This window comes from Styela clava, chromosome 13 (assembly GCF_964204865.1).
Source record: "Styela clava chromosome 13, kaStyClav1.hap1.2, whole genome shotgun sequence".
NCBI classification, from domain to species: Eukaryota; Metazoa; Chordata; class Ascidiacea; order Stolidobranchia; family Styelidae; genus Styela; species Styela clava.
In genome coordinates this window covers 19644457-19788635 of record NC_135262.1, presented here as the reverse complement: position 1 = coordinate 19788635, position 144179 = coordinate 19644457, and the positions used below count along the sequence as shown (strand labels likewise).

At 36.2% G+C, this 144179-nt stretch overlaps 7 protein-coding genes and 1 long non-coding RNA gene across 10 annotated transcripts; 4 read left to right on the top strand and 4 right to left on the bottom strand.

Moving 5' to 3' along the window:
* Positions 1–62977: 62977 nt before the first annotated feature.
* LOC120326642 (uncharacterized) lies at positions 62978–64330 on the bottom strand. The gene has a single exon (XM_039392961.2). It carries the CDS (start codon positions 64328–64330, stop codon positions 62978–62980), a length of 1353 nt encoding a protein of 450 aa, XP_039248895.2.
* A 20-nt stretch (positions 64331–64350) lies between these two features.
* Positions 64351–67110, bottom strand: LOC120326643 (uncharacterized). The gene is made up of 2 exons (XM_078119073.1): positions 66973–67110; positions 64351–65950 (listed from the first exon to the last, which is right to left on the bottom strand). Exon 2 carries the CDS (start codon positions 65884–65886, stop codon positions 64351–64353), a length of 1536 nt encoding a protein of 511 aa, XP_077975199.1. The 5' UTR covers positions 65887–65950; positions 66973–67110.
* LOC144431232 (uncharacterized) lies at positions 66004–67665 on the bottom strand. The gene has a single exon (XM_078119072.1). It carries the CDS (start codon positions 67663–67665, stop codon positions 66004–66006), a length of 1662 nt encoding a protein of 553 aa, XP_077975198.1.
* Positions 67666–79500: 11835 nt separating this feature from the next.
* On the top strand, positions 79501–94678 carry LOC144431170 (uncharacterized). 3 transcript variants are annotated; one of them, XR_013479848.1, is made up of 5 exons: positions 79501–79612; positions 80200–80332; positions 90203–90246; positions 90714–90837; positions 94400–94678. It is a non-coding gene; the product is annotated as an uncharacterized LOC144431170 (long non-coding RNA). The 3 variants fall into 3 exon arrangements; XR_013479849.1 differs by having other exon boundaries at positions 94381–94678; XR_013479847.1 differs by lacking the exons at positions 90203–90246; positions 90714–90837; positions 94400–94678 and adding an exon at positions 82164–84252.
* A 1998-nt stretch (positions 94679–96676) lies between these two features.
* LOC144431417 (uncharacterized) lies at positions 96677–113279 on the top strand. Its single transcript, XM_078119528.1, has 10 exons — positions 96677–96759; positions 97523–97575; positions 97783–97823; positions 99510–99567; positions 100460–100520; positions 105512–105564; positions 106079–106137; positions 106444–106575; positions 107044–107092; positions 113047–113279. Exons 1-10 carry the CDS (start codon positions 96733–96735, stop codon positions 113108–113110), a joined length of 597 nt encoding a protein of 198 aa, XP_077975654.1. The 5' UTR covers positions 96677–96732; the 3' UTR covers positions 113111–113279.
* Positions 102198–103551, bottom strand: LOC120332367 (uncharacterized). Its single transcript, XM_039399599.2, has 3 exons — positions 103022–103551; positions 102734–102811; positions 102198–102388 (listed from the first exon to the last, which is right to left on the bottom strand). Exons 1-3 carry the CDS (start codon positions 103059–103061, stop codon positions 102198–102200), a joined length of 309 nt encoding a protein of 102 aa, XP_039255533.2. The 5' UTR covers positions 103062–103551.
* A 727-nt stretch (positions 113280–114006) lies between the features above and the next one.
* LOC144431231 (uncharacterized) lies at positions 114007–132714 on the top strand. Its single transcript, XM_078119071.1, has 9 exons — positions 114007–114019; positions 114104–114238; positions 114704–114752; positions 119317–119348; positions 120160–120205; positions 130734–130794; positions 131187–131227; positions 131872–132131; positions 132653–132714. The coding sequence occupies exons 1-9, from the start codon at positions 114007–114009 to the stop codon at positions 132712–132714; spliced, it is 699 nt and encodes a 232-aa protein (XP_077975197.1).
* LOC144431349 (uncharacterized) lies at positions 123713–124760 on the top strand. The gene is made up of 2 exons (XM_078119374.1): positions 123713–124520; positions 124726–124760. Exons 1-2 carry the CDS (start codon positions 123713–123715, stop codon positions 124758–124760), a joined length of 843 nt encoding a protein of 280 aa, XP_077975500.1.
* Positions 132715–144179: the final 11465 nt, after the last annotated feature.

Below are 144179 nucleotides of genomic sequence, written 5' to 3'. Positions count from 1 at the left end.
AATTGCGAAAAGTCACTAAACAAACACGCAGCTCGTATGAGATTCAAAAGTCTTACAAAGAAACAACGATTCAATGAATAATCGCGTCGGGGTGCTTTTTCATTTTCTGGAAAGACCGACAGCTATAAACGTCAATATAAAAGCCATGCTTCATTTATTCTATTTTTGAAAAATGATATTAATTCTGCAATTTTTAACTGTACAAATAACTGTTTTTCTTGGAAACAGCCATGTGCGTATAAATTATTGCCTCGTATTGCTTTCGTAGCTGTTGATTCATCTTATGTGGCGAATTTTTGTTGTTTAACGGGAGATACGTACGATAGCGGACATAAATTTCCTAGTAGCGCATTATCAATTATCGATATACACTTTTACGTTGATTTACTTACTTCGAAATAGAGTTCGATTCATTGGTATCAGCATCTAAGAACGTGATTGAAATGTTGCACAATAACGGGTTCAAGACGACAGATTGGGTTTCGAATTCCAAATCAGTTTCACGTGAGATATACATTCATCGTCTCGCCACAAGTATTGATTTAGATATCGAGAGACTTACTCTGAAAAGTGCTTGGGGCTGAACTGTGGAAGCGAGAGAGATTGCTTCATACTTGAACACCAGGAGTTCACAGGTTTTGTCACAAATAGAAAAGCCCTTACTGTTGTAAGTTCAATACTTGATGCTTGAGATGAAAAATTCAACAATAAGAGACTGAAGTGTTGGTCAAAGTGGAGTAATTCTATAAGTTTTCAAAATATTTCAATTCCTCGTCAATTCAAAGATGTGGAATGTAAATATTCCCTGTACAAATTTGGCATATTCTGTCATATGATATCGAAGCATCCCAAGAAGAATTGCCAGGGTCGTTCTACTTAACGCTGATTCCGCGCAAACTCCCACAGATTACTGCGATAGAAGGATGAATATTCCTCAGTTTTTAGAGAATTCGGACATTGGACTAGTTTTCGACGCTACTCCCCCCGCATCAGGATTCCGCCTCATTGATGGATGACTTCCTGTGAATAGTCATGAAGGTGCCTTTGTCGGCAGTCCGCGTGGCTATAAGTGCTAGTTTAGTTCGGGTTGGGAAAAATATTCGAATATTTGAGTAACAGTTTACTGCTCTAATGGCCGTTCTCACGTGGCCTGGACACGGCACGTCACTTGCGCATCGTTGAATCAAACGCTTGGACAGTATAGCGCACGATACACGAGCATCAGCCTACAATCCTGGCTAACGGACAATGGCGTCAAAATTGGCTGTTATATTTGCGTTATAATATTTTTATTTATTTCCAGTGGATATGATATTGTTTCAATTTCTTGATGAGCATAATGTGTCCCAATTTCGCATGATTTTTAACTTTTCAGAAGGCCGTAAAATTCGAAACATTGATACAAGTTCATGAATTAACATTAGGTCAATAATATTAGAAATGTTTACCGATCCGCAGTGACGACATTTCATAAGTTTTATTTAATGCAAAAACATAGACACGACAGAAAAATACAACGAATCCAGGGGCCAGTAGCAAAGATATTGGTAACTTTTCAATTTTACAGTGGCGATAAGGAAGATCAAATCCAGAACGGAAGAAAAAATTTAAAATAAAGTTGATTTGGAGATGGAAATTGCAATTGGCCAGGGTAAATATTGACGTTTTTACGTAAACAGCGAAGGCGCGTCTGACGCACTACACAATGGTATGATGTGAGTTTGTTGATTAATTAGGATAATTGGTAAATTGGAGACGCATTGGTTTAATATCTTGTCTCAGTCTATCTCAGTATTCGGTGTGAATCAGTGTTTACAGGTTCTGTACTGTTGGTAGTACTCGTTATGTATCTGTTGGAAATACATTTAATGCAAAAACATAGACACGACAGAAAAATACAACGAATCCAGGGGCCAGTAGCAAAGATATTGGTAACTTTTCAATTTTACAGTGGCGATAAGGAAGATCAAATCCAGATCGAAAGAAAAAATTTAAAATAAAGTTGATTTGGAGATGGAAATTGCAAAATCATTTCTATAATTTTTCGCAGCGCCTCGTCGCCAATGATCGCACAGTAGTTTTCAAATTTGTCAAACAGAACGCGCAGTTCTGCAATAAATTTTAAAAAGTTAAACATCGATATCCACCAGAGCGCAAGACTTGATACACGCGTGATTAAAAGAACCCACATTTGTATGTGGAATGCCGAAATAATCACGCCATAATCGTGAAACATACTTTAGCGGCAGTGGTTCCCAAACTTTTTAGAGTTGGGACCCACTATTTATTACCAAAGCTTATGGCGACCCACTTAACTTTAATTTCATTTTGTTTTTTTAGGACATTATACAGAACACAGCAATGGCTAACCATCGCAAAACTACCGTGTTTCCTCGAAATGAAGACCTGGCCTGAAAATAAGATAATATTTGAATTTTTAAAATGATTTCAAAATGACCCTACCCTTAAAATAAATTTAAAATGTGTGGGAGAAGAAAGGTTCATTAACCTGAAGTAAGGTGAAGATCACACCACTATTAAAGATTGTGTGATATCACAATTATGATATTTGTCACTTGATTTTTGTATAGAAAATACAAATAAAAACTATGGATGTCGGTTTTTATATAATATTTAGTAAAAAAATCTTGTGATTTTCTACAATGTAATTTTATTTTTGATAAATGAACACAAAAGACCTCTTCCAAAAAAAACCATAGTGTTATTCTTCAAAATAAATCAATCTAAATCCTGTCTAAATTTCGGGGAAACACGATAAGAAGTGCTGTACAGTGTACAAAACTGCTATGCGTAAAAAAGCCACGTGGTCATTCTTTGTGTAGAAAATTTTTGTTCCTTTGAGAAGATCGTAAAAAGGAGCCAATCACAGATTCGAATTTAAATTCAATTTAATTTATTTTGTTTTTTTGAAGATTTACGTATTCGAGTCGCCACCGATCCTAATTACCAGTATGATTAACCAAAGCTCTCTACATCTTTTCACGACCAACTAAGATTCCTTTTGCGACCCACCAGTGGTTCGCGACCCATAGTTTGGGAACCGCTAAAGTTTAGCCTATATAAAATACGGTACTAAAATTTAAACATTTAAAAGTGTTTGCTTATGAACTCATTTAAGTGCGGGCTGAACGCGGCCCGTGCATGGGGCGTTGGTTGGACAGCCTAAACTATGTTTCTTTTATTCCTCTTCGTTTTCTTTTAGATATATTCTATATGCGGTTATAATTTCGCAATTTTCAGCGTTTGCTAAGACATAGGACATCTCTAGAAACATTAGTAATGTTTCATTTCATTTGGAATACTTGAACACTTGTTCCTTCTTCTGTTTGCACGTTAGTATATTCTTCAGATTCAATATTCTAGAAATGTTTCCGACTATTCGGAAGAAAAAGGAAAATTTACATTCGTAGCTAATTATTATTAGTTGGAGATCGTTGACAACGCGCCCCAATAAATAAACAAGTCCTGTCACGAAGTTAACGATTTGTTTCTGAATCAGTTACCAGTGTCTGATATTAGAAAGCAAAGTTCTTCAGCATATTGCCTGTGCCTTAATGTACTGTCCCAATGAAATTCAACTTAGAATCGGTGTAGTTTGTTCAAAACAGTCAACACGATGGAACTTGGAATAGATTCAGGAACATGGCATCTGCTGAAAACAATGAACATAAACTAAATATTCCATACGGCAAGACAATTTTGCAGTATCATAATATCACAACTCTCTATATTTCAAATCAATCAGCACGATATAGATTAAAATCAAACAAAATTTAACATTATATATATACCCAATGTTTCGACTTTCCAAGTAACACAATCAAATGAAATATGCTCTAAACTAAAGTAACTAAAATCCAAGTTTTATGACTAAAATATTAAAGCAGTAGTTATTGTGCTAATTTGACTGTAATACTGCCACAAATTATATTTGTATTACACTTGAGAACCTCAATTCTTATTGTTATTTCCAACAGATACATAACGAGTACTACCAACAATACAGAACCTGTAAACACTGGTTCACACCGAATACTGAGCTAGACTGAGACAAGACATCCAACTATTGCGCTTCCAATTTACTAATTATCGTAATTAACAAACTCACATCATACCATTGTGTAGTGCGTCAGACGCGCCTTTGCAGTTTACGTAAACACGTCAATATTTACCCTGGCCAACATTCGGATGGAACAGTAACAACCTATGATGATTTAAGAATGCATGTTAGTAGGGATTTCAGGATAGAGGTTACATGAATATGATTAAGTACTGCTTGTACCGAGCTTTATAGGGTAGATCAGGGTGGTCCGAACCGCGGCCCTAGCACACATTCCTTGCGCCCGTAGAACAATTTTAGCGTGTACTAAACTAAACCATTGGTAGATAAGTGTATTTATTGGCAGAGTTATTTCTAAACTATTCCAACTGTGATTGGCCTTTTTCCTAATCCCGATGTCGGGATTGATATTTGATAAAATCACGGAATTTCAATGTTGTATCTATAAACGTCAAGACTCAAGACCAGGATGGAAATGACTTCCCGTGGTCGGTACGAGGTGAATAAATTGTCTTGTGCAGACATGACCAAGCTGATGAGATGAATCGCGCTTCCATCCAAACTTCGTACATGAAGCTCGCCTTGAGTAACTTCTCAATTTTAGAGACGTGACCATGTGACAGCAATGACGAAACGCAGACCTGACTTAGTCTCATCTTAGACATATATTTTGGTTGTTATTTGACGATACCACTAGTCCTGATCACGCTAAAAGTAATGAAATTAGTCAAATTTATGAATTCATCATACAATAAGTGTAAAATAAGTGAACAAGAAATAGGAAACGTATTTACCTTTCCCCAACAACGTTCAATGACGGGGTCTGGTGTGTTTCCAAGTAATTTCTACCACGAAAAAATATAAGTTTAGCGGACATTACAAAATCAAACATGAAGAAAAATGCTCTAAATATCACCATATTTCTCAAGAAGCAAATGGGTAAACTCTCGATTTTTATCACTTCTGGGTTTTCTCCTACTGCGGCCCGCGAGACCTCGCCAAAAGTTTTTGCGTCACGCCAACCTTGGACCACCCTAGGGTAGATCTTATATAACGAATTCTGCGATTAGTAGAAACAAAAATGAATGAAGCCTCGATAAAACATGTAGGGAAATCGATTTTCAATACGATTCCAGAAAATCTGTGGATTCCACACATATACAAATTTAGATTCAAAGCTCGCTCTATCCCAATCGCTAAGACAAGTAGTAATTTCACAACGTATTCATATATCACAGAGTTGGTTTAGGATTAAATGTAATTACTTTGGGCCACATAACATGTATTTAGAAGATTGCCAATCATATCTCCCTATCCCTTATTTTTCTTTTATATTGCGAGAAAATTCCATTTGTACAGGCATTCAGTGAACGAGAGTAAACTTTTTTCCTATCCTAGGTAACATTCGGGACACGCGAAAGACCACTCATTTAACCTTATTTCTTGACACGTGTGGATACCAAGAGATAACCACAAAAGACTTCTAAGAGAATGATAACAGCAACAAAATATGTGGATAATAAAATATGTAAATTTAGCGTTCTTTGACTTGTCAAATAATGGCACTATGATCTTCAAACCTCCCTTTCACACTAAAATCATAAAATCAAACATTTCGTACAGTACATACCGGCCCCGGTAATTTTATGAACTGTTTTTTGGATAACATAGGGAAATGATTTTCAAAAAAAAAAAGAAATGTTTGCTCAACTTCCAAAAACAATTGATGAAATAAATACAGTAACAAAACCAATGAAGATAAGCAAATTGCCAATGCAAGAAATTCAAAAAAGGATAGAACCAAAAACTAGCCCCCACTCAAATATAATTCGAATTATACACCTAATATTCCCATAGTGAGCATGTATGTGTGACTGTGTATGTGTAGTGTGGATGCTATTTATGTAGTGTGTATTTTGTGCGTAAATGTACTCAAAAAGCGTAGACAGAGCTTCATTATGTCGCGCATATAAGTAGAATTGGATATGCACACTTTCACTTTTCACTCCTTGATCATCAGGGTGACAAGATCTCCAACTTCAAAGTTGCGTTGAATCTTGAGTCGGCACTGTAATTGGGGAAGATATTCGTTTGTCAAGCGATGACAAAATAAATCATGTAATCACTGAACATGTCTGTATTCCTCCTCAGTATTCATGTGCTCGAAGAACAAATCAGGTGGCAAAGACGGTTCTAATCTATTTATCAAAATTGAGTTTGGAGAAAAGGGCATTCAAGTCTTTCGTATCGTCGCACGGTGGTGTGAGTGGACTTTATTTTTTGACGCGTGTGGATTCCAAGAAATTCCTTCAACGAGAATGATAATAGCAACAAAATGTGGGGATAATAAATAATGTGAGTTCAGCTTTCTGTGACTTCTCAAATACTGGCTATGTGATCTTCAAATCTTCCTTTCGTATTAGCCGATTCTTCAGGACTCTAGCAAATGCAATATTTGTGCATACTCTACATCTTTCTATCTGCTTGTACCTAGTTACTTCTCAGTGGTGTCGATTTGAAACCGGAAAAGTCACAACCGTTGGTTACAGGGAAATTAATGAGTAAACCAGCGTTATGTTGCTTTAGTCAAATGTAAGTTGTATGTTCTTGAAATTGTGGGCAACAGTTATAAATATACCACTGCCTATTTCGAGTTTACAGCTATCATCAGATTTGTGCGAATCGGTTCTATTACAATATTTCCAGGATGTAAATTATTTATTTCTGCATGTTGCAATTTCAAGATTGGGAAAAGTGACAATAGCACAGCAACTAAACGCCAGTTCTTTTTTAATGAGCAATTCGAGAGTCCTGCTGCACGCTTACACAAATGTATTTCTGTAACCTTTTGTCTGACCAAAGTCAGACAAGCAGTTTACAACAATCAACTTTTTTATTATTCAGGGCTAGGCTTTTATTAGTTTTAAAATGCATCCTCATTCTATTTTATGACGTCATAATGGATGTTACAAAGCATTTAAATTTTGTTCTTTTAATTTAGATAAAAAGCGATACAGGCAACGTCCGCACATTTACCCACATTACTTGAAAATTATGGAGGATAAAAATCAACTCAAATATCTTCAGAGAAGAGGAGATTGGCAGAAATCAAAGGGTTAACAGATGATGTAAGTTTAGCTTTCTGATTAGATTGGTTTGTAAATTTTGTAACAGTATTTCATTTCATTTAGAATAACTGAATATTTGAACACATGCTCAAAACATCTGTTCGTGGAACAGCTATCGCTGTGCTTGGTTGATTCTATGCTATATTGCTTCCACGACTACCTTGCCTCAGTAGCTCAGATTATCTATTAACCATTCTCAGTTTTTTAGCAGTGTTTCTTAACATGGGTTCGATCGAACCTCATGGGTTCTGTAGGGCTGTTTAATTGGGTCGACGAAGGTGCTGGTTTGAAACATTTGTATTTCATGGACTTTTTTTTATTCTACCTATATCAAAGTTAGACCTTTATCTCAGGTATCGCTGCTCGATAACCAACCAGCATTGTTTTTTTCGCGTCACCCTCCACCATGAAATTCCTTTTTTGTGTTTTTTTCCTAGTTTTGTTTGCATTAATTATATGTTCATTTTGGTGAAAAATGAACTTCTGACTGGCTGACTGATGAAGTATTTGTGTTACAATGTTTTGTAAACATACCTACAGTTTTCTGCAGATATTGCAACTTATAAAATAGCTTAACTATTTGCTGTTATTCAACAGTAATGCAACGACGTCATACTGTATCAATTGAAGACTTTTGCATCCTTTCGAGCTTTCTACAAAATTAACTTTAACCGTTCAATCCAAGAAGCAGTTGACGCGTGGATTGTTCACCTGGAACCAAACTAGTCTGGTAAATTTGCTTATTTTTTGATAATGTACACAGTTGTCTTGACGACGACGGTTCACATATGCTTCGGCTATTCGCGTCCTTGACGGGGTAGCAAACGACATGTCGACGGCCTAGGTACGATGGTAAGTAATTATGTAGTTGCAATGAGTAAATGTGGCAAAGATTCAGGAATTCAGTAGCCGCAAAATATCCGATTTTAAGTCATACTTTCAAGCATCCACAAAAACGTAGTTGCTTCTGCAATTGTTTACATTCTTTAAATGTACATGTCCAATGACGTAAAAAGGAGATTTTCACTAGAATTAAGTTTATGTTTCAATTGTCTCGAACTTGGACAGTTTGCCTTTTGGTGTAAATTTTATAACATGTGTCGCGCTTGTTCGGGTAAGCATTATTCAGTGATCCATGGCCTGAGGATCTTTACAAGAAGATCAAATGCTAACAACCATCGCAATGTCTCTACTCGTAAAACAGCGTTGTCAATGCAAATGTTTCAGACGTGGTGTCCAATTTCAGCCTCTGCCAGTTGTAGTAAAAGGTCTGTAGGCTTTTCTGAATACTTTATCGCTGTGCTAGACTTTGCTATTCAAATCTCAATTATATATACATCATCAATCGAAACGAAGACTTGGTCTAATAAAAATAAATCGTACCTGTGTTACCATTGACACTTTATGTAACAAAGGCGTTTCACAAATAGCAGAGTTAGTAAAATTGTAGGTGGAATCTGGTTATGAAGAATATTGGCATTAAACAACGTGTTTGCGATGGAGTCACGCATACAACATTCAGCTAGAATGTTTAAAAGAGATCAATATATGCCTCGCCTCACTTGCAGGATATTCCGTTGGCCGATATTGAAGCGAATCAAGCTATGATTTTAATCGCGGCATAAAATCCCATAGCGCACCCATCGCAACATGAACCAATACGAATTGAAATTCCTCATGGTTGGACTTGATCGGAAATTTGCGTACAAGTATTGACAATAAGACAATTTCAAATTTCATGCATTGTGGTTTATGTGACCATTATAGTCACGTCGTTCAATTTACCGTGTAGCGAGTCGTTTAATAATAGACGAGAATATTTTCCACGAACAGTAAAATTAAATTATTTCACCGTCCTGATGAAGTTGGTTTTATGGAGATGAATGGAAATTGCGAAAAGTCACTAAACGAACACGCAGCTCGAATAAGATTCCAAAGTCTTACAAAACAACTTAAAACAAACAACGATTTAATAAATAATCGCGTCAAGGTGCTTTTTCAATTGCAGAAAAGACCGACAGCTATAAACGTCAATATAAAAGCCATGCTTCATATATTCGATTTTTGAAAGATTATATTAATTCTGCAATTTTTAACTGTTCAAATAATGATTCTTCTTGGAAACAGCCATGTGCGTATAAATCACTGCTCCGTTCTTTCATCGCACAGTAGTTTTCGAATTTGTCAAACAGAATGTGCAGTTCTGCAATAAATTGAAAAAAAAAAAACTGACATCGATATTCAACAGAGCGCAAGACTTGCTATACGCGTGATTGAAAGAAACGACATTTGGATGTCACGCCATAATACGAAACATAGTTTAGCCATATATAAAATATGGTACTAAAATTTAAACCTTAAAAAATGTTTGCTCATGAAGTATAGACTCATTGCTTATGAACGCGGCCCGCGGGTTGGGCAGCCCTAAACTTATCTGCTTTTTATTCAACTTCGTTTTCTTTTAGACATATATTCTTTATGCGGTCATAATTTTGCCATTTTTAGCGTCTTTAACCACCTTCAACTGCTAAGATATAAATTTTGCATGATGATTACAACAAAACCTATTAATTGTGTTCTTTTAATCAGATAACAAGCGATTCAGGCCAAGAATGCTCATTTGGAAATATTTCTTAAATATGTGGAGCGTGAAAAATCGAATCCAAACTAAAATACCTTTAGCGAGAAGAAAACCAGAAATCAAAAGTTTAATGAAAGATGTGAGTTTAGCTTTCAGTGTATATGGTTTTGTAACTTTCGGAAGGATGATGAAGGAAGCTTTTGATCTTTCTCTAGAAACATTAGTAATGTTTCATTTAATTTTGAATACTTGAACACATGCTCATTCTTCTGGTTTTCACGTTAGGATATTCTTCAAATGCAATATTTTAAAAATGTTTCCGAGAAGAAGAAAAATTTACATTCGTAGCTAATTATTAGTGGATAGAGATCTTCGACAACGCGCCCCCAATAAACAAGTCCTGTCACGAACTAAACGATTTGTTTCTGAACCAGTTACTAGTGTTTGATATTAGAGAGCAAGGGGTTCCAGCATATTATCTGTGCTCTAAAGTGCTATGTCCCAATGAAATTCAACTAAGAATCTGTGTAGTTTGTTCAAAACAAAAACAGTCAACACGGTGGAACTTGGAATAGAATCAGGAACATGGCATCGGCTGAAAACAATAAACGAAAACTCAATATTTCATACGGATAGACAACTCAATATATTCTCTATATACACAACTCTCTATCTTTCAAATCCATCAGCACGATAAATATTAAACACATACAAAACCTAATTTAGTATATACATGCGTTATGTCCTGGCTCTACAAGTAACACAACCACACGAAATATGCTCTGATGTAAATATAATTCAAGTTTTATGACAAAAATATTAAAGCAGTAGTTACTATGTTAGTTTAACTGCAATACTGCCCTGAAATATATTTGTCTTACACTTGAAAACCTCAGTTCTTACAAGAATTTGTAAATTTACAAATTGGTATTTCCAACAGATACATAACGAGTACTACCAACAATACAGAACCTGTAAACACTGATTGATACCGAATACTGAGATAGACTGAGACAAGATATTCAACTATTGCGCTTCCAATTTACCAATTATCCTAATTAATCAACAAACTCAAATCATACCATTGTGTAGTGCGTCAGACGCGCCTTCGCAGTTTACGTAAAAATATCAATATTTACCCTGGCCAACATTCGGATGGAACAGTAACAACCTATGATGATTTAAGAATGCATGTTAGTAGGGATTTCAGGATAGAGGTTACATGAATATGATTAAGTACTGCTTGTACCGAGCTTTATAGGGTAGATCAGGGTGGTCCGAACCGCGGCCCTAGCACACATTCCTTGCGCCCGTAGAACAATTTTAGCGTGTACTAAACCATTGTTAGATAAGTGTATTTATTGGCAGAATATTTCTGAACTATTCCAACTGTGATTGGCCTTTTTCCTAATCCCGATGTCGGGATTGATATTTGATAAAATCACGGAATTTCAATGTTGTATCTATAAACGTCAAGACTCTACCAGGATGGAAATGACTTCCCGTGGTCGGTACGAGGAGAATAAATTGTCTTGTGCAGACATGACCAAGCTGATGAGATGAATCGCGCTTCCATCCAAACTTCTTACATGAAGCTCGCCTTAAGTCAAACGCGAATTAGGAAATCCCATCATTAATAAAATATACAATTGCACAGCAGACTCCCTGATCCGCATTGTGCGACGTGCATTTACCTCGTGGCAACAAAATTTCGAATTTTCTAGCGAGGGGGGGGGTGAGTCATTTATTCGCCCCAGTAAAAGGAGGGACGTTAACTAACTTTACAGTGCTTAAATTAAAGGGCTTGAGATTCCATAAAATGGGCAAAAAAACATTTCGTACATACCGGCCCCGGAAATTATATGAAATGTTTTGATGAAATGGATAACGGAGGGAAATATTAAAAAAAAAAGGTTTGCTCAACTTCCAAAAACAATTGGAGTTAAAAATACGGAAACAAAACCTATGAAGATAACGAAATTGTCAATTTGTATGTGTGGTGTGGATGCTATATATGCAGTGTGTATTTTGTACGTAAATGTACTCAACGAGGTTCAAGTAGGCCAGGGGTGGGCAACCTTTTTCGGCTCGCGTGCCAAAATCGGCTAAATTTAACAACAAAATTCTTCCGCGTGCCGACCAAAATTAAAAACAATGCTTTGCTACTTTCAAAGCAAAAATACATAATAATAAACCTTTCAAACATGTAGGCCTACAGACGGATTCACTATTCGGATATATTATCAGTCCGACAAATAGATTTGATTACTTTTCTTATTCTATCTCAGTGAGACTTCTGCTGCTGCATTACCGCTGATAGAGATTTTACATTGGGTTCATATTTTGTAACTTTCAAAGAAATATACGAACTACTGGTTTCAACGTCCAGGCTACTCCTGTTACGAGACGACTTATTAAAATTCCAATCATAACTGAGAACAAAGATTCACAAGCATATGCAGATGATGTAGAGCAGTGGTCGGAAAACTTTATGTACTTGCGGGACAAATATACACATTCCCTGTAGCGCGCAGGCCGCAATTTTTCCGCCTTCGAACAAGCGCTAGATTGAATTTCAAATTGTGGCGCATTCACACCTTCTATTATTGCGTTAAAAGCCTGCTACTATGAGATGTGTATGCGCCGTTTCTTAATATATATATATTATTCAACAACATATCGTTTTTATTTACTTGTTATTAATGTGAAGGATGATGTTTTTTTGCCACTTGCCCCCACGGTACGTCTTCCAAAGAAGACCTGACAAGCGAGTACGAAGTTTATTCCAAGTGTAATGCATTTTAGATAAAGCTGTTCGCAGCAATATGTGCTTCCGAACGTGCCCATTACTTGTTTTGCACTGTCGCATAGATCAACTGTGGCGCAGTCCTGGGTCTCGGCTCGAATTTTCCGTCGAAGCACATTGGAATGTTCAGTCCTCGTCGCGAGCTATCCTGCGTTTTCCAAACATTTTTGAATTTTAAAGATCACAATTAACTCGAACGACATGCAACTGACGCTACATATTTCAAAACAAGCGTCATACAGCAGAACTTGTTACCACATAAATCCGCGTACATACAATAATAAATTTGGGATCAATTTTTGTTTCATTTAATAAATGTCGGGTTGTTCGAGGGCCGCAATAAATTAGCTCGCGGGCCGCATTGCAAAGTTTTCAAGTTTTAAATAAATTCTCGGGAATGGCATCCCAATCATGTAATAGTTCGTTTTCTGCACTTCTCTCTTGTATTCCCTTTCCTAATAGCTTATATTTCTTTCGAAATCAAGTTATAACAGTAAGTTAGCAAGTAACTCTAACCAACATGAGTTGCACCACTTCATAAATCAATCAGAAATATATATTACGTAACAATGTAGCCAAACGTTGTGTTAATTCCGACAAAATTCGTCGAGAGCTCAGTTGCTACGCCATGATATATATATTTCTTTGAAGCCATGAAAAGACAAAAAGAACTTAAATAAATAACAGATTGTTAACAGACGATGATGAATAAACGAACACCGAGTTTTATCAGATAATTCAGTCTCGAAACTTTTTATCTGAAATAAGACGATCTCGTTTCTGAGGCCTCGCTCGCATGCCGAATAAATGGGCTCGCGTGCCAAAGGTTGCCCACCCCTGAAGTAGGCAGAACTCCAATCTCCAATTTAAGTCAAACGTTCAAGCTTCCACAAAAACGTAGTTGCTTCTGCAATGGTTTACATTTTTCAAGTTTTTTTGTCCAATGACGTAAAAAAAGAAGATTTTCACTAGAATCAAGTTTATGTTTCAATTGTTTCGAACTTGGTGTCCAGTTTAAGCTTTTGCCAGTTGTAGTGAAGGATCCATTGGGCTTTTCTGAATAAGTTATCGCTGTGGTAGACTCTGCTAGTCAAATTTCAATTATATATACATCATGAATCGAAACGAAAACTTGGTCTAATAAATATAAACCATACCCGTGTTAGCACTGACACTTTATGTAACAAAGGCGTTTCACAAGATACAGAAGTAGTAAAATTGTCGGTGAAATCTGGTTACGACGAATATTGGAGTTAAACAACGTGTTTGTTTGTAATCAAGTCACGAAGACCACATTCAGATAGAATGCTTATAAAAGTTCAATATATGCCTCACTTGCAGGATATTCCGTTGGCCGATATTGAAGCGAATCAAGCTATGATTTTAATCGCGGCAGATAATCTCATAGCGTTCTTCCAGCTTTTGCATGGAGTGGGTCGACAACGTGAACCAATAGGAATTGAATCTCCTCTTGGTTGGACTTGATCGGAAATTTGCGTACAAATATTGACAATAAGACAATTTCAAATTTGATGCATTGCGGAATACGTGACCATTATACCATGCTACAAGAACAAATCGGTTAAAATTGGTCCAGCGAATCTGTAGGCACGGCATATAATTTGTCGCATAGGGAGTCCTTCGAAGATAGACGAGAATATATTCTCACGAACAGTAAAATTAAATTATTTGACCGTCCTGATGAATTCGGTTTCATGGAGTTGAATGGAAATTGCGAAAAGTCACTAAACAAACACGCAGCTCGTATGAGATTCAAAAGTCTTACAAAGAAACAACGATTCAATGAATAATCGCGTCGGGGTGCTTTTTCATTTTCTGGAAAGACCGACAGCTATAAACGTCCATATAAAAGCCATGCTTCATTTATTCTATTTTTGAAAAATGATATTAATTCTGCAATTTTTAACTGTACAAATAACTGTTTTTCTTGGAAACAGCCATGTGCGTATAAATTATTGCCTTGTATTGCTTTCGTAGCTGTTGATTCATCTTATGTGGCGAATTTTTGTTGTTTAACGGGAGATACGTACGATAGCGGACCTAAATTTCCTAGTAGCGCATTATCAATTATCGATATACACTTTTACGTTGATTTACTTACTTCGAAATAGAGTTCGATTCATTGGTATCAGCATCTAAGAACGTGATTGAAATGTTACACAATAACGGGTTCAAGACGACAGATTGGGTTTCGAATTCCAAATCAGTTTCACGTGAGATATACATTCATCGTCTCGCCACAAGTATTGATTTAGATATCGAGAGACTTACTCTGAAAAGTGCTTGGGGCTGAACTGTGGAAGCGAGAGAGATTGCTTCATACTTGAACACCAGGAGTTCACAGGTTTTGTCACAAATAGAAAAGCCCTTACTGTTGTAAGTTCAATACTTGATGCTTGGGATGAAAAATTCAACAATAAGAGACTGAAGTGTTGGTCAAAGTGGAGTAATTCTATAAGTTTTCAAAATATTTCAATTCCTCGTCAATTCAAAGATGTGGAATGTAAATATTCCCTGTACAAATTTGGCATATTCTGTCATATGATATCGAAGCTTCCCAAGAAAAATTGCCAGGGTCGTTCTACTTAACGCTGATTCCGCGCAAACTCCCACAGATTACTGCGATAGAAGGATGAATATTCCTCAGTTTTTAGAGAATTCGGACATTGGACTAGTTTTTGACGCTACTCCCCCCGCATCAGGATTCCGCCTCATTGATGGATGACTTCCTGTGAATAGTCATGAAGGTGCCTTTGTCGGCAGTCCGCGTGGCTATAAGTGCTAGTTTAGTTCGGGTTGGGAAAAATATTCGAATATTTGAGTAACAGTTTACTGCTCTAATGGCCGTTCTCACGTGGCCTGGACACGGCACGTCACTTGCGCATCGTTGAATCAAACGCTTGGACAGTATAGCGCACGATACACGAGCATCAGCCTACAAACCTGGCTAACGGACAATGGCGTCAAAATTGGCTGTTATATTTGCGTTATAACATTTTTATTTATTTCCAGTGGATATGATATTGTTTCAATTTCTTGATGAGCATAATGTGTCCCAATTTCGCATGATTTTTAACTTTTCAGAAGGCCGTTTTGTAAAATTCGAAACATTGATACAAGTTCATGAATTAACATTAGGTCAATAATATTAGAAATGTTTACCGATCCGCAGTGACGACATTTCATAAGTTTTATTTAATGCAAAAACATAGACACGACAGAAAAATACAACGAATCCAGGGGCCAGTAGCAAAGATATTGGTAACTTTTCAATTTTACAGTGGCGATAAGGAAGATCAAATCCAGAACGAAAGAAAAAATTTAAAATAAAGTTGATTTGGAGATGGAAATTGCAATTGGCCAGGGTAAATATTGACGTTTTTACGTAAACAGCGAAGGCGCGTCTGACGCACTACACAATGGTATGATGTGAGTTTGTTGATTAATTAGGATAATTGGTAAATTGGAAGCGCATTAGTTTAATATCTTGTCTCAGTCTATCTCAGTATTCGGTGTGAATCAGTGTTTACAGGTTCTGTACTGTTGGTAGTACTCGTTATGTATCTGTTGGAAATACATTTAATGCAAAAACATAGACACGACAGAAAAATACAACGAATCCAGGGGCCAGTAGCAAAGATATTGGTAACTTTTCAATTTTACAGTGGCGATAAGGAAGATCAAATCCAGATCGAAAGAAAAAATTTAAAATAAAGTTGATTTGGAGATGGAAATTGCAAAATCATTTCTATAATTTTTCGCAGCGCCTCGTCGCCAATGATCGCACAGTAGTTTCCAAATTTGTCAAACAGAACGCGCAGTTCTGCAATAAATTTAAAAAAATTAAACATCGATATCCACCAGAGCGCAAGACTTGATACACGCGTGATTAAAAGAACCCACATTTGTATGTGGAATGCCGAAATAATCACGCCATAATCGTGAAACATACTTTAGCGGCAGTGGTTCCCAAACTTTTTAGAGTTGGGACCCACTATTTATTACCAAAGCTTATGGCGACCCACTTAACTTTAATTTCATTTTGTTTTTTTAGGACATTATACAGAACACAGCAATGGCTAACCATCGCAAAACTACCGTGTTTCCTCGAAATGAAGACCTGGCCTGAAAATAAGATAATAATTTGAATTTTTAAAATGATTTTAAAATGACCCTACCCTTAAAATAAATTTAAAATGTGTGGGAGAAGAAAGGTTCATTAACCTGAAGTAAGGTGAAGATCACACCACTATTAAAGATTGTGTGATATCACAATTATGATATTTGTCATTTGATTTTTGTATAGAAAATACAAATAAAAACTATGGATGTCGGTTTTTATATAATATTTAGTAAAAAAATCTTGTGATTTTCTACAATGTAATTTTATTTTTGATAAATGAACACAAAAGATCTCTTCCAAAAAAAACCATAGTGTTATTCTTCAAAATAAATAAATCTAAATCCTGTCTAAATTTCGGGGAAACACGATAAGAAGTGCTGTACAGTGTACAAAACTGCTATGCGTAAAAAAGCCACGTGGTCATTCTTTGTGTAGAAAATTTTTGTTCCTTTGAGAAGATCGTAAAACGGAACCAATCACAGATTCGAATTTAAATTCAATTTAATTTATTTTGTTTTTTTGAAGATTTACGTATTCGAGTCGCCACCGATCCTAATTACCAGTATGATTAACCAAAGCTCTCTACATCTTTTCACGACCAACTAAGATTCCTTTTGCGACCCACCAGTGGTTCGCGACCCATAGTTTGGGAACCGCTAATGTTTAGCCTATATAAAATACGGTACTAAAATTTAAACATTTAAAAGTGTTTGCTTATGAACTCATTTAAGTGCGGGCTGAACGCGGCCCGTGCATGGGGCGTTGGTTGGACAGCCTAAACTATGTTTTTTTTTATTCCTCTTCGTTTTCTTTTAGATATATTCTATATGCGGTTATAATTTCGCAATTTTTAGCGTTTGCTAAGACATAGGACATCTCTAGAAACATTAGTAATGTTTCATTTCATTTGGAATACTTGAACACTTGTTCATTCTTCTGTTTGCACGTTAGTATATTCTTCAGATTCAATATTCTAGAAATGTTTCCGACTATATGAAAGAAAAAGGAAAATTTACATTCGTAGCTAATTATTATTAGTTGGAGATCGTTGACAACGCGCCCCAATAAATAAACAAGTCCTGTCACGAAGTTAACGATTTGTTTCTGAATCAGTTACCAGTGTCTGATATTAGAAAGCAAAGTTCTTCAGCATATTGCCTGTGCCTTAATGTACTGTCCCAATGAAATTCAACTTAGAATCGGTGTAGTTTGTTCAAAACAGTCAACACGATGGAACTTGGAATAGAATCAGGAACATGGCATCTGCTGAAAACAATGAACATAAACTAAATATTCCATACGGCATGACAATTTTGCAGTATCATAATATCACAACTCTCTATATTTCAAATCAATCAGCACGATATAGATTAAAATCAAACAAAATTTAACATTATATATATACCCAATGTTTCGACTTTCCAAGTAACACAATCAAATGAAATATGCTCTAAACTAAAGTAACTAAAATCCAAGTTTTATGACTAAAATATTAAAGCAGTAGTTATTGTGCTAATTTGACAGTAATACTGCCACAAATTATATTTGTATTACTCTTGAGAACCTCAATTCTTATTGTTATTTCCAACAGATACATAACGAGTACTACCAACAATACAGAACCTGTAAACACTGGTTCACACCGAATACTGAGCTAGACTGAGACAAGACACCCCATCCAACTATTGCGCTTCCAATTTACTAATTATCGTAATTAACAAACTCACATCATACCATTGTGTAGTGCGTCAGACGCGCCTTTGCAGTTTACGTAAACACGTCAATATTTACCCTGGCCAACATTCGGATGGAACAGTAACAACCTATGATGATTTAAGAATGCATGTTAGTAGGGATTTCAGGATAGAGGTTACATGAATATGATTAAGTACTGCTTGTACCGAGCTTTATAGGGTAGATCAGGGTGGTCCGAACCGCGGCCCTAGCACACATTCCTTGCGCCCGTAGAACAATTTTAGCGTGTACTAAACTAAACCATTGGTAGATAAGTGTATTTATTGGCAGAGTTATTTCTAAACTATTCCAACTGTGATTGGCCTTTTTCCTAATCCCGATGTCGGGATTGATATTTGATAAAATCACGGAATTTCAATGTTGTATCTATAAACGTCAAGACTCAAGACCAGGATGGAAATGACTTCCCGTGGTCGGTACGAGGAGAATAAATTGTCTTGTGCAGATATGACCAAGCTGATGAGATGAATCGCGCTTCCATCCAAACTTCGTACATGAAGCTCGCCTTGAGTAACTTCTCAATTTTAGAGACGTGACCATGTGACAGCAGTGACGAAACGCAGACCTGACTTAGTCTCATCTTAGACATATATTTTGGTTGTTATTTGACGATACCACTAGACCTGATAACGCTAAAAGTAATGAAATTAGTCAAATTTATGAATTCATCACACTGTTAAATTTTTTTTTCCAAATTTACTAAAAAAAAATGGCAGCAAAAGTACTGGCCCCATGTAAAAAAGTTTACAGGCCCTATCAGTAGTATTATGAACAGTATTTTCGGTAAATTTACAGAGATTGATGGTAGCAAAAATTACTATAAAACTGTAAAAAATACTACTTTTTGACGGCAGTAAACCTACCCACCAGTAGTAATATTTTTTACCTTAAAATAGTAAATAAAATTACTATCTCGATGGCAGCTACCTTACCCGACAGTAGTACCATACAATACTAGCATGATGGCAATTTCTCACTCGCGATGACCGAACCACTACCAGAGTAGCAAAGCTATTTACTGGCACGACACAACAGTAAACACACAGAATATTACAGTTAAAATTAAAAAAAACGAGATTCTGGAAACGAAAATCATTTTATTACAATTGATATTTTTATAAAACCATAAATACACACTGAATGCCTTTAAGGCTTGTAAAACAGTTTCGAAAGAAATTTCAGAAAATATATGGTCTACAGTCAAATTTAAACACCTATTAGGAGACGTTGAAGGCTATCCATGCAATAAAATGAGGACACAAGTTCTTGTAGGACATAGGAATTCTGTATGTAATGGATCAAAATTGAGTTTCTATCGGCACTTGATAGAAATCTGGTCTATACATTTCGAGGTCTATTTATTTATCTCAATAGATCCAAATAAAGTCAAACAAGAAAACGTTTTAGGCCTGGGTTGTTTAGTTGACAAACTTATTTTGAAATCAAATTTCTGGATACCAGGCTATGAGACGCTGGCAAACGTGACATAATAACGAGACTATTGTAAGAATTTCACGATTTTTTGCACTTTACTCTAATTATAATGTTTCAAAATGAAAATTTTGGGAAATATCATGCAACCTATTTTTTAGCTATGGCAAGAGTTTCAAAGATGACAAATTCTAAAGTTAATTATGCAAGATAATTTTCAAGATAAGATTTCAAGGGGCGTGAAGTCGAAGAGCGGGAGTTTGAGGATTTTGGTAGCAGCATGAGTGGGAGTTCTAAATTTTGAAGCTTGCAGAGTCTATAGAGTTAATCATAGTCGGAGTTTATTCACACTTATGAATAGAGTTTGACTGGACATTTTTAAAGCTCATGAGCTAGAAGCAGAGTTTGCAGAAGTTGCAAATTCGAAAATGTTAAAATTGATAAAACTGGACAAAAAGTTACACTAAAGCAGCTAGCATAGCAGCAGTCAAATCTTAAAAGATCAGGGAGTCGAGAGTTTTAATTCAAAGAGTCTTGAGCAGGAGACGGAGTCATATATTTGCAAATGTGGGAGTTGATAGTCATGAGTGGAAGCCAGAAATTTTGTGGTTGAAGAAGATCACGGAGCAGAGTTTGTTTAAAATTATCCAGACTTCACACCCAACACACAGCTAAATCATTTTTTATCAAATTAATCGATCAGCCAAAAGCAGGGCTGCGAACTCGAACTTCGAAAAACTCTATCAAATAAATGAACTCAAACCCCTGACCAGGGTAATGAACTCGAACTTGAGAAACTCAATCAAAGGCATGTGAAAATTTGATCGAGTTTTCACCCCTGTTCAAAAGTGATGTAAGCTGCAGTAACACCACCAAAGTTTACTTAAACATCAATTTCTAACAACGGCACATATAACGCCTGTGATAGATTCACTCTTCTTGCAAGGCCGATTACTTTTACATGAACGTCTTTGCCTTTACTTTTTTTCGACTTAGTGCCTCTGGGGTTTATGTAACCGAAGAACCTGAAAAAAGGCCGAACTTAAATGGCGAATAGGTTTCACATATTAAATTTGGAAAACTTCCTGTCATCTCATAATCAAAATAGTAAAAACACAAACACTGGACAAAAATAGTAAAAATGTCAGGTATTTATAATGTATCGTGCCTTGCCAAGGGATAAACAAAAAACTGTCAGTGGGCCAGGAATGCAATTGCCAAACCAGAAAGCTCCAGATCCTCCTAGCCCCCAGTTGTCGCAAATCGCAATAGGCTCATCCGCTCGTTGACATTCGATTGCAAATGCAGCAATTGAAAAATATTGTATTAATTTCTGTCATTAGTAATGATTTTTTGCAAATATATCAAAAATTTCCTGCTACAAAATGGAGAGCACAGTGACATCGTTTGAAATTGAAGTTCACTAAAATAGGATTGTTGTGAGTTCATTTTTCACATATGGATGTAAAACATATTAGATTAGGAGGAAACATGTGTGGTACCGCCAGTCAGTCATGATTTATTTTAACCATTTATCGGTACCGTACCGATGAATGGTTAAAATAAATCATGACTATTATTAACCACCTAAAAACTGTTTAACTAATTAAATTATTCCCAGCCCTACTTATGGTCCAGTCCCCAGGGTATGGACACCATGAGTTTGTGCAAGTCCAGTCACATATTTCATTTTCACAACCCATTTTTTGTATTGTATGTCATCAAATAACACTACATGACAGAAGTAACAGGTAATTCGTCAACAACGTGTACATTGTGCCAACAGCAAGAATTATATCAGCACTGTAGACTAGCACATTTTTTCTTACCTCTGAATAAAATCAAACGTCAGCAAGGCCTTCTTTGGATATTCTATGTTGAAAACATAGAACGAAGCAAACTGAAAAGCTACCGCTTCAAAAAACGATCTACAGGAACACACCACTTCTCGTTCAGCGATGACGTAAAAAGTCTCAGCAGTCGCTACCGTGTTACCTGAAACACAAGATTGTAAACTTTAGCTTCGAATCTATAGGCTTATGAATAAAGTGAAAGTCACTTGACAGGTTGATTAATCTTATTATCTCAACTTCTAAAGCCAACTAATAACAAATACACTTACTAGAGGTGGACGATTAGTGATTTTTTGATAATATGCAATTACACAATTATTAATTGTATAAATAGTACGATCATCTCAAAATTGGCTTTGGCTATATATCTAACATAGCAGACATGGATTTGTTCTTATTTTCACTCACCGTTGATAGCAAGCGTAACACTGATAAAACCCGCATTCTCTTATCAATATTATAAATATATTACTTCTTGTTGAACTTGTAGCATGGAGAATTTATAGAACATTTTCATATTGAATATTGCTCAAGAAAATCAGTAGTGAGTTTGAAACCCAGGGAACACATTTGTGCGCGTAGGATTATGCCTGACAACGTTTGTCCCAAGCAGAAGCAAATTTTCTAAGAATAAAAACGCGTGGCAACGAGGGGCCACGAGGCGAACCATCGTTGTCAACCTTTTTATTTTCTTTTTATTCAATTTTTTTTTTTTAATTTTTTTTTTTTTTTTCAATTTTTTTTTTTTGTTATTTTTTTCGTTTTTATTTATTTATTATTTTTTAATTTTAATTTTTTTTTTTATTTTTTTTTTTAATTATTTTTATGTTTTTTCACAACAATTTTTTTATTTTTGGTTTTTTATTTTATTTTTTATTTTTATTTTCAATTTTACGCGTGACAACGATGGGCCACCATACAGGTGCACAATCATTTTGAGCTCTCGAATCGAGATTCGAAATGACGTCATTTTACTGTGAAGAATAAAATGTCCTAAAAGTATTAGGATATGTATATAATACAGTGTAAATTGTGAAAGCGCCAAATACGTTCCGACCAAGATGGCCGCCTTGTAGACTTTGTAGCTATAGTTGAATTCATCTGTCTGTTACCGATACCGTACCTATTGTTGCCACTGACTTGTAACGTTTGAACGTATCATATCACTATAGGCTACCGGTAAGTTACATCTATTCCGAAACAAATACTGAAATAGCCAACTCGGATTTTTACTCTTGGTCGTCGATAGATACCGGTACCGGTAAGACGGCGAAACTAACGCAGTGTGTAAGCATGTCGCTGTATACAGGTACGGTACCGGTACCATTAGATGCTGATGTACACGGTATTTAAAGAATATTTTGGTCTACCAACTACAAGTCTACTACTGTAACACAAACATGCTCAATTAACGCATGAAAAGCTACAAAAACCAACCGCCTAAAAAAAACATCCACTAACGACAAAGAGCCTCGCTTACCGAGTCCTAATTCCTGAACCAGAAAAAGCGCGGGCTACAGCCACGTGACATTTGAGTGATGTCATAATTGGCACATTACCGGTACTAAATGACCTATGACGGTAAAGAGAAGGATTAAAATATAGGAAACTTTGATCTCTGCAAAAAGTACCAGTACCGGTACCTCAATAATCAGACCACTACCCGTGGTAAATCCGCACCTACCGTTGCTAACACAATCATCAAACTCAGACTCACGCTATTGCATACTTAACATACGTACCGCATTCAGTTTTCATACGCACACAACCGATGCTGAACTCCCAAACAGCTTAGCGTCCCAGCCGAGATGGGCGGCACAAGGAAACTCGAAATCAAAAATGCTGCGTACGCAACCTGCCTCGTGGAGTTTTTGAGGATGAATATTTGGACAAATAGGTCCGCTTACTTCCGGAAAAATAATATATAAAAACAATATCTTATCTTGTCTAATGCAATAGCGAAACAATCAGAATTTTTGGGTGATGAACCAAAATAATTTTAGAATAAAATTAATTCAAATTAATACCCAGAGCAAAATTTAGACGAAATTCTAAAGGAATATTTAAATTTGCTTCGTGACTATATCGCATGCGTAGGTAGATAAATTCGTTTATTGGAAAGAATAGTTACTCGTAAATTAGAGGATCCTAGATTTTTTTTACTTTTTCCAAGTATACTAATCTTTTTACTATTTTTCTGTTATATTAATTACTAACTGATCAGTGAAATTACTATTCATTAATAAACTATTAACAAACAAGCACCCTGATTGGCTCAGCTAAGCAAGTCACGTGATTTCAATAAAATACTCTTGTAGAAAGTAAAATTCAACGAAAAATTAGTAAAAATTTACTAGAAAAATTAGTATATTTACTATTTTTTTAACAGTGCATACAATAAGTGTAGAATAAGTGAACAAGAAATAGGAAACGTATTTACCTTTCCCCAACAACGTTCAATAACGGGGTCTGGTGTGTTTCCAAGTAATTTCTACCACGAAAAAATATAAGTTTAGCGGACATTACAAAATCAAACATGAAGAAAAATGCTATAAATATCACCATATTTCTCAAGAAGCAAATGGGTAAACTCCCGATGTTTTATCACTTCTGGGTTTTCTCCTACTGCGGCCCGCGAGACCTCGCCAAAAGTTTTTGCGTCACGCCAACCTTGGACTACCCTAGGGTAGATCTTATATAACGAATTCTGCAATTAGTAGAAACAAAAATGAATGAAGCCTCGATAAAACATGTAGGGAAATCGATTTTCAATACGATTCCAGAAAATCTGTGGATTCCACACATATAAAAATTTAGATTCAAAGCTCGCTCTATCCCAATCGCTAAGACAAGTAGTAATTTCACAACGTATTCATATATCACAGAGTTGGTTCAGGATTAAATGTAATTACTTTAAGCCACATAACATGTATTTGAAAGATTGCCAATCATATCTCCCTGTCCCTTATTTTTCTTTTATAGTGCGAGAAAATTCCATTTGTACAGGCATTCAGTGAACGAGAGTAAACTTTTGTCCTATCCTAGGTAACATTCGGGACACGCGAAAGACCACTCATTTAACCTTATTTCTTGACACGTGTGGATACCAAGAGATAACCACAAAAGACTTCTAAGAGAATGATAACAGCAACAAAATATGTGGATAATAAAATATGTAAATTTAGCGTTCTTTGACTTGTCAAATAATGGCACTATGATCTTCAAACCTCCCTTTCACACTAAAATCATAAAATCAAACATTTCGTACAGTACATACCGGCCCCGGTAATTTTATGAACTGTTTTTTGGATAACATAGGGAAATGATTTTCAAAAAAAAAAGAAATGTTTGCTCAACTTCCAAAAACAATTGATGAAATAAATACAGTAACAAAACCAATGAAGATAAGCAAATTGCCAATGCAAGAAATTCAAAAAAGGATAGAACCAAAAACTAGCCCCCACTCAAATATAATTCGAATTATACACCTAATATTCCCATAGTGAGAATGTATGTGTGACTGTGTATGTGTAGTGTGGATGCTATTTATGTAGTGTGTATTTTGTGCGTAAATGTACTCAAAAAGCGTAGACAGAGCTTCATTATGTCGCGCATATAAGTAGAATTGGATATGCACACTTTCACTTTTCACTCCTTGATCATCAGGGTGACAAGATCTCCAACTTCAAAGTTGCGTTGAATCTTGAGTCGGCACTGTAATTGGGGAAGATATTCGTTTGTCAAGCGATGACAAAATAAATCATGTAATCATGTCTGTATTCCTCTTCAGTATTCATGTGCTCGAAGAACAAATCAGGTGGCAAAGACGGTTCTAATCTATTTATCAAAATTGAGTTTGCAGAAAAGGGCATTCAAGTCTTTCGGATCGTCGCACGGTGGTGTGAGTGGACTTTATTTTTTGACGCGTGTGGATTCCAAGAAATTCCTTCAACGAGAATGATAATAGCAACAAAATGTGGGGATAATAAATAATGTGAGTTCAGCTTTCTGTGACTTCTCAAATACTGGCTATGTGATCTTCAAATCTTCCTTTCGTATTAGCCGATTCTTCAGGACTCTAGCAAATGCAATATTTGTGCATACTCTACATCTTTCTATCTGCTTGTACCTAGTTACTTCTCAGTGGTGTCGATTTGAAACCGGAAAAGTCGTTGGTTACAGGGAAATTAATGAGTAAACCAGCGTTATGTTGCTTTAGTCAAATGTAAGTTGTATGTTCTTGAAGTTGTGGGCAACAGTTATAAATATACCACTGCCTATTTCGAGTTTACAGCTATCATCAGTTTTGTGCGAATCGGTTCTATTACAATATTTCCAGGATGTAAATTATTTATTTCTGCATGTTGCAATTTCAAGATTGGGAAAAGTGACAATAGCACAGCAACTAAACGCCAGTTCTTTTTTAATGAGCAATTCGAGAGTCCTGCTGCACGCTTACACAAATGTATTTCTGTAACCTTTTGTCTGACCAAAGTCAGACAAGCAGTTTACAACAACCAACTTTTTTATTATTCAGGGCTTGGCTTTTATTAGTTTTAAAATGCATCCTCATTCTATTTTATGACGTCATAATGGATGTTACAAAGCATTTAAATTTTGTTCTTTTAATTCAGATAAAAAGCGATACAGGCAACGTCCGCACATTTACCCACATTACTTGAAAATTATGGAGGATAAAAATCAACTCAAATATCTTCAGAGAAGAGGAGATTGGCAGAAATCAAAGGGTTAACAGATGATGTAAGTTTAGCTTTCTGCTCAGATTGTTTTGTAAATTTTGTAACAGTATTTCATTTCATTTAGAATAACTGAATATTTGAACACATGCTCAAAACATCTGTTCGTGGAACAGCTATCGCTGTGCTTGGTTGATTCTATGCTATATTGCTTCCACGACTACCTTGCCTGATGCGAGTAGCTCAGATTATCTATTAACCATTCTCAGTTTTTTAGCAGTGTTTCTTAACATGGGTTCGATCGAACCTCATGGGTTCTGTAGGGCTGTTTAATTGAGTCGACGAAGGTGCTGGTTTGAAACATTTGTATTTCATGGACTTCTTTCTATTCTACCTATATCAAAGTTAGACCTTTATCTCAGGTATCGCTGCTCGATAACCAGCATTGTTTTTTTCGCGTCACCCTCCACCATGAAATTCCTTTTTTGTGTTTTTTTCCTAGTTTTGTTTGCATTAATTATATGTTCATTTTGGTGAAAAATGAACTTCTGACTGGCTGACTGATGAAGTATTTGTGTTACAATGTTTTGTAAACATACCTACAGTTTTCTGCAGATATTGCAACTTATAAAATAGCTTAACTATTTGCTGTTATTCAACAGTAATGCAACGACGTCATACTGTATCAATTGAAGACTTTTGCATCCTTTCGAGCTTTCTACAAAATTAACTTTAACCGTTCAATCCAAGAAGCAGTTGACGCGTGGATTGTTCACCTGGAACCAAACTAGTCTGGTAAATTTGCTTATTTTTTGATAATGTACACAGTTGTCTTGACGACGACGGTTCACATATGCTTCGGCTATTCGCGTCCTTGACGGGGTAGCAAACGACATGTCGACGGCCTAGGTACGATGGTAAGTAATTATGTAGTTGCAATGAGTAAATGTGGCAAAGATTCAGGAATTCAGTAGCCGCAAAATATCCGATTTTAAGTCATACTTTCAAGCATCCACAAAAACGTAGTTGCTTCTGCAATTGTTTACATTCTTTAAATGTACATGTCCAATGACGTAAAAAGGAGATTTTCACTAGAATTAAGTTTATGTTTCAATTGTCTCGAACTTGGACAGTTTGCCTTTTGGTGTAAATTTTATAACATGTGTCGCGCTTGTTCGGGTAAGCATTATTCAGTGATCCATGGCCTGAGGATCTTTACAAGAAGATCAAATGCTAACAACCATCGCAATGTCTCTACTCGTAAAACAGCGTTGTCAATGCAAATGTTTCAGACGTGGTGTCCAATTTCAGCCTTTGCCAGTTGTAGTAAAAGGTCTGTAGGCTTTTCTGAATACTTTATCGCTGTGCTAGACTTTGCTATTCAAATCTCAATTATATATACATCATCAATCGAAACGAAGACTTGGTCTAATAAAAATAAATCTTACCTGTGTTACCATTGACACTTTATGTAACAAAGGCGTTTCACAAATAGCAGAGTTAGTAAAATTGTAGGTGGAATCTGGTTATGAAGAATATTGGCATTAAACAACGTGTTTGCGATGAAGTCACGCATACAACATTCAGCTAGAATGTTTAAAAGAGATCAATATATGCCTCGCCTCACTTGCAGGATATTCCGTTGGCCGATATTGAAGCGAATCAAGCTATGATTTTAATCGCGGCATAAAATCCCATAGCGCACCCATCGCAACATGAACCAATACGAATTGAAATTCCTAATGGTTGGACTTGATCGGAAATTTGCGTACAAGTATTGACAATGAGACAATTTCAAATTTCATGCATTGTGGTTTATGTGACCATTATAGTCACGTCGTTCAATTTACCGTGTAGCGAGTCGTTTAATAATGGACGAGAATATTTTCCACGAACAGTAAAATTAAATTATTTTACCGTCCTGATGAAGTTGGTTTTATGGAGATGAATGGAAATTGCGAAAAGTCACTAAACGAACACGCAGCTCGAATAAGATTCCAAAGTCTTACGAAACAACTTAAAACAAACAACGATTTAATAAATAATCGCGTCAAGGTGCTTTTTCAATTGCAGAAAAGACCGACAGCTATAAACGTCAATATAAAAGCCATGCTTCATATATTCGATTTTTGGAAGATTATATTAATTCCGCAATTTTTAACTGTTCAAATAATGATTCTTCTTGGAAACAGCCATGTGCGTATAAATCACTGCTCCGTTCTTTCATCGCACAGTAGTTTTCGAATTTGTCAAACAGAATGTGCAGTTCTGCAATAAATTGAAAAAAAAAACTGACATCGATATTCAACAGAGCGCAAGACTTACTATACGCGTGATTGAAAGAAACGACATTTGGATGTCACGCCATAATACGAAACATAGTTTAGCCATATATAAAATACGGTACTAAAATTTGAACCTTAAAAAATGTTTGCTCATGGACCAGTATGTTCTCCAGCTTTTCTTTTTAGGGGGGGTGTTTCAAAATTTAGGGAGTGGTAAATAATTTGCTGTTTGAGATAAAACTAGGCTGTTTGTATTCTTAAAAAAATGGTAAGTATTTAAGAAACGATGTAGGCTACATGGGGGCCCCCCAAGTTGATTGACGCGAGCCAAAATCCACAGCTTCTTCCAGCTTTTGCATGGAGTGGGTCGACAACGTGAACCAATAGGAATTGAATCTCCTCTTGTTTGGACTTGATCGGAAATTTGCGTACAAGTATTGACAATTAGACAATTTCAAATTTGATGCATTGCGGAATACGTGACCATTATACCATGCTACAAGAACAAATCGGATAAAATTGGTCCAGCGAATCTGTAGGCACGGCATATAATTTGTCGCATAGGGAGTCCTTCGAAGATAGACGAGAATATATTCTCACGAACAGTAAAATTAAATTATTTGACCGTCCTGATGAATTCGGTTTCATGGAGTTGAATGGAAATTGCGAAAAGTCACTAAACAAACACGCAGCTCGTATGAGATTCAAAAGTCTTACAAAGAAACAACGATTCAATGAATAATCGCGTCGGGGTGCTTTTTCATTTTCTGGAAAGACCGACAGCTATAAACGTCAATATAAAAGCCATGCTTCATTTATTCTATTTTTGAAAAATGATATTAATTCTGCAATTTTTAACTGTACAAATAACTGTTTTTCTTGGAAACAGCCATGTGCGTATAAATTATTGCCTCGTATTGCTTTCGTAGCTGTTGATTCATCTTATGTGGCGAATTTTTGTTGTTTAACGGGAGATACGTACGATAGCGGACATAAATTTCCTAGTAGCGCATTATCAATTATCGATATACACTTTTACGTTGATTTACTTACTTCGAAATAGAGTTCGATTCATTGGTATCAGCATCTAAGAACGTGATTGAAATGTTACACAATAACGGGTTCAAGACGACAGATTGGGTTTCGAATTCCAAATCAGTTTCACAAGAGATATACATTCATCGTCTCGCCACAAGTATTGATTTAGATATCGAGAGACTTACTCTGAAATGTGCTTGGGGCTGAACTGTAGAAGCGAGAGAGATTGCTTCATACTTGAACACCAGGAGTTCACAGGTTTTGTCACAAATAGAAAAGCCCTTACTGTTGTAAGTTCAATACTTGATGCTTGGGATGAAAAATTCAACAGTAAGAGACTGAAGTGTTGGTCAAAGTGGAGTAATTCTATAAGTTTTCAAAATATTTCAATTCTTCGTCAATTCAAAGATGTGGAATGTAAATATTCCCTGTACAAATTTGGCATATTCTGTCATATGATATCGAAGCATCCCAAGAAGAATTGCCAGGGTCGTTCTACTTAACGCTGATTCCGCGCAAACTCCCACAGATTACTGCGATAGAAGGATGAATATTCCTCAGTTTTTAGAGAATTCGGACATTGGACTAGTTTTTGACGCTACTCCCCCCGCATCAGGATTCCGCCTCATTGATGGATGACTTCCTGTGAATAGTCATGAAGGTGCCTTTGTCGGCAGTCCGCGTGGCTATAAGTGCTAGTTTAGTTCGGGTTGGGAAAAATATTCGAATATTTGAGTAACAGTTTACTGCTCTAATGGCCGTTCTCACGTGGCCTGGACACGGCACGTCACTTGCGCATCGTTGAATCAAACGCTTGGACAGTATAGCGCGCGATACACGAGCATCAGCCTACAATCCTGGCTAACGGACAATGGCGTCAAAATTGGCTGTTATATTTGCGTTATAATATTTTTATTTATTTCCAGTGGATATGATATTGTTTCAATTTCTTGATGAGCATAATGTGTCCCAATTTCGCATGATTTTTAACTTTTCAGAAGGCCGTTTTGTAAAATTCGAAACATTGATACAAGTTCATGAAGTAACATTAGGTCAATAATATTAGAAATGTTTACCGATCCGCAGTGACGACATTTCATAAGTTTTATTTAATGCAAAAACATAGACACGACAGAAAAATACAACGAATTCAGGGGCCAGTAGCAAAGATATTGGTAACTTTTCAATTTTACAGTGGCGATAAGGAAGATCAAATCCAGAACGAAAGAAAAAATTTAAAATAAAGTTGATTTGGAGATGGAAATTGCAATTGGCCAGGGTAAATATTGACGTTTTTACCTAAACAGTGAAGGCGCGTCTGACGCACTACACAATGGTATGATGTGAGTTTGTTGATTAATTAGGATAATTGGTAAATTGGAAGCGCATTAGTTTAATATCTTGTCTCAGTCTATCTCAGTATTCGGTGTGAATCAGTGTTTACAGGTACTGTTGGTAGTACTCGTTATGTATCTGTTGGAAATACATTTAATGCAAAAACATAGACACGACAGAAAAATACAACGAATCCAGGGGCCAGTAGCAAAGATATTGGTAACTTTTCAATTTTACAGTGGCGATAAGGAAGATCAAATCCAGATCGAAAGAAAAAATTTAAAATAAAGTTGATTTGGAGATGGAAATTGCAAAATCATTTCTATAATTTTTCGCAGCGCCTCTTCGCCAATGATCTCACAGTAGTTTTCAAATTTGTCAAACAGAACGCGCAGTTCTGCAATAAATTTTAAAAAGTTAAACATCGATATCCACCAGAGCGCAAGACTTGATACACGCGTGATTAAAAGAACCCACATTTGTATGTGGAATGCCGAAACAATCACGCCATAATCGTGAAACATACTTTAGCGGCAGTGGTTCCCAAACTTTTTAGAGTTGGGACCCACTATTTATTACCAAAGCTTATGGCGACCCACTTAACTTTAATTTCATTTTGTTTTTTTAGGACATTATACAGAACACAGCAATGGCTAACCATCGCAAAACTACCGTGTTTCCTCGAAATGAAGACCTGGCCTGAAAATAAGATAATAATTTGAATTTTTAAAATGATTTTAAAATGACCCTACCCTTAAAATAAATTTAAAATGTGTGGGAGAAGAAAGGTTCATTACCCTGAAGTAAGGTGAAGATCACACTACTATTAAAGATTGTGTGATATCACAATTATGATATAAATAAAAACTATGGATGTCGGTTTTTATATAATATTTAGTAAAAAAATCTTGTGATTTTCTACAATGTAATTTTATTTTTGATAAATGAACACAAAAGACCTCTTCCAAAAAAAACCATAGTGTTATTCTTCAAAATAAATAAATCTATATCCTGTCTAAATTTCGGGGAAACACGATAAAGAAGTGCTGTACAGTGTACAAAACTGCTATGCGTAAAAAAGCCACGTGGTCATTCTTTGTGTAGAAAATTTATGTTCCGTTGAGAAGATCGTAAAAAGGAACCAATCACAGATTCGAATTTAAATTCAATTTAATTTATTTTGTTTCTTTGAAGATTTACGTATTCGAGTCGCCACCGATCCTAATTACCAGTATGATTAACCAAAGCTCTCTACATCTTTTCACGACCAACTAAGATTCCTTTTGCGACCCACCAGTGGTTCGCGACCCATAGTTTGGGAACCGCTAAAGTTTAGCCTATATAAAATACGGTACTAAAATTTAAACATTTAAAAGTGTTTGCTTATGAACTCATTTAAGTGCGGGCTGAACGCGGCCCGTGCATGGGGCGTTGGTTGGACAGCCTAAACTATGTTTTTTTTATTCCTCTTCGTTTTCTTTTAGATATATTCTATATGCGGTTATAATTTCGCAATTTTTAGCGTTTGCTAAGACATAGGACATCTCTAGAAACATTAGTAATGTTTCATTTCATTTGGAATACTTGAACACTTGTTCATTCTTCTGTTTGCACGTTAGTATATTCTTCAGATTCAATATTCTAGAAATGTTTCCGACTATTCGAAAGAAAAAGGAAAATTTACATTCGTAGCTAATTATTATTAGTTGGAGATCGTTGACAACGCGCCCCAATAAATAAACACGTCCTGTCACGAAGTTAACGATTTGTTTCTGAATCAGTTACCAGTGTCTGATATTAGAAAGCAAAGTTCTTCAGCATATTGCCTGTGCCTTAATGTACTGTCCCAATGAAATTCAACTTAGAATCGGTGTAGTTTGTTCAAAACAGTCAACACGATGGAACTTGGAATAGAATCAGGAACATGGCATCTGCTGAAAACAATGAACATAAACTAAATATTCCCTACGGCAAGACAATTTTGCAGTATCATAATATCACAACTCTCTATATTTCAAATCAATCAGCACGATATAGATTAAAATCAAACAAAATTTAACATTATATATATACCCAATGTTTCGACTTTCCAAGTAACACAATCAAATGAAATATGCTCTAAACTAAAGTAACTAAAAAAGTTTTATGACTAAAATATTAAAGCAGTAGTTATTGTGCTAATTTGACAGTAATACTGCCACAAATTATATTTGTATTACACTTGAGAACCTCAATTCTTATTGTTATTTCCAACAGATACATAACGAGTACTACCAACAATACAGAACCTGTAAACACTGGTTCACACCGAATACTGAGCTAGACTGAGACAAGACATCCAACTATTGCGCTTCCAATTTACTAATTATCGTAATTAACAAACTCACATCATACCATTGTGTAGTGCGTCAGACGCGCCTTTGCAGTTTACGTAAACACGTCAATATTTACCCTGGCCAACATTCGGATGGAACAGTAACAACCTATGATGATTTAAGAATGCATGTTAGTAGGGATTTCAGGATAGAGGTTACATGAATATGATTAAGTACTGCTTGTACCGAGCTTTATAGGGTAGATCAGGGTGGTCCGAACCGCGGCCCTAGCACACATTCCTTGCGCCCGTAGAACAATTTTAGCGTGTACTAAACTAAACCATTGGTAGATAAGTGTATTTATTGGCAGAGTTATTTCTAAACTATTCCAACTGTGATTGGCTTTTTTTCCTAATCCAGATGTCGGGATTGATATTTGATAAAATCACGGAATTTCAATGTTGTATCTATAAACGTCAAGACTCAAGACCAGGATGGAAATGACTTCCCGTGGTCGGTACGAGGAGAATAAATTGTCTTGTGCAGACATGACCAAGCTGATGAGATGAATCGCGCTTCCATCCAAACTTCGTACATGAAGCTCGCCTTGAGTAACTTCTCAATTTTAGAGACGTGACCCTGTGACAGCAATGACGAAACGCAGACCTGACTTAGTCTCATCTTAGACATATATTTTGGTTGTTATTTGACGATACCACTAGACCTGATAACGCTAAAAGTAATGAAATTAGTCGAATTTATGAATTCATCATACAATAAGTGTAGAATAAGTGAACAAGAAATAGGAAACGTATTTACCTTTCCCCAACAACGTTCAATGACTGGGTCTGGTGTGTTTCCAAGTAATTTCTACCACGAAAAAATATAAGTTTAGCGGACATTACAAAATCAAACATGAAGAAAAATGCTATAAATATCACCATATTTCTCAAGAAGCAAATGGGTAAACTCCCGATGTTTTATCACTTCTGGGTTTTCTCCTACTGCAGCCCGCGAGACCTCGCCAAAAGTTTTTGCGTCACGCCAACCTTGGACCACCCTAGGGTAGATCTTATATAACGAATTCTGCAATTAGTAGAAACAAAAATGAATGAAGCCTCGATAAAACATGTAGGGAAACCGATTTTCAATACGATTCCAGAAAATCTGTGGATTCCACACATATAAAAATTTAGATTCAAAGCTCGCTCTATCCCAATCGCTAAGACAAGTAGTAATTTCACAACGTATTCATATATCACAGAGTTGGTTTAGGATTAAATGTAATTACTTTAAGCCACATAACATGTATTTGGAAGATTGCCAATCATATCTCCCTGTCCCTTATTTTTCTTTTATAGTGCGAGAAAATTCCATTTGTACAGGCATTCAGTGAACGAGAGTAAACTTTTTTCCTATCCTAGGTAACATTGGGGACACGCAAAAGACCACTCATTTAACCTTATTTCTTGACACGTGTGGATACCAAGAGATAACCACAAAAGACTTCTAAGAGAATGATAACAGCAACAAAATATGTGGATAATAAAATATGTAAATTCAGCGTTCTTTGACTTGTCAAATAATGGCACTATGATCTTCAAACCTCCCTTTCACACTAAAATCATAAAATCAAACATTTCGTACAGTACATACCGGCCCCGGTAATTTTATGAACTGTTTTTGGATAACATAGGGAAATGATTTTCAAAAAAAAAAGAAATGTTTGCTCAACTTCCAAAAACAATTGATGAAATAAATACAGTAACAAAACCAATGAAGATAAGCAAATTGCCAATGCAAGAAATTCAAAAAAGGATAGAACCAAAAACTAGCCCCCACTCAAATATAATTCGAATTATACACCTAATATTCCCATAGTGAGAATGTATGTGTGACTGTGTATGTGTAGTGTGGATGCTATTTATGTAGTGTGTATTTTGTGCGTAAATGTACTCAAAAAGCGTAGACAGAGCTTCATTATGTCGCGCATATAAGTAGAATTGGATATGCACACTTTCACTTTTCACTCCTTGATCATCAGGGTGACAAGATCTCCAACTTCAAAGTTGCGTTGAATCTTGAGTCGGCACTGTAATTGGGGAAGATATTCGTTTGTCAAGCGATGACAAAATAAATCATGTAATCACTGAACATGTCTGTATTCCTCTTCAGTATTCATGTGCTCGAAGAACAAATCAGGTGGCAAAGACGGTTCTAATCTATTTATCAAAATTGAGTTTGCAGAAAAGGGCATTCAAGTCTTTCGGATCGTCGCACGGTGGTGTGAGTGGACTTTATTTTTTGACGCGTGTGGATTCCAAGAAATTCCTTCAACGAGAATGATAATAGCAACAAAATGTGGGGATAATAAATAATGTGAGTTCAGCTTTCTGTGACTTCTCAAATACTGGCTATGTGATCTTCAAATCTTCCTTTCGTATTAGCCGATTCTTCAGGACTCTAGCAAATGCAATATTTGTGCATACTCTACATCTTTCTATCTGCTTGTACCTAGTTACTTCTCAGTGGTGTCGATTTGAAACCGGAAAAGTCACAACCGTTGGTTACAGGGAAATTAATGAGTAAACCAGCGTTATGTTGCTTTAGTCAAATGTAAGTTGTATGTTCTTGAAGTTGTGGGCAACAGTTATAAATATACCACTGCCTATTTCGAGTTTACAGCTATCATCAGTTTTGTGCGAATCGATTCTATTACAATATTTCCAGGATGTAAATTATTTATTTCTGCATGTTGCAATTTCAAGATTGGGAAAAGTGACAATAGCACAGCAACTAAACGCCAGTTCTTTTTTAATGAGCAATTCGAGAGTCCTACTGCACGCTTACACAAATGTATTTCTGTAACCTTTTGTCTGACCAAAGTCAGACAAGCAGTTTACAACAATCAACTTTTTTATTATTCAGGGCCAGGCTTTTATTAGTTCTGAAATGCATCCTCATTCTATTTTATGACGTCATAAAGGATGTTACAAACATTTAAATTTTGTTCTTTTAATTCAGATAAAAAGCGATACAGGCAACGTCCGCACATTTACCCGCATTACTTGAAAATTATGGAGGATAAAAATCAACTCAAATATCTTCAGAGAAGAGGAGATTGGCAGAAATCAAAGGGTTAACAGATGATGTAAGTTTAGCTTTCTGCTTAGATTGTTTTGTAAATTTTGTAACAGTATTTCATTTCATTTAGAATAACTGAATATTTGAACACATGCTCAAAACATCTGTTCGTGGAACAGCTATCGCTGTGCTTGGTTGATTCTATGCTATATTGCTTCCACGACTACCTTGCCTCAGTAGCTCAGATTATCTATTAACCATTCTCAGTTTTTTAGCAGTGTTTCTTAACATGGGTTCGATCGAACCTCATGGGTTCTGTAGGGCTGTTTAATTGGGTCGACGAAGGTGCTGGTTTGAAACATTTGTATTTCATGGACTTCTTTCTATTCTACCTATATCAAAGTTAGACCTTTATCTCAGGTATCGCTGCTCGATAACCAGCATTGTTTTTTTCGCGTCACCCTCCACCATGAAATTCCTTTTTTGTGTTTTTTTCCTAGTTTTGTTTGAATTAATTATATGTTCATTTTGGTGAAAAATGAACTTCTGACTGGCTGACTGATGAAGTATTTGTGTTACAATGTTTTGTAAACATACCTACAGTTTTCTGCAGATATTGCAACTTATAAAATAGCTTAACTATTTGCTGTTATTCAACAGTAATGCAACGACGTCATACTGTATCAATTGAAGACTTTTGCATCCTTTCGAGCTTTCTACAAAATTAACTTTAACCGTTCAATCCGAGAAGCAGTTGACGCGTGGATTGTTCACCTGGAACCAAACTAGTCTGGTAAATTTGCTTATTTTTTGATAATGTACACAGTTGTCTTGACGACGACGGTTCACATATGCTTCGGCTATTCGCGTCCTTGACGGGGTAGCAAACGACATGTCGACGGCCTAGGTACACGATGGTAAGTAATTATGTAGTTGCAATGAATAAATGTGGCAAAGATTCAGGAATTCAGTAGCCGCAAAATATCCGATTTTAAGTCATACTTTCAAGCATCCACAAAAACGTAGTTGCTTCTGCAATTGTTTACATTCTTTAAATGTACATGTCCAATGATGTAAAAAGGAGATTTTCACTAGAATTAAGTTTATGTTTCAATTGTCTCGAACTTGGACAGTTTGCCTTTTGGTGTAAATTTTATAACATGTGTCGCGCTTGTTCGGGTAAGCATTATTCAGTGATCCATGGCCTGAGGATCTTTACAAGAAGATCAAATGCTAACAACCATCGCAATGTCTCTACTCGTAAAACAGCGTTGTCAATGCAAATGTTTCATACGTGGTGTCCAAATTCAGCCTTTGCCAGTTGTAGTAAAAGGTCTGTAGGCTTTTCTGAATACTTTATCGCTGTGCTAGACTTTGCTATTCAAATCTCAATTATATATACATCATCAATCGAAACGAAGACTTGGTCTAATAAAAATAAATCGTACCTGTGTTACCATTGACACTTTATGTAACAAAGGCGTTTCACAAATAGCAGAGTTAGTAAAATTGTAGGTGGAATCTGGTTATGAAGAATATTGGCATTAAACAACGTGTTTGCGATGGAGTCACGCATACAACATTCAGCTAGAATGTTTAAAAGAGATCAATATATGCCTCGCCTCACTTGCAGGATATTCCGTTGGCCGATATTGAAGCGAATCAAGCTATGATTTTAATCGCGGCATAAAATCCCATAGCGCACCCATCGCAACATGAACCAATACGAATTGAAATTCCTCATGGTTGGACTGGATCGGAAATTTGCGTACAAGTATTGACAATAAGACAATTTCAAATTTCATGCATTGTGGTTTATGTGACCATTATAGTCACGTCGTTCAATTTACCGTGTAGCGAGTCGTTTAATAATAGACGAGAATATTTTCCACGAACAGTAAAATTAAATTATTTTACCGTCCTGATGAAGTTGGTTTTATGGAGATGAATGGAAATTGCGAAAAGTCACTAAACGAACACGCAGCTCGAATAAGATTCCAAAGTCTTACAAAACAACTTAAAACAAACAACGATTTAATAAATAATCGCGTCAAGGTGCTTTTTCAATTGCAGAAAAGACCGACAGCTATAAACGTCAATATAAAAGCCATGCTTCATATATTCGATTTTTGGAAGATTATATTAATTCTGCAATTTTTAACTGTTCAAATAATGATTCTTCTTGGAAACAGCCATGTGCGTATAAATCACTGCTCCGTTCTTTCATCGCACAGTAGTTTTCGAATTTGTCAAACAGAATGTGCAGTTCTGCAATAAATTGAAAAAAAAAACTGACATCGATATTCAACAGAGCGCAAGACTTACTATACGCGTGATTGAAAGAAACGACATTTGGATGTCACGCCATAATACGAAACATAGTTTAGCCATATATAAAATACGGTACTAAAGTTTAAACCTTAAAAAATGTTTGCTCATGGAGATGGACTCATTGCTTATGAACGCGGCCCGCGGGTTGGGCAGCCCTAAACTTATCTGTTTTTTATTCAACTTCGTTTTCTTTTAGACATATATTCTTTATGCGGTCATAATTTTGCCATTTTTAGCGTCTTTAACCACCTTCAACTGCTAAGATATAAATTTTGCATGATGATTACAACAAAACCTATGAATTGTGTTCTTTTATTCAGATAACATGCGATTCAGGCCAAGAATGCTCATTTGGAAATATTTCTTAAATATGTGGAGCGTGAAAAATCGACTCAAAACTAAAATACCTTTAGCGAGAAGAAAACCAGTAATCAAAAGTTTAATGAAAGATGTGAGTTTAGCTTTCAGTGTATATGGTTTTGTAACTTTCGGAAGGATGATGAGGGAAGCTTTTGATCTTTCTCTAGAAACATTAGTAATGTTTCATTTAATATTGAATACTTGAACACATGCTCATTCTTCTGATTTTCACGTTAGGATATTCTTCAAATGCAATATTTTAAAAATGTTTCCGGGAAGAAGAAAAATTTACATTCGTAGCTAATTATTAGTGGTCAGAGATCTTCGACAACGCGCCCCCAATAAACAAGTCCTGTCACGAACTAAGCAATTTGTTTCTGAACCAGTTACTAGTGTTTGATATTAGAGAGCAAGGGGTTCCAGCATATTATCTGTGCCCTAAAGTGCTATGTCACAATGAAATTCAACTAAGAATCTGTGTAATTTGTTCAAAACAAAAACAGTCAACACGGTGGAACTTGGAATAGAATCAGGAACATGGCATCGACTGAAAACAATAAACGAAAACTCAATATTTCATACGGATAGACAACTCAATATATTCTCTATATACACAACTCTCTATATTTCAAATCCATCAGCACGATAAAGATTAAACACATACAAAACCTAATTTAGTATATACATACGTTATGTCCTGGCTCTACAAGTAACACAACCAAACGAAATATGCTCTGATGTAAATATAATTCAAGTTTTATGACAAAAATATTAAAGCAGTAGTTACTATGTTAGTTTAACTGCAATACTGCCCTGAATTATATTTGTCTTACACTTGAAAACCTCAGTTCTTACAAGAATTTGTAAATTTACAAATTGGTATTTCCAACAGATACATAACGAGTACTACCAACAATACAGAACCTGTAAACACTGATTCATACCGAATACTGAGATAGACTGAGACAAGATATTCAACTATTGCGCTTCCAATTTACCAATTATCCTAATTAATCAACAAACTCAAATCATACCATTGTGTAGTGCGTCAGACGCGCCTTCGCAGTTTACGTAAAAATATCAATATTTACCCTGGCCAACATTCGGATGGAACAGTAACAACCTATGATGATTTGAGAATGCATGTTAGTAGGGATTTCAGGATAGAGGTTACATGAATATGATTAAGTACTGCTTGTACCGAGCTTTATAGGGTAGATCAGGGTGGTCCGAACCGCGGCCCTAGCACACATTCCTTGCGCCCGTAGAACAATTTTAGCGTGTACTAAACCATTGTTAGATAAGTGTATTTATTGGCAGAATATTTCTGAACTATTCCAACTGTGATTGGCCTTTTTCCTAATCCCGATGTCGGGATTGATATTTGATAAAATCACGGAATTTCAATGTTGTATCTATAAACGTCAAGACTCTACCAGGATGGAAATGACTTCCCGTGGGCAGACATGACCAAGCTGATGAGATGAATCGCGCTTCCATCCAAACTTCGTACATGAAGCTCGCCTTAAGTAACTTCTCAATTTTAGAGACGTGACCATGTTACAGCAATGACGAAACGCAGACCTGACTTAGCGCCGCGCAATCCAGTTTTTTTTAGCTGGGTCCGGAGTCTCATCTTAGACAGATATTTTGGTTGTTATTTGACGATACCACTAAACCTAATCACGCTAAAAGTAATGAAATTAGTCAAATATATGAATTCATCATACAATAAGTGTAGAATAAATGAACAAGAAATAGGAAACGTATTGACCTTTCTCCAACAATGTTCAATGACGGGGTCTGGTGTGTTTCCAAGTAATTTCTACCACGAAAAAATATAATTTTAGCGGACATTACAAAATCAAACATGAAGAAAAATGCCAAAAATATCACGATATTTCTCAAGAAGCAAATGGGTAAACTCCCGATGTTTTATCACTTTTGGGTTTTCTCCTACTGCGGCCCGCGAGACATCGCCAAAAGTTATTGCGTCACGCCAACCTCGCAACCTTGGACCACCCTACGGTAGATCTTATATAACGGATGCTGCAATTAGTAGAAACATAAATTAATATTGTATCGGTAAAAGATGTAGAGAAATCGATCTTCAATACGATTCCAGAAAATCTATGGAAACGCATGTAAATTTAGATTCGAATATTGCTCCATCCAATTCGCTAAGACAAGTAATAATTCCACAACGTCTTCATATATATATATCACAAAGTTTGTTTGAGATTAAATGTAATTACTTTAAGCCACATATCATGTATTTGAAAGATTGTCAATTATATCTACCCGTTCCTTATTTTTTATAATGTGAAAAATTCTAATTTTTCGGGCATTCAGCGAATGCGAGTATCGGCTTTTCTAATCTTATTTCTCATCATTCTATTGCTAGGACATCGGTGCTGTATGCGATGCAATCACGAGAAAAAAAAGCGTATACATTGTGTTATTTTTATCTCATATAACATTCGAGACACGCGAAAGACCACTCATTTAACCTTATTTCTTGACACGTGTGGATACCAAGAGATACAAAATATGTGGATAACAAAATATGTGAGTTTAACTGTCTTTGACTTGTCAAATACTGGCACTATGATCTTCAAACCTCCCTTTCATACTAGCCCATTCATCAGAAATTGAGCAATTGTAAAGGTTGTGCATGTGGGATAAGTAGTTTGAAGTAAGGTTTCCCACTACGGTTACGAGTTACGAGCTAACTAAAGTCGTATCCTGTCCTTTGGTATCCAAATTATTGTCTTCAATTTATGCACCAACAAGAAACTTTGAAAGAAACTTTGTTATCAGCCTGAAACACATCTGATGTTGACATCAGTGTTAACAGTCTTAGTACTTCCGTATTGGTGTTAATAATAAATTGACTATTTTTGACAAGGACTCAAAGAACAGCCACGAGTATGCTAGGATACAAAATAAGACAATGATAAATATAACATTGCATATATTAGAGCAATCCTCAAAACCTATTCGGGTAATATATGAATAAACCTAACAATATTCGAAGTATCAAATTCCCACCTGATAATCATTTTGCAACGTATGGCATGAGTCAAACGCGAATTAGGAAATTCCATCATTAATAAAATATACAATTGCACAGCAGACTCCCTGATCCGCATTGTGCGACGTGCATTTACCTCGTGGCAACAAAATTTCGAATTTTCTAGCGAGGGGGGGGGGTGAGTCATTTATTCGCCCCAGTAAAAGGAGGGACGTTGACTAACTTTACAGTGCTTAAATTAAAGGGCTTGAGATTCCATAAAATGGGCAAAAAAACATTTCGTACATACCGGCCTCGGAAATTATATGAAATGTTTTGATGAAATGGATAACGGAGGGATATATTAAAAAAAAAAGGTTTGCTCAACTTCCAAAAACAATTGGAGTTAAAAATACGGAAACAAAACCTATGAAGATGACGAAATTGTCAATTTGTATGTGTGGTGTGGATGCTATATATGCAGTGTGTATTTTGTACGTAAATGTACTCAACAAGGTTCAAGTAGGCCAGGGGTGGGCAACCTTTTTCGGCTCGCGTGCCAAAATCGGCTAAATTTAACAACAGAATTCTTCCGCGTGCCGACCAAAATTAAAAACAATGCTTTGCTACTTCCAAAGCAAAAATACATAATAATAAACCTTTCAAACATGTAGGCCTACAGACGGATTCACTATTCGGATATATTATCAGTCCGACAAATAGATTACTTTTCTTATTCTATCTCAGTGAGACTTCTGCTGCTGCATTACCGCTGATAGAGATTTTACATTGGGTTTATATTTTGTAACTTTCAAAGAAATATACGAACTACTGGTTTCAACGTCCAGGCTACTCCTGTTACGAGACGACTTATTAAAATTCCAATCATAACTGAGAACAAAGATTCACAAGCATATGCAGATGATGTAGAGCAGTGGTCGGAAAACTTTATGTACTTGCGGGACAAATATACACATTCCCTGTAGCGCGCAGGCCGCAATTTTTCCGCCTTCGAACAAGCGCTAGATTGAATTTCAAATTGTGGCGCATTCACACCTTCTATTATTGCGTTAAAAGCCTGCTACTATGAGATGTGTATGTGCCGTTTCCTAATATATATATATTATTCAACAACATATCGTTTTTATTTACTTGTTATTAATGTGAAGGATGATGTTTTTTTGCCACTTGCCCCCACGGTACGTCTTCCAAAGAAGACCTGACAAGCGAGTACGAAGTTTATTCCAAGTGTAATGCATTTTAGATAAAGCTGTTCGCAGCAATATGTGCTTCCGAACGTGCCCATTACTTGTTTTGCACTGTCGCATAGATCAACTGTGGCGCAGTCCTGGGTCTCGGCTCGAATTTTTCGTCGAAGCACATTGGAATGTTCAGTCCTCGTCGCGAGCTATCCTGCGTTTTCCAAACATTTTTGAATTTTAAAGATCACAATTAACTCGAACGACGTGCAACTGACGCTACATATTTCAAAACAAGCGTCATACAGCAGAACTTGTTACCACATAAATCCGCGTACATACAATAATAAATTTGGGATCAATTTTTGTTTCATTTAATAAATGTCGGGTTGTTCGAGGGCCGCAACAAATTAGCTCGCGGGCCGCATTTGGCCCTCAGTTTACCGACCCCTGTTGTAGAATAGTGCATTGCAAAGTTTTCAAGTTTTAAAAAAATTCTCGGGAATGGCATCCCAATCATGTAATAGTTCGTTTTCTGCACTTCTCTCTTGTATTCCCTTTCCTAATAGCTTATATTTCTTTCGAAATCAAGTTATAAGAGTAAGTTAGCAAGTAACTCTAACCAACATGAGTTGCACCACTTCATAAATCAATCAGAAATATATATTACGTAACAATGTAGCCAAACGTTGTGTTAATTCCGACAAAATTCGTCGAGAGCTCAGTTGCTACGCCATGATATATATATTCCTTTGAAGCCATGAAAAGACAAAAAGAACCTAAATAAATAACAGATTGTTAACAAACAATAATGAATAAACGAACACCGAGTTTTATCAGATAATTCAGTCTCGAAACTTTTTATCTGAAATAAGACGATCTCGTTTCTGAGGCCTCGCTCGCATGCCGAATAAATGGGCTCGCGTGCCAAAGGTTGCCCACCCCTGAAGTAGGCAGAACTCCAATCTCCAATTTAAGTCAAACGTTCAAGCTTCCACAAAAACGTAGTTGCTTCAGCAATGGTTTACATTTTTCAAGTTTTTTTGTCCAATGACGTAAAAAAAGAAGATTTTCACTAGAATCAAGTTTATGTTTCAATTGTTTCGAACTTGGTCAGTTTGCTTTTTGGTGTAGATTTCCTAACATGTGTCGCGCTTGTTCGGGTAAGCAGCATTCAGTGATCCATGGCCTGAGGATCTTTACAAGAAGATCAAATGCTAACAATCATCGCAATGCCTCTACTCGTACAAACAGCGTTGCCAATTCAAATGTTTCAGACGTGGTGTCCAGTTTCAGCTTTTGCCAGTTGTAGTGAAGGATCCATTGGGCTTTTCTGAATAAGTTATCGCTGTGGTAGACTCTGCTAGTCAAATTTCAATTATATATACATCATGAATCGAAACGAAAACTTGGTCTAATAAATATAAACCATACCCGTGTTAGCACTGACACTTTATGTAACAAAGGCGTTTCACAAGATACAGAAGTAGTAAAATTGTCGGTGAAATCTGGTTACGACGAATATTGGAGTTAAACAACGTGTTTGTAATCAAGTCACGAAGACCACATTCAGATAGAATGCTTATAAAAGTTCAATATATGCCTCACTTGCAGGATATTCCGTTGGCCGATATTGAAGCGAATCAAGCTATGATTTTAATCGCGGCAGATAATCTCATAGCGTTCTTCCAGCTTTTGCATGGAGTGGGTCGACAACGTGAACCAATAGGAATTGAATCTCCTCTTGTTTGGACTTGATCGGAAATTTGCGTACAAGTATTGACAATAAGACAATTTCAAATTTGATGCATTGCGGAATACGTGACCATTATACCATGCTACAAGAACAAATCGGATAAAATTGGTCCAGCGAATCTGTAGGCACGGCATATAATTTGTCGCATAGGGAGTCCTTCGAAGATAGACGAGAATATATTCTCACGAACAGTAAAATTAAATTATTTGACCGTCCTGATGAATTCGGTTTCATGGAGTTGAATGGAAATTGCGAAAAATCACTAAACAAACACGCAGCTCGTATGAGATTCAAAAGTCTTACAAAGAAACAACGATTCAATGAATAATCGCGTCGGGGTGCTTTTTCATTTTCTGGAAAGACCGACAGCTATAAACGTCAATATAAAAGCCATGCTTCATTTATTCTATTTTTGAAAAATGATATTAATTCTGCAATTTTTAACTGTACAAATAACTGTTTTTCTTGGAAACAGCCATGTGCGTATAAATTATTGCCTCGTATTGCTTTCGTAGCTGTTGATTCATCTTATGTGGCGAATTTTTGTTGTTTAACGGGAGATACGTACGATAGCGGACATAAATTTCCTAGTAGCGCATTATCAATTATCGATATACACTTTTACGTTGATTTACTTACTTCGAAATAGAGTTCGATTCATTGGTATCAGCATCTAAGAACGTGATTGAAATGTTACACAATAACGGGTTCAAGACGACAGATTGGGTTTCGAATTCCAAATCAGTTTCACGTGAGATATACATTCATCGTCTCGCCACAAGTATTGATTTAGATATCGAGAGACTTACTCTGAAATGTGCTTGGGGCTGAACTGTAGAAGCGAGAGAGATTGCTTCATACTTGAACACCAGGAGTTCACAGGTTTTGTCACAAATAGAAAAGCCCTTACTGTTGTAAGTTCAATACTTGATGCTTGGGATGAAAAATTCAACAGTAAGAGACTGAAGTGTTGGTCAAAGTGGAGTAATTCTATAAGTTTTCAAAATATTTCAATTCCTCGTCAATTCAAAGATGTGGAATGTAAATATTCCCTGTACAAATTTGGCATATTCTGTCATATGATATCGAAGCATCCCAAGAAGAATTGCCAGGGTCGTTCTACTTAACGCTGATTCCGCGCAAACTCCCACAGATTATTGCGATAGAAGGATGAATATTCCTCAGTTTTTAGAGAATTCGGACATTGGACTAGTTTTTGACGCTACCCCCCCCCCCCCCCCCCCGCATCAGGATTCCGCCTCATTGATTGATGACTTCCTGTGAATAGTCATGAAGGTGCCTTTGTCGGCAGTCCGCGTGGCTATAAGTGCTAGTTTAGTTCGGGTTGGGAAAATATTCGAATATTTGTGTAACAGTTTACTGCTCTAATGGCCGTTCTCACGTGGCCTGGACACGGCACGTCACTTGCGCATCGTTGAATCAAACGCTTGGACAGTATAGCGCACGATACACGAGCATCAGCCTACAATCCTGGCTAACGGACAATGGCGTCAAAATTGGCTGTTATATTTGCGTTATAATACTTTTATTTATTTCCAGTGGATATGATATTGTTTCAATTTCTTGATGAGCATAATGTGTCCCAATTTCGCATGATTTTTACCTTTTCAGAAGGCCGTTTTGTAAAATTCGAAACATTGATACAAGTTCATGAAGTAACATTAGGTCAATAATATTAGAAATGTTTACCGATCCGCAGTGACGACATTTCATAAGTTTTATTTAATGCAAAAACATAGACACGACAGAAAAATACAACGAATCCAGGGGCCAGTAGGAAAGATATTGGTAACTTTTCAATTTTACAGTGGCGATAAGGAAGATCAAATCCAGAACGAAAGAAAAAATTTAAAATAAAGTTGATTTGGAGATGGAAATTGCAATTGGCCAGGGTAAATATTGACGTTTTTACGTAAACAGCGAAGGCGCGTCTGACGCACTACACAATGGTATGATGTGAGTTTGTTGATTAATTAGGATAATTGGTAAATTGGAAGCGCATTAGTTTAATATCTTGTCTCAGTCTATCTCAGTATTCGGTGTGAATCAGTGTTTACAGGTTCTGTACTGTTGGTAGTACTCGTTATGTATCTGTTGGAAATACATTTAATGCAAAAACATAGACACGACAGAAAAATACAACGAATCCAGGGGCCAGTAGCAAAGATATTAGTAACTTTTCAATTTTACAGTGGCGATAAGGAAGATCAAATCCAGATCGAAAGAAAAAATTTAAAATAAAGTTGATTTGGAGATGGAAATTGCAAAATCATTTCTATAATTTTTCGCAGCGCCTCGTCGCCAATGATCGCACAGTAGTTTTCAAATTTGTCAAACAGAACGCGCAGTTCTGCAATAAATTTTAAAAAGTTAAACATCGATATCCACCAGAGCGCAAGACTTGATACACGCGTGATTAAAAGAACCCACATTTGTATGTGGAATGCCGAAATAATCACGCCATAATCGTGAAACATACTTTAGCGGCAGTGGTTCCCAAACTTTTTAGAGTTGGGACCCACTATTTATTACCAAAGCTTATGGCGACCCACTTAACTTTAATTTCATTTTGTTTTTTTAGGACATTATACAGAACACAGCAATGGCTAACCATCGCAAAACTACCGTGTTTCCTCGAAATGAAGACCTGGCCTGAAAATAAGATAATAATTTGAATTTTTAAAATGATTTTAAAATGACCCTACCCTTAAAATAAATTTAAAATGTGTGGGAGAAGAAAGGTTCATTAACCTGAAGTAAGGTGAAGATCACACCACTATTAAAGATTGTGTGATACCACAATTATGATATTTGTCACTTGATTTTTGTATAGAAAATACAAATAAAAACTATGGATGTCGGGTTTATATAATATTTAGTAAAAAAATCTTGTGATTTTCTACAATGTAATTTTATTTTTGATAAATGAACACAAAAGACCTCTTCCAAAAAAAACCATAGTGTTATTCTTCAAAATAAATAAATCTAAATCCTGTCTATATTTCGGGGAAACACGATAAGAAGTGCTGTACAGTGTACAAAACTGCTATGCGTAAAAAAGCCACGTGGTCATTCTTTGTGTAGAAAATTTTTGTTCCTTTGAGAAGATCGTAAAAAGGAACCAATCACAGATTCGAATTTAAATTCAATTTAATTTATTTTGTTTTTTTGAAGATTTACGTATTCGAGTCGCCACCGATCCTAATTACCAGTATGATTAACCAAAGCTCTCTACATCTTTTCACGACCAACTAAGATTCCTTTTGCGACCCACCAGTGGTTCGCGACCCATAGTTTGGGAACCGCTAAAGTTTAGCCTATATAAAATACGGTACTAAAATTTAAACATTTAAAAGTGTTTGCTTATGAACTCATTTAAGTGCGGGCTGAACGCGGCCCGTGCATGGGGCGTTGGTTGGACAGCCTAAACTATGTTTTTTTCATTCCTCTTCGTTTTCTTTTAGATATATTCTATATGCGGTTATAATTTCGCAATTTTTAGCGTTTGCTAAGACATAGGACATCTCTAGAAACATTAGTAATGTTTCATTTCATTTGGAATACTTGAACACTTGTTCATTCTTCTGTTTGCACGTTAGTATATTCCTCAGATTCAATATTCTAGAAATGTTTCCGACAATTCGAAAGAAAAAGGAAAATTTACATTCGTAGCTAATTATTATTAGTTGGAGATCGTTGACAACGCGCCCCAATAAATAAACGAGTCCTGTCACGAAGTTAACGAGTTGTTTCTGAATCAGTTACCAGTGTCTGATATTAGAAAGCAAAGTTCTTCAGCATATTGCCTGTGCCTTAATGTACTGTCCCAATGAAATTCAACCTAGAATCGGTGTAGTTTGTTCAAAACAGTCAACACGATGGAACTTGGAATAGAATCAGGAACATGGCATCTGCTGAAAACAATGAACATAAACTAAATATTCCATACGGCAAGACAATTTTGCAGTATCATAATATCACAACTCTCTATATTTCAAATCAATCAGCACGATATAGATTAAAATCAAACAAAATTTAACATTATATATATACCCAATGTTTCGACTTTCCAAGTAACACAATCAAATGAAATATGCTCTAAACTAAAGTAACTAAAATCCAAGTTTTATGACTAAAATATTAAAGCAGTAGTTATTGTGCTAATTTGACAGTAATACTGCCACAAATTATATTTGTATTACTCTTGAGAACCTCAATTCTTATTGTTATTTCCAACAGATACATAACGAGTACTACCAACAATACAGAACCTGTAAACACTGGTTCACACCGAATACTGAGCTAGACTGAGACAAGACACCCCATCCAACTATTGCGCTTCCAATTTACTAATTATCGTAATTAACAAACTCACATCATACCATTGTGTAGTGCGTCAGACGCGCCTTTGCAGTTTACGTAAACACGTCAATATTTACCCTGGCCAACATTCGGATGGAACAGTAACAACCTATGATGATTTAAGAATGCATGTTAGTAGGGATTTCAGGATAGAGGTTACATGAATATGATTAAGTACTGCTTGTACCGAGCTTTATAGGGTAGATCAGGGTGGTCCGAACCGCGGCCCTAGCACACATTCCTTGCGCCCGTAGAACAATTTTAGCGTGTACTAAACTAAACCATTGGTAGATAAGTGTATTTATTGGCAGAATATTTCTAAACTATTCCAACTGTGATTGGCCTTTTTCCTAATCCCGATGTCGGGATTGATATTTGATAAAATCACGAAATTTCAATGTTGTATCTATAAACGTCAAGACTCAAGACCAGGATGGAAATGACTTCCCGTGGTCGGTACGAGGAGAATAAATTGTCTTGTGCAGACATGACCAAGCTGATGAGATGAATCGCGCTTCCATCCAAACTTCGTACATGAAGCTCGCCTTGAGTAACTTCTCAATTTTAGAGACGTGACCATGTGACAGCAATGACGAAACGCAGACCTGACTTAGTCTCATCTTAGACATATATTTTGGTTGTTATTTGACGATACCACTAGACCTGATCACGCTAGAAGTATTGAAATTAGTCAAATTTATGAATTCATCATACAATAAGTGTAGAATAAGTGAACAAGAAATAGGAAACGTATTTACCTTTCCCCAACAACATTCAATGACGGGGTCTGGTGTGTTTCCAAGTAATTTCTACCACGAAAAAATATAAGTTTAGCGGACATTACAAAATCAAACATGAAGAAAAATGCTATGAATATCACCATATTTCTCAAGAAGCAAATGGGTAAACTCCCGATGTTTTATCACTTCTGGGTTTTCTCCTACTGCGGCCCGCGAGACCTCGCCAAAAGTTTTTGCGTCACGCCAACCTTGGACCACCCTAGGGTAGATCTTATATAACGAATTCTGCAATTAGTAGAAACAAAAATGAATGAAGCCTCGATAAAACATGTAGGGAAATCGATTTTCAATACGATTCCAGAAAATCTGTGGATTCCACACATATAAAAATTTAGATTCAAAGCTCGCTCTATCCCAATCCCTAAGACAAGTAGTAATTTCACAACGTATTCATATATCACAGAGTTGGTTTAGGATTAAATGTAATTACTTTAAGCCACATAACATGTATTTGGAAGATTGCCAATCATATCTCCCTGTCCCTTATTTTTCTTTTATAGTGCGAGAAAATTCCATTTGTACAGGCATTCAGTGAACGAGAGTAAACTTTTTTCCTATCCTAGGTAACATTCGGGACACACGAAAGACCACTCATTTAACCTTATTTCTTGACACGTGTGGATACCAAGAGATAACCACAAAAGACTTCTAAGAGAATGATAACAGCAACAAAATATGTGGATAATAAAATATGTAAATTTAGCGTTCTTTGACTTGTCAAATAATGGCACTATGATCTTCAAACCTCCTTTTCACACTAAAATCATAAAATCAAACATTTCGTACAGTACATACCGGCCCCGGTAATTTTATGAACTGTTTTTTGGATAACATGGGGAAATGATTTTCAAAAAAAAAGAAATGTTTTCTCAACTTCCAAAAACAATTGATGAAATAAATACAGTAACAAAACCAATGAAGATAAGCAAATTGCCAATGCAAGAAATTCAAAAAAGGATAGAACCAAAAACTAGCCCCCACTCAAATATAATTCGAATTATACACCTAATATTCCCATAGTGAGAATGTATGTGTGACTGTGTATGTGTAGTGTGGATGCTATTTATGTAGTGTGTATTTTGTGCGTAAATGTACTCAAAAAGCGTAGACAGAGCTTCATTATGTCGCGCATATAAGTAGAATTGGATATGCACACTTTCACTTTTCACTCCTTGATCATCAGGGTGACAAGATCTCCAACTTCAAAGTTGCGTTGAATCTTGAGTCGGCACTGTAATTGGGGAAGATATTCGTTTGTCAAGCGATGACAAAATAAATCATGTAATCACTGAACATGTCTGTATTCCTCTTCAGTATTCATGTGCTCGAAGAACAAATCAGGTGGCAAAGACGGTTCTAATCTATTTATCAAAATTGAGTTTGGAGAAAAGGGCATTCAAGTCTTTCGGATCGTCGCACGGTGGTGTGAGTGGACTTTATTTTTTGACGCGTGTGGATTCCAAGAAATTCCTTCAACGAGAATGATAATAGCAACAAAATGTGGGGATAATAAATAATGTGAGTTCAGCTTTCTGTGACTTCTTAAATACTGGCTATGTGATCTTCAAATCTTCCTTTCGTATTAGCCGATTCTTCAGGACTCTAGCAAATGCAATATTTGTGCATACTCTACATCTTTCTATCTGCTTGTACCTAGTTACTTCTCAGTGGTGTCGATTTGAAACCGGAAAAGTCACAACCGTTGGTTACAGGGAAATTAATGAGTAAACCAGCGTTATGTTGCTTTAGTCAAATGTAAGTTGTATGTTCTTGAAGTTGTGGGCAACAGTTATAAATATACCACTGCCTATTTCGAGTTTACAGCTATCATCAGTTTTGTGCGAATCGGTTCTATTACAATATTTCCAGGATGTAAATTTTTTATTTCTGCATGTTGCAATTTCAAGATTGGGAAAAGTGACAATAGCACAGCAACTAAACGCCAGTTCTTTTTTAATGAGCAATTCGAGAGTCCTGCTGCACGCTTACACAAATGTATTTCTGTAACCTTTTGTCTGACCAAAGTCAGACAAGCAGTTTACAACAATCAACTTTTTTATTATTCAGGGCTAGGCTTTTATTAGTTTTGAAATGCATCCTCATTCTATTTTATGACGTCATAATGGATGTTACAAAGCATTTAAATTTTGTTCTTTTAATTCAGATAAGAAGCGATACAGGCAACGTCCGCACATTTACCCACATTACTTGAAAATTATGGAGGATAAAAATCAACTCAAATATCTTCAGAGAAGAGGAGATTGGCAGAAATCAAAGGGTTAACAGATGATGTAAGTTTAGCTTTCTGCTTAGATTGTTTTGTAAATTTTGTAACAGTATTTCATTTCATTTAGAATAACTGAATATTTGAACACATGCTCAAAACATCTGTTCGTGGAACAGCTATCGCTGTGCTTGGTTGATTCTATGCTATATTGCTTCCACGACTACCTTGCCTGATGCGAGTAGCTCAGATTATCTATTAACCATTCTCAGTTTTTTAGCAGTGTTTCTTAACATGGGTTCGATCGAACCTCATGGGTTCTGTAGGGCTGTTTAATTGGGTCGACGAAGGTGCTGGTTTGAAACATTTGTATTTCATGGACTTCTTTCTATTCTACCTATATCAAAGTTAGACCTTTATCTCAGGTATCGCTGCTCGATAACCAGCATTGTTTTTTCCGCGTCACCCTCCACCATGAAATTCCTTTTTTGTGTTTTTTTCCTAGTTTTGTTTGCATTAATTATATGTTCATTTTGGTGAAAAATGAACTTCTGACTGGCTGACTGATGAAGTATTTGTGTTACAATGTTTTGTAAACACAGCTACAGTTTTCTGCAGATATTGCGACTTATAAAATAGCTTAACTATTTGCTGTTATTCAACAGTAATGCAACGACGTCATACTGTATCAATTGAAGACTTTTGCATCCTTTCGAGCTTTCTACAAAATTAACTTTAACCGTTCAATCCAAGAAGCAGTTGACGCGTGGATTGTTCACCTGGAACCAAACTAGTCTGGTAAATTTGCTTATTTTTTGATAATGTACACAGTTGTCTTGACGACGACGGTTCACATATGCTTCGGCTATTCGCGTCCTTGACGGGGTAGCAAACGACATGTCGACGGCCTAGGTACGATGGTAAGTAATTATGTAGTTGCAATGAGTAAATGTGGCAAAGATTCAGGAATTCAGTAGCCGCAAAATATCCGATTTCAAGTCATACTTTCAAGCATCCACAAAAACGTAGTTGCTTCGGCAATTGTTTACATTCTTTAAATGTACATGTCCAATGACGTAAAAAGGAGATTTTCACTAGAATTAAGTTTATGTTTCAATTGTCTCGAACTTGGACAGTTTGCCTTTTGGTGTAAATTTTATAACATGTGTCGCGCTTGTTCGGGTAAGCATTATTCAGTGATCCATGGCCTGAGGATCTTTACAAGAAGATCAAATGCTAACAACCATCGCAATGTCTCTACTCGTAAAACAGCGTTGTCAATGCAAATGTTTCAGACGTGGTGTCCAATTTCAGCCTTTGCCAGTTGTAGTAAAAGGTCTGTAGGCTTTTCTGAATACTTTATCGCTGTGCTAGACTTTGCTATTCAAATCTCAATTATATATACATCATCAATCGAAACGAAGACTTGGTCTAATAAAAATAAATCGTACCTGTGTTACCATTGACACTTTATGTAACAAAGGCGTTTCACAAATAGCAGAGTTAGTAAAATTGTAGGTGGAATCTGGTTATGAAGAATATTGGCATTAAACAACGTGTTTGCGATGGAGTCACGCATACAACATTCAGCTAGAATGTTTAAAAGAGATCAATATATGCCTCGCCTCACTTGCAGGATATTCCGTTGGCCGATATTGAAGCGAATCAAGCTATGATTTTAATCGCGGCATAAAATCCCATTGCGCACCCATCGCAACATGAACCAATACGAATTGAAATTCCTCATGGTTGGACTTGATCGGAAATTTGCGTACAAGTATTGACAATGAGACAATTTCAAATTTCATGCATTGTGGTTTATGTGACCATTATAGTCACGTCGTTCAATTTACCGTGTAGCGAGTCGTTTAATAATAGACGAGAATATTTTCCACGAACAGTAAAATTAAATTATTTTACCGTCCTGATGAAGTTGGTTTTATGGAGATGAATGGAAATTGCGAAAAGTCACTAAACGAACACGCAGCTCGAATAAGATTCCAAAGTCTTTCAAAACAACTTAAAACAAACAACGATTTAATAAATAATCGCGTCAATGTGCTTTTTCAATAGCAGAAAAGACCGACAGCTATAAACGTCAATATAAAAGCCATGCTTCATATATTCGATTTTTGGAAGATTATATTAATTCTGCAATTTTTAACTGTTCAAATAATGATTCTTCTTGGAAACAGCCATGTGCGTATAAATCACTGCTCCGTTCTTTCATCGCACAGTAGTTTTCGAATTTGTTTCGAAACTGACATCGATATTCAACAGAGCGCAAGACTTACTATACGCGTGATTGAAAGAAACGACATTTGGATGTCACTCCATAATACGAAACATAGTTTAGCCATATATAAAATACGGTACTAAAATTTGAACCTTAAAAAATGTTTGCTCCTGGACCAGTATGTTCCCCAGCTTTTCTTTTTAGGGGGGGTGTTTCAAAATTTAGGGAGTGGTAAATAATTTGCTGTTTGAGATAAAACTAGGCTGTTTGTATTCTTAAAAAAATGGTATTTAAGAAACGATGTAGGCTACATGGGGGCCCCCCAAGTTGATTGACGCGAGCCAAAATCCACAGCTTCTTCCAGCTTTTGCATGGAGTGGGTCGACAACGTGAACCAATAGGAATTGAATCTCCTCTTGGTTGGACTTGAAATTTGCGTACAAGTATTGACAATAAGACAATTTCAAATTTGATGCATTGCGGAATACGTGACCATTATATAGAGTTCGATTCATTGGTATCAGCATCTAAGAACGTGATTGAAATGTTACACAATAACGGGTTCAAGACGACAGATTGGGTTTCGAATTCCAAATCAGTTTCACGTGAGATATACATTCATCGTCTCGCCACAAGTATTGATTTAGATATCGAGAGACTTACTCTGAAAAGTGCTTGGGGCTGAACTGTGGAAGCGAGAGAGATTGCTTCATACTTGAACACCAGGAGTTCACAGGTTTTGTCACAAATAGAAAAGCCCTTACTGTTGTAAGTTCAATACTTGATGCTTGGGATGAAAAATTCAACAATAAGAGACTGAAGTGTTGGTCAAAGTGGAGTAATTCTATAAGTTTTCAAAATATTTCAATTCCTCGTCAATTCAAAGATGTGGAATGTAAATATTTCCTGTACAAATTTGGCATATTCTGTCATATGATATCGAAGCATCCCAAGAAGAATTGCCAGGGTCGTTCTACTTAACGCTGATTCCGCGCAAACTCCCACAGATTACTGCGATAGAAGGATGAATATTCCTCAGTTTTTAGAGAATTCGGACATTGGACTAGTTTTTGACGCTACTCCCCCCGCATCAGGATTCCGCCTCATTGATGGATGACTTCCTGTGAATAGTCATGAAGGTGCCTTTGTCGGCAGTCCGCGTGGCTATAAGTGCTAGTTTAGTTCGGGTTGGGAAAAATATTCGAATATTCGAGTAACAGTTTACTCCTCTAATGGCCGTTCTCACGTGGCCTGGACACGGCACGTCACTTGCGCATCGTTGAATCAAACGCTTGGACAGTATAGCGCACGATACACGAGCATCAGCCTACAATCCTGGCTAACGGACAATGGCGTCAAAATTGGCTGTTATATTTGCGTTATAATATTTTTATTTATTTCCAGTGGATATGATATTGTTTCAATTTCTTGATGAGCATAATGTGTCCCAATTTCGCATGATTTTTAACTTTTCAGAAGGCCGTTTTGTAAAATTCGAAACATTGATACAAGTTCATGAAGTAACATTAGGTCAATAATATTAGAAATGTTTACCGATCCGCAGTGACGACATTTCATAAGTTTTATTTAATGCAAAAACATAGACACGACAGAAAAATACAACGAATTCAGGGGCCAGTAGCAAAGATATTGGTAACTTTTCAATTTTACAGTGGCGATAAGGAAGATCAAATCCAGAACGAAAGAAAAAATTTAAAATAAAGTTGATTTGGAGATGGAAATTGCAATTGGCCAGGGTAAATATTGACGTTTTTACGTAAACAGTGAAGGCGCGTCTGACGCACTACACAATGGTATGATGTGAGTTTGTTGATTAATTAGGATAATTGGTAAATTGGAAGCGCATTAGTTTAATATCTTGTCTCAGTCTATCTCAGTATTCGGTGTGAATCAGTGTTTACAGGTTCTGTACTGTTGGTAGTACTCGTTATGTATCTGTTGGAAATACATTTAATGCAAAAACATAGACACGACAGAAAAATACAACGAATCCAGGGGCCAGTAGCAAAGATATTGGTAACTTTTCAATTTTACAGTGGCGATAAGGAAGATCAAATCCAGATCGAAAGAAAAAATTTAAAATAAAGTTGATTTGGAGATGGAAATTGCAAAATCATTTCTATAATTTTTCGCAGCGCCTCGTCGCCAATGATCTCACAGTAGTTTTCAAATTTGTCAAACAGAACGCGCAGTTCTGCAATAAATTTTAAAAAATTAAACATCGATATCCACCAGAGCGCAAGACTTGATACACGCGTGATTAAAAGAACCCACATTTGTATGTGGAATGCCGAAATAATCCCGCCATAATCGTGAAACATACTTTAGCGGCAGTGGTTCCCAAACTTTTTAGAGTTGGGACCCACTATTTATTTAACCAAAGCTTATGGCGACCCACTTAACTTTAATTTCATTTTGTTTTTTTAGGACATTATACAGAACACAGCAATGGCTAACCATCGCAAAACTACCGTGTTTCCTCGAAATGAAGACCTGGCCTGAAAATAAGATAATAATTTGAATTTTTAAAATGATTTTAAAATGACCCTACCCTTAAAATAACTTTAAAATGTGTGGGAGAAGAAAGGTTCATTAACCTGAAGTAAGGTGAAGATCACACCACTATTAAAGATTGTGTGATGTCACAATTATGATATTTGTCACTTGATTTTTGTATAGAAAATACAAATAAAAACTATGGATGTCGGTTTTTATATAATATTTAGTAAAAAAATCTTGTGATTTTCTACAATGTAATTTTATTTTTGATAAATGAACACAAAAGACCTCTTCCAAAAAAAACCATAGTGTTATTCTTCAAAATAAATAAATCTAAATCCTGTCTAAATTTCGGGGAAACACGATAAGAAGTGCTGTACAGTGTACAAAACTGCTATGCGTAAAAAAGCCACGTGGTCATTCTTTGTGTAGAAAATTTTTGTTCCTTTGAGAAGATCGTAAAAAGGAACCAATCACAGATTCGAATTTAAATTCAATTTAATTTATTTTGTTATTTTGAAGATTTACGTATTCGAGTCGCCACCGATCCTAATTACCAGTATGATTAACCAAAGCTCTCTACATCTTTTCACGACCAACTAAGATTCCTTTTGCGACCCACCAGTGGTTCGCGACCCATAGTTTGGGAACCGCTAAAGTTTAGCCTATATAAAATACGATACTAAAATTTAAACATTTAAAAGTGTTTGCTTATGAACTCATTTAAGTGCGGGCTGAACGCAGCCCGTGCATGGGGCGTTGGTTGGACAGCCTAAACTATGTTTTTTTTATTCCTCTTCGTTTTCTTTGAGATATATTCTATATGCGGTTATAATTTCGCAATTTTTAGCGTTTGCTAAGACATAGTTGAACACTTGTTCATTCTTCTGTTTGCACGTTAGTATATTCTTCAGATTCAATATTCTAGAAATGTTTCCGACTATTCGAAAGAAAAAGGGAAATTTACATTCGTAGCTAATTATTATTAGTTGGAGATCGTTGACAACGCGCCCCAATAAATAAACAAGTCCTGTCACGAAGTTAACGATTTGTTTCTGAATCAGTTACCAGTGTCTGATATTAGAAAGCAAAGTTCTTCAGCATATTGCCTGTGCCTTAATGTACTGTCCCAATGAAATTCAACTTAGAATCGGTGTAGTTTGTTCAAAACAGTCAACACGATGGAACTTGGAATAGAATCAGGAACATGGCATCTGCTGAAAACAATGAACATAAACTAAATATTCCATACGGCAAGACAATTTTGCAGTATCATAATATCACAACTCTTTATATTTCAAATCAATCAGCACGATATAGATTAAAATCAAACAAAATTTAACATTATATATATACCCAATGTTTCGACTTTCCAAGTAACACAATCAAATGAAATATGCTCTAAACTAAAGTAACTAAAATCCAAGTTTTATGACTAAAATATTAAAGCAGTAGTTATTGTGCTAATTTGACAGTAATACTGCCACAAATTATATTTGTATTACACTTGAGAACCTCAATTCTTATTGTTATTTCCAACAGATACATAACGAGTACTACCAACAATACAGAACCTGTAAACACTGGTTCACACCGAATACTGAGCTAGACTGAGACAAGACATCCAACTATTGCGCTTCCAATTTACTAATTAACGTAATTAACAAACTCACATCATACCATTGTGTAGTGCGTCAGACGCGCCTTTGCAGTTTACGTAAACACGTCAATATTTACCCTGGCCAACATTCGGATGGAACAGTAACAACCTATGATGATTTAAGAATGCATGTTAGTAGGGATTTCAGGATAGAGGTTACATGAATATGATTAAGTACTGCTTGTACCGAGCTTTATAGGGTAGATCAGGGTGGTCCGAACCGCGGCCCTAGCACACATTCCTTGCGCCCGTAGAACAATTTTAGCGTGTACTGAACTAAACCATTGGTAGATAAGTGTATTTATTGGCAGAATATTTCTGAACTATTCCAACTGTGATTGGCCTTTTTCCTAATCCCGATGTCGGGATTGATATTTGATAAAATCACGGAATTTCAATGTTGTATCTATAAACGTCCAGATTCTACCAGGATGGAAATGACTTCCCGTGGTCGGTACGAGGAGAATAAATTGTCTTGTGCAGACATGACCAAGCTGATGAGATGAATCGCGCTTCCATCCAAACTTCGTACATGAAGCTCGCCTTAAGTAACTTCTCAATTTTAGAGACGTGGCCATGTTACAGCAATGACGAAACGCAGACCTGACTTAGCGCCGCGCAATCCAGTTTTTTTTAGCTGGGTCCGGAGTCTCATCTTAGACAGATATTTTGGTTGTTATTTGACGATACCACTAAACCTAATCACGCTAAAAGTAATGAAATTAGTCAAATATATGAATTCATCATACAATAAGTGTAGAATAAATGAACAAGAAATAGGAAACGTATTTACCTTTCTCCAACAATGTTCAATGACGGGGTCTGGTGTGTTTCCAAGTAATTTCTACCACGAAAAAATATAATTTTAGCGGACATTACAAAATCAAACATGAAGAAAAATGCCAAAAATATCACGATATTTCTCAAGAAGCAAATGGGTAAACTCCCGATGTTTTATCACTTTTGGGTTTTCTCCTACTGCGGCCCGCGAGACATCGCCAAAAGTTATTGCGTCACGCCAACCTCGCAACCTTGGACCACCCTACGGTAGATCTTATATAACGGATGCTGCAATTAGTAGAAACATAAATTAATATTGTATCGGTAAAAGATGTAGAGAAATCGATCTTCAATACGATTCCAGAAAATCTATGGACACGCATGTAAATTTAGATTCGAATATTGCTCCATCCAATTCGCTAAGTAATAATTCCACAACGTCTTCATATATATATATCACAAAGTTGGTTTGAGATTAAATGTAATTACTTTAAGCCACATATCATGTATTTGAAAGATTGTCAATTCTATCTACCCGTTCCTTATTTTTTATAATGTGAAAAATTCTAATTTTACGGGCATTCAGCGAATGCGAGTATCGGCTTTTCTAATCTTATTTCTCATCATTCTATTGCTAGGACATCGGTGCTGTATGCGATGCAATCACGAGAAAAAAAAGCGTATACATTGTGTTATTTTTATCTCATATAACATTCGAGACACGCGAAAGACCACTCATTTAACCTTATTTCTTGACACGTGTGGATACCGAGAGATACAAAATATGTGGATAACAAAATATGTGAGTTTAACTGTCTTTGACTTGTCAAATACTGGCACTATGATCTTCAAACCTCCCTTTCATACTAGCCCATTCATCAGAAATTGAGCAATTGTAAAGGTTGTGCATGTGGGATAAGTAGTTTGAAGTAAGGTTTCCCACTACGGTTACGAGTTACGAGCTAACTAAAGTCGTATCCTGTCCTTTGGTATCCAAATTATTGTCTTCAATTTATGCACCAACAAGAAACTTTGAAAGAAACTTTGTTATCAGCCTGAAACACATCTGATGTTGACATCAGTGTTAACAGTCTTAGTACTTCAGTATTGGTGTTAATAATAAATTGACTATTTTTGACAAGGACTCAAAGAACAGCCGCGAGTATGCTAGGATACAAAATAAGACAATGATAAATATAACATTGCATATATTAGAGCAATCCTCAAAACCTATTCGGGTAATATATGAATAAACCTAACAATATTCGAAGTATCAAATTCCCACCTGATAATCATTTTGCAACGTATGGCATGAGTCAAACGCGAATTAGGAAATCCCATCATTAATAAAATATACAATTGCACAGCAGACTCCCTGATCCGCATTGTGCGACGTGCATTTACCTCGTGGCAACAAAATTTCGAATTTTCTAGCGAGGGGGGGGGGGGGTGAGTCATTTATTCGCCCCAGTAAAAGGAGGGACGTTGACTAACTTCACAGTGCTTAAATTAAAGGGCTTGAGATTCCATAAAATGGGACATTTCGTACATACCGGCCCCGGAAATGATATGAAATGTTTTGATGAAATGGATAACGGAGGGAAATTTAAAAAAAAAAAGGTTTGCTCAACTTCCAAAAACAATTGGAGTTAAAAATACGGAAACAAAACCTATGAAGATAACGAAATTGTCAATTTGTATATGTGGTGTGGATGCTATATATGCAGTGTGTATTTTGTACGTAAATGTACTCAACAAGGTTCAAGTAGGCCAGGGGTGGGCAACCTTTTTCGGCTCGCGTGCCAAAATCGGCTAAATTTAACAACAAAATTCTTCCGCGTGCCGACCAAAATTAAAAACAATGCTTTGCTACTTCCAAAGCAAAAATACATAATAATAAACCTTTCAAACATGTAGGCCTACAGACGGATTCACTATTCGGATATATTATCAGTCCGACAAATAGATTTGATTACTTTTCTTATTCTATCTCAGTGAGACTTCTGCTGCTGCATTACCGCTGATAGAGATTTTACATTGGGTTTATATTTTGTAACTTTCAAAGAAATATACGAACTACTGGTTTCAACGTGGCGCATTCACACCTTCTATTATTGCGTTAAAAGCCTGCTACTATGAGATGTGTATGTGCCGTTGTGGGATAAGTACGCGTAGGGTACGGTACCTAATGTGTCCCACTGCGACTCAAAGATACAGGGTAACTGGAGACGCGTCCTGTCCCTTGGGTCCCCAAATAATGTCTTCAATCTATGCACCAACTGACCAACACACACTGCAACCTTTACACCAACAATTCCGTAGACTTGTGTTGAAAGAAACTTTATTATCTTGTTTAAACACATCTAATGTTGACGTCAGTGATAACAGTGTTAGGGTTAGTGTCGGCGTTAGTGTTAGTGATAAATTGACTGTTTTTGACAAGGACTCAAAAAACAGCCATAAGTATGCTATAATACAAATAAAAACAATAAGTGACAGACGTATTCGATACAACAAAAATACAGCAATCCTCACAACCTATCGGACAATATATGGATAAACATAATCATTTCAATTCTAGAATTCCTACCTGATAATCATTTAGTAATATAACCAGAAAATAGTAAAACCTATAAGCTATAATTTCTGCAGTCGCGCAGAATCCTCCCTAATAAGCAAAGCGCAACAAGCGTCTACCTCGTGGCAAGGAAAATTCTAGAAGGTCGTAAAGCGCGGGGGAATAAGTGACTATTACGTCACAGTAAAGATGGGCAATGTAAACTCACAAAGCGCGACCAACTTAAGGTGCTTAAAGTGAAGGACTCAAGGTCCCATAAAATGCATGCAAACATTTCTTACATACCGGCCCCGAAAATTATATGAAATGTTATATCGATAACAAGGAAAATGATTTTCAAAAAACAAGAAAGGTTTGCTTGAGTTCCAAAAACAATTGAAAGGATAAACACAGTAACAAATCAATAAAGATAACGAAATTATCAATGCAAGACCCCGAAAATAAAAGGGGGGGTAAAACCAAAAAATTATCTCCCTCGAAAAAAAGAAAAAAAAATTCAGAAAAAAAACACCTAATATTCCCATAGTGAGAATGTATGTTATGTATGTGTAATTGTGTATGCGTGGTGTGGATGCTATTGCTATATATGTAATGTGTAAAGGTATCAAACAGCTTCTAGTAGACAAAGCTTCCTTATGTCACGCACATATGTTGAATTGGATGTGCGCACCTTCAATCGTCTGACAACCCCTTGATCATCAGGGTATGTTTCTTCTACAATTGCCTTGGGCCAACATCCTCTTGGTGAATTGTCATCGTACATCAGCACAAGATCTCCAATTTGAAAGTTGCGTTGAACATTGAGCCACTTCTGTCGGCACTGTAATTGGGGAAGATATTCTTTTGTCCAACGCTGCCAAAATAAATCGAGTAATCGTTGAACATGCCTGTATCCTCTTCTATATTCATCCGTTCGAAAAAACACATCAGGTGGTAAAGATGGTTCTAATCTGTTTATCAAAATTGAGTTGGGAGAGAGGGCATTCAAGCCTTTCGGATCATCACTCAGTGGTGTGATTGGTCTATCATTGAGAATTCCCTCCACTCCTGTAAGAAGAGACCATAATGAGTAATCATTGAGAGACTGGCCATTCAATAGAGCTCGAAGAATTCTTTTCACCTCTCGTACCATTCTTTCCACCACTCCATTTTGGTGACTAGAAAGAGGAGGCGAAAAATGCCATTGTATACCCTTTTGAGATAGAGATGTGTCGATCTGTTTGGAATTCCATTTGTTTATACCACCTGCAATAGCTTTGCTTCCAGCCACCAAGTTGGATCCATTGTCTGAATAAACATGAGCAGGTTTCCCACGTCTAGATGTAAACCTGAAGAAAGCTTGCAGGAATGCTGAAGTATCCAAGGATTCTACAACTTCAATATGTATTGCTCTTGTAGCCATGCATGAAAATATACAGCCATATCGTTTATGTTCGCTTCGCCCCAATTTGATTCTTACAGGGCCAAACAGATCAACTGCAGTGTAGTAAAATGGTGGGTTACCTGCAGTAACACGAGAAAATGGTAGATCTGCCATCCACTGCTCTCCTACTTTTGCAGAACGTCTGTTGCAAGCAACACAGTCACGAACAACCTTGGCAACAGCAGATTGTCCCTTCAAAATCCAATATTTGCCACGAACAGAGGAAAGTGTGTGTAATGTACCAGAATGTCCAGTCATTTCATGATGTTTGGTAATAATCAGTTTTGTCAAATGATGGTATGGTGGAAGAATAATCGGATGCTTCTGATCAACTGGTAAACCGGAGTTTCGAAGTCGTCCACCTACTCGCAGGATTCCATCTTGTACAAAAGGGTTGCATTTGAGAAGTGTTTTCGAAAATTGTGTTTTGAGTTTCTTTTTGTTCTGTAGATTCAACGGTACTTCCTCAGCATCTGTATTATCTTCAAAATATTTGAGCTCCTCTGAGAGGGATGATTGTTGTACTAGTTTCATAATTTCTTTGGTGGCGCAATCTAATTCCTCCACAGATAAAAATCCCAAAGTTGGTGAATTGTCAGAATGTGAGAATTTCCAAGTTGCATATGTACGAAAACGTAGTAGCCATGCAACAGCTCTACATAGCTTTTCGAATGATGAGTAACGCAATAACAGTTCATGTAATGGAGAAGAATCTGTGAGATCATAGGTTCAGTATAATGAACTTTCATCTCCGAAGCAAGTTGTGGGTCGCATGGGACTTCATGGATCCCATCATTAACCACGGTCCATGCATCTTCACTTCCCCATATAAATTGTGGGCCTTTGAACCAAATACCAGCCTTGTTTAGTTTATCTGGCATTAGACCACGAGAAGCAATGTCGGCTGGATTCAGCTTAGATTCGACATGGTGCCATTGATGTGGTTTTGACAAGAGATGAATTGTGTTTATTCTGTTGGCCACAAATGTCTTGAAGCGTTCAGAACGATTATTGATCATCTGGATAACTGACATGGAATCTGACCAATATATAACGCTGTCAACTGTATGGTCCAGTTCTTGTAAAATTGAATTAGCAAGCTCAGCAGCCACAACTGCAGCGATGAATTCCAATCGTGGAATAGTCAGTGGCTGCTTAGGAGTTACTCTAGCGACTCCCCTGACAAAGGAACAATGAACTTCACCTTTGTCGCCAGTAAGTCGTAAGTAAGCTGATGCTCCATAGCCAGACGTGCTGGCACCACAAAAACAATGTAATTGGATATTGTTGCTTTTGAACTCTTGTGGTTTGTAACATCGAGGGATCGCCAGGCCATTCAATGCATGTAATTTATCGATCCAATTTTCCCAACGGTCCTTTAGTAAACCAGTAATGGGGTCATCCCATGAGTATCCTTCAATACAAAGATCCTGCAGAATTCGCTTGGCAGGTAAGATGAATGGTTGAACAAAACCCAAAGGATCAAAGATTTGACTCACCATTGAAAGAATGCCTCTTCGAGTGAGCGCCTTTGGTTCAATGTTGACGTATACTACAAATTCATCAGTGTGCATGTTCCATTGTACACCTAGGGTGCGACTGAGTGAATTACTTTCAAGATTGAGGTCTTTGATTGCAGGAGCACGATCACTTTCTGGAACTGATTGCAGAACATTGATATCATTGCTCATAAATTTGGTGAGGTGAAATCCTCCAGTTGCCAACAATTCAGTGAGCTGTTTGATTAGTCTTACAGCATCTGATGGATCATCGACAGATTTCAGTCCATCATCGACGTAAAAATTGCGCATAACGGTGCGTACTGTCATTTCATCTGCATTCGACAGATTGTCTGTGGCTACTTTGTGTAGCGCAAATGTGGCAACAGAAGGTGATGAAGTGTTCCCAAAGTTGTGGGACAACATTTTAAAGTCAATGGGAACACTATCCAAATTATGGTCCTTCCACCATAGGAACCGCTGAGCATCTGCGTCCTCAGGTGAAACTTTAATTCTGTGGAACATTTCTTTTATGTCACAAACAAATGCAGTCAATTCTTGCCTGAATCGAATGAGCACTCCTGTTAGCATGTTGTTGTTGTCAGGACCAGAAAGCAAATTTTTATTCAATGAAGTTCCTTTACACTCAGCAGAACTGTCAAAAACAACTCGAAATTTAGATTGGTGTGTGGCATGATGTGGAATGTACTATGTTTTATTTGTGGGTGTGAGTGCATGTGATGGGATTACTTCGGCGTAACCATTCTGAATATAACCCTCAATTTTATCTCTATATTTCTGAAATAATTCAGGGTCCCCCATGAATTTACGTTCCAAATACGTTAGTCGCTTCTCAGCGATATTACGGTTATAGGGAAGGCTAACAGTGTCTGACTTCCATGAAAGTCCAATTTGAAACCGACCATCAACCTTGGTCACAGTTTGGTTCATAAAATCAAGTGCCCTTCTATCATCTTGGGATGGCTGAGTAATACATGGGTTAGCATTGACATCAGCAAAATCATGAGCACACATATGACAAATAGGTTCATTAAAACTAGAAAAATCAGTAAAATTACAATCAATTGGGTGTATAGTATTCAAATAATTGACCTCTGCATTGGTCTCTGCAATGCTTACATCTGGGCCAGTAAGGGCCCAACCTAGGATGGTGTGTAATGCAGTGGGGGATCCAGCTGCACCCACCCGGGTTTCGGTAATTGGGTAACGACCCAGGACATCAGCCCCAATAAGCAAATCGATCGGTTTATCCAATAGGGGAAAATCTAGGTCCCGTAGGTGAGGATAACGCTGTGTGGCCTCAGTGTTTGGTATTGAATCTCGTACATCGGGTATCGAGTCAAAGGTCAGGGCATGGTGAACATCAACGGTCTGGGGTTCATGGACACCCCTAATAGTAAATGAAACTTTCATGCCATCATGAAGTTTTGGACCAGTGGCAGTCCGTATTGTACATCTCTCTGGCTCACCATTGAGAGCCAAATCCCTAGCTAATTTAGTGGAACACAAGGATCTAGTTGCCCCATAATCTAGGAAGGCATATGTCAATGACTTATGGTTCGAATCACAAACTTCTACCTCAACAGGGACAACCATGAGCCTTACAAAACAATCAGTATCACAAAAGTTGACAACATTGGCAAAATAAGAACTTACATTTGTTGAATTGACCTTACTATTAGTGTCCGTGGGTATATTTCCGGTCACAGGTGATCGTGGCCTGGTTGGCATTTCATTCTGATGAAGTAGTGTGTGGTGCTTCCGTGTACACCCATCAGCTTGGCAACGTTTCTGAGACGGACATTCCTTGACGATGTGTCCGGATCTCATGCAGTCGAAGCATAAATTGTTCTCTCGAATGAAATCACGACGATGTTGCAGGTCATATTGTTTGAATGTTGCGCAACGATATAAAGGGTGATCGTTCTTGCAACATAAACATAAAGTTTGTGGGTGCTTTTGGCTAGCACCATGAGCTTGTTGTCTTCCATTGTGATGTGTTGGTCTGTAAGCAGGTGATGAATTCCTCTTCTGTGATGTTGAAGAACTGATTGTAGAATAGGCAGACATTTTCCCAAAGCGAGGTTTAAAATTTTGTACTGCCCTGGGCTTGTTGTCATTTTCTGCCATTAAACGTCCATAAAAATTATTACTGAGATGGGCTCTCAGTTCAACAAATTCCAATAAATGAGTGAATGAAGGAATCGGATGATTCTTCCAAGAAGTGTCATGTACATAATCTGCTTGTAATGTTGGTGGCCGACGACGAAATATATCCTTGAGATAAGCTTGTGCATCCAGCATTTGTTCAGCTTTCCACTGTGTCAGAATAATAAAACAGTTTCTCATCTGTGACGCGGGTCGACACAGTGCTTTAGTATCATTGGCTCTTATTCTAGGTCCTTCTGTCAGTAGCGGATGTGAGCGTCAATGACTAGTGTACGATTTCCAAATCGATACAGTAAGGTGTCTCGTGCTGCTTGATATCCTTCGCTTGGAGAATCAACAATTACAAGATGCTTAATAGCATCCTTGGCCTCACCAGTGCACATCTGTATAAGTTGAGCTAATTTCACCGCAGGTTCATAGGCGTGATGACCAATGATGTTGTCAAATCCACGCATGAATGCATGATAGCTTTTTGGGTCACCATCAAAAGTTATGGGGTCAAGTTTAGGCAGTGTGAAGCCTTGTTTCATGGTGTTTGCCAAAACATACAAATCATCTCTGCTGGGATAATTATGATCCAATTGTTGAGATGGATATTCCGGGAGTACTGAAGTGTGAGGATCAGGTCTTAAAATTACTGGTGGTAGTACAGGACTAGGAGGAAGATAGGACCTTAAAGGCGGTGGCATCCAACAGTCATCTCTGGCCATTGATGACATAATGGGTCGGGTAGGCAAGGTAGGAAGGGGCTCAGGATAAGTCGCAGGGCGAAAAATTTGTGGGTAGGTAAAAGTTGGTTCACAAATAGCAGGATACGAAAATGATGTGCCTGTAGATGCCGTCCCCATTGGGGGATATGCAGGTAACGTATTATCATGGTAACTTGATGAGACGGTGGGATATGACAAATTCCTTCTTGCAGTTTGGTATGATAACGCCGGCCCCATAGAGATACCTGGGGTTGTCACAGAAGGCAAATTTTGCAATGGTGCAAAATTATAGTGTACAGCTGAAGATACAACTGGTAAGGTGCCAGTGGTATTTATAATTCTATGCAGCTGTTGGCTCCTACTGATAACAGGAGTCGAATTACACAATGTAAGCTCAGTTATACTAGCAGAAGGCATTGTAATGGCCATACCTGTAGAAGTGTCAATTGCTGAGCTGAGAATTCCAGTTATTCCACCTCCTGTTGAAACTTGAACAGAAGGTTGCATGACGTTACAGGGATATTCGGGAACATAATTTCGCAAATTCAACGCTGGGGGTGGTTCAAACAGTGTTTCATCAAGAGCTTGTACTTCGATCAATGAACTTCTTGAGGATTTTGTGCTACTGGCTGCTATGATCTTCGCTCTTTGTTGTTTATAAAGTGCTTTTCTCTCCCTTCTTTCTGCTTCAAGTTTAGCAATTTGTGCCTCTTCTAATTCTTCAGCTGCCTCCAGCTCCAGCAACTTTGCTTTTGTGGAAGAAGTTGTGCTACCGGTCTTTGAATGTGAACGTTTTGATTTTCTGGAACTTGCTTGGGATTGATCACTAGCAAGGCATTCTTGTTGATAATGTTGATATTTCATATTACATGAATTTTTCATATCATTTAGCTGAGTTAAATACTGTGAAGCGTTTTGAATATTCATGGCATCAGATTCTGTTGTTGCTGAATGCGAAGTAATGTAATTGTTCAAATATTCCTCCCAAGTCGCCACTGCATTATCCAGTCTATCTTTTGCAGCAACTACATTTTTTCGATTATTTGGAATATTCATCAGTCTATCAAGACTGGTAAGTAATGTAGTGATGTTTCGATCATGAAAGAGTCGAATTGTTTCCAGTGTCTGGATTTCCAATGCTGTGCTGGTGTGAGACACAGCAGATTGAAGAATTTCATCATTTAAAGCCATTAGCCTAGTCAATTTATTTCGATGTGGGATAAGTACGCGTAGGGTACGGTACCTAATGTGTCCCACTGCGACTCAAAGATACAGGGTAACTGGAGACGCGTCCTGTCCCTTGGATCCCCAAATAATGTCTTCAATCTATGCACCAACTGACCAACACACACTGCAACCTTTACACCAACAATTCCGTAGACTTGTGTTGAAAGAAACTTTATTATCTTGTTTAAACACATCTAATGTTGACGTCAGTGATAACAGTGTTAGGGTTAGTGTCGGCGTTAGTGTTAGTGATAAATTGACTGTTTTTGACAAGGACTCAAAAAACAGCCATAAGTATGCTATAATACAAATAAAAACAATAAGTGACAGACGTATTCGATACAACAAAAATACAGCAATCCTCACAACCTATCGGACAATATATGGATAAACATAATCATTTCAATTCTAGAATTCCTACCTGATAATCATTTAGTAATATAACCAGAAAATAGTAAAACCTATAAGCTATAATTTCTGCAGTCGCGCAGAATCCTCCCTAATAAGCAAAGCGCAACAAGCGTCTACCTCGTGGCAAGGAAAATTCTAGAAGGCCGTAAAGCGCGGGGGAATAAGTGACTATTACGTCACAGTAAAGATGGGCAATGTAACCTCACAAAGCGCGACCAACTTAAGGTGCTTAAAGTGAAGGACTCAAGGTCCCATAAAATGCATGCAAACATTTCTTACACCGTTTCTTAATATATATATATTATTCAACAACATGTCGTTTTTATTTACTTGTTATTAATGTGAAGGATGATGTTTTTTTGCCACTTGCCCCCACGGTACGTCTTCCAAAGAAGACCTGACAAGCGAGTACGAAGTTTATTCCAAGTGTAATGCATTTTAGATAAAGCTGTTCGCAGCAATATGTGCTTCCGAACGTGCCCATTACTTGTTTTGCACTGTCGCATAGATCAACTGTGGCGCAGTCCTGGGTCTCGGCTCGAATTTTTCGTCGAAGCACATTGGAATGTTCAGTCCTCGTCGCGAGCTATCCTGCGTTTTCCAAACATTTTTGAATTTTAAAGATCACAATTAACTCGAACGACATGCAACTGACGCTACATATTTCAAAACAAGCGTCATACAGCAGAACTTGTTACCACATAAATCCGCGTACATACAATAATAAATTTGGGATCAATTTTTGTTTCATTTAATAAATGTCGGGTTGTTCGAGGGCCGCAACAAATTAGCTCGCGGGCCGCATTTGGCCCTCAGTTTACCGACCCCTGTTGTAGAATAGTGCATTGCAAAGTTTTCAAGTTTTAAAAAAATTCTCGGGAATGGCATCCCAATCATGTAATAGTTCGTTTTCTGCACTTCTCTCTTGTATTCCCTTTCCTAATAGCTTATATTTCTTTCGAAATCAAGTCATAACAGTAAGTTAGCAAGTAACTCTAACCAACATGAGTTGCACCACTTCATAAATCAATCAGAAATATATATTACGTAACAATGTAGCCAAACGTTGTGTTAATTCCGACAAAATTCGTCGAGAGTTCAGTGGCTACGCCATGATATATATATTTCTTTGAAGCCATGAAAAGACAAAAAGAATTTAAATAAATAACAGATTGTTAACAAACGATAATGAATAAACGAACACCGAGTTTTATCAGATAATTCAGTCTCGAAACTTTTTATCTGAAATAAGACGATCTCGTTTCTGAGGCCTCGCTCGCATGACGAATAAATGGGCTCGCGTGCCAAAGGTTGCCCACCCCTGAAGTAGGCAGAACTCCAATCTCCAATTTAAGTCAAACGTTCAAGCTTCCACAAAAACGTAGTTGCTTCTGCAATGGTTTACATTTTTCAAGTTTTTTTGTCCAATGACGTAAAAAAAGAAGATTTTCACTAGAATCAAGTTTATGTTTCAATTGTTTCGAACTTGGTCAGTTTGCTTTTTGGTGTAGATTTCCTAACATGTGTCGCGCTTGTTCGGGTAAGCAGCATTCAGTGATCCATGGCCTGAGGATCTTTACAAGAAGATCAAATGCTAACAATCATCGCAATGCCTCTACTCGTACAAACAGCGTTGCCAATGCAAATGTTTCAGACGTGGTGTCCAGTTTCAGCTTTTGCCAGTTGTAGTGAAGGGTCCATTGGGCTTTTCTGAATAAGTTATCGCTGTGGTAGACTCTGCTAGTCAAATTTCAATTATATATACATCATGAATCGAAACGAAAACTTGGTCTAATAAATATAAACCATACCCGTGTTAGCACTGACACTTTATGTAACAAAGGCGTTTCACAAGATACAGAAGTAGTAATATTGTCGGTGAAATCTGGTTACGACGAATATTGGAGTTAAACAACGAGTTTGTAATCAAGTCACGAAGACCACATTCAGATAGAATGCTTATAAAAGTTCAATATATGCCTCACTTGCAGGATATTCCGTTGGCCGATATTGAAGCGACAACGTGAACCAATAGGAATTGAATCTCCTCTTGGTTGGACTTGATCGGAAATTTGCGTACAAGTATTGACAATAAGACAATTTCAAATTTGATGCATTGCAGAATACGTGACCATTATACCATGCTACAAGAACAAATCGGATAAAATTGGTCCAGCGAATCTGTAGGCACGGCATATAATTTGTCGCATAGGGAGTCCTTCGAAGATAGACGAGAATATATTCTCACGAACAGTAAAATTAAATTATTTGACCGTCCTGATGAATTCGGTTTCATGGAGTTGAATGGAAATTGCGAAAAGTCACTAAACAAACACGCAGCTCGTATGAGATTCAAAAGTCTTACAAAGAAACAACGATTCAATGAATAATCGCGTCGGGGTGCTTTTTCATTTTCTGGAAAGACCGACAGCTATAAACGTCAATATAAAAGCCATGCTTCATTTATTCTATTTTTGAAAAATGATATTAATTCTGCAATTTTTAACTGTACAAATAACTGATTTTCTTGGAAACAGCCATGTGCGTATAAATTATTGCCTCGTATTGCTTTCGTAGCTGTTGATTCATCTTATGTGGCGAATTTTTGTTGTTTAACGGGAGATACGTACGATAGCGGACATAAATTTCCTAGTAGCGCATTATCAATTATCGATATACACTTTTACGTTGATTTACTTACTTCGAAATAGAGTTCGATTCATTGGTATCAGCATCTAAGAACGTGATTGAAATGTTACACAATAACGGGTTCAAGACGACAGATTGGGTTTCGAATTCCACATCAGTTTCACGTGAGATATACATTCATCGTCTCGCCACAAGTATTGATTTAGATATCGAGAGAATTACTCTGAAAAGTGCTTGGGGCTGAACTGTGGAAGCGAGAGAGATTGCTTCATACTTGAACACCAGGAGTTCACAGGTTTTGTCACAAATAGAAAAGCCCTTACTGTTATAAGTTCAATACTTGATGCTTGGGATGAAAAATTCAACAATAAGAGACTGAAGTGTTGGTCAAAGTGGAGTAATTCTATAAGTTTTCAAAATATTTCAATTCCTCGTCAATTCAAAGATGTGGAATGTAAATATTCCCTGTACAAATTTGGCATATTCTGTCATATGATATCGAAGCATCCCAAGAAGAATTGCCAGGGTCGTTCTACTTAACGCTGATTCCGCGCAAACTCCCACAGATTACTGCGATAGAAGGATGAATATTCCTCAGTTTTTAGAGAATTCGGACATTGGACTAGTTTTTGACGCTACTCCCCCCGCATCAGGATTCCGCCTCATTGATGGATGACTTCCTGTGAATAGTCATGAAGGTGCCTTTGTCGGCAGTCCGCGTGGCTATAAGTGCTAGTTTAGTTCGGGTTGGGAAAAATATTCGAATATTTGAGTAACAGTTTACTGCTCTAATGGCCGTTCTCACGTGGCCTGGACACGGCACGTCACTTGCGCATCGTTGAATCAAACGCTTGGACAGTATAGCGCACGATACACGAGCATCAGCCTACAATCCTGGCTAACGGACAATGGCGTCAAAATTGGCTGTTATATTTGCGTTATAATATTTTTATTTATTTCCAGTGGATATGATATTGTTTCAATTTCTTGATGAGCATAATGTGTCCCAATTTCGCATGATTTTTAACTTTTCAGAAGGCCGTTTTGTAAAATTCGAAACGTTGATACAAGTTCATGAAGTAACATTAGGTCAATAATATTAGAAATGTTTACCGATCCGCAGTGACGACATTTCATAAGTTTTATTTATTGCAAAAACATAGACACGACAGAAAAATACAACGAATCCAGGGGCCAGTAGCAAAGATATTGGTAACTTTTCAATTTTACAGTGGCGATAAGGAAGATCAAATCCAGAACGAAAGAAAAAATTTATAATAAAGTTGATTTGGAGATGGAAATTGCAATTGGCCAGGGTAAATATTGACGTTTTTACGTAAACAGCGAAGGCGCGTCTGACGCACTACACAATGGTATGATGTGAGTTTGTTGATTAATTAGGATAATTGGTAAATTGGAAGCGCATTAGTTTAATATCTTGTCTCAGTCTATCTCAGTATTCGGTGTGAATCAGTGTTTACAGGTTCTGTACTGTTGGTAGTACTCGTTATGTATCTGTTGGAAATACATTTAATGCAAAAACATAGACACGACAGAAAAATACAACGAATCCAGGGGCCAGTAGCAAAGATATTGGTAACATTTCAATTTTACAGTGGCGATAAGGAAGATCAAATCCAGATCGGAAGAAAAAATTTAAAATAAAGTTGATTTGGAGATGGAAATTGCAAAATCATTTCTATAATTTTTCGCAGCGCCTCGTCGCCAATGATCGCACAGTAGTTTTCAAATTTGTCAAACAGAACGCGCAGTTCTGCAATAAATTTAAAAAAATTAAACATCGATATCCACCAGAGCGCAAGACTTGATACACGCGTGATTAAAAGAACCCACATTTGTATGTGGAATGCCGAAATAATCACGCCATAATCGTGAAACATACTTTAGCGGCAGTGGTTCCCAAACTTTTTAGAGTTGGGACCCACTATTTATTACCAAAGCTTATGGCGACCCACTTAACTTTAATTTCATTTCGTTTTTTTAGGACATTATACAGAACACAGCAATGGCTAACCATCGCAAAACTACCGTGTTTCCTCGAAATGAAGACCTGGCCTGAAAATAAGATAATAATTTGAATTTTTAAAATGATTTTAAAATGACCCTACCCTTAAAATAAATTTAAAATGTGTGGGAGAAGAAAGGTTCATTAACCTGAAGTAAGGTGAAGATCACACCACTATTAAAGATTGTGTGATATCACAATTATGATATTTGTCACTTGATTTTTGTATAGAAAATACAAATAAAAACTATGGATGTCGGTTTTTATATAATATTTAGTAAAAAAATCTTGTGATTTTCTACAATGTAATTTTATTTTTGATAAATGAACACAAAAGACCTCTTCCAAAAAAAACCATAGTGTTATTCTTCAAAATAAATAAATCTAAATCCTGTCTAAATTTCGGGGAAACACGATAAGAAGTGCTGTACAGTGTACAAAACTGCTATGCGTAAAAAAGCCACGTGGTCATTCTTTGTGTAGAAAATTTTTGTTCCTTTGAGAAGATCGTGAAAAGGAACCAATCACAGATTCGAATTTAAATTCAATTTAATTTATTTTGTTTTTTTTTGGAGATTTACGTATTCGAGTCGCCACCGATCCTAATTACCAGTATGATTAACCAAAGCTCTCTACATCTTTTCACGACCAACTAAGATTCCTTTTGCGACCCACCAGTGGTTCGCGACCTATAGTTTGGGAACCGCTAAAGTTTAGCCCATATAAAATACGGTACTAAAATTTAAACATTTAAAAGTGTTTGCTTATGAACTCATTTAAGTGCGGGCTGAACGCGGCCCGTGCATGGGGCGTTGGTTGGACAGCCTAAACTATGTTTTTTTTATTCCCCTTCGTTTTCTTTTAGATATATTCTATATGCGGTTATAATTTCGCAATTTTTAGCGTTTGCTAAGACATAGGACATCTCTAGAAACATTAGTAATGTTTCATTTCATTTGGAATACTTGAACACTTGTTCATTCTTCTGTTTGCACGTTAGTATATTCTTCAGATTCAATATTCTAGAAATGTTTCCGACTATTCGGAAGAAAAAGGAAAATTTACATTCGTAGCTAATTATTATTAGTTGGAGATCGTTGACAACGCGCCCCAATAAATAAACGAGAATATCGGTCGGAGACCGAAGACTTATCGATCTTAGATCGGTAATTAGTTAATAACTCGCTAATTATACGACATAATTCAAATCGATAGGCTTCTGGTCCGAGGTAAGGTGCATGCACATGCGAAATTTGGAGCAGATTCAACCACGCGTTCGTGAGATATCGCGTTCATCTAACAGACACACACACACACACACAGACATACAAATACCTATCAATATACTTACCGATCTTAAGATCGATAAGTAACAAGTCCTGTCACGAAGTTAACGATTTGTTTCTGAATCAGTTACCAGTGTCTGATATTAGAAAGCAAAGTTCTTCAGCATATTGTGCATGTGCCTTAATGTACTGTCCCAATGAAATTCAACTTAGAATCGGTGTAGTTTGTTCAAAACAGTCAACACGATGGAACTTGGAATAGAATCAGGAACATGGCATCTGCTGAAAACAATGAACATAAACTAAATATTCCATACGGCAAGACAATTTTGCAGTATCATAATATCACAACTCTCTATATTTCAAATCAATCAGCACGATATAGATTAAAATCAAACAAAATTTAACATTATATATATACCCAATGTTTCGACTTTCCAAGTAACACAATCAAATGAAATATGCTTTAAACTAAAGTAACTAAAATCCAAGTTTTATGACTAAAATATTAAAGCAGTAGTTATTGTGCTAATTTGACAGTAATACTGCCACAAATTATATTTGTATTACACTTGAGAACCTCAATTCTTATTGGTATTTCCAACAGATACATAACGAGTACTACCAACAATACAGAACCTGTAAACACTGGTTCACACCGAATACTGAGCTAGACTGAGACAAGACATCCAACTATTGCGCTTCCAATTTACTAATTATCGTAATTAACAAACTCACATCATACCATTGTGTAGTGCGTCAGACGCGCCTTTGCAGTTTACGTAAACACGTCAATATTTACCCTGGCCAACATTCGGATGGAACAGTAACAACCTATGATGATTTAAGAATGCATGTTAGTAGGGATTTCAGGTTAGAGGTTACATGAATATGATTAAGTACTGCTTGTACCGAGCTTTATAGGGTAGATCAGGGTGGTCCGAACCGCGGCCCTAGCACACATTCCTTGCGCCCGTAGAACAATTTTAGCGTGTACTAAACTAAACCATTGGTAGATAAGTGTATTTATTGGCAGAGTTATTTCTAAACTATTCCAACTGTGATTGGCCTTTTTCCTAATCCCGATGTCAGGATTGATATTTGATAAAATCACGGAATTTCAGTGTTGTATCTATAAACGTCAAGACTCAAGACCAGGATGGAAATGACTTCCCGTGGTCGGTACGAGGAGAATAAATTGTCTTGTGCAGACATGACCAAGCTGATGAGATGAATCGCGCTTCCATCCAAACTTCGTACATGAAGCTCGCCTTGAGTAACTTCTCAATTTTAGAGACGTGACCATGTGACAGCAATGACGAAACGCAGATCTGACTTAGTCTCATCTTAGACATATATTTTGGTTGTTATTTGACGATACCACTAGACCTGATAACGCTAAAAGTAATGAAATTAGTCAAATTTATGAATTCATCATACAATAAGTGTAGAATAAGTGAACAAGAAATAGGAAACGTATTTACCTTTCCCCAACAACGTTCAATGACGGGGTCTGGTGTGTTTCCAAGTAATTTCTACCACGAAAAAATATAAGTTTAGCGGACATTACAAAATCAAACATGAAGAAAAATGCTATAAATATCACCATATTTCTCAAGAAGCAAATGGGTAAACTCCCGATGTTTTATCACTTCTGGGTTTTCTCCTGCTGCGGCCCGCGAGACCTCGCCAAAAGTTTTTGCGTCACGCCAACCTTGGACCACCCTAGGGTAGATCTTATATAACGAATTCTGCAATTAGTAGAAACAAAAATGAATGAAGCCTCGATAAAACATGTAGGGAAATCGATTTTCAATACGATTCCAGAAAATCTGTGGATTCCACACATATAAAAATTTAGATTCAAAGCTCGCTCTATCCCAATCGCTAAGACAAGTAGTAATTTCACAACGTATTCATATATCACAGAGTTGGTTTAGGATTAAATGTAATTATTTTAAGCCACATAACATGTATTTGGAAGATTGCCAATCATATCTCCCTGTCTCTTATTTTTCTTTTATAGTGCGAGAAAATTCCATTTGTACAGGCATTCAGTGAACGAGAGTAAACTTTTTTCCTATCCTAGGTAACATTCGGGACACGCGAAAGACCACTCATTTAACCTTATTTCTTGACACGTGTGGATACCAAGAGATAACCACAAAAGACTTCTAAGAGAATGATAACAGCAACAAAATATGTGGATAATAAAATATGTAAATTTAGCGTTCTTTGACTTGTCAAATAATGGCACTATGATCTTCAAACCTCCCTTTCACACTAAAATCATAAAATCAAACATTTCGTACAGTACATACCGGCCCCGGTAATTTTATGAACTGTTTTTTGGATAACATAGGGAAATGATTTTCAAAAAAAAAAAAAATGTTTGCTCAACTTCCAAAAACAGTTGATGAAATAAATACAGTAACAAAACCAATGAAGATAAGCAAATTGCCAATGCAAGAAATTCAAAAAAGGATAGGACCAAAAACTAGCCCCCACTCAAATATAATTCGAATTATACACCTAATATTCCCATAGTGAGAATGTATGTGTGACTGTGTATATGTAGTGTGGATGCTATTTATGTAGTGTGTATTTTGTGCGTAAATGTACTCAAAAAGCGTAGACAGAGCTTCATTATGTCGCGCATATAAGTAGAATTGGATATGCACACTTTCACTTTTCACTCCTTGATCATCAGGGTGACAAGATCTCCAACTTCAAAGTTGCGTTGAATCTTGAGTCGGCACTGTAATTGGGGAAGATATTCGTTTGTCAAGCGATGACAAAATAAATCATGTAATCACTGAACATGCCTGTATTCCTCTTCAGTATTCATGTGCTCGAAGAACAAATCAGGTGGCAAAGACGGTTCTAATCTATTTATCAAAATTGAGTTTGCAGAAAAGGGCATTCAAGTCTTTCGGATCGTCGCACGGTGGTGTGAGTGGACTTTATTTTTTGACGCGTGTGGATTCCAAGAAATTCCTGCAACGAGAATGATAATAGCAACAAAATGTGGGGATAATAAATAATGTGAGTTCAGCTTTCTGTGACTTCTCAAATACTGGCTATGTGATCTTCAAATCTTCCTTTCGTATTAGCCGATTCTTCAGGACTCTAGCAAATGCAATATTTGTGCTTACTCTACATCTTTCTTACTGCTTGTACCTAGTTACTTCTCAGTGGTGTCGATTTGAAACCGGAAAAGTCACAACCGTTGGTTACATGGAAATTAATGAGTAAACCAGCGTTATGTTGCTTTAGTCAAATGTAAGTTGTATGTTCTTGAAGTTGTGGGCAACAGTTATAAATATACCACTGCCTATTTCGAGTTTACAGCTATCATCAGTTTCGTGCGAATCGGTTCTATTACAATATTTCCAGGATGTAAATTATTTATTTCTGCATGTTGCAATTTCAAGATTGGGAAAAGTGACAATAGCACAGCAACTAAACGCCAGTTCTTTTTTAATGAGCAATTCGAGAGTCCTGCTGCACGCTTACACAAATGTATTTCTGTAACCTTTTGTCTGACCAAAGTCAGACAAGCAGTTTACAACAATCAACTTTTTTATTATTCAGGGCTAGGCTTTTATTAGTTTTAAAATGCATCCTCATTCTATTCTATGACGTCATAATGGATGTTACAAAGCATTTAAATTTTGTTCTTTTAATTCAGATAAAAAGCGATACAGGCAACGTCCGCACATTTACCCACATTACTTGAAAATTATGGAGGATAAAAATCAACTCAAATATCTTCAGAGAAGAGGAGATTGGCAGAAATCAAAGGGTTAACAGATGATGTAAGTTTAGCTTTCTGCTTAGATTGTTTTGTAAATTTTGTAACAGTATTTCATTTCATTTAGAATAACTGAATATTTGAACACATGCTCAAAACATCTGTTCGTGGAACAGCTATCGCTGTGCTTGGTTGATTCTATGCTATATTGCTTCCACGACTACCTTGCCTGATGCGAGTAGCTCAGATTATCTATTAACCATTCTCAGTTTTTTAGCAGTGTTTCTTAACATGGGTTCGATCGAACCTCATGGGTTCTGTAGGGCTGTTTAATTGGGTCGACGAAGGTGCTGGTTTGAAACATTTGTATTTCATGGACTTCTTTCTATTCTACCTATATCAAAGTTAGACCTTTATCTCAGGTATCGCTGCTCGATAACCAGCATTGTTTTTTTTTGCGTCACCCTCCACCATGAAATTCCTTTTTTGTGTTTTTTTCCTAGTTTTGTTTGGTTCATTTTGGTGAAAAATGAACTTCTGACTGGCTGACTGATGAAGTATTTGTGTTACAATGTTTTGTAAACATACCTACAGTTTTCTGCAGATATTGCAACTTATAAAATAGCTTAACTATTTGCTGTTATTCAACAGTAATGCAACGACGCCATACTGTATCAATTGAAGACTTTTGCATCCTTTCGAGCTTTCTACAAAATTAACTTTAACCGTTCAATCCAAGAAGCAGTTGACGCGTGGATTGTTCACCTGGAACCAAACTAGTCTGGTAAATTTGCTTATTTTTTGATAAGCACAGTACACAGTTGTCTTGACGACGACGGTTCACATATGCTTCGGCTATTCGCGTCCTTGACGGGGTAGCAAACGACATGTCGACGGCCTAGGTACGATGGTAAGTAATTATGTAGTTGCAATGAGTAAATGTGGCAAAGATTCAGGAATTCAGTAGCCGCAAAATATCCGATTTTAAGTCATACTTTCAAGCATCCACATAAACGTAGTTGCTTCTGCAATTGTTTACATTCTTTAAATGTACATGTCCAATGACGTAAAAAGGAGATTTTCACTAGAATTAAGTTTATGTTTCAATTGTCTCGAACTTGGACAGTTTGCCTTTTGGTGTAAATTTTATAACATGTGTCGCGCTTGTTCGGGTAAGCATTATTCAGTGATCCATGGCCTGAGGATCTTTACGAGAAGATCAAATGCTAACAACCATCGCAATGTCTCTACTCGTAAAACAGCGTTGTCAATGCAAATGTTTCAGACGTGGTGTCCAATTTCAGCCTTTGCCAGTTGTAGTAAAAGGTCTGTAGGCTTTTCTGAATACTTTATCGCTGTGCTAGACTTTGCTATTCAAATCTCAATTATATATACATCATCAATCGAAACGAAGACTTGGTCTAATAAAAATAAATCGTACCTGTGTTACCATTGACACTTTATGTAACAATGGCGTTTCACAAATAGCAGAGTTAGTAAAATTGTAGGTGGAATCTGGTTATGAAGAATATTGGCATTAAACAACGTGTTTGCGATGGAGTCACGCATACAACATTCAGCTAGAATGTTTAAAAGAGATCAATATATGCCTCGCCTCACTTGCAGGATATTCCGTTGGCCGATATTGAAGCGAATCAAGCTATGATTTTAATCGCGGCATAAAATCCCATAGCGCACCCATCGCAACATGAACCAATACGAATTGAAATTCCTCATGGTTGGACTTGATCGGAAATTTGCGTACAAGTATTGACAATGAGACAATTTCAAATTTCATGCATTGTGGTTTATGTGACCATTATAGTCACGTCGTTCAATTTACCGTGTAGCGAGTCGTTTAATAATAGACGAGAATATTTTCCACGAACAGTAAAATTAAATTATTTTACCGTCCTGATGAAGTTGGTTTTATGGAGATGAATGGAAATTGCGAAAAGTCACTAAACGAACACGCAGCTCGAATAAGATTCCAAAGTCTTACAAAACAACTTAAAACAAACAACGATTTAATAAATAATCGCGTCAAGGTGCTTTTTCAATTGCAGTCGTCAATATAAAAGCCATGCTTCATATATTCGATTTTTGGAAGATTATATTAATTCTGCAATTTTTAACTGTTCAAATAATGACTGAACTGAAAACAATAAAGTGCACAGTTTTACTGGGGAAGGGAAGTCGCGGGGAACCAAAACTGGTTATCGAGCAGCGACACCCGTAGTACCACTGTTATTATTGGATGAACAATAAATAAGGTGAACAAATTCGTTAAAAACAATCGTTTACATTGGGGTAGGGGGCAATTCTCTTTTGATGACGGCATATCTTTCCCAGAATAATCTGATATTCCAAGGCTAAGCTTACTATTGTTACCACATTTCGAACTATAGTTGAAAAATTTGATAGAACATTTGTCAATACGTTTGAGAACACGCCATTAGCGCCTGGCTATGTTATGGTAGGACAAGTGCCTGACAGACATTGTGACAAAACTAGGGGATTCTGAAACATATTTTGTAACATCACGAAGCGATGAAGTTGCTGAGCAATAAAGAAAAGCCTCCCGTCCGTTTGTACTGTTTGCTTATAATATTCAGATTATTTGAAGAACTACGGAGATGCCGAATAGAAAGGAAGGCGATGAGGATCGTGGATTTCAACATGTGTTGCACGCGAGCAGTTGTTCAACGCCCTTAGCGACAGCATGGAGCATCAGAAGCCACATTAAATGTATATTGGGACATGTGTTGACGTCTGAGGAAAAATTTAAGACGTGATTGAGAAAAAAAAACGCTGTATTGCTCGCAGGGAAATGCAATTGAAAATATTTACCTTTCATGGCTCTCCTGGGCAAAAAGGTTCCCGACCCCGACTCTAAAGCATAGCTGGAGCTGTAGTATGGTATTATTTTCAGACTGTCTGTTTGTTACATCACAGAGTTCCGTAAAGTCGTATTTCACGGGTGATAAAAGAAATTGACGTCCTGGTCGGGTATATCGAGCGAATGGGAGAATGGAAATAAATTAGAAGAATGTGAGTTATATATACTCCGAATTCTGGGTACATATATGTGTTGTGTTCATCGTATTCAAAAAAATCCCCGTGTTTAACGTTTGCTCGTGGGCCATCATATCAGAAAGAAGTTGCAGCTGAAAATTTATAATTAGACTAGCCTGATCATAGGTAGGTGAAACACGATTTTTCTATTCAGCTTAAACCGCAATAAAGTTCGTTTTGAACGTAATTGGGTATAGTAATATTAGAATGGTTAATCGGTTAACATATTTTAGATGGTTACCGGTTACGATTTTTTCCACCGTTTACTGTCATCTCGGGTAATAATCACCTTTATACTGAATAATTTCTGTGCGAACCGAAAACTCATATATATTGCCCCAACATATACTTTGTTGTTCCCATATATATATGCCGAAGAGGACATGATAGATAGTTTGGGCGGCGATTTCACGGAATTTCAAAGGTAGGTATCTCTGTAAAAGTCAAGGCGGTGCCGAGATTCGGTTTCATGCATTTATTGAACTCGTATGCGATTTCGAGTCCACGTCATTTTTATCCATAATCTACTCTAATTTACGACTACGTTTTGTACTTTCACACCTCTAAAGCTCAGTACATTTCATATTTAGTTAAAATCATGGATTGTGTTTTAAAAAAATATGCATATATATAGGTAATGTTTCATTTATATGTAATATGAATTATAAATGTACTGAGCTTTACATGTACTGACCGAAAACCACCACACAGTTTTTAGTATAGTATTTTGTGTTCTGTAATATTTTGTGATTTCTTGCACGACGAAATATTGACGAACTTTGTACATATATACTGTAATAGCATACATATGAATGAAATCATGAACACACAAAATCATGCATTTCGAACATTTTATTTCGGTGAGAAGTAGTACCCAGAAAAAAATAAAATACAATAGGGACAAAATCCACGAATTTTTATTGACAAAGCAAAATGATGATATTGAAAACAAGAGAGCTACGCCCAAATATATGGACACGTCTGTTCGCAGTACAGTGCGGTTTACCGTACAGTCACAGTCTACAAATATATTCACACCGAGCGAAGCAGTACAGTAGGACACAAAATGGCGTCCGATGCCCGCAGAACGTTTAATGACGTCATAGCAAACAAAAACAAATCTCACAGAGCTAACAGAAATATTTAAAATGAATAAAAGTAATAGCATTCTGGGGAAAAATTTTATCTTCAACCACTGAAAATTTCAAAGCAATTGGTCCAGTATTCGAAGAGAAAAGCGATTTTTTTTAAAAATGATGGAGACAAATAACAATAACAACAAAATTTTTAAACGATCGTTATGTCCACTAGACCACTACGTGTCCAAAAACGAACTAGTCAGAATTTTTTCTAATTTGAAAAATTCACCTTTTTAACGTGTCACTGTAAGTATTCTCATGTTTGTACTAATTAGGCAACCTTTTAATAATTTGAATACCTTTTAAACTAAATTAATAGAGCCAAAACAATGCTGTACTCGTTTTTGAACAACTTCATTTATCACCCTAGGTGAGTAAATGAAAAACATGACACGATACAAAGTCTGTCAAATTAGACTTTGCTGAAATGTTATAGACCATCCTGCAAACAAATTATTTTGGGGAAGTTTCATAAAAACCACGAATGTAATAACAGCCCTTTTTTTATATTTTTCGAAAAGTTCACTCGAATTTTACAGGCTAATTTTGTTAGCATCGCCGATTGTTTTCTTCATCGTCGCGTGAATATTTGGAGAATTAACATCGGCATTATGCCAATTTTGATTTGATAAGTATAGTTACAGCCCGTGAAAAGTTACCCTTGTTGCAAATTCAGTAAATACGATTATACGAAATTTTGGCGCTTCAACAGCGCCTAGAATAGCGATTATACAAAATTACTGGCTCATGAATCAAGAGTCGTGGTAATTCGTTAGTATTCACTGCTTTATTTTCAGTCAAAAATGTGTGTTTCAGATTTACTCTTTTACCGATAGATAGATACGACGATAGATAACATACTACGGCGATTTCAGTTCCGGTCGAAATAAAACAATTTTCGGCGTTATATACCGACGAGACCGCACCCGACTTTTCTCCCGAATATGTTGATATATTAATATCTGCATTTATTCTACTAAATAAATTATACTCATTGGAATTGCAATAATAGCTCAAATTTGATAAATTCGCATGATCGCAAAAATACGAATTAAAACTGGATTTATTCGTGCAGCAGTATAGGAGTGCTTTTATTTTAACGTAAGTCGACGCAATCGCGAGATACGTTAATTAAACACAGTTATTATTGAAAGACATTTTAAAATGCTCGAATCGGCCACAAATTGAATATTTTGCGCAATAGAAAAATTATTATCAACTGAAAAAGTAGGCCGTATTATCAGCGAGTGATATCTTCACAAATCGTATAGCAAAGTATTTATTATATAAGTATATTTTATATATTTATTTTGAACTACGCGGCGTAACAAAAAAAAATCGAGCGGCATGTAATAGTGAAGTTCACTGCAGCATTCCACGGATAGCTAAAATATAGGCAAAGTAGTGTGAATAAAAGTTGGTATTGTATGCTCTGGAAGATTTCAGTCGCCACTCAACAAAAATATAGAAATCACTAATGCGCATATGCATTATTTATACTGCTCTATTATCCGGTTACCCGTCACAATAAAATCCGGATATCAGATAGCAAAATACCTCTCGGTTATCCGGATAACCGTTATCCGGATAATCCGACCCTAGGATGTACGTTGTCGGTACTTCAGATGGCCAAAAATAATATCATGCATCGTTTTTGATATCGTTTCAATCTATGAAAAGGCATAACGCATCGCCAATTTTGATCTGAGATGTTTTATAAATTCAGAGAAAAGTTAACCAGAGATACGACGGATAGTTACCACAAGAGACAGAAAGATTAAATAAGTATTTCTCCACTGACAGTCAGAAATTTGGTTTGCACATTCACTAGTTTGAATTATTTTCAGCATTTTCCCTAAAAACTAAACTAAAATGAACAACAGTTTTAAAACGGGATATTCACGCATTCAACAGTTGAAGCAGCGCACACGATAGTCCCAGATGAACGCTTTCAGTTGAGGTATGAATACACATGCTTCGAATCAATGTAATTTAGGAGCTCCCGAAATATGTGCACCAAGATGGCGCACAACAACATAGTGTGTGTACCAGGTTAGGGTTCAGGTTGTGCGCCATCAGTTCTGTAGGCGATTAGCCTCGTCATAGGCTGTCAAGTGTGACGTCGTTAATTAAGTAAGATTTTAATTCACCCCATCCTCAACAGTAGCCGTAGCTCAGGGGAAGCGTTGGGACATGATCAGACATTAGGACCGTGGTTCGAACCCCACATAGTGGAGTGAGTTGTAGGGGTGGACTATCAGACAAGGCAGACAGTCGAGGGGGAAAGAGGCAGGCGAGAGCAGCAGCCAGGAAGAGCAGAGATGAAGGGAAATAAATAGTAGCCAGCATGGGAGTCAGCGAAAATCGATCAGCGGAATGGCCAAGCGATAAGGGTGGAGTAAAAATGCAGACAAGAGTCATCGCGGCGAAAGATATAGAGAGCAGTTGAGGGGAGAAAGGGTCAGAGAGAGAGAGCGGAGATGAGAAGGATAGGAAGGGTGAGTGCAAGTCTCATGATCAAGGCTCAATAGAATGAGCAAGCAGTTAAAGAGGAAAAGGCTCAGGCGAGAGCAGCAGCCAAGGAGAGGAGAGTGCAGAGATGAAAAGGAAAAAATAGTCGAAAGGAAACCAACCATCAGCGGGATGGCCTAGCGATCAGGGCGAGATCATCGATAAAGAGCAGCGAGCAACCGAGCCATCATGGGGGTGAGAAGAGTATAATATAATAATGAGAGTATAATATAATTCGCTCAATATAGCGAATGAGCAAAAAGGAAAATGCTCAGGCGAGAGCAGCAGCCAAGGAGAGAGAGTGCAGAGATGAAAAAGAAAAAATAGTCGAAAGTAAGTAACCCCAACCATCAGGCCTAGCGATCAGATCAGATCATCGAGGTTAAAGAGCAGCGGGCAAGCAGCGATGGAGAGAAAAAAAAAGAGGCGAAAAGTGAAAAAAATCACATTCCCCGGACACGACGTATCGAAAAAGCCCCTCTAAATATGAAAAATCACCGCAAGGCAAAAAAGTGCGACAAAAATTACGAAGCCAGGTAGATATAGAATAGAAAGGTAGGGGCGCGATAAAAATCAGCTGAGGGAAAAATTGAGACGGAATGATAAAAATAATATAGAAGAACACTGGAAATCCCACAGAGTACGGAAACATTCAGAACTGGCTGGGTAGGGCGCAATAAAAATCAGCTGAGGGAAGAAAATTGAGATGGAATGAAAAAACAAACATTCAGAACTGGCTGGGTAGGGCGCAATAAAAATCAGCTGAGGGAAGAAAATTGAGATGGAATGAAATAAAAAACATTCAGAACTGGCTGGGTAGGGCGCAATAAAAATCAGCTGAGGGAAAATTGAGATGGAATGAAAAAAATAATAATATAGAAAAACGTTCCCACAGAGTTCCCACAGAGGGCGCAATAAAAATCAGCTGAGGGAAGAAAATTGATTGAGATGGAATGAAAAAAAAAACATTCAGAACTGGCTGGGTAGGGCGCAATAAAAATCAGCTGAGGGAAGAAAATTGAGATGGAATGAAATAAAAAACATTCAGAACTGGCTGGGTAGGGCGCAATAAAAATCAGCTGAGGGAAAATTGAGATGGAATGAAAAAAATAATAATATAGAGAAAAACGTTCCCACAGAGTACGGAAACATTCAGAACTGGCTGGGTAGGTAGCGCAATAAAAATCAGCTGAGGGAAGAAAATTTAGATGGAATGAAAAAAAAAACATTCAGAACTGGCTGGGTAGGGCGCAATAAAAATCAGCTGAGGGAAAATTGAGATGGAATGAAAAAAATAATAATATAGAAAAACGTTCCCACAGAGTACGGAAACATTCAGAACTGGCTGGGTAGGTAGCGCAATAAAAATCAGCTGAGGGAAGAAAATTGAGATGGAATGAAAAAAAAACATTCAGAACTGGCTGGATAGGGCGCAATAAAAATCAGCTGAGGGAAGAAAATTGAGATGGAATAAAAAAAAAATTATTCAGAACTGGCTGGGTAGGGCGCAATAAAAATCAGCTGAGGGAAGAAAATTGAGATGGAATGAAAAAAAAACATTCAGAACTGGCTGGGTAGGGCGCAATAAAAATCAGCTGAGGGAAAATTGAGATGGAATGAAAAAAATAATAATATAGAAAAACGTTCCCACAGAGTACGGAAACATTCCGAACTGGCTGGGTAGGTAGCGCAATAAAAATCAGCTGAGGGAAGAAAATTGAGATAGAATGAAAAAAAAACATTCAGAACTGGCTGGGTAGGGCGCAATAAAAATCAGCTGAGGGAAAATTGAGATGGAATGAAAAAAAAAACATTCAGAACTGGCTGGGTAGGGCGCAATAAAAATCAGCTGAGGGAAGAAAATTGAGATGGAATGAAAAAAAAACATTCAGAACTGGCTGGGTAGGGCGCAATAAAAATCAGCTGAGGGAAGAAAATTGAGATGGAATGAAAAAAAACATTCAGAACTGGCTGGGTAGGGCGCAATAAAAATCAGCTGAGGGAAGAAAATTGAGATGGAATGAAAAAAAACATTCAGAACTGGCTGGGTAGGGCGCAATAAAAATCAGCTGAGGGAAAGTTGAGATGGAATGAAAAAAATAATAATATAGAAACATGTTCCCACAGAGTACGGAAACATTCCGAACTGGCTGGGTAGGTAGCGCAATAAAAATCAGCTGAGGGAAAATTTGAGATAGAATGAAAAAACACCAGTTTCATTAATATCATTTATATATATATATAATCTGACTTGCTTAGGGCATATAAAAACATAATCCGGCCTTGATATTAAGGGCTTTCCACGAATATTTTGTTCCACGAACACGACGATAATTAATTATTACTTTTTTGTGTGATAAACAAGTTAGTATATTATAATTATCGACGACGAGATGATAAAAATAATTAATAAAGAGGTGGGTCCGCAACACAAATTTCTTGATTGAAAAGCGGCAATATAAAATATTAAAACTAAAACGGAACGGACATAAGTTTTGTTCTAGCAAACTCCAGGCAGTTTTGATAAGTAATGATTTTTATATAGTCGTAAGTCGACTCAACCACAATTACATTTAACACAATTAAATCAATGAACAATGCATCGGTCATGAACTGCTCAATTATAAATTGTACTCATTGAGATTTTTACGCCGACCCTGGGATTTTCGGAATGGCGATATTTTGCTTAAAAATAATCTTGAGGGCTGAAAAAACAACACAAATCCAACGAATCAAAATATCGCGAAAATATGATTTCAATCTAAGTTATCAGTTTAGCACTTGTTTAATGTCATTTTAGAATAATAATATTTCATTTATCGTAACAGTAATCTCAACTCAAAGGCGAGTAACAATGAACACCTTTTAATAAATCTGACAAGACAATATAAGTGTTCGCATCGGCCACGGATTGCATATTTTATGCAACAGAAAGCTCGTTATCCGTTTAAAAAGTCTTTTTTCAACGAGTGGCCTAATCGCGAAGAATGTTACCCGGTAATTTTCGATTCCAAATTTTGAACCGGCTCTCTATTTAAAAATCCTGGCTGCGCTGCTGCTTATAGATAATGTTATATATATATAATTGAATTGTCGCAATGTTGCCATATTTTGACGCCACAGTTGTCAAATTTCATTAATGTTGTTATTGCTTCTTTAGACAGTTACAAAATTAGCCGATCAGTAATCGATTAGTTTGTGGAACCCCTAGGTTTCTTTCACGGAGCCCTAGGGCTCCGCACGGATCACTTTGAGAACCTATGCTCTACGATGTCGGTAACAAAGATCAGCTGCGCACCACAGGTACTTTGCCAGTACCGTTTTAACCTACCGACATCTGACAACGGCCGATATCGATTATTCTTTGACATATCTTAATCGGGGGTAAAGGTAGTTTTGTGGGAAATCTTTTTGAGTGAATTTTAGCGACTGGGGTTAAATTAGATTTTAAAGAAAATTTTGAAAAATAGGCACCAAAATAGGCTGCCAGCTTGATTTCAGATATACCTAGCGTCGCAGTTTGTTATGTGATATAAATAACAATTATAATAGTTAGGTATCAAAAATTACCCGAGCAATAACAAGAACGACTTTCAGCAAGGAATTTGCAACTGATAGCGACTAATGAAGTTAATTGCTCATCTGACATACGGCCTCGTATAAATGGTTACTTATGTTTGTTTTGTTACACAAAAAACATCCCAATGTAGCCTATATAAATAAAAATAAAAAACGAAATGCCAACATAGTTTAGTTGTTCATTATGTAGATACGTGCAATTGTGATTTTCTCGGATCTCGGGAATATTTTAAATTTTGCTCCAATTTGGTACATTGTATTTGCAATGCTGCATTCAAGTGATTTTCTGTCCGTCTGGACCGACGTTTTTTGATTAGTTAAGGTTCCTGACTGAAAACCTTTGCTCGCAGGTATGTGGATCCAAACAATCAAGCCGTTCTTATGGCATGTGACAGTAAGTTTGGATTTTTTTTGCCACTCAAACTTTAATAGAAATTTATAATGTTGTCATTGTTAAATTTCTTTTTTTTTGCTGCTGAATCTTGTTACAAATCAAGAAGTTCAAATTGCAAGCTAGCGTCGACCGCTTCTACATCACAATCGAATGGTGACGCAAACAACTTCAACTCAGTTCTAAAGTCAGCAAATCGACGAAAAAATTCCTCCAGTAGTTTTGTGATTATATCCACGTATTTATAATCTGAGAAAAATAAATTTGAAGTTTTTAGATAAGGCAATTTTAGTTCTCCAAGGTGTGTTTTAATAAGGCAATGTTCAGTTCAGTATATATAGAACGAACATCGTCGAACATTTTGCAATTTAGAGATAATCTTATTTTTTTCCTACAAAATTCGTCAGTGCTTAGCCAGTGGCAGGGGTGAAATATATAACATCTTTATAATCGGGATTAATACTTTCCAGAAAATATCTAAATTGGCGGAGATTAACCACGACTTCGAATGAAATTATACACAATATCCATCACATGTTTCATTTGCAATATGTGCATGGCCAAGGTAAAGACCTCCTGGTGTATGATGCAGTGGTAAGTAATCAATTGATTATTTGTCGCTACCATTTATATAAAAAACGTCTGGCATTCAAACCTTGAACTCCGGCGACCCCATGGCCCGTTCGGTTGCTCGACTCGGCGAGTATGTGGCAAAGTTTTACCGGGTCCAGGAAGTGATTAAGGGTCTGACAGTCGACTTTTTTAGATGGGCGACGCATAGGTCCGTGTGGTATGGGGTCAACTACGTCCTATGAGTCGCCCTAGTTCACGATCATCAATGACAGCAGTCTCTCAAGAGAGGCAAGAAGATAATTTAGGTGTTGTACCATTTGTCCAACACCCGATGGTTTAGTCGGTCGGGCGAGCTATGGGACCACGGAAAGACTGTTTTCTGTCATTTCCGGTTTAGTTGCTCAAACATCAAACCACTTTCTCTCCACTTCTGTCTCTCTCGCTCAGTTCAAAATTTCGTCGGTTTTAAACGCTTGATTAAGTCTCCTGCCGCTGCGATCCGTTCACATGTGGTTTTCGGCATATGTGAAACCACGGATGACTTGTGTAAATGTGGTTATGCAAACGAGACTCTTCTCCATGACCTGAATCACTGGCGTCCGGTGATGAATATCATAAACGAGCGGCTTGATTTGGTGCAGGAGCAGATCTGGATTTTGAGTGTGCGGCTACGGGGGTCTCCGGTAATTAAGAACTCCATCCTGAGTTCCCATCGCGTCTGGTTTGGACTTTCTGATAGTGTCGGCTCATCTGATTTCACCCTCTTTTCCGACACTGCATTATTCTCTGTATTATTTTCTTCTTGGTATGTATTGGTGTGTTTGCGAGCTTCCGTGTGTGTTTCGTGATTCAATTTGTCATATTTGCCCGGTTAATTTCCACTAGTGGTTTCCCTAGGTTGTTTGATACCTTCGCTCAATAAATTAAGTCCACGGATTCTGTGGCACAAAATTAGTTTCGTTGTATTTTATTCCTTTCTCCACCACTTGCCTCTACAAACTCAGGCTCGGCGATGAGCTTGCGCCCACATAGATGCCATATACATATTAGTTCATACCGCTTTATTTGCTTTTTAATTTGCAGTAATTGCAACACTTTTTCGCAGGGACTTATTATCGTGTTTCCCCGAAAATAGGCCTGGGTCTTATTTCAATTTTCTTCCGAAAAATACCACTAGGGCTTATTTTCGGGGTATGTTTTATATTTTTATTTATCAAAAACAAAATTATAAAGTATAGAATTACGAGATTTTCAAGTAAACAAAATATGGAAACCGATATCCATTTACTTATAATTAACAGTTTTTATTCCAAACAACTCCAAAACATAGATTATTGATCATTTAAAACGTGTGGGAGAGGTTTCTTGCTATCGGCTAGGTAAAAAAATATTCGTGTTATTGACTAGGTCTTATTTTAGGGGAGAGGGCTCATATTAAAATCATTTTTAAAATTCAGGCTAGGTCTTATTTTCGGGAAAACACGGTAGTTTGGGTATTTCCATTTTAATCTTATACTTTATCAAATTTTTCCATTTTAATTGTTTTGCTCAGGTTGCTAGAAAAATGCGAGCGGTAAATATAATTCAGTTGCATTTTTTTTATGTTTAGAATCCATCGCCGAGTTTGCCAGCCCCTCGCAACGATTTTTTATTTTGTTATTTTTTGCATATGATTTTCTCTGTGAGTTGCCCGTGTCTGACATTGACACGTCCTTTATCCATCTTAAATTTGTAGAAAATTCGATTCCATTTATATAATTTTTTAAGATTTTTGGTGGCATGAAGTGGACAAGATTCGAGTTTTTAGAAGTCAATCCTGCCGAAATCGAAAGCAACTTAGGTCTTAGTATATATGTCCCGTTGATGACGTAGTATTGAGAACTCGTCGGCGTAATTTTGCATTAGGTCAAAGGCAATTGTGGCGTTCTGAGTTGGGGAAGGTGGGGCACAGTGGAAAATCAGCTTTCACACTGATACTATATCCGCAATCCTGTCCGCGGTTCGATGTTTCAATCCGCCCTTCGTTGAGTTACAACGTCCCCGCGAACGGACAACGGACGGGTAGAGCGGCGCCTGGTTTTGGGGGGTTAAAACTAAAATTTTACCGTTCCAGTTTTTTCTTTTTTCGACTTTAGCCTTTCCAACATGACAAACCACCGTCTGATATTTTTTAGCTTTAGTCCACTCTAAAATATTCATAACGTTGGCGAGTAGATGTGCCTTCCGAATTTCGCCGTGAGATGGTATGAAAATATTTGTTTCCTATGGGGAACAATGGACCGGGGTTCAGTGGGACATGCCCTACAGGGCACAATTCGAGAGTGTTTGATACAATGAGTGCTTAGAGGCATAGAGATGCGTTTATTCTGTGTAATATTATGGTTTCCTTCTACCCATGGCCCAATATTGAATATATTCGAGAATCAATAATATTTCCACATTTAGTCTAGAGGAAGGAAATAATCAAATTTATTTGCAAAATTTTTGTCATAATATCTGAACTATTTCAGTTGAACATTGATTTTAAAAATATTAAATCTTCAAAGTCTCCCTGTTCTTTAGACGATTATGCTAATTTTTAAGGGCATACTTCGTTGAATTTTGGCAGACTGACCCATTGTGCCCCGGGGTCTGTCCGAATGTGCCCCACAAGTAGGGTACAGTGGAACACTTGACGGACGTTTTTCAAAGCATTTTGGTAGTAAGATGTGTGTCGCAAGGAAATTTCTTAGTCGCTGAACAAAAACTACATTTACCCCTCTATGCATTAGTCCCGCCAATTTAAGTGAATATGCAGAATTAACGGCTCAAAATATGCAAAAGAAAAAAAGTGTCCCAACGTTCCCCACTTATTTTGAACCGTATGCTAGTTCTGTTGGGCGGTACATTTAGTAAACGATGCAGTGGTTCAAATATATACCAATATCTTCAAATAATATCATTGCATTATTAGAAATTACAGTAAACTTGACGATTCGAGGTCAAGATATACGCAATCCTTCTGCCGGACCTTTCGCCTAAACGTATTTCCCAGTGAAATAACGCATACAAGGCTATTTTTTGTCTCGAATCATCTAGATTTTATAATTTATGTAGGTTTATTCTTTTTTTTCTGATCCCTTATTAACCAGTCCTTTTGTAATATTGTCGGTATATATAGACTATTTTAGAAATAGCATATATATGTGTGCTTTCAAATAATGCGGATGTGTAGTTGGTGGTCACTTCAAAATTCACAGTGACGGGTCTGGATCAAATTTTCGCAACCAATCTGCTCTGATGTCTCCATGGAACTAGACGAAAGCCTCTAATTTGAGGATCGTTTTAGCCTTAAAATTATGTTGAAGTCAATGCAAACACCCGCCCACAGCCCGAAACAACAATACCTGACGCAGTTTATCAAATCGAGTTCTTGTGTTTTTACATTTTCTATATAATTTCAGCAAGCGATCACAAGTTTTCATCATGTTTATGTAGCCTCATTCATGTCAATAAATCTTTTCTCACAAATCTTCATTATTAATTGATGCCTCATGTTATAAATATTGCATTGACTTTAAATAGGTGTGCGTTGTCATTCCAGGAATTTTGATCCAAACAAGCCTCTGTACAAATATATCCATTGATAATCAGAGACCAACTTTGTTCTGGATGGACCCAAAAGTTTCACTTATTGTGGAAATTACACAGGATTGAACTGGGAATCTCATCTTCTCTCTAGTTATACTCCGACATCGCTCAAGAAATGATCAACTCAAAGTGTACCCTTGATGACAGCTGGGCTGTATTGTTAATAGCAGTTTGAACTGGAAAACATAAAGTATACAAATTTAATTGATGAAACTGACATACACGGGTCCAGGCTAATATCTCCACACAGATTAGTAACGTTCAGCATGCAAGAGTGTCTTGTTGCATAATATTGTGAAATGAATAAAATAAACTATACTGTATTACTGGCATTCTCATTTTACCTGGTTAACTATCGGTATCCCTCTCTTGGTAAGTTGCAATTGCAACCATGTGTACTTTAGTTTATATAACAGTGTGACTTGATAGCATCATAATTTGACTGAATATTACATCAAACAGCCGAAAAACGGAATAAAATGGTAAAGATTTACTCCAGAATCAGTCACTTTTTCCTGGTTGAAGCCCACTATATTTAAATTATGGTTTCTAAACTGGATTCATTCAGCACGTCAGGATGATATATTCAAATTATTCCTTTTTCTCGATGTTTGTCTCTAACGTCATCTGCTTTTCAACTTGGCAAACACTTCTGTCGTTACAATATTTCATGCACGACGAAATAAAATATCTGAATCTTCAAAAGCTATTGCATGTGCCGGTAAGTTCATGGCATGAAACACCAATGCTTGATCCCCTTACAGTTAGATCTTCCTATACATTAGCATTTCTGTCTTATATTACATTATTATTTCAATCTTTTTGAAACTTAGGCGACAAGGGACTAGGATTAAATTCCAAAACACAGATAAAAACACTACAGTACTCACAAATGCGCGATGAAGGCGAGTCCTGGAAGTTCTCAGTACTACGTCATCAGAGGCCGGTTCCAAAATGCGGTGCATTTTCGGTGAAGCGGTTTTTAAAAATAGAAGTAGAAAACTAAGTCGACTATATGTAAATAATGGGCGTCAAATTCAATCCCTTTTTTTGTATCGATATGTAATACTTTTACACGTTCAATTCCATTCTAAATTAAGGTTTATATCCTATATATTTGTATTTATTTTCAAAACATATTTCCCCCTGCGCTGGGAAGGTCAGGGTTATTGGCGAATGTACTATGGATAATTTAATAAAAGTACATAAAATCAAAACACGCATCAATTTGTCTCATTTTCCCGACAATTTACCGGAATCCCAAACACAAAAATAGCAACAACAAAATATATAGTTATCATTAAAACCACCATCCTGCATCTGCATAAGGTTGTCCGGATAATCCAATCCTAGTTATAACTATGGAGTTTCTGAGCAAATATTACTTTTCTTTCTAAATTTTAAACGGATAGGAAGCCCGCGCGTTCTGTAATTTGTCAGTATAAAATAGCGAAATTTGACATAAAAATAGCATCAAGCAAACACCGAAGTATTGTCCAGTTCTTCTTAATGAAACCCAGCTGTGAAAATCAAGTTCATGGTGTTAACTGTTAACAGGACATTGGTGGAGAAACTCATACTCAAAAAATTTACAACATTGCTCGAAATGCATGCAATGTTGATATAGACTACTCTTAAAAAAGAAAAAAAAACGGAAAAGAAGCTTGATTAGCCATTATGGTAATAAATACTAGCAGCTCGGTTTCACTATTGTGAAAAAGTACCACCTCCGCTTGCTTAGTCCTGCGATCAGTGTCAACGCATTTACGGTCAAAATCATAAAATTAATTTTGATAATGTAATCAATGAATGTAATATAGTGACTTTTGACCCGTGTCCGTTCGTGTCTACCCTGAAGGTGACTTTTAAGTTTATATCGCCTACGTACCACGTGTACCGTACCGTGGTACATCAGTACATACATAGGGCTACCGGTACGTTAGCTGTTACCAGTACTGTGTGCATTAACGCCACGGCGATGGACATTTAACGTTAGCTCGTTACCGGGACTGTCAATTTTATTTGTATTTCTGAAATTTAGGTACCGGTATAGCGTATAATTCAGTAATTACGTATAACGTTAAATCTATGGTGCCAATATCCTTGGGTTCTCTTATATTTTCGAAAGTTTTTCACCACTGCCGGTTTGAATTTGTGTAGTTGACAAGTTCTGTGAAAGTTATTGTATTGTTAATTTTGTATGTACTTTTTTATCATACAGTCATAGACTATCTACTACGGTACTATATTCACATTATTCAGCTATTATACTAAGGTGATTTTAATATGGGAGGAGTAAGAATTGTTGAAGAGGTATGTACAGCATGTATATGTAAATAAATTATTAAAGAGCTAAATTAAAAAGCTAAATTTAAAAACAATACACTATTCAGCTATTTGTTTTCATTATATATTTTTTGATTGTAGGCTATAAGAAAATAGTTTTGCCCCAGGAGTCCTTATGCAGTTATGTGTTCCGAATATTTTAATCTTCTAAATCTTTAATATTCAAATTCAAAATTAGAAGTTTTCATCCAGTTCATCTGAATTCCTGCTTTCAGTAAAACAACTAGGCCCTATCAGACTATGGCTGTCAGATGGCTTGCCCAGATTAAGCAAAAAAAAGAATTAAAATTCGGCTGTCAGATGGCTTGCCCAGATTAAGCAAAAAAAAGAATTAAAATTCCAAGATTCTGACCCGAGCTAACTTCTGAACTTCAAGATAACCAAATTTTGACTGGATAAACTGATAAATATTAAATTTATATTAGATAACATTACAAATTTTAAAAATGGTAATATTGTGACTTTTCAGTTCTGTTCAAAACATTGACTCACAACCTTATTTTCAAAAATCTATTTCAAAATCATAGTTCAGTGGTTTTTGGGTTCTGTGCGAAATAAAGAAGTGACTATATTGAAAATGATTGATTATAATATTTTCATGCATTTTAGACACCGGGATGTTGTTTAACCGTTTTCATTTTCAAGGCAATAGACAAAATAAATTATCTGCACCCAGAATCGCAAAAATGTCTGTATTTTTGAATGTTATTAAAATATTAAACTTTTTCAGTTTAAAGAGAGGAGAACGAGGAGGGAGGAGGAGAAGAGAAGTAGAGTGAGAAGGTAAATTGATTAGATAAATAGATTACTTTCCTTGGAATGATGAGACAAATTTTTCCAGGTAATATAAGAAGAGTGTGTCAGGACAAATCACTCTTGCATTTTCCCAAGAAGAAACAGTTACCCATTTTGAAATATCGATGAACAATCTTTGAATGTTTGAATACATTTCCATTTTCAAGTTCCATTGCAAATTTGTATTCTTTTTAGGCAAAAGATAATGGAAAAAGCAAAAATTGTGCAATCACCAGGTATGTTTTACTATTATAAAAAGAAAAACTTTAAATAAAGAGAAAATATCCTCACGACCACCCTTTGTTTTGTACAGTGTTTTTTATTAGGCAAGCAGCGGCACCTGAAGTTTTTCCGGCACCTGAAGTTATTATTTGCAATATCTGTTTTGAGAGAGTACAAGGGAAAAGGGCAATTTAGTATCCACAGAAAACGATAGTTTTATAAATAGAATTAATTAGAACATGTCAAGTCAGTATCCATAGCAACATGGTGCTGCTCACTCACAGCTGAAGCACGCATTGTGGGGATTTTATGATGGCCATACTTAGTATTTATCATCCAGTAACAAGACAAATAACTGCACTCTTGCATTTTGATGGCTGTGTACAGTAACAATAAATTCATCAAATAATAATGTCATCATCAAACTAGCTACAATTTTGAAAATCTTTGGTTAACATTTTTTTTCATATTAATGGTTATTTCATATTTTGACCAAAATTACACAAAAATCTCAAGAATTAAGACTAATGATAATAGGATTAAAATAGTACATACAGGCTACAACTGCCCTATTAAAACTGGATCTATTAGAATTGAGTAAATAAGGTATTGAGAGTCTGCAATTTTCAGCTTTCAACACTCAGTTTTTGGGGAGACATGTGATTTCCATAGGCCTACTCCATTTATAACTCTGGAAACATAGTTATGCAAAATATCAGCACTCAGCAGTATTTTAAATGTAACTGCATATACGTTATTCAAATATCGAAATGGAAGTATTTTTGGTACAATAGAGACAGATTTAGTAAAGGGCAATAATATTGCCCTAGTGGTGAGTAAGGCTCTTTATTACCTCGTGTTGTATTGCTTTTATGTCTAAATCATTAACGTATCTCTCCCCTATCCAGTTTGACTTTGGTCCTAATAAAATTCCGATTTTAAAATAGAGAACATCTTAAGCACGGCTGACATGTTAGGACCTTTGTCCTTGTTGTTGATAACACCCACTTGGTATACTTTCAAATTTTGGCCTGCAGGAATACCTGAACGTCATTATGAATCCTATGGTATGTGGGGGCTTGATAAAAATATATGGGTAGTAGTTAGGAGTGGGCCGATCGAATATTTTTTTGAATAAAATACTTCGAATATTTTTTATGAATACCGAATATCCACGAACATTTTTTTTCATACACAACCGAGGTCTAGAATGTCGGAGGTCGATAATCACTTCGGAAATTTAAAGAAACATGAAGAGCGTTTTTTCGGCAACAGAGCGGTTTTTACTTGTTAAATTCACCATGGAGGCTATGTGTTTTTATCACTGCGATCAATTTTATTGCGACACCCCAAAATTGGTAATCTCTAATCCCACACTTTCTCCATTTTGGAGGTATTAATTCTTGCGGGTCGGCGAACATTAAAGTCTTATATTTCTGGTATACCCGTGTGTTCACATTGGCATCAGCTGTTAAAGACATTATGGACCATTTTCAAAACCCAGTACTTATTAATTCTACTCATACACTGATAGTCCACCAAAGTAAAGACATAATATGAATCATTTTTTTATAATACTGTAAATTTAAATTTTCTAAGTTACCCTATCATACAAAAATACAATCTGTGTGTAGACTTAAGACTTGGGAATTTTAGATCAGAATCCCATAAAAGCTCATCACATTTTTTTGACTTGATAGGTGCAACGAAGTCAGCAAAAAAAGCGGCTCCAACAGGAAACATCTTTGCTGAAATCAAGTATGATATGTTTTCTTAGTTGAGAGTTACACATGTTTATGCAAAGATCACTGTGTTGAGTTCAGATCAGAGTTTCATATAATACAGTAGAATACTGTACCATACCATTTTTTTAGATTTCTGTTTTCCTTTCTTCCCGAAAAAGGCTTTGTACAAGTATCCTTTGATATCTACCAATATGTAAGGAACTACTATTCTTGAACAGACTTCCACCTTTCTGGTTCAGCATTGCTTTCCTAATTCATTCGATCCAGGGTGATTTGAACTCTATATATGTAAATTGCAACACAAGCGCTGAATTAAAAAAAGAAACAGAAGCTAGATTTTAATAGTTGGAGATCAGTGATTGTTAATGTTTAATAGAGCGAGGCCCATAGTCTAAGTTTCGAGTTCTTTCAAATTGCAATCTAAAAATTTTGAAATTTGTTCAGCGTTGCAAATTTGAATTTGTACATTTCCAGCTGGAACAAAGATAAAACATGCTTTTCTGGTTAAAATTATATTATCGTTCAATCAAAAATTAGTGAGTTGATTTGCTTTTAACCTAAATCCGAAGCTAGAATTGATGTATTTGGGTCTGTGTGAACATTTTTCTGATCGAAGCATTGTTTTCTAGGTTTATTTTCCTCACAATTTTTTATACAGCATTTTCTGTGGCTTTTGCTTCAAACAAGGTTTTGCACAAGCACTCACTGATTGGTACGAAGCTATTAGAGTTTTTGAAGTACCAGAGCTTTTTGTATTTTTACTAATATTTTAACATATGATGTTGACTGCCTGCCTACCTGGCCACTGATATAGCTGAAGTAGAGAGTCTATGCATAAAGTCTCATTCAATCTTCTTGAAGTTATTATTGTTTGAGGTGATCTATAATTAAAATTTTTGTTTTAGAAATACAATTACAATGGATAAAAAGATGGCCCACAAACGGACTCATTCGCCGGAAATTACGGTAATACAAGCTTTTAAAAATACTTTACTTCTCAGTTTCAAATCTATGCCATTTATATACCTCAGATTCTGACGACTTAATATGCTTACATCATTTTACTAATTAATTTTTGTTAGAATTTTATATTCCGGTCATGCATGAAATGGCTAATAACATGCCACCAGCCGGAATTGAAAAAAATTTGCAGAACGGTGTTTGTGTGCCTTTTTCAAAATGGGGAATTGAAATGATGCATCAGGTGCAGAGAGAAAGCAGAAACATCATAGCAAAAATACAAATTTTTTTTTAATTTGTCTGTTATTGAGCACCGTGGGTAAATTCTTGTGCAATTCACGAGGGAATTAGAGATGCGCGAATTACATTGAAATTCAAAAAGGTGCAGGTCGCCTGGTACCGGACATTCGAATAGTAAAATGTCATATATTCGCTATCTGTTATAAGAATATTGCGCCAAGCCCTATTCCTGACACCTTCCTCTTTCAAAAAACCTGAATGTCCCAAGTGTAGAGCTCGACCGATATATCGGCCAACCAATATATCGGGCCGATATTGCGTGTTTGCCAATATATCACATCGATCATACTCAGCAAGTGCCGGGCTGCGTGCTACAACGGCTCCCGCCCCTGCGTAATTGGTTTCCCATTATTTCTCTCGCTTTCATTTTGCGTTAAAAAGGTGTCTCTCCTAATTTCCGGTGTCTCATGATTAGCCTTTTCATGCATGATCATAACTGAAAAGTTATTATTTGGAGTAACAATGCGTTTTATAAAGTGATGTTTTTGAGAGAGTACACAGTGAGAAAAAGGCAAATTTAATATCAGCATTAAACGCCCTATAAATAAAATCGATTTGAAGCTGGTGTGGTAGTAATCACAGAAACATGGTACATGTAGCTCAAAGCAATGTCAGTTCCGAATTTGTGACCTCCCCAAATTCAATTTTGAATTTCTGGGGTAACAGTTTTATCTACATTTACTACGTTTACATGGTCATGATAATCGTTTTATCAAAAAACGTTTCCACATCGTATTTCGGACAATCGAACGCCAAAATATGTCTCGTGTTTACATGGACACCATTGAATTTCGATCCGGTTTAAAATTGTTGGCATCGTACTTGGAGTTGAAAACAGTTGCCAGTTTCATCTTTCACGGCTGCTTTTAAATTCATTTTTTGCAAAATGTTTTTAATTTTACAAGTTAACTATCTTGTACGTGTTTATAAGTTTCTCATTCATACGAAACAGAGCAAAGATACAAATTTCGCAAATATCCTGCTAGTTCTTCATATATTTTATCTGACATATTCCGAAATATCAGTACATATCAACTACAAATGCTGGGCGATTTTCAACGCTTTACTACACTACAGCAACATTTCCCAAGCAATCTGGGATTATTGCTTTGGTCACTGACTTTATCTATTCTACCATGATGCTCATTTATATACAGATTATAAACCATATTAAAGAGTTCAAAAATGGGCGTGCAGAGGCTTTGCACAACCGTTCTAGTCTATCTGCAGAAATTTATTCAAATTGTCCCCCTGCAGTCATTCCATTATGTTGATGTGCAATACCTTCCCTTCATTAAGCTTTCTGGTGGAGAAAATCTATTTATATTATAAAGGGAGGGAGGGAGTAAATTTTTTTAAGGGAATTTCCTTATATATATACGCCTAAGCGAAACATAAGCTTTTACCTCGTTTTTTTGAAAGCTGAGACACACGTGCAAAGAGTATCGTCCCCATTTGTTGCACAGTCTCTCTCATCAATTGCGCATGGGCTTCCATTTGCTCGTGCATCATTTTTTCTTCCCACTCCCTTTGTTTCTCGAAAAGGATTTTAAAGTCAACTGAAGGTCTTTTTCCTGCACAGTGGCATAAGAGACTTTCACTTAACTAGAAAATGCCCAATTCCTAGTTAAACTTTTATAGAAATATAATTAAATAAGACTTATCTCAAATTGAAAGGGATGTAAGAATACCACTTTTGTCGCCGATACCAACTAAAAATGCCGATACAGATACCAAACTTATACATTGAGTTACGTGCGCAAGATTTTGTTCCAATATCAAAATATCATTCTTTATTTAGCCGATACCGAAATATTGGCCGATATCAATGCATCAGTACATCTCTCAATTAGGTAGCATGATGTTTTGGTTGAGACATATAATATACCGGTATACCAAATATTTATATAGACACAAACCAGATTCTGGATTCTCTTCATGATTGGATGAAGTATCAAAAGATGTCTCTGTAGTTGAAGCTGCATCTCCTTCAACATCTAAGCATAAGCAAAACAATTTTGAAAAGACAGTCGACAATTTCCCATAATAATAAATTTTTGTGCTAAAATGACATTATTAGGGTGATAACAGAATAGGATTCTCATAGTAGCCCTCATAGTAGTATATTACTCATAGGACGGCTTAATCATATGCTGAACCATAGCCTCTGGCTCATAGCCTCAAAAACATCAAAGAAAAATTGTTACCTAGTGATACAGCGTTTGTGATTGAGGGATCCACTCCCATATTTGTATAATCAACATCTGGGTGGTGGCTGAAGATTTCATCAAGCTCATCATAATAATCACATGTTATGTGAGCCGCCCCACCAACAGAATGCAGACGTACTATCTTGTTGAAAGTAGACCATAAGGCCTTCACTTTATAGTGTATTTGTTGGAAACTACAATTGAAAAAACATCTAGCTTTAGTAACCAGCCAATTGAAAACATACTGCTAGTCAAGAATTTAACATAGTTCGTATCTAATATTATTTCAACAAAATTCAATTGCAAATGTCTAAAAATTAAGTAGAAATAACTTTTCAGAAATTACTAAAATATATGAATCGCAGAACTGAAACTGTATTCTGTATAACATAACGATTGTGCTTCCAAACCTTTTCTTGTATCCCTTCGCTGTCAACTGTTTCTCAACTTCTTTGTACAAAACTTCTGATCTAGACTCCTCTTGGTCAAGCAGAGCAACCAGATTCATTTCTCGAACAATGCCAAGCTTTGTTTTAACCTCGTTGTCTTCCCACTTAACTTTCAGATTTGACATAGACTCCATCTCACTCATGAACATAAACTGCACTACTACTTTTCTGCGATAAATATAAATCAGTAAACCAAATAACGGTTTGCTATGAATGGAATTTATTATGTCAATAAATTACAGTTGGTAAATTTTCAAAATCAAGAACAGTACCGGTCAGATACCGGTACTGTATTTTTGATGTAGCCTATGAATATATCAGTATATATATATATATATAGACTAACATGCCCTACATTCCAAATTAGAACGTAGGGCACGTACATCGTTCGCTTTGCTAGCTGTGGTTGAAAAGCTCCACACATCCCTGCCCTGGCTGCCCATAGCCCTATTCTTGTCTCGTACTATTCCCTGACTCGTATCAGTTCTGCTTAGGCTACTTGATTTTACAGATAAAACATCCTACTGTCTGACTGTATCTTTTGCTAAATTTCATAATCCACGGAACTTGAACCCTTACATACGTTTCAGCCATTTATGGCACTAGAATTCCGCCACTTTACTTAATATTTTATACCGGTATCCAGTTACGGCACCGTACCGGTATTGCATTGTGCAGGACAGGCCGTTGTTGGTTCAGAAAGAAGTTTAACATATTTTTCGCAAGTAAAGAATTCTATCTAGCGTTACTGATGATTACTTCAAAAAGCTCAAACTCGCTTGCAATTGCAACGCTGTCGCGCTGCAAGCATTACCGGTACGGTACTGCATTAGGTCCACAGAAGCGCAGAGCAAGCGACCTAGAAAACGCTGAAGTAAACCCGTCAGCGCGCCCCCGTTCGCACGTGTGAAGAAAGCATCGTGTTTGCAAATCTACCCTGTGCAATCGTGCTGGAATATCACGATGCAAACACGCTGAGTCATGATCGGCCACCGAACCAAAGTGTTTACATGAACACGACTCGCTCAAAATACGGTTTTGGCACGATAATCGTTGCCATGTAAACGCACTAATTGATGGTTGTTTATCATTTTGCTGAGAATTACAAAAAAAAACTCAATTCATTATTATTGACTAAATAAGGTATTAAGAGTCTCTGGAAACAAAGTTATTAAAAACTTCACATGTAACTGCACATATGCTATCACAATATCAAAGGAATTTATCATTATCACGATTCACTGTGAAATATATCAATTTATAATTTTTCTAATGCCCTATGCCCATAGATATATTTAAAATCGTCAAATTAACAATCCTTTTACTGGAAATAGCTAGACTGATATTGAAGTAGCAGAAAAAGTTACAGAATAACATTTGTTGAGTTAGTTAAATAAAAGTTCTACTGCAATGATAATAGATATCAAAATGAAACTACTACACTCATGAGGTACATCATAAAAGCCCATTTTGTGGCTCAAAATATGATTTATATCAATATTGGCATAGCAGTATCGGTTATCGGCCACTAGCTGGCCGATATATCGGTATCAACGTCAAAAAGTGTTATCGGTCGAGCTCTACCCGAGTGTATTCACATTTACTCAAAATTGCCATGTTTAGCGATAGACAGTTGACAGAAACAAGTAATATACATGATTCAACAAGTTTTTTGTTATTATGGTTTTGAAAAATTAAATGGCTCTAAAATTAAATTTTTTATATAAATATTTTGAATAAATAAAGTATTCTTAAAATCAAGAATTGTAATATAACTACGGTAATCATTTATAATCGATAGTTTAAATTTTTGGATTCAATTTGGAAATCCCTCAGCTTGACCAAAAAAATTTCTCATGTTTTTTGATGAGGTATTCTTTTGTTTTCTTTGTTTGTATAAACATTTATTTATTTATGAGAAAAAGTATTAAAAGCACATTTAGTATTTACTGTTGAAACTTTGTTCAAGAAAGTTTCCCTAATAGTAAACCTAGTAGTTGTGGGCTTGTATTAAATTTCCCTTGTGTTTGATTTTTAGAACCAGAACGTGAAAAAGATTAGGAATCTAAACTACTGGATGCAAAAGTACAGGTGAAATTTTTACTTAAAGTTCGTAAAATATCCACATGTGAATATTTAACTTTCAGGGTCTTTATAATCATTTTCAAGTAATTTAGCAAAACCGATATATGGTGCAAGATCGCATATTTTTTCATTGATTTACCAAAAAAGATAGATGTTTCATTATTACATAAACATTCCTAATAACTGATATGGTATTTAAAAATGTTTACAATACGCCGCTAAGGGTACTGAGAGGAAGGAACATTCAATATTCTACTCATGTTGGCACAGGAATTTATTCAATTCGATTATTCGAGTTCAAAAGAAAATTTGAGATTGAAAATGTATTTAGATTAAAAATTTAGGAACACGCATTGCAGGTTTTGAGAAAGCAGAAATATATATAGCTTGGGTGGTTAAAAATATAATATGGTCCTTATTATTATCTAATGGTAATTAAAACTTCTTTGCAGTAATCACCCTTGTTCACCATTTTACATTATTTTGTATTTCATTCTATTTGTTATCTTTTGCTTCACAGCTCTATGTCACCAAGGTCAATATTAAAACGAAAGCTGGAGGAAAGGGAAGAGTTAAGAGGTTAGTTAGTCAGTTAAATGACTTTACTTTCACCCCCTGAAATTCGAAAATGACTCCAGGTTGAGGGAAATTTTGACTCCAGTCTGTAAAAACACAAAAACTAATATATAAGGCATATACAAGCCTTTTTATTTAACTATTGAGAATTTTCAACATAAAGCTATTTGAAATTCTTTCACAAAATATATGAGTTTTGAATTGCAACTCCAGACTCTGGAAGATTCAAACTTTTGACTTTGACACCTGCACCCAATTCTGTACCAATTGATTGTTTTAAATATGCTAATATTTATGCATTTCATTCAGATGTAGACATCATCCACAGTGAGTCGGAAGATTCTAGAAGATCTTCCGACTCTTATTGTGTGAAGAAGAGAGTTCGATTCTCTCTTACACCATCCTCCAGCTTTTTCAAAGATAAACAGGTTTATTCAAAAAGTAAGTATTTTCAATAGCAAGGCAAAATACTTTGCTAATAGAACAATTCACAAGTATTGTGCAAGCATGTGTAAAATCATCCCTCCATGCTTACAAAATCGTGTATTATTTTTTTCATTTAGTGTTTACTCTTTTTGCTCTGAACAGGGGCCCCAGACAAGCATCCACTGATATCCAACGATTTGTATGGTGGTACTATTTTTGAAAAAAAAAAAAAATTCTTTTTACTGCTTGCCAACACAATTTCCTATACCCTGGGTTTTGGAATGGCCGCTGCATTGGATTTGATGATATATTAGTGTCTCCTTACTTTCTCTACGTCTTAGTATGCTAGAAATATTGTAACCAATTTTAGATTTTATATTCTATTTGGCTAAAAATTAAATTGCCTTTCAAATGATAACTTTACAAATTAACTTTCATTAACAACCTGAATTTGCATATATTAACATTCTTTTTTTATTCCAGTTATTCCACCTTCAAATAAAAACAAACCTGGCGAAGACGATATACTTGGGTATGTTCTTAGGTTCTACAAAGTATCGATTATACATTAGTAAGGATATTTTTGACCGTTAGCTCATATGATAGGATTGACATTTTATCTCGGAGGAGAGGAAAGCCGATAAGGTAGCTTAATAACCTTATGGGAACCCACAGTCTCCCGTCCGGTTACCATTCCATGTCGGGTATGGGATAAGTTAGTTATTTGTTTTTTCAGAAGCATGGACTTGATGGTGGAGGAAGTCGTAACCGAACACCGCTTACGTGTACCACCCTATGGCGGCAAAGGTCTAGCAATCCTCTCACACATAACTATCCCTTCATGGGATCCGAACCTCCGAATCCATGCAGAATTATCAGAGGTGCGGTGGCAAGCATATTCCTAACGCTTAGCAACATGAGCCACACCGCCACAACTACAGATATCAAAACTACAGGTGAAATTTTTATTTAAAGTTCGTAAAATACCCACATCAGTGTTAACTCTAACTCTAAAAAAGTGCGAAAGTGCTTTTGCCGATTTCAGCAAGTTAGGTGCCCTAGTTTCTGCTCAAATTCTTTTCAAACAGAGTAGATACTCAAAAAAGCCCTTCTTCGGTTAATATTAAGAAAAATTATTAAGAAAAAAGGTGCCTTCCTGTTAACTGAGTTTTGTTTAAACCAGTGGTTCTTAAACTGGGGGGCGCGCCCCCCTAGGGGGGCGCGAGATGCTCACAGGGGGGGCGCAAGAGGTCACAAGATGGAATCGGAAATTTACATGTAACGGCTCCTGAAACGGTCTCCGCGTTCATTAAAAATACCGGCTTTTCCGCGGTATAATAATTTTTTCCGTCTCGTAATAACTAAAAAAATTCAAAATGTCTCTCTATTTTAATTCATTTGTGTTCAAGGTAACTTGCGGTTGCGGTGACTCATGTCAAAATAAACTCATTACCGATCTAAAATACCACGCCAATCCGCGGACATATCAAAGTGTGATCAACTGCCCGATTATATTTCGTTTTGATATATATTGCACTGATGCGAATTCGTTGACTTCATTAGAAAAATCTGGTATAATATCCCAGAAAGTATACTTAATTTAGTACAATTAAAATACATATTCATCGACTCGAAATCCCCGCGGTACGAATCCTGAGTCTGTCCTCGACATTACGCCAGTCCTTATAAGAGCCAACCCAACTTTGTCAACGGATATGTAATGGTTTTCGTGTTGAATAAAATATTCATTTAAAATGGTTGCTTTATTCATTTGATTGTGATAAATTAAATCTTGCGATTGTGTCGATAAAATAAAAGCACCACTACTCCAAAATACCACGGTAATCCGCAACCATAAAAATGTGTGGCAAAGTGCCCGATTACATTTTGTTTTGATTTGTATTCTTGCCAATGTCACCATTATGTGGTGTCCCTGCAACTCTTACTCCGCTTTATCGCAATGCTCGATTAATTCCTTAGTCTACGATAAAATCCCACGGAGTAAAATTTATTTCAAGTCGGTAGTTTTAGAACACTACTGGTGTGCCGCAGGCACAAGGAATTCATGAGATTTGCAATGTCTAAGAAAGTGTTTTTAATCTGTCGCGGTCCACCCCAAAACAAAACTCATGGTGTTTTCAGTTTCATTTTTAGTATTTTATAATCTCGCTTTTACAATAAAGAAATATTTGGTTGCAGATTCACTACTTTATTCTATCTTTAGCATCTCGTCGCTGATGATTATATAATAAAAACTAACTCGTTTTCCTCAGAGATGTCATGGTTCTATTCGAAAATAAAAAAAGTAATTATAATCGTCTTCGCGACACAAGAATATGTCGAGGGAAATTTCTGATTTAGGGAGAAAAATCACCAAAATCAAGATTTTTACGGCATAGCGGGCCACGCTTACGAAAACAATCGAGATTTAAACAAAATGCAATCGCAAACCCCTTAGCGACTTTATTTTTCAGTGGTCAAGGGCCGAGGAAACGTCCACATTAAAAAATGAACTGCTTTTAAATTTACATAAATTCATTTGTACTTCTCCATTTTGTTTGAAACGTTAGGCAAGCCAAGAAGTCTGTAATTGTTGCTTATTTTTAAAACACAGTAAATAATTTTGGCATCGCTCAATAGTGATGAAGTAAACAATTGATTGAAATTTCAAGTTCTTATGTAAACGTTTAAGCAGAAAATACATTAAAGCATAGGTTCATTGCGTGTTTAGTTTTACTTAAAAATTAGTTTGTCTTTACCAGGTATTACAAACTGAGGGGAAATACGAGAATGTATGATGACCAACCATTATTTGGCTTTATACATACGACAGTGAATGGCAAAGTTGTACTCCGAAGCGTTTTATGCCTAAACAATCTGAGCAATGACGATATGAGACCAACACTCTTATAGTGCCATCTTATTAAATAGCAACCTGCCCATCACAAAAGCATTTTTTCAAAGCAAAAATGGGGAGGGCGCGAAGTTTGTAAATATTTTCAAAGGGGGGCGCGGCTCAAAAAGTTTAAGAACCACTGGTTTAAACCTTTGTTTAAAACAAGCGAATTCATCGGTAACAAAGGACACCTGCTAAGCTCACATGTCGTGAACAAAACTTTGTGCAATCAACCAACCGTGTCAGTTGCGAACGGTACTCCTTTCCCTGAATAGCAATGCCTCGCAAATTTTCGTTACTCCTTCCATCCAACAGACAGCGATTAATACACACAGCAATCGATATTAGTTTAACCGGCCATAGTCAGAGAGGTGGTCATTTGTACAAAGCATGTGCTAAATAACATCCCCGGTCACCGATATGGATTGATGTCATGTTTATTCATCCTATTTTATTTTTTGAAAGATCACACGAATTCGCTATGAAAGTCGGCATCCCGCTATTTTGAGCCATAGGTTGACCTACTTTATAATTAATAATAGTCATATAAAAGGACTGTTATAAGCTAATTTAAGACCTTCTCTTCAAACTCCCTACACAATCATTTTCATTAATTCAAATCACGACGCATTAAAAAGCAAGATCAAATTTATTAACATTAATTTCGAAGTAAGAGTTACGAGGAAGAATTCACCTACGACTGTCGCTAACAGACGGAAATGATAAATATGAGAAATCTTTCAGTTGTGGTGATTTTTTTTCTGCGCCTAGCATATCAGTTCAATTCAAGCGCTTCAAAGCCGTTTTTACGTTTAGAAACGTCAAACCAGATAAAGTAAGACAGGTGAATAATGTATTCTATGGAAATTTCCAGAGAGTTCAGGCGGGAATATTATTTTGACCATGTAGAATTGCTATCATTGCCGATTTATTTAATCAGTATATTTGATTCAGAGCAACACTGAGTATTCATGAAATGGCGATTTTGCAAAGTGTTTTATTTATTATTCATGATTTAATACGAAAATACCACACAAACGATAGAAATTAAAATCATAAAAAGTCAGCTATTGTTAGCTTTATAAATATTTTCATCACAGGGTCAGTAATGATATTATTGTTCGCTAAAAACTCGGACCGTAATTTACAAACTGTTATCGAACCAGATGATGAGAATGAAATAGAAATAAAATGTTTATGAATTTACTACTTAATAGTGTCTTTAATATTCTCGCCGATGTGAACTCATAGTTCGGCTTGAAATATAAAAAAAATTCAATGTCCGCCGCTGCGTGAGAAATATTGTGATAAAAGTGCTTTAAAATATAGTGCAACAATAATTAAGATGTCGGCCACTGAAACGGTCACGATGACAAAAAATAATCCGCAATTGTGACAAAATTAGACAGTTAAAACTCCGCCTTGTTACAGAGTTTTCAGTCTTTAGTAAGTTTCTATTAAAAAAAAAATATTCAAATTATTCCATTAGAAAAAATCTGATTTTGTCCGTCTCTAATCACATGTAGGTAAATACTCATAGAATGGCAATAAAAAGATTAACATTGAATTACCACGAGTAATAGTTTCACACATTTCATGCACATTCAATCAATGTTTTTGTGCATATAAACAATTGTAACACCATTGATACTCACGAGTTTTACTTTTCTCTTAAAATGATTTCTCCATAGAAAAAATCCGATTTTGCCCGTCTCTAATCATGTGTAGGTAAATACTCATAGAATGGCAATAGAAAGATTAAGCAGGTATATTCTTGAAATACACATACCAAATATTCACCAAACGACTACAGAGGGAGGCGAGCTACACGAAACTCTGCTGGAATTTATTTAACAGACGTCTTAAGTCGTTGTAAATTGTACGATTAAAGCACTTACCGGTATTTAATTTTACCGTAAGACCCCTGTTGGAAAAATCCTGGCTGAGCGCCTGCATGTGGCATCTGTTAGTTGTGTATGAAATGTAAAATTCTGTATTTGTGTGTTCCAATTTCAATAAAATCAAATTCGTTTTTTGGTGCACCATCCAGGTGGTTGCATACAGAACAAAAAATATTTGGTTGCGAGAGTTATACATTAGATGTCTGTAAACCGACGTTGAATGAATGTAATGAAAACCCAACAAGAACATATAATTAATACACAGATGTAAAATATAAACATTCAATAAAAAAGTTATTATTTAGAGAGGACAACATGATCGTACAATTCTGCCACATGTTGGCCAGTGAGATGATAAATAAATGCTTCCCGTGTATTCGATCAATCAACTTTAGCGAATTGTTGTTCTGCAAACAGCAGGGGTGCAAAATATTTCTGTCCAGTGATATACTCACAAATATTCTTGGCAATAATATCATAACCTGGCATATCATTGAGAAATAGTTGCATTTAATTTTTGACTCTGGTCTAAGTTCGATTTATCGAGAATGAATAGATAATATTAAATATCACAAAATGGCACGTGCTATTTGGTGATTTCGCAAATCTGTGAGATGCTGCTAAAAGTTTCTTCTTAATTCAAAAAATATTTGCCTAAGTTTACATTCGTTACGAAAAACAATGCCGTATCGGGTATCAGAACTTTCTGAATGGCTCCAATAAATAAATTCACTACGGAAGGACCAAATCCCGTCAAATTTGCACTAGAAAATCGAGTACTTTGGTCGCAATTCATCGATGTCATTGACAGTCACATGACCACTCTCGTTTGAAGAAACGCACTGCGTTGTATTCGGACATCTGGTTTCAAAGAGGGCGCCAACTGTTTTTGTGAGAGAAGCGGAATCGGTGTGCTTGTATAATAATCATATTATAAACAAGAATTTTTCCGTTAATGCAAAAGCTTTATCTCAAATGTATGTACCACATAGATTAGAATTCCAGCAAATATCATTATGTAATGCAAAATTGGGTTACAAAAGTACTAGTACGCAACTTATTTGCACTCACACGAAAATAATTGTCAACTTTGAATTTTTGCCCTTTAAAATCGGAAAAAAGTGCTATTTCGCAATCCCTAAAAAAGTTGCGAAAGTGCTTCCCACTTTTCGCAAAAAAGTGTGCTAATAGTGAACACTGATCCACATGTGAATATTCAACTTTCAGGGTCAAATCATTTTTAAATAATTTACCCAACTGATGTCAAGCGAAAACCCAAATATGGTTCAATTTCGCATATTTTATTGATTCACCAAAAAAGATAGATGTTTCATTATTACATAAAAATTCGTAACTAATATGGTTTGTAAAAATGTTTACAATACGTACCTCATGGGTACCGAGAGGAAGGAACATTTAATATTTTGCTTATGTTGGCACAGGAATTTATTCAATTCGATTATTCGAGTTTAAAAGAAAATTTAGGATTGAAAAAGTATTCAGATTAAAAATTTAGGAACACACATTGCAGGTTTCAAGAAAGCAGAAATATTTAACGCTTGGGTGGTTAAAATTATATGGTCCTTATTATTATCTAATGGTAATTAAAACCACTTTGCAGTAATCACCCTTGTTTACCATTTTACAATGATTTGTATTTCATTCTGCTTGTTATCTTTTGCTCCACAGGTATCCGTCACCAAGATCAATATTAATACGAAAGCTGGAGGAATTAAAACGATTAAGAGGTTAGTTAGTCGGACGAGAAAATTGACTCTACTTTCACCTCCTATTAATCAAAATTTGAAAATGACTGCAGTCTATATTTTGACTCCAGTCTATAAAAACACAAACTCTGGCATATACAAGCCTTTTTATTTGACTATCGAGAATGCTCGTTCAACATAAAGCTATTTGAGATTCTTTCATCAAAAATATGAGTTTTGAATGGCAACTCCAGACTCTTGGAAGATTCAAACTTTTGACTTTGACACCTGCACCCAATTCAGTACCAAAAATTTGAATTTATATCAATTAACCCTTTCCGTGCGGTGGGCACGTATACGTACCCACGACAAAACTCGCTAGATTGCGGCGGGTACGTTGATGTACTCCACTGTTTTATTTAGCAATCGGTCGCAAACTGTTGGTCTAGTTTTTCCGGGTTTTAGTTTATTGATAAGAAGTCTTCTTCGAGATTAACATAAGCGACGGTAAATCTCGCTTTCGTTTACCATGGGAATTTTATTTGCGGCGGACCGAGGGAGTGTTTTTGAAATTTATGCAATTTTCGGTGTTTTTTGGGTGGTAATAGAAGACATATTATCCCTTCCATCTACCAAAGTATTTTGAGTTAGATAACGAAATTGCTACAGCAATATTATGCTATTGTTTGCCAACCAAGAAGCGGTAACAGTAAAGGATTTAGCGAATATTTCTATTTTTTATCACGGTTTGAAGTTTCAACACCCAAGAAAAAAAAATGCCTTTTTTCTATCCGGTTTGTGACTCAGACCACCCCTTTTAAAAACAAAATTTTTTTTAATCGCCAATTGCAAGCTCTTTAAATAAGCTTTCCAACGAGCCGTCAGTGGGCAGCAGAGGATCATTACTTTTTCATTAGTCAATCGATTAGTTGTGGGGGTACAAATGCATAAAGTCGGTGTAGCAAATGCGATTATTTAATAAAAAATAAAAATCGCATGGAAAGGGTTAATTGATGCTAATATTTATGCATTTCATTCAGATGTTGACATCATCCACAGCGAGTCGGAAGATTCCAGAAGATCTTCCGACTCGTATTGTGTGAAGAAAAGAGATCGATTCACTCCTCTTACACCATCCTCCAGCTTTTTCAAAAAAACTCAGGTTAATTCAAAAAGTAAGTATTTTCGATAGCAAGGCAAAATACTTTGCTAGTGGAACAACTCACAAGTATTGTGCAAGCACGTATAAAATCAGCCCTCCATGCTTACAAAATCGTGTATTATTTTTTTCATTCTGTGTTTACTCTTTTTGCTCTGAACAGGGCCCCAGACAAGCATCCACTGATAAGGTGGTATTATTTAAAAAAAAATAAATTTCTCTTCACTGCTTGCCTACACAATTTCCTATACCCTGGGTTTTGAAATTGCCGCTGCATTGGATTTGATGATATATTAGTGTCTTACTACTTTCTCCACTTCTTAGTATGCTAGAAATATTGTAACCAGTTTTAGATTTTATATTCTACTTGGCTAAAAATTAAATTGCCTTATGTTTAAAATAAAATCCGCTAACTTCACGAATTAACTCTTTTATTAACAACCTGAATTTGCATATATTAGCATTCTTTTTTTTATTTCAGTTATTCCACCTTCGAATAAAAACAAACCTGGCGAAGACAATATACTTGGGTATGTTCTTAGGTTCTACAAAGTATTGATTATACATTAGTAAGGATATTTTTGACCGTTAAGTCGTATGATAGGATTGGCATTTTATCTTGGAGGAGAGGAAAGTTGTTAAGGTAGCTTAATAACCTCATGACAACCCACTGCCTCCCGTCCGGTTACTATTCCATGTCGGGTATGGGATAAGGTAGTTATTAGTTTTTTCAGAAGCATAGACTTGAGGGTGGAGGAAGCCGTAATTCTATTGTCATAATGAAAGAAATTCAGTGTAAACCATCATTCAGAATAGTTGATTTGAATGAAATAAGTGATTGAACTCTGATCTGAAAATGACCCAGTTTGTGACACGTCGGTAAAATTAAAACATTGCACCAAAATTGCAATTCACGGCGATGAATCCGTTTAATAAACTAAAGTGAATGGTCGTTCACAGCGAAATTGCACAGAGCCCGCCACTTTTTGCCTGACGGTGTTTGTGGCAAATATTTCAATTAAATCGTAGTCAGCAGTTACCTGCATTTAGAAATAAAACATTAAAATCGCGAAAATTAATTTTAGAGAGAACTATAACTCGCAGATGTCAGCAGCGTCATAATGGTTTATATCAGGGGTGGACAACACATTGATCGCGACGTCTCAAGCAGTCAATCGCGATTTGTGTCGATGTTAATAATAATGTGCCAACAAATCCTTGTTGACAGCCGTGGAATTTTTTGTATACGTGTGTGCAGTTATCTGCATATTCATCTGATTCTCATCTTTTGTGTAGGACTTGTATCACAGTTTGTAAATTACGATCCTAATTTTAAGCGAACGATATTATCATTACTGACCCGGGGATGCGATATTTGTGAAGCGAATTAGTAATCTCTTTGAAAAGTTTATTTGCCCCAATGGCATATATATACACATATACAGGTCCTTCATCAGGCCTGATACAAACTATATTGCATCATCACCAAAGCTGTACCCTCACACAAACATGTAAACAAGTAATAATTATCAAGTAACAACAAGTAATGGCACTCTGATTACAAGTGTCTGGTAAAGTAATCAGATCAAAACATTCACAAACTCCCCATTATTTAATATTAAAAGTAATTAATTTTATTGCATTGTATAATGTTCAGCAAACTTGACGATGATGACCCTTTTTTAGTCAAGTTATCTGCAAGCTGTTACAGCATCGGATTCTGGTAATCTCTTGTTGGACAGCATCTCTTTCAACATTGCTACTTTATTCTCAGTCGTCTATCTTGCACTTGCTTGGTAAACTTTATAACATGTGAAGAGAGCGATTATCAGTTGCAATTTTGATGGCCAGTTTTTCAAGATCTATAACTCCATGCATGATTTCTTTATACAGTTTTATACAATGAGCTAACAAAGCTTGCCTTATCTACGCCAGCTGACATAGCAAGTGTTTCTGCAGCCAAAGAAATTTTAACAACTCTTTTAATCCGGAGAAGAAGATCCTTTACATCAATCCTTTACATCAATCCTTTACAGAAGTTTAAATCTACTGAATTTGATTTTAGTTTCCCAATCACTTTGTTAACTCTGAGGAGATCTTCCACAGTTGTAGACTTTAAATTTGTGGCCAATACACAAGTATCAAGTAAGATATCAGGTCGGGCTTGAGTACTAATCCACAACAGTTGACCTATTTTAGACTGATGGACTTTGCTTTCAAGATGAGTTAGTCTTGCAAAGCGAGACAAATGAATAGGATTCAAGGATGAAATGTATTCATTTTGATTTAATGAGACTCTATCTTTATGTTCGCTGATTAGAAGACCCACATACTTGAAAAGTTGAAACACGATGTTTCTTCATTTCCCACTTTGAATGTTTCTCGTAATTTCGTGATAATCTTCCTTTCAAATGTTTGACTGCCAGACCACATGAAGTCATCAACATGTACAGTGAAAATTCCTTCCAAATTAATGTCATTATGCCAATAAAAAACTGCAGGATCTGCAGCATAAACAACTGCAGGATCTGCAAGAGTAGTCTTGCATCCAATTTCTAACATAAAATTTCAAACTCTGTCATACCATTTCAGTGAAGCATCAGTCAGTCCATATACACTTTTTTCAATTTTCACACAATTTCCTCTTTACAATTTGCTTCTTTGGGTGGCATAAGATAAACATTTCGCTTAAGCTCCACCTCTTGTAGAAATGAGGTTTTGACGTAAATACATTTTAATTGCCATCATTTTTGTTGCACAATAGCTATGACGGTTCGCATTGAATCTTTACAACATGTTGGGTTGGTGATTCTTTTTTAATATTTTCCAAATTACTCTCTTCAAAACCATGAGCAACAAGTCTAGCCTTTGGGAACATTTTATCACCATTTTGTTTCATTGTGCAAACCCATCTTACAGAAATACACTTCTGATTATTATATGGAGATTCTTCATATACACCATTTTGTATCCAGCTTTGGAGTTCTCAATTTTTCGAATCGAAACTGCAGTTTCTGTTTTGGGGGATCCCCTAACTTTCGATCAATAAGTTTCGGTCTCTGACCGATATTCTCATTTTTATCTTGGTCTAAATTTATGATTACCAATGAATAGGCTTTCACGGCCTAAATAACACGCTGATGAAAACAATCCGTAATTTTAGAAGAAGGCAATTGCACGCGTTATTGGCGACTTCTTCAGTTTTGACAATTCCGTGCGAGTACAAAAATAAAATACCATATTTCTGTCGAAAAAGTCTACCTGGCAAATAAGCCGAGGTCCGTTTTTAGGCCTGAAAAATGGGTTTTTGCATATAACCTCACAATAAGATTGCATCAAAATCCGAATTTCAAATTACCATGCAACAGCTTCTGAGCAATTGCTGCGTTTGCGCATTCATTAAAATAGCCCGTAATATCGTTTTTTCGTAGGGTAATCTTCAATTCATGACAGCTGCGGGAATTCCAACTGTCTTTTAATTTTAATCTGATTGTACTCAAGATAACTCCCAATTGCATCCACCAAATAAAGGCATTGCTGATCTAAAATAACATGGCAATCTGCGGACATAACAATGTGAGATAAACCGCCAGATTATACTTAGTCTTGATACATATTTTTGAGCCCTTGCGAATTCGTTATCGCCGTTATGAAAATCCCAAGATCTGTCATAAAGTCCGGAAAAGTACAATTTAATTAAGGACAATAAATATACAGATAAAGTATCAAACATACGTCTTTATCACCTCGAAATCTCCACAAAGCGAAATGTATTGCTTCATTAATTTATTTAATCTGCGATTGCGACTATATATAAAGTATCACTGCTCCAAAACACCAAGGCAATCCGTGGACATAAACATGTACGATTATATGTTGTTTTGATTCATATTTTTGCAAATTGAAAACATATCTGAACTGTGATTGCAACACTTATTCCGCTTCATCGCAATGCTGCCAGCCTGCCACTCATCATTTTAAAGATATTACCATAAGGAAAAACTTTTAAGTCGGCGATAATATCCCACAGAGTAAAATTTATTTCAAAAATTGAATTAAATATACTTTACATTAATTATTATACATATATCATATCCGTGTCAAGCCCTGTCGGTAGTTGTAGAACACAAAATGTTTGCAATGTCTAATGTATCAATCATCTATGAGTATGACCTCCACTCATGATGCACACACAAATGCGGCAACTTCAAATATGATAAACACAGCGTTGAAATTCCAGATTCACAGCGCGAAAACGCCGATTTATTTAAACTGACTTGATCGGGACGTTATGGGGATGCTATCGCCCAAGGTATTTTATGGTCGGAATTGAATAATAAGCCGACCCCGAAAAAACTGAAAATTATTATACTCGCCCAGATTCCTTTTCACCTCGACTTATCAGTTTATCCTCCTTTTACACATTCTGTATTCATTAGTTTACAATATTTCATGTATGGTGGATAAAATAAAATACTGATTACTGTGAATTTGGTGATTTTGCAAATCTGTTCACTCTTGTTACTGTGAATTTGGTGATTTTGCAAATCTGTTCACTCTTGTTAAAAGAAACTCACTGCCTAGTATTCCAACGTCTAGTTTTGAGGACGCCGCAGAGCGTTTTTGCGGGAGAAGTGGATTCCGTGCGCTTGTATGTTAATCATATCATAAACTAGAATTTTGCTGTTAATGCAAAAGCTTCATCTCCCATGTATGCACCACATAGGTTAGAATTACAGCAAATGTTGTTTTGTAATGAAAAATTGGGTTACAAAAGTACTAGTACGCAACTTTTTTGTCAACTTCATACTCACACGAAAATGTTTGTTAACTTTGAGTTTTTGCCCTTCAAAATCGAAAAAAGTGATTTCGCAGTCCCTGAAAAGAAGTGTGAAAGTGCTTTGAATTTTCGCAAAAAAGGTGCGCTAATAGTGAACACTGCTTTACTGCTAACGATGTCCATATATTTGAGCATTGGTTTCTTGTTTGATAAGGCAAATTTACTTTAATATTTATTTTGTTTGTTCTCATACTCTACATACTATTTTTATTCCAAATGACAAGTAAAATAAATATCCTCTTTTTTTTATATAGGAAATCTCACTCACCGAAACCTTCAGACAAAAGTAAGTACATTTTTTCTACTTTGTTTACTATTACTAAGATAATCAAAACGATTATTTAGTGCAGTGGTTCCCAAGCTTTAGGACTCGTGGCTTCATTTCAAAAGTCTTTAGCACTCATTGCCCCCCTGTTTATCGTTGTAGTGCAGGGGTGGGCGAAATTTTTTAGTATAAGAGCCGCATGCAGCAAGTCAAAAATATGTGGGAGCCTGTCATTTTTGAAATTAGTTATATTAGAATACCGTGAACTGAAGAACTTTACGCAAACGTATAATAACAATATTGCAAAGTATATATTCTTTGACCGCTTAATGAATTAAAAAAACTGTTACGCTACAGTTTCTCTTAGTTAAATATGGATAATATGTACCAGTATTTATTGCCGGCGAGAAAATCCACACAGAAACTCTGGCGAGCCGCATGTGAGCAGCGGTTCGCTCACCATTGTTATAGTGGTATTTTGGTTGGTAAATTCCAAATCCATTATGTTCAAACAATCCACGTTCAACAAGGGGAAAATAAACTCCAACTGGGGTCATGGGTTGAGAACCACTGACTAATCAAAGTGGACTCAGATTTTCAATTGAAGGAAAGATTTGGTTTTGCAATTGCTGCTGCATTGGATTTAATGATAGATTAGTGTCTTACTACTTCCTCTACTTCTTAGTATGCTAGAAATAGAACAATTTTAGATTTTATATTGTATTTGGCTAAAGATTGAATGTTTGAATTAAAATCTGATAACTTTACAAATTCACTTTCATTTACCAACAACCTAAATTTGCACATAATAACATTCTTTTATTTATTTCAGTTATTCCACCTCCAAATGAAAAACCTGACAAAGACAATATACTTGGGTATGTTCTTAGATTCTACCAAAGTGTTGATTATACATTAGTAAGGATATTTTTGACTGTTAAGTCATATGTTGGATTTACATATTCATCCCGTAGAAGTGGACATAACATAGAAATGCTTTTAGTCAAAAAATGTTATTGTTAAATTAAAAATTAGGGAATTGATTCATTTGAACTATGCATCAGAAGATTAGATTGATCCATTCGGTTAGGGCTGTCCAAGCGAACCGAATATTCGCAATCGAATCGATTTTTGGCCAATATGCGAATCTAAAAAATGTGGTACATCAAACCGAAAAAAGCCCCACGAACACCTTTACACGGCATATTTCTCGAGTGAGAAGGTAACTCTCCTAATGCCCCGTGACATGTAATTATCCATTTCATGTATGGTCATAACTGGAGGGTTATTATCGATAATGACGTTTTTGAGAGAGTACAAAAATGGAAAAGGGCAAGTTAGTTTTAGCAGAAAATGCTGGTATTTTAAATAGTATAGATTTGGAGCTATGGAGTCGGTAATCATAGGAACATGGTACGTGTAACTTGAAGCTGGGATACATGTTGGCAGGGCTGGGGAGTCGGAGCTGGAGCTTGGAGCCATGGAGCCGTGACATTTTGATGGAGTCGGAGTTGGAGCTGAACTGGCCATGATAGATGGAGCTGGAGCCAGAGCCGGAGCTGCCAGAAATTTCAGCGGCTCCAGCTCCTGACAATAGAATTATTTTTTTTTTTACTTTTCTGATTTTTTAATAATTTCTAGGGTTGAGAAATAATAATTACGCCGATTTTAATTCTATAATTTCTGGCGTCTCCAAACACTTAACAGAACTAAATAGTTGTATAATTAATCAAGTTACTATTGTTCTAAAGTAAATAGTGTTAGATTATATCACGGATCTTGGTATTTTTAAACGGCGATAACGATTTGGCAAGATCGCAAAAATATGAATCAAAATTAATTATAATCGGGCAGTTTTCCACACATTTTACGTCCGTAGCTTGTCATTTATGTTAGAGATTCTTTTATTATTTCGTAAGTCGACGTAACATTGAGTTACTTTGAACAGAATAAAACAATAAGGCAAGTGCTGGTATCGGTAATGGGTCACATTTTTAGCACAATAGAAAATTATTTTCTGACAAGTCGTTTTTTTTAAATATTATAAACAAAAGTATTCGCCAAAGCGCAAGAAAAAGTATAAATTATATTTTCCTAATCTTCCCAATAAAGCAACTTATTTTTCCGACTTGCGAAAGTTTATTGAGGTATCGTAACAAAACGTATGAAAACAACTTATTTAATATATGACCTTGGTTGGATCTAAGCGAGACGTGTGAACATAATAATATTCAAATTTTGATTTCACTTCCATTCGCTCGCGGGATTGGCAAGAATAAACGCTTTGCGGGAAGGTTTTCTAAAAGTGAGTGCGTTTAGTTATTAATAATAACTTTACATACTTAATAATTTCCCGACGTAACTGGAAATAAATGCGAAAATGGCGACAATATCCACCACGCAACCGTGAAAGAATGCTGTAACGCGCACTGAAAAATGAATATATATACCAAACAATCTAACAATTCTATTTTGTCGTCTTAAAAACACATGACAAAGTGCATAAAATCGTTTGAAGATTTTGCACGGAAACGAAACAAACAAACAGCTTGCGAAAAGTGACTATTACTTTAAAATTTGAAAAAGTATCGGAATACTTTGATATAGCAATATGGACTGATAAAGTTATTTTGTCGTGAAAATAGCGGTAATGCATTCTGATATACTGTTTTCTGTGAAACTTAAGTTTCATGCTTGAGAACTACAAGCAGTCGCGGTCGTTAACGGGGTTGCACACTTAATTCATTTTTTGCTATACGATCAAATTACCATATATATATGTATACTAATATTTATTGATGTCGATTAGTGGCCAATGCAACCGGCTATTTTACGATTACCTGATTACAACTCCTCACTGCTTTTCTTTTTCTAATAAATGGTATTTACTGGCAAGTGTTAAAAATACTTTTGTAGATAAAAAAAAAACAGACGGCTTAAATTTCTCAGAAATATTATTTGCGAATAATTTGATTTCGGCGATCTAAAAAACCTCATTGCCGCTAACGACTACTAGTAAAAATCAAAACTATATTGCAAAGAGGGGCGTTTTGACTATTTGGGAATCCCTAAATATTATGTAATATTTCCGAATTTAGATCTGAAGTGTCGTATATAAGGTTAGGTCATCGACTTTCTCAGCTTGGTTGTATATAACGTAAAATGGATTCCGAAAAAAATGCGATTTGTTTTCTTGTCTTCGTCTCGTAAATTGCACCGCGATATAATGATGTGACGCGGTAGGTCACATGGAGTGTGTTCAGTGGATTTAGTCGAAATCGGGATTGCGCAATAATTAATTGTAATACAGGTGTGGCTTGCGCAATACATCGGCAATTGTGGACAAGAAAAAAGCGATCGGCCGATCGCTAATTTACCTTTGTGACGTAACTAACAGTAACGACCACGTAGACATGTCTGGGCATGTTCAAGCAATGCTGAAACATGACATGCTGGCTTGCATGCCTAAGTGTTGGAATGGCCAGTTGATGTATATTGTATACGATACAATTTCTCGCTTGTAGAAAATGCTTACCTAATCTTAATGCCATTCATGACAATATAATATTTCATTTTAAATAGTAGTTAATATTAAATTAGAGAAAATTAATTTGTAAGAATGCAACCCTTGTACCATGGCTTGCAAAAGTAAAAAGTCTGCAGTGTTCAAATATTTCAAAGAGAGTGGAGATAAAAATGCACTAATCTGCCAGGTATTAAAGAAAGATGGGGCCGTTTGCAATCTCAGGTTCATCAATAAAACTTCAAATTTGAAGCGGCATTTGGAAAGACATCATTTTGATGTCTTCGAGTCTGTCAAAAAAGAAGACAGTGAAGACATAAAGAGAGACAGCGATATAAGTAGACAAACCTCTGTCTCAAGCTACTTCACAAGTCAAAAAGTGACCATTTCCATGACTAAAGAAAAGTTCCAGAGACATATCATACAGCTGGTGGTGAATAATGCAGCTGCACTTAAACTGTTCTCTTCGAAAGCATTCCTCGGATTAAATGGAGAAATGGCCAACAAATTGGGAGTATCACTGGAGAGACATGATATAAGAGATATGGTGGTGAAGGAAGCCGAGTGTCAGAAAAGAGTGTTAAAGGATATATTACATGGGAAATTTTGTTTTTTGAAAATGGACGCTTGTACTAGACAGAACTAATTATTTCGCTATAAATGTTCAATTTGTGGATTATAAAAATGAAATAGCCATCCGTACATTATCAGTACGGGATACACAAGCTCAACACACAAGTGAATTTATTCAAAAATTTGTTGAGGAAGTTCTGAGAGAGTTTGAAATTAGAAAAGAACATATATTAGCGATTGTGACAGATAATGTCTCTAACATGACAAAAATGAATGAATGAATGAATGAATGAATGAAGGTGAATCAGATGAAGCTTTAGTTATTGCTGTAAACAGCATAACAGCTGTCAATACAATTGAGCACATGCGGTGTGCAGTACATACCCTTCAGCTTGCTATTCGTGATGGTTTGAAAGAAAAGCATGTACACACTTTACTAAGTAAGCTACGTCAAACCTCAGTCATGGCCAGGACGCCTAAAAAAGATGCTATATTGAAGCGTAGAACAGGAAAAGGTGCAATAATAGATCAAGCCACTAGGTGGGGTAGCACCCACTTAATGATTCAGCGGCTCTTAGAAATAAAAAACAGTTTAATTGACATGGCCAATCCAGACATAACCTTGACTGATTTGCAATGGCGACAGACACATCAATTAGAAGAATTACTTCGGGAGCCCTATTTAGTTCCCAAAAGGTTACAGGCACAAGATTTGACACCAGGGTCTTCTTATAAAGAGTGGAAAAACCTCATTTATAAACTTTCACAATCCAGTAGCATCATTGCAGATGCTATAAAAGCATTTATGCTGCGCAGAGAAAAATGTCTCCTCGATAACCCTGTATTATTAGCGGCTATTTATGTTGATCCTATGTACAGGGTTACCCTAAGTGAAGAACAGCTCATTAGAGGTAAGGCAGCGCTACGTGATATAGCTGTTCGAATGCACCGTGGATCACGAGCTACACAATTTGAAGACCAATCAATCTGTGCTAGTGGGCCTTTAAGGAACTCCTCTGATTCTGGTTCCGAATGCGAAATAGATTTTGAAAAACACCTTGAAATTGAAGCCAAACATCGTCGAACAGAGAAGGAAAGTAGAAACTCAAATTCATATCTATCACCGCTTTCCAAATTCAAAAGAGACTTCTTTTATGCTTTAAATCAGGGGTTCCCAAACCGCGGCCAATTACGGCCCGCGAGACGATTTCAAATGGCCCGCCGAACATTAGTGAAACTATACCCGTGAATAAATACTAACACGTTTAACAATTTAAATGTGTTCATCCTTTTATGTTGTAGATGCCGCCAAATGTTACGTCATTATCACAATTTAAGCACGTGTATATCGTAACAATTCAATTATACCGGTATCTTAACTTACGTACCGGTATTAGGATTGCGTACGGCAGTCTTTTAGGTATCACGTATCAGCCCTATATTAAGGAAGCTTGAAGATGTCACAAAAACGAAAACTAGACACTGAAAACAGGCGTTTTTCGGATAAATGGCAGCGTTCTTATTTCTCTATTGAAAAGAATCAAACTTCAGCGGATTGTCTTCTTTGCCAACAAACTATTCTTGTTCTATTCCTGTTAAGCTACGGCCCAGACTGACAGATAATCACTTAGAGTGCGGTATTGCAAATACAATGTAACAAATTGGAGCCACGTTTTGAACATCAGTTTTCGAGCAAACCCCAATTACCGGTACACATATCTACAAAAATGCAAGTAAATTATGTTGGCTATTCGTTTTTTTTTTAATATTCATATACATTGAGTCGTTTTTTTGTTTAACATCGCTATCTGGGGTCATCTCTTATCTCTGGGGTCAATCTCAACCTCTGTGTCAGTAGATAATATTGGTAGTACAACTGCAAAAACCATACTCACCAGAGATAACAGTGTTTTATAAACTTCAACTACAAATTTAATTAGATAACAAACCTTGGGTGTCGCTGCCTGATATAATCAGTTCCCAGCGATTTCCCTTCCCAGTAAAATGTGTGTCAATTTTACTTTTTTCATAATTTCGTTTGTTATTTTTACTGGATGGAAAAAAATAAACTTGACCATGATATGAGTAGACATTTATACGAAGCCGTACTCCAGATGAGCAGTTAACTACATTAGTCGCTATCATTTCCAAATCCTTTTTGAAAGTCGTGCTTGTTATTCCTCGGGTATTCTATCACCCAACTACAGTATCTAAAATCAATCTTGCGGCCTATTTTGGTGCCTATTTTTCAAAATTTTCTCAGGGCGCTTAAGCGCACCCTGAACCCCAGCCTTTAGAAAGATTGTTTTCGGCCCTGCGCATAATTCGTTCGGACCTGCGAGCCTCAATAAAAGAAGATTTAGTAGAAGCGATACTGTTCTTAAGAACAAATTCATTTTAAATGCTCGTATGAATTATGTGATGGGCATTCAATGTTTAATTAGTTTTTATTCACTTTAATTTCGATAACATTTAGTAATATACTGTATTTCCAGGCAAAAAAAGACGATGTCTATTTTTATAGCTATCCAATAAGAAGACAGAAAAATTGCTTTTCTGTTGGTCAGTTATGCACTAATATGCGCCATGCGGTAATAATTTTATATGATTAGAAACAGATCATGTTTGTTTGGTATAATCATACTCACAAAATTAACTATTCATAACAACAACATGGTAATTTCAAGTTAAAAAGGTAGTGAAAATCATTTTGAATGTTTGTAGGGAATATGACAAATAACAGCTGGCAATACGAAGTCAATTAAATATCATGATTAGCAGACCCTTTGGCGTCTTCGAATAAATACGGTAATTAAAACTACTTTTAATAGGTAAGTTGTTATTTTTGAGTGTTCCAAAATTCCATGTACAAAGATTATTGCATTTCACGTTTTCTGTCCTGCATCAACTGTAGTTTATAGAATAGTGCTCAGAGTGCAATTCTATTGTTCAAAAGCAATTTACCAAGTGAAATTTGTGTTACATACTTATTCACAAATGTGATTTAATTTAAGTATGGCCGTGGTTCGCCATATGTTTAAGCTCTTTATCGGTTCCTATATGTAAATCTTTTCTTCACAAAATAAAATGTATCAACCCGAATGTACGGTTAACACAAATCATGTTTGAGAAAACATCTGCGAAAAATACGCTGATCAGTTGGCAACAGAAATCAAGCAAGCCTAGCTGCCCAATAAGATGCCTCAGGCCAGAAAATGGGGTCTATAACAGCCGGGAAATATAGTAATATAAGATATCCATTGAAACTCACAATATTAAGTGTTAACTTGATTTTTCATGATTCCCTTACCAAGTGTGTGTTAAAATCATGAAATAAATAACAGTGAGGCATTGACTTTTTGTAAATGATAAGCTTAGCGGTACTATCAAATACATTATAGTGTGCGCCGTGTGCGGAGCCGGAGCTGGAGCCAGCTCCGGGCTAAAAAAATGAAGCTCCGGAGTTGGGAGTCGGAGCCATAGCTCGAATATACTCTGGCTCTGGAGTTGGAGCTGGAGCCACACTGATTTTAAGCCAGCTCCCCAGCCCTGCATGTTGGGGGTCCTTATGATGTCCTCATGTTGTCCTTATGATGGCAATACCTGTTTTAATTAGGCTTCCCGCTGCTTGTCAGCAGGGAACCTATTGTATTCCTGTGTTTTATTATTATTATTATTATTTATTTATTATTATTTATTTTTGTTATTTTTTTTTCAAATTGGTCCTACAGACTTGAAATTCACTTCAAATGTGCAGAAGTTCTCAACTAACAATAAAATGCAAATTTTATGCATGACTGACCACGCTTTCACGCTCCAGTGAGCAAAACGCGTTTTCAGTTTTTTTGCGATTTCTTAAAATTGATACATGGTATTGGGTTGCAATTCATAACAATGATTGATGGACATGTTCCGGATACGATATGTCAAGGATACGCATGAGTGACCTCGGCGATACGCTCCAGTGAGCAATATAGGATTTTACATTTTCATCTTCTTCTCCAGAACGACACTACTTAGAGACTTGAAATTTACATCACACGCAGATAATAAGTCCCCCATCATAAATTGCAAATTTTATGCATGACTGACCACGCTTTCACGCTCCAGTGAACAAAACGCGTTTTCAGTTTTTTTGCGATTTCCCAAAATTGATACATGCTATTGGGTTGAAATTCATAACAATGATTAATGGACATGTTCCGGATACGATATGTCAAGGATACGCATGAGTGACCTCGGCGATACGCTCCAGTGAGCAATATAGGATTTAACATTTTCGTCTTCTTCTCCAGAACGACACTACTTAGAGACTTGAAATTTACATCACATGCAGATAATGAATCCCCCATCGTAAACTGCAAATTTTATGCATGACTGACCACGCTTTCACGCTCCAGTGAGCAAAACGCGTCTTCAGCTTTTTTTACGCGGGAAGCCTGTTAAAGCTGCACGCAGCTCTAGTGGAATTTGTAATTACCTATGATGGCAATACTGTGTATTATACGTCTATTACTATTACAAATAATTGCACTCTTGCATTTTTATGGCTGTTGTACAGTAACAATACCATCATCAAATCCCTCATCCCTAGCTCCGATTTAGAGACATCCCTAAATGCACTTTAAAATTTATTGGGCAACAGTTTCATCTATATTAATGGTTGTTGTTAATCATTTTGCTGAAAATTACACAAAAACCTCCAGAGTTAAGACAACTAATGAAAATGAGATTAAAATAGCACCTGCAGCCACAGGCTTTGCATTCCTTATTAAAACTGATGTCATCAGAATTGAGTAAATAAATTATTGGGAGTATGTGCAATTTTAAACTCTCAACACTCGAAACCCCAATTTTAAGGACCTTTTTTGACAAGTTAATGGAGACGTCATCTCCTTTTATAACTCTGAAAACATCAATATGCACGATATCAGCAGTAATTTAGTTATAACTGCACATAGGTCATCACAATATCGAAGGAGTATTCATTGTACGATAGAGACAAAATTAGGGTTGCACAATAATATATTTTCTGTGTGAGATTGTCTACCTCGAGGCTTCCCAAACTTTTGAGCTCGCGGCCCCTTTTAATATATTGAAATTTTTCGCGGCCCTTGTTCACATTACTAATGCTAAACAGTTCGAAATATGCATTTCTATATTTTGTTGACACAGCTAATTCTCACTCTTAGTAAGTCTACTCAAATAACATAAACAAGCATATATTTATTCAGATTAACGTTACTCAATTATTCAGTGTAATGGATGCAAATGCTTTTTGCTGCATAGCCAGTCCAGCCGTGGCTCGTGTTTGTTTAAATAAAGCAGGCCTAAATGGTGAATTACGATGTCTGGCCACCGAGGGCATGGTCCTTATCTGGAATTGTTCACTCTTATTGATTAAACTAGCATAAGGCAGTGCGGCTCCAAATTATCAGGAAAAACACACCTACACGAAAAATATGCTGCTCCTAAATAAAACACAATTTTGTCATCGTTAATATGTACTTTATGCCTTTTGAGGTTTATAAACATATAGGCCTAAGGGAAAAAGGCAAAAGGTTAACTTTTCTTTTTTACCTCTGCCTGGTTTTTCTTTAAAATGCTAAAAAATCACTTATGTTCGATAAAATCGGTTCAGCAAATGAATAAATGCAGCCTACAAAATTGCAGCATGTAGGGTTTACCTTTTCTGTTACGTAACAGAAAGTAAACAACATAGAACGGTCAAATGAATTTGATCATTCTCATCATTTGCAACAATGAGAAACTATAAAACATTTACAAGCATTGTTCTGCAAGCGCGATGATTCTACCTTGTTTCCCCGCAAATGAGACCAAGCCTGGATTTTAAAAATGATTTTAATGGTGACCGTACATTTGAACCCATGTATATATCCGCAGGTTCAATCTATGTGTGGGTGCTAAAACCCATGAGTTAGGGTTAATATGGATTCAAATATCCGTAAAACAAAAAATATTTCCATAGGTGCAGTAGCATGCAGGTGAAATTGTCATGGGTTCAAATGTGATGGAACCGATTTTAATAGAAGTGCTCTCTTTTAAAAAGTCTTAGTCGAAAGCGCATTTTTTGACCTAGTCCCTTGGCAGTTCGTCATTTCAATTTTGCTAGGGTGTCGTAAAATTTCTACCATGGCCCATTGAAATGTGATTTCACTGACTGTCGTTAGGTTTTGTTTGTTCGTTTAAAATTAAATGAAACTTATTGTAATAACCCAAAATAATGGAAATTACCATCGTCACCCAATTAGATGCCGTCCCCCTCTCCCAAATCAGGCCAAAAGTTGGTTCTAGAATCGAGGCGTTTTCATAATTATCAGCGATGAGATGTTAAAGATAAATAGAGAAGTCAATTCGCAAGCCGAATTTCCACATTGGAGAGTTATTATAAGATACTAAAATGAAAAGGAAAACATAAACTTTGTTCTAGGAGACTCCCAACAGCTAAAAAAAATGTCTTGTTAATCTCATTATTTTTTTTGCCTACGACATATTATTTACCGGTTGACTTTGAAAATTATACAGTCACTAAAATAAATCTAAACGCAATAAATCTTACTCGCGATATACTTCTTATATATTCAAAAAATAACAACGGAAATTGATGAGACTTTTCTCCAGAACATGCTATGTTATGGATCAAAACAAGATACTATGGGACACTTTGCCATACATTTTTATGCCAGGGGACTGCTGCGGAGCATTTTGGAGTAGTTAAACCTTTCTTTTGTCGTAAAACGACTCAATCTCGAGATACGTTGAACAGAATTGAGGACATTTGAAATGGATTGGATATTCAACGCCACGAAAAAATCATATGTTACATGGAAATTCCAAAATCACTTCTTCGAAAATCCCTGGCCATTAGGGTTTTTGAGCTTGACCGAGCAAATTTTTAAAATGAATTATAAGGTGAAAAGAAAAGATTTTATCATTTGTAACGCTATCAGAAAAAAATTATAAATTTGAAAAACAAAAAATGAGATATTTAGGAGCTGGAGCCTGGAGCCACTAAATTTTTGGTAGCTCCAGCTCCATCTGTTATGAAAAGCTTGGCTCCAACTCCGACTCTGGCTCCATCAAAATGTAACGGCTCCAGGCTTCGACTCCAGCTCCGGCTCCCCAGCCCTGCTTCCAGGTCCGCAGCCCCTAGTTTGGGAAGCCCTGGTCTACTTAATTCATTACCATATGGTGATGTGCCAACTGCCAAGCTTAGAATTAGAATTTGAAATTTGAGTTTTTCTGAATTGCAACCTTGATATATGCTTTAACCACTTTTTTCTTTTTAGACTCTCATTTTTCAATAAAAAACAGAATTATCGTCAAAAAAAATCAGATAACATAGCAAAGGTAAAATACTTTCTTTATTTTTCACTTATCTAGTTTATTCGATATTCTAAATTTTTAAACCTCAGCTATTTATGCCCATTGACCAGAATATGCCTCTATATTACAAGCAGCAACTGATATGAAAGTAGATACAGAGAATTTTTTTTCAGTTTTTAAAAGTTGAATGAACTAAATAGTTATTTTTATATGAAAATTTCGAGCCTACGCCAACGTAAGGTTTGTGTGTTTTTAGGCTTAGTTTATTTATAATATAAAGAGTGTTTAAATAAGAAAAAAATTAGGTTAGTATTGGAATTTTATTCAAGAAGATTCACATAGTGTTAAATTCTGTAGCTGTGCTTCATCCCTGGCTGTTGGCATGTAGTTAAATATTCTTTGTACTTGATTTTCAGATTCAAACTGAAAAAGTTTCAACTTCCAATCATGACTCAAGGTGAAGTTTTTCATTGAATAAAATTCAGAATATTCCATATTGTATTTGTATAATATCATATCAAAAGTGATAAACACGGTCATAGGCACTTGGAGAAATATTGGAAAGAACAGAGATCCAAATAGATAGTTTATTTTGGTTGATATGACAAAATTATCAAGTAATAGTAAAAGAAAGTAAGAAAAATTTTTTAAGCTGGGGAAACTCTATTGAAAATTGCTTTCTAGAATCCTCATAAAGTTGGCAAGTAGCTCAGGACAAATTTTTGTTAGTGAGCTTGCAAGGTCATTACGGCTTCAAGTAAAATGAAACTTCACTCCCAACTATTTTTTTGTAAGTGCTAACAAAACTGGTTGCAAGTTACTTATCCCAGAAAATAACCACCAGGCTAACCAGTTAATTCTCAAATAACACTACTAGATTCGAATGCATACATCAGTTGATTAGCATGACTTTATTTTATTTCATCATTTCACTGAAATTTAAGATCAACGTTCCAGAATTCAAAAAAGCGAAATTTATACCTCACATTTGTGGGTAAAATTTTATACTCATTATAACCTAATGCTTCTTTGTAGTAACGGCTCTTGTTCACCATTTTATATGCATTTGCATTTTTGTAATTGTTATAATTTTCTTTGCAGCCATCCTCCAAAACCCAGAAAACAACCTACGAGAATAATGACTCGGATAAGACGTCTAAAACACCAAAACCTGTCGGACAAAGCTATATGGGCGGACCTCCTAAATCAAAACATTCCATCGAAAAAAAACACCAAAGTTCAGAAACAACCAAAAAACAGTGGGAAGCAACAACATAATAAGAAACATAAATTTGGAACCCAACAGCAAAATAGGAAACTACCGACTCTGAAACAATTCATTCAGCAAACAAATTTTAAACGTAAGTATTTTCAATAAGGACATAAAATTTACCACTTCTAAGAAGTGAAGAAAAAATACTTCGCTAGTTGAACTCGTATATATTATGGAAATGTGTGTAACTCTAATCTAAAGTTCAGCCCTTGGTAATTACAAATAAAGTTTGTGCAGCATTTTTCACTCAACACCTATTCACACCTTTCGCTTTGAATAAGGTCACAGAGCAGGCATCCACTGATATTTAAGAATTTGTAAGGGACTGCTGTTTTCTGAAAGACCGCGAACTTTCTGGTTCTGTATTACCTACACAATTAACACTAACACTTTACCTGCCATTGTACCATTAAAATCCTTTTGACCCAGCTGTCCCTCATGTGATGTCAAAAATAAATCAATTCCTCAAATATGGTTGAAATTGGATACAATCAATATGATATTTCTTTGTATGTTCATTTACTTTGATATTTGTTTATCAGGAATAGTTTATGAAATTTTGCATTACTAAAGTTATGACAAACTTATTCAATTATAATTTTTTCACAGCGGTACACAACGGGAAACACATCACGGATGAATTGGAGATTTTATGCCTTGGAAGATTGTGATGTGTTTCAGCGTTTATAAGGTATCCATTTATAATGATTTTTTTTTCTGATTTCAGTAATGAGTTTTGTTAATTGAGGTATTTTTAATACACAGTGATTCCTTGTTAGTCAAACATAACTGGTTCAGAATTGGTGTTGAACTCTTATTTGTTTGGGAGCCGAAACATATTTTTTCATAAGAAACAATTGTGAATATTTCAATTCATTCATTATCTTTACAACTCATATTCATTCAAAAATGTACATAATAAAAATAAAATCATAAAGAATAGAGTTGCTATTTCGGCACCAGATTTGAAATCCTGATTTTCCAAGATCTTCACCATATAATCCTGGAATTTCCTGCGATTAATAAAATTGAAACGACGTACACAAATATCGTAAGCAATCATTTTCATTTCCTACAAAACTGACGCAAAAACTCGAGAGTGGGGTCATTAGGACGATTTCTGATTTTGTTGGTGAAAAATCCAAGAGCACACCTTCATTCCTTTTTGTTTTCATTGTGTGAAGCGAGAGCTTGAATATGAGCTAACATCAGTAAAGTGTCTTTTTCAACGCTGCTATCTTTTTTGATCAAATATTTAGCTTTTTAATATTAATAGTGTCCTAATCAAATACCTCACTACAGAAATTTTTTTTAAAGACTGTTTAATGTCTAAAATATTCAATTAGGATTATTTCTAGAAGGATTAAAATGTTAAAAAATATTGGGGAGAGCGACTAGTTAAGGATCCATTAAAGCTGTAATAAATAAAGTAGTTTTTATACAGTTGGAAAGGGGAAAAAAGTTCTGAAATATGCGAATATACTAGTCCGAAATATTATGAAGGTTTTCAAGTTTGCTCATGTATGAATACATCTAAAATTATTTATATTCAATAATGCAGATTCATTAATTTGGGGACAAATGGAATGTTTTTGACTATTTGACATATTTTTGCTTTCATAGTGGTACTAATTATGCAATTTTCTTTTTGGACATTTTAGATATTCTGCAATCAAATATATAATATTTTGAACGTAAAAGCAAACTATTCAACCATTTTCCATCTTTTCATTAATAAATATAATATTTTCTTGCAGAAATCAGACTCCATCTCAAACCTGCTGAATTCATTGACTGAAACAAACATAGTGTTATTTTTTGTATGTATTGAAGATAAATAAAGCACTTGCATGATATGAAAAAGACGACACCGTCTTTCAATTACAGGATGACAATTAATCCTCAAAAGTATCTATGTGGTAAAATTCAAAGAATAATATTTTTCTGTAGAGTGGTAAGTTTTCTTAAATCCTGCTGTTTTTATCAATCAATGCTGTGATCTGTCGACAAGGTATGCTTGGTAAAGGTTTGAATTTCACAAAAATACCTAACCCAATTTTAGTTTTTGTACCCTGGCTGTCAAATTCAGGTACTCAAAGTGTTGATAGCGCTTCCAGCTATTTATTGATCTATTCTATCATAGTGTAAGAATAAAAAAAATATTTAAAACATGTCGCAATGCGCCAGTTATTCTAATAGATAGGATGACTTACATATAGCTCGAACATGATGATCCAACTCCGAGCCCTATATTTGGATATTTACAATTAATGTCTATAGCAGCGATTCTCAAAGGGTGTGCCGCGAAAATGAACATAATTTTGTTGAACATTCATTTTATCTTTCTATGTCGTTTACTTTCTATTATGTAGTGTGTGCCTCTATTGTTACTCAACAATAAAGATAGTCACTACTTGCAGCAGCAGTTTATTTATATGCTGAACCAACCAATGTTAGCAAACATTATTAAAATTAATCAGTTATGATTAGTGCTTAAACTCAGTCTTCCATTCATCCAACCAAGCTCATATATTTATTAAGTTGTGTTTATGCACATTATTATTAAGATACTAAATAAATTGTCGAAAGTGTCAGAAAAACAAGTTGATTTATTTGGAAGTTAGGAAAAATAACTTAGAATAATTGTTTTAACAATATACATATTCAAATTTTTCAACATAGTATAATGTGTGCCGTAGTGATTCGAAGTCCTTGTGATTTACATTAGATTTGGTGTTTAAAATATTATATTTGTCCCCGTGGTCGTAATACAAGAGTGATTGTGTAATGTGTGCCATAGAGATACAAAGTCTTTGCGATTTACAATAGATTTGGCATATAAAATATTGTATTTGTCACCGTGATCCTAGAACAAAAGTGATTTTTTGTTTAGTGCTGACTTTACTGTCTTGGGTCTTGCTTGCAATTGAAAGTATCCAACCGGAAATGAGAAAATTAAAAAAAAGTCTAAATTTAACCGCCAGATTGGAGGTTACTGTTATTCTATCGTTTATTGTATGCAAATTCCATTTACACTTAAAGCTTCTATTACTTGATTGCAAGATAGATTTCTTTAAAAAGATATTTTTGGTAATTGCTGTTCTGTAAATGTTGCTTGAGAGTTTCACTGCATCAAAGAAGTCTGTAGTTGGGCATCTTTGTCTAATTCTCACTGCTAGTCCATGGGGAATGTCCTGGTAAATACGCTTTGTGTTGCAGGATGTAAAAGATATTGGTGTCTGGTGTGTGTGTGTTGGTTTGGAATGAAGTTTTCAGTTAGGTGGTATTTGTTAGGTGAACCATTGTATCTAGAAATGATACTTTTATGTGTTTGAAACTTAATTTACAAATGGATAAATGGTAGAAGTAAACTATTTGAATTAATTTTCTCTGGGATTCCGTTGCATTCCTAAATCCTATCACAATGACAAAATTGCAAAAAAAATGATCAAAACTAAATAAAATTAGGCATGTTTATCTCATATTTTTATGTCAACAGCTGGTATTTTTATAGAAGTAATGTTTTTCTTTTGACTCAAGAAGACGTAACCGTGAGTTATCTTGGACTCTATTATATTAATATGAAAAGAAATTTCAGATTTTTGTAGCTGACATGATTGAATATTTTATGTGACGCGTGTTATATGCTGAAAAAGTTGGCTCTTTTAAAGGAGTGCACAATTGCGGTTGCAGAATAGAATGGGAATTTCTGGTTTTGAAACCCCATATTGAAAATCTTGGCTGCGTTCCTGGGTGTAGCAAATATACTGGGGGAAGTTCTGGTAGTTCTCTTGCACACTGGTTGTATCACTCCAGTAAGAGGTCATTTAATTTTGTAATTAGTTTCTCTCTCTAGTTCATTCAGAGCCACTTTTTGTACAAATGGTAGTGTTGAGGTTGATATGTGATGTAACCTGCAGGAATGTATTATTCATAAATATACATGTCAGTGGTATTCAACTTCCATTTTCCCATGCTACAAGAATCATCAGAAAAGGGGAATTCTTAGACCATCTTATTCTTACTGACCAATGCTACAGTCTAAATAAAATAATCCATAGCCAAAAATAAGTCAACCACAAATGGACGTGGGCAAGACTTTATGATTGGCACATATTTTCCATTTCATCTGTAAGCTGACTATGTCTAGAACACTATTTTCTTTCCAGCATTGATCATCAATCTTTTCATATTTTCTTTTGTGTAATGCCCAAACTGTTCGTTAATTTTCATAGTTTTGTTTTATAACTTTTTAACCAGTTCTCTGACGATAATGACGCAATCAAAGGCAGCTCACCAGACCCATGCCTCTGAAATGCAATGGCTGTAGAAGCAATGAACAGTTCATTCGATCAGAAGAAAACTACATTGCAAGACATTTTGCAGAGCCTGAGAGGAATGTGGCATAACGAATCACTTTGCAACATGGTGTCGACTGAAAGATTCTGCAATGGAGGTAACAGCATCTGCCAATCATTCTGAACAGAAAACAGCATAACAGAGATCTTACTCAATGTCACCATAACAGCTTATGAAGGTAATCTTGTGTGACAAATGTATTTCTACATATTTAGATTGTGTAACCAGGATATGTCTTGCAGGATTAGCCCTTTTAAACACATTCTTTTCACAACAATGTAATCTAACACCATGTGAGAAAGTTGTGCAGACAGTCGAAAACTTATGACTGGCATGTGACGGCTCTGCAGTAGGGTGCATAAAAATTTGCTCTCCACCGCACCTTTGATTACCCTGTATTAGTTCGCAAGTTCGAATCTCTTGAGTGATGGTTATGTGTGAGAGGATTGCTGAACTCCTCGCTGCCACGGGTGGCTCGTGTTACAGATGGTTGGTTATGGCTTTTCTTCACCATCAAGTCCATGCTCCTGAGAACAAAATACTTGGCCAACTGATCCCATACCCGACATGAACTGGTAACGGGACGAGAGGTCGTGGTTCGTCAGATGATTAAACAGTCTTATCGGCTTCCCCCTCATCCGGGATAAATATGTAAATCATATTCTATACTTCCATGCCACTATCTAATTCTCTACTAGGCAGCAAGTTCACAGACCAAACCGTATATTTCTCCCGAAATTATACTCTAGCAGAGATACATGCACTGAACTCAACATCATTTCCAATTCCAAGGGACAACCCCGTTCACAGCTGCGTTAGCCAACAAACATGGACCCCTCGCCCCGAACAACCAGTATTCTTATCGTTTCAGCTATCTGAAAACAGTATGTGCGAAAAGCTAAACCTAGAAGCACTTTCAATAGCACTAGTGAATTTTCCTTATAGGGTAGGTAGTTGTTCCCTCATCCTATGAGGGAATGCACCAGTCTTGTTAAAAGGGCTTTTGGCTAAGGATCCTTAATAAGTTTTTAGTTTTTCGCATAGATTCTTTTCAGATAGCTATAAAGGGTAGCATACTGGGGGTTGGGGTCTGTTGTGTTTGCTAATCAAAGTAGCTATGAACAGAGTTGTTCTGTCCTACCTTCAATCACATTTCCCTTATGATAGTGATTGGATGACATCTATTGGAATTGGGAAGGATGCCGGGTTCAATGCATGTATCTCTGCTAGAGTATAATTTCGGGAGAAATATACAGTTTTGTCTGTGAACTTGCTGCCTAGTAGAGAATTAGATAGTGGCATGGAAGTATATGATAAAATTCACATATTTATCCAGGGGAGGGGAAAGCTGATAAGACATTTCAATCATCTGGAGAACCACGATCTCTCCGTCTTGTTACCAGTTCATGTCGGGTATGAGATTAGTTAGCCAGTTATTTTGTTTTCAGAAGCATGGACTTGATGGTGAAGGAAACCATAGTCAACCATCTAACATGAGCCACCCTGCGGTGGCGCGAGTCCAGCATTCATCTCACACGTACCATCCCTCATGGGATTCGAACTTGCCAACTCACGCAGGGTAATCAAAGGTGCGTTGGCAAGCATATTCATGCACCCCACCGCAGAGCCCTGATAGGCCAGACGAAAGTTTTCAACTGCTTGCACAACTTTCTTACATTTGTGTTAGATTACATTGTTGTGAAAAGATTGTGTTTAAAAGGGCTAATCCAACAAGGCATATGCTGGCTCCACTGTCTAGATATGTAGAAATCTGTTTGTGGCGTAGATAACCATCATGGGCTGTTATGGTGGCATTGATTATGATCACTGTTGTGTTGTTTCTCTGTTCAAAATGATTAGCATATGCTGTTACCTCCATTGCAGAGTCTTTCTGTCAACACACTGTTGCAAAGTGATTCGTTTTGCTACATTTCTCTCATGTTTTGCAGAATGCTTTGCAATGTAGTTTCCTCTGGCTTGATGAATTGTGTTCATTGCCTTTACAGCCACTGCATTTTGAGGTAAGGGTCAGGTGGGCTTCATTTTGTTGCATCTGTATTTTAAGAATCTCATTCGAACAGCTACCATGTCTTGAGAGTATCGAACTTGGCTTAGTCAGCTTGTAGGATGTAGATAGCTGGGGCGCAGCCAGGATTTTTTATACCCACAATGTCGCAAGGTGTTTACAAACTAAAAGTTGTGTGCAGTTCACAGCAAAGCTCTATTGACTAAATTCCAGATTGAGCATGTAGCTCGCTTCCCTTTGCATCTTGTGCATTTCACCTGGAGACATTAATGTTTTTTTTTTTCTCATTTTCCAGTCAAATTAAAAGCTACTAAATTGGGGTCATCGTGGCTGTAATCTTAAGTGGCTTGAATGTTCCGTTCTTTGTGGGCGTTTCATGCGGTATGATCATGTGCATCGATCAATATATTGTTGCATGTATTTCTTGTTTAAATGATAATCTTGAAGGTATAACCAAGAGGTGATATGGACATCTTTGGACAGTTCAGATAGTTGCTGTCATCTAGTCCATTCCTAACAAAGAGCTCATTCAATCTATATGACAGATTGATCTTCTGGAATACCTGCTTCCACCTGAAATTCACCCTTTCTTTTATTTACTCATGCCATGAACAAAGTAATATCACACTCTTTTCATTCTCGCTGGGTTCACCTTCGGACAATTGCGTTTACTCTCTGAAAAATAGAAAAGATATCTTATCGGTAACTTTTAATGTGCCTTAAAAGATTTATTATCACTCAATGTTATGAATTCGAAGACTTGGGTAAAGAACTCCTTAAGAAGTAACATTTTAACCCAGTAGAAGCTTTGTTCCTGACATTTTCCACTCTTCCGCAATAAGTTAAGAGTCTGATGAAGATTTAAAATTTAAAATATATGCTTGATATGCTGGTACAATGTGGGGCATCGAGTTACTGTACAGGTCTTTGTTTAAAGGTTTTATTTTAGAGCCTAGGGAATGAAAAGCTTCATAGTTTCAAAACTGGTCCCACATTCTATCATCTATAAATGACTGTTCATTCAGAGTATCTTTTTCTAAATGGTGATTAGGAATTCTGTGATGTCTTGATTTTTTGCAAATGTGTGTCAGAAGGGTCGGATGAAAAAACATGGATCATTTGTGTGAATTATATTCTATAGTGTTTTACAAATTTATGTGTAGAATTCCTTACTGATTTCGTCTATCCCAGATGATTTGTTGTTTCGCACTGATTTTATAGAGTTGTAATTTCGTCGCTGGTGAGGGGTTGTTCCAACATAAAAATTTCTTGTTTGGATATTTTGGATGAGCTCATTAGCGATATCATTGGTGGTAATCATTTGTCTCGACCCAATTTATATGAATTATAGATATTGATTCGGAATGATAAGTGAAGATTTGTTTTTAAACACTTCTTTCAGAAAGTGTCGAAAATATTATTGGTTTGAAAAAAGTTTTGAAAAAATTTTCTGGTGATCGAAGTTTGAAGTCTCTTTTAGCGTTTATTGGTTCCAAAATAATATTAAAGTCTCCCATTATTAGGAATTCGTGAGAGTTGCAATAGCTGCTCAATATATCGACCAAACTGTTTTTATGGGCTCGTTATTTGCAGGGCCATATCTGTTGAAATTTTTTTTTATTTGACTATCAATCTGATGTTGTACCCCAAGTTAGTTTCCCAATGCTCTACCAATAATTTTTTTTTGGTTTATGGTGTTCTGGTGATGGTATTTTCTACATTAACTAATATTAGGATCTCTTGTCTAAAATTTGTATGGTGTTTTTCTAGTTTGTCCAAAGTAGATGGTGTTCTGGTGATAGTATTTTCTACATTAACTAATATTAAGATCTCTTGTCTAAAATTTGTATCGTGTTTTCCAGTTTGTGTCCAAAGTAGTTGGTGTTCTGGTGATGGTATTTTCCACATTGGTGATGATATTTTCTACATTAACTAATATTAAGATTTCTTGTCTAAAATTTGTATGGTGTTTTTCTAGTTTGTCCAAAGTAGGTGGTGTTCTGGTGATGGTGATGGTATTTTCCATATTAACTAATATTAAGATCTCTTGTCTAAAATTTGTATGGTGTTTTTCTAGTTTGTGTCCAAAGTAGATGGTGTTCTGGTGATGGTATTTTCTACATTAACTAATATTAAGATCTCTTGTCTAAAATTTGTATCGTGTTTTTCCAGTTTGTGTCCAAAGTAGTTGGTGTTCTGGTGATGGTATTTTCCACATTGGTGATGATATTTTCTACATTAACTAATATTAAGATTTCTTGTCTAAAATTTGTATGGTGTTTTTCTAGTTTGTCCAAAGTAGGTGGTGTTCTGGTGATGGTGATGGTATTTTTCATATTAAGTAATATTAAGATCTCTTGTCTAAAATTTGTATCGTGTTTTTCTAGTTTGTGTCCAAAGTAGATGGTGTTCTAGTGATGGTATTTTCTACATTAACTAACATTAAGATCTCTTGTCTAAAATTTGTATGGTGTTTTCTAGTTTGTCCAAAGTAGATGGTGTTCTAGTGATGGTATTTTCTACATTAACTAACATTAAGATCTCTTGTCTAAAATTTGTATGGTGTTTTCTAGTTTGTCCAAAGTAGATGGTGTTCTGAATTCTGATGATGGTATTTTCTACAATAACTAGTATTGATATCTCTTGTCTAAAATTTGTATGGTGTTTGTCTAGTTTGTCCAAAGTATTGTAAAAGATGTTGTACCCCAAGTTAGTTGCCCAATGCTCTACCAATAATTTTCTAGTTTGTCCAAAGTAGATGGTGTTCTGAATTCTGATGATGGTATTTTCTACAATAACTATTATTGATATCTCTTGTCTAAAATTTGTATGGTGTTTGTCTAGTTTGTCCAAAGTATTGTAAAAGATGTTGTACCCCAAGTTAGTTGCCCAATGCTCTATCAATAATTTTCTAGTTTGTCCAAAGTAGATGGTGTTCTGAATTCTGATGATGGTATTTTCTACAATAACTAGTATTGATATCTCTTGTCTAAAATTTGTATGGTGTTTGTCTAGTTTGTCCAAAGTATTGTAAAAGATGTTGTACCCCAAGTTAGTTGCCCAATGCTCTACCAATAATTTATTTGGCTAGATGGTGTTCTGGTGATGGTATTTTTTATATTAGCTAATATTAATATCTCTTGTCTAAAATTTGTATGGTGTTTGTCTAGTTTGTCCAAACTATTGTGAAAGACGTTTTTTTGCCATGTCTGGTCTTTCTGTACACTGCTTCGTTTTCGCATTCTGTATATCTGTGGTGATAAGCATGATGATAGTATTGTTGACAGAGAGACGATCTTGTACTTCCCATCATTTTCTTAGATCCGAGAATAAAAGGTTTTGAGTCTGGAAAACTTAGATTGTATTTGATGAATGTGTGACTGGTATATTTTGTATGCTGTGCATGTGAGAATAAATTGCTTATGGTCCCTATGTCATTTACCAGGGTTGTGTTAAATTGTGGATCAAAAATGTGAATGTGTGCTCTTTCAGCCAAGGAGTCTTGAATTTTTTTTTGTTCCATCTAGGCTTTTGTCTGAGAATATAGCAATATGTGGGCTATGGTCAGTGGTTACTATTAAATGCGGGCATCCAAGGGTAAAAATGTGAAAGGCCCCAAGCAATGGAAAGGGATTTCTGAATGGATTCTACCCAGTTTATAAAGCATGATGAGCATCTAGGACGGTTTTCCTGTTGTGTGGTGGGCTCTGGCATGCCAGCATGAAGGGTTGCTGATTTATTCATTACTGCTGCCTAGTCTTAAAATTCTTGACTGTGTTGTCAAATGTTTTTAGGGCAGCGGATTTGGCTAGCATATCTGCCCGTAGGATGTCATCTGATGGTGCCCTGATAAAGTGATTCGTTGTGACATGTTTTGAAAAGTCGTATTTGCATTTTGTCCTGCTGTATTAACAGTCTGTAATAGCCTGTAGGAACCGTGTGACAAGATGCCGTATCGATTCTTTGTCTTGTTGCATAATCACATGTATTTTAATACAAAGTGATGATGGGCCAATTTCAGACCATTATTATTTTGGTTCCAACAACTCACCTCAGTGCAGATAACGCCAAATACCTGATTTTTTGTCTGCCAATAGTGCCAGTAGGTTAATGATTCTCATAACAAATACTAACTAGTTCATAAAAAAACATGTATCCTATCTCCTATGTATTGTTTCTAACAGACTTTTTGCAAAAATATTGTAAAACTGGGAAAAATCAAGAATATTTCACAAACTATAGAAGTTATTTATATAGCTGCCGACAGAATTATTATGATTTTAAAATGTAATTTGAGTAAATACTTACCATTCAGATTAGTTTGATAATAATTAGTCCAATTACGTTTTTATTCAAAAATTGCAGTCAAGTGGATTCATTTGCCGACTAGTGACGAAGCGTAGGCCAAAGTGTCCTCTGAGCAAAATTATTCCCATGTTGTTAGCTGGCTTGGACCCTGTTAACTGTAATGACCTCTCTTTGTCTAATTTTGAGGTCTCTGTATATGAGATGATGAAATAGTTGAATCGCTAGTTGCCACTGAGTACCGGTAATGAATATAAATACTATGAATATTTTGACATTAGACTTCAATCACATTCTTTGAAAGATAAACAATTATGAATGGGCAACTATTGATTGTGTGCTATTTATATATATGGCATTTTCTGATGCTAATAGATTGGTAACTGCAAATTTCCCAAGGAATCAAATGTTCAATTCGTGTTCAAGCGTCCGCAGCGACACCCATGTCACTACAAATTTTATCAATATATCAAAATTTATCAACATTCGAACCTATTAATAATTTGGTAATATTAAAGTCTGGGTTACCTTAATTGTCCGAAACTATAGCAAAATTTTATTGTATTTAAGCTTCGTCCTATAAAGCTTTAGTACCTTGGAACTTGACATTAAATAAAAATAATTTAAAACATTACTAAACATGCCAGGCAGCATTGCAACATTGATGGGATTTGGAAAGAATATATAGCGTTAATAAATGTGTGTCATGTGCAAGACGCAATACAAAGCCCGCTATGTCAAATGGAAAATTCATATCATGCTTGTGCTTTTGTTGATAATAAATGAAGCACAACCGATGTTAGCAAAACGATGTAATTTGCAATCACGCACTATGCTTGTGCTTTGTTTATTATTATGGCTGGTGTTTAATATTATTATGGCTGGTGTTTATTATTGTTTATTATTATGGCTGGTGTTTATTATTGTTTATTATTATGGCTGGTGTTTAATATTATTATGGCTGGTGTTTAATATTATTATGGCTGGTGTTTAGTATTATTATGGCTGGTGTTTAATATTATTATGGCTGGTGTTTAATATTATTATGGCTGGTGTTTAGTATTATTATGGCTGGTGTTTAATATTATTATGGTGGGTGTTTATTTATTATTATTGTTTATTATTATGGCTGGTGTTTAATATTATTATGGCTGGTGTTTAGTATTATTATGGCTGGTGTTCGTATTATTATTGTTTATTATTATGGTGGGTGTTTATTTATTATCATTGTTTATTATTATAGCTGGTGTTCGTATTATTATTGTTTATTATTATGGTGGGTGTTTATTTATTATTATTGTTTATTATTATAGCTGGTGTTTATCATTATTATATATAGTGATTTTTACGTTCATTTTGCAATAAACCTGAATTTATCCCAGGGGATTGGAAAACCCATAAGATGGCTTATTATGGTGCACCATTGTTACCAGTCCATGTCGGGTA

Excerpts from the sequence above, each read along its gene's own strand:
- LOC144431417 (XM_078119528.1), top strand. The coding sequence starts at position 96,733 with ATGGGAGGAGTAAGAATTGTTGAAGAG. Across the intron at positions 96,760-97,522 it reads GAGTAAGAATTGTTGAAGAG|TTTAAAGAGAGGAGAACGAG; the intron begins GTATGTACAGCA and ends AAACTTTTTCAG. Across the intron at positions 106,138-106,443 it reads GGAAAGGGAAGAGTTAAGAG|ATGTAGACATCATCCACAGT; the intron begins GTTAGTTAGTCA and ends CATTTCATTCAG.
- LOC120326643 (XM_078119073.1), bottom strand. The coding sequence starts at position 65,886 with ATGCTAACAGGAGTGCTCATTCGATTCAGGCAAGAATTGACTGCATTT.
- LOC144431232 (XM_078119072.1), bottom strand. The coding sequence starts at position 67,665 with ATGAGAAACTGTTTTATTATTCTGACACAGTGGAAAGCTGAACAAATG.
- LOC144431231 (XM_078119071.1), top strand. Across the intron at positions 120,206-130,733 it reads GACAAAGACAATATACTTGG|ACTCTCATTTTTCAATAAAA; the intron begins GTATGTTCTTAG and ends TTTTCTTTTTAG. Across the intron at positions 132,132-132,652 it reads TCAGCAAACAAATTTTAAAC|CGGTACACAACGGGAAACAC; the intron begins GTAAGTATTTTC and ends ATTTTTTCACAG.
- LOC120326642 (XM_039392961.2), bottom strand. The coding sequence starts at position 64,330 with ATGAAACTAGTACAACAATCATCCCTCTCAGAGGAGCTCAAATATTTT.
- LOC120332367 (XM_039399599.2), bottom strand. The coding sequence starts at position 103,061 with ATGGGAGTGGATCCCTCAATCACAAACGCTGTATCACTAG. Across the intron at positions 102,812-103,021 it reads CACAAACGCTGTATCACTAG|ATGTTGAAGGAGATGCAGCT; the intron begins GTAACAATTTTT and ends GCTTATGCTTAG. Across the intron at positions 102,389-102,733 it reads TGAAGAGAATCCAGAATCTG|GAAAAAGACCTTCAGTTGAC; the intron begins GTTTGTGTCTAT and ends GCCACTGTGCAG.
- LOC144431349 (XM_078119374.1), top strand. The coding sequence starts at position 123,713 with ATGAATGAAGGTGAATCAGATGAAGCTTTAGTTATTGCTGTAAACAGC. Across the intron at positions 124,521-124,725 it reads TCGTCGAACAGAGAAGGAAA|ATGCCGCCAAATGTTACGTC; the intron begins GTAGAAACTCAA and ends TTTATGTTGTAG.